This window comes from Erpetoichthys calabaricus, chromosome 7 (assembly GCF_900747795.2).
Source record: "Erpetoichthys calabaricus chromosome 7, fErpCal1.3, whole genome shotgun sequence".
Lineage (NCBI taxonomy): Eukaryota > Metazoa > Chordata > Cladistia > Polypteriformes > Polypteridae > Erpetoichthys > Erpetoichthys calabaricus.
The window spans coordinates 153,613,631-153,722,042 of NC_041400.2; the positions used below are offsets into that span (position 1 = coordinate 153,613,631).

The window sequence follows — 108,412 nt, forward strand, 5'->3', positions numbered from 1 at the left end:
ACACATCCTGGCCAAGTCAGGTGTCAGAATAGCACACAAACCCACGAATAATCTGTGCACGGTCCTCTTTAATGCTAAAAACAAGAAATCGACAGCAGAAACACGAAACGCAGTTTATAGCATTCCATGCAGTTCTTACCCAGCGGTACACATAGGACAAACATCAAAAAGAATCGCAACACGTATACAGGAACATCGCAACGCCATCAGAAGGAAGGACTCAAGATCACTGATCTATACGCATACTAAATCAACAGGACATACATTTAACTGGGACAATGTAAAAGTAAGATTTAAGGCTAGTACCAAAAGTGCCAGAGAGCTGGCTGAATCTTGGTTGTCAAATGAGAATGCAATCAACAGACATTTGGACATAAATCCAGCATATGCAAACTTAAGAAGAACATGTTCATAATAAATAAAACTTGACAACCAATAACCCACCCCCTCCTGATCACACTAACTTAGCCCTCCCCCTCGCTCCTCGCCACTACGTAATGTTTGCTATATATTGCCTTTGATTCTTGTAAGTCTAAACATTATCCTCTGATGAAGGCCCCTGGTAGGGGCTGAAAGCTCAGGAATAAAAACTACTTCATGATACACGATTCATTTTCTCCCTTTGTGGATCTCTAGCTGCAACAGGTCTGACATTGTGGTCAGCAGGACAGGAGCACCGCAGGGGACTGTACTTTCTCCGATCCTGTTCAGCCTATATACATCGGACTTACAATGCAACTCGGAGTCCTGCCACTTGCAAAAGTTCACTAACGACACTGCTATCGTGGGCTGCATCAGGAGTAGGCAGGAGGAGAAGTATAGGAACCTAATCAAGGATTTTGTTAAATGGTGCGACTCAAACCACCTACACCTGAACACCAGCAAAATCAAGGAGCTGGTGGTGGATTTTAGGAGACCCAGGCCCCTCCTGGACCCCGTGATCATCAGAGGTGACTGTGTGCAGAGGGTGCAGACCTATAAATACCTGGGAGTGCAGCTGGATGATAAATTGGACTGGAATGCCAATACTGATGCTTTGTGTAAGAGAGGACAGAGCCAGCTATACTTTCTTAGAAGGCTGGCGTCCTTCATCATTTGCAATAAGATGCTGCAGATGTTCTATCAGACGGTTGTGGCAAGTGCCCTCTTCTACACTGTGGTGTGCTGGGGAGGCAGCATAAAGAAGAGGAACGCCTCACACCTGGACAAATTGGTGAGGAAGGCGGGCTCTATTGTAGGCATGGAGCTGGACAGTTTGACATCTGTGGCAGAGCAACGGGTGCTGAGCAGGTTCCTGTCAATCATGGAGAATCCACTGCATCCACTAAACAGTATCATCATCTCCAGACAGAGGAGCAGCTTCAGCAACAGACTGCTGTCACTGTCCTGCTCCACTGACAGACTGAGGAGATCGTTCTTCCTCCACACCATGTGACTCTTCAGTTCACCCGGGGAAGTAAATGTTACCATTGTACAAAGTTACTGTCTGTTATACCTGCATTTTTATCACTCTTTAATATTGTTTTTTATCAGTGTGCTGCTGCTGGAGTATGTGAATTTCCCCTTGAGGATTAATTGTCTGTCTGTCTGTCGGTCTATCTAGATTACTAAATTAGTTCTTCTTTCCATCCTGTTCAAATGTGTAGGTGCACTGTACCATTTTCTTCATCTCCCTCTTCTTCATCTCTGGTAATTTCTGCCCTCCATAGGTTTTATTGCTTTCATTTTAATAATGTTGATGTAGTTTGTGACAATCCTTAATGCCTGGTGTACCCAACCTCCACAAATTACATGTCAAGTTTTTTTTTTTTTTTGCATTATATTTCTTACCTTTGACTTTCTCATAGTCTGCGGCCACATGTCCTGTTTGGTCACATAAATAATCTCTCTTCCCCACCTCGGTACTTGTTTGTAAGGTTGGAGGAAGGCAGTTTTAGTTTCCATTTACACCTTTCTCTGTCTTGACTTGGTAGTTATAATATAAAAGGTGTGTGTTTATTTTTTTTCTCCATGTCTTCCTGAAGTTCCTGTCTTTGCCTTGCAGTACTTTTCCAACCATATTTCAACATCCGCTATACCTGCTGCTTCTCAGAACACTGCAATATTAATCGTCTTTAATGCTTCAGGAATTGTAATTTTATTCTTTCCAAACCGTTGTAATTTCCAAAACACTCCTCCATTTAGAAAGTTAATGATAAAAATGACTTAATACATTATTTATTGAAAAAAAGGCTTTCAAGTTCAGTTCTGGGTACCCTCTGTGGCTGCAGATTTTCATCTCGACGCATTCTAATATTTGTTCTCTTGTCTTGATTTAGCAAGATGTTATTTCCCAGTTACTATGAAATGTACAAAATCTTCCCTTCCAGCATTACTTACGGTAATAACAGGAAAATAATCAAATCTTACAATAATTGACTATTTATTAACAGCAAACTCAAAACATTAAATATACAGTAACAGAATAAAGTTATAAAAACTGAAAAATAAAGACTAAAAGAAATACATAAATATGCATTCTGGGGGCAGTTACTTATCTTCCCTTTGTGCATTCAAACATATCCTTTTCTGCAATATGAAATACAGTATCTAAAACATGAGTCTTAAGGTCAAAGGTCACCAAACCGAAAAATTATTCTATGTAGCCCTTTAAACTTCAAAAAAGTTAATACCAACTCAGCAGGGTGACAAGGAGTGCACAATGAAAAAAAATATTATAGCAGAAGCATACTCTTCTGAAAATAACCCCAAAAGATTCATCATAACATTAACATTAAGACCAAACATGCCCTTGAAAATATAACACATCATTAAATTATTATGATTTTTGATTGCTTAAGGCTGGAGGACTGTCCATGTGCGTGGAGGCAAACATTTGCAGCTGTGTTCCCATCAGATGAAAGCAGTTGTCTCTTTACATGAGTAGGCAGCACTTCATTGTTGATGCAAATATAATTTCCTTATTATAAACTCCAACTGTATGTCCTTTTACAGGGGAATATATAGAGTCAATGGTGTGATTTCATCTATGACCTTGCAGCTACACCACCGGTTCATTGTCAAGTAGATACTACTTCCAGCCTTAGAACCCATGCATGACATTATTTAAACACAACTGAATCCAAGATGAATGCACCTCTTGTTGGTTTTGATGTAAACTAAAAGTGAAGACCTGTTTCTGCTGGCTTACATGTTTAAATAACTTTAGCCCCTTTTATCTACATTATTTTTAAAGGTTAAATATTAAAGTAGGTCATAGATAAGCAGTACAGTAACACATTTGCAGTCAGTTTACTATTTTGCTAAATATGCATTTTCATTCTAACAGTACTGCAGTCTTCTGCACTTCTGACCCTGTCAACAGTAAAGCTGAATTTTGACTACCAGTGATGCAATGCTAACAGGTCAAGCAGTGAGTATCCAATGCTGTTTACAAATCCTACATGGCAGTCTCTGCACACTGCACACTTTCTGTTCCTCAGTCCTTTGGGTTGTGCCATGAACACAACGATGTTGCAACTGAAAAGTAACACTTCTATATTATAAAATTTCACTGTCAAAAATTTAAATGAGCAGCATTTGTGATTTGAGCATGCCATTTCAATGTGTTTTCCATTATATTTGTCAATAGGGCTAAACTCATCATTTTTTAAATATACTGATCATTAGCTATTTCTAAACCTCACTGTTCACACTTTCCATCATCTGCCAGATCTTTTTGCAGATGATGTTGTCCGGTTTGCTTCATCAGGCCGTGATCTTCAGCTCTCTCTGGTTCGGTTTGCAGCTGAGTGTGAAGTGGCTGGGATGGGAATCAGCACCTCCAAATCTGAGACCATGGTCCTCAGCCGGAAAAGGGTGGAGTGCCCTCTCAGGGTTGGGGGCGAGATCCTGCCTCAAGTGGAGGAGTTCAAGTATCTCGGGGTCTTATTCACGAGTGAGGGAAGAATGGAGTGTGAGATCGACAGGCGGATCTGTGTGGCGTCCGCAGTGATGCGGGCTCTGCATCGCTCTGTCGTGGTGAAAAAGGAGCTGAGCCGTAAGGCAAAGCTCTCAATTTACCAGTCAATCTATGTTCCTACCCTCACCTATGGTCATGAGCTATGGGTAGTGACCGAAAGAACGAGATCGCTAATACAAGTGGCCGAAATGAGTTTCCTCCCCAGGGTGTCTGGGCTTTCCCTTAAAGATAGGGTGAGAAGCTCAGTCATCCGGGAGGGGCTCAGAGTAGAGCCGCTGCTCCTCCGCATTGAGAGGAGTCAGATGAGGTGGCTTGGGCATCTGATCAGGATGCCTCCTGGACACCTCCCTGTTGAGGTGTTCCGGGCATGTCTAACCGGGAGGAGGCCCGGGGGAAGACCCAGGACACGCTGGAGGGGCTACGTCTTCTGGCTGGCCTGGGAACACCTCGGGATTCCCCTGGAAGAGCTAGAAGAAGTGGGAGAGGGAAGTCTGGGCATCTCTGCTCAAGCTGCTGCCCCCGCGACCCGATCTCAGTTAAGCGAAAGAGGATGGATGGATGGATGGAGGAGGAGTATGATATACAGAAAATGTTCAAAACAGAAAGGTGATGTGTGCTGATACAAGCTGCTGAAATAATAGGATGTAATGAGCCATTGATGATAGATCTAACATTTGCATCCGTAGACATTGTTCAGTGTAATTTGGGAAATTCTGACTTTTCTCAGAAATTTGAGCAAGTAAAGATGTTTGTGAGCCTTCTTGATTATACCTGAGATGTGTTATATCTCTTATCAGTGATGGTCACTTAAGGAGATTTTAAAATTGTTGACTCTCTCCACCGATCTATATGAGAGTGTGATTTTTCTCCTACTGTACTTCTTGAATCCTTTGACCATCATCTTAGTTTTGTTGACATGAAAGAAGAAATTGTGGTATTGTCAGAAGTTTAAATCTCTTCTCTGTCAGCTCTGTCACTGTTGAAGATCAGGCATAAGATGGAGGTGTCATCAGCAGATCTAAATTATGGAGTTGAAGCTGTGTCTGACCATGCCGTTTTATATTATCAAGGAGTACAGCATAGGGCTGAGCACACTGTCATGTGGGGTGCTTGTATTGAAGATCTGTGAAAAAGAAGAAGTGCTGGTAAATTCACACATGATGAGGTCTGCCAGTAGAGATGTATGAAATCAAGTTGCAGAGGTAACATAAGTCCCAGGTCTAAGGGCTTGGTGATACGTCTTGATGTAGTAAAGTATTAAATCCTGAGCTGTAGTCTATAAATACTACTCTGGCATAGCAGTTTTTTTTTTTTAATTATTCTGGTGTGTTAGGATGGGATGAAGTGCAGGAAATATGGTATCCACTGGACCAATTGTGGCGATAAGCAAACCAGAGGTCATCCAAAATGTCTTTCAAAGTATTTCATCACAATGGTAACATGTGTCACCAACAATCGTTTATGCTGCCTGCTCGTTTTCTGTGACACATGGATAATTGGTCTCTCTTTTTTAGCAGGTGATAACTGAAGATTTTGTCATATGAATTACTTAACATGTCTGTGAAACTGTCAGCTCATTGGTCAATGCAGGGTTTCAAGTGCATCCTGACACTCCACTCGCTCTGGATGTCTTATTTATATTGGAAAAAAAAATTATCCTTATAATATTATCTTCAGGAACAGAGATGGATATTGTTTGTAGTTCTGCAGAAAAACACACACACAGGAAGAATTTTGTTGTCAACATCCTGAAGCCAAGTCCTGAAGCCAACAAACAAACCGGCAACGAATTTGTCACACAAGTCTTTGCGCAGATGCATAGAAGTTACACTACTAATGTTGCACCATTTCAATTAGATATTAAAAAGATTAACTCATTGGATATCTACTACTCAACAACGTTGAGTCATTCATTTGCTGATCTGGTCATACATGCAGAACTGTGTACACTGGGATCTGTAACTGCTTTATCAGAGCAAGGAGGAAGAAGACTAGTGGTGACTTGTAGAGACAAGAACTAGAATAACATTCAAATGAAAGTGTGTCTCAACTACAAAGGATATCCTCAAAGTATCCAGGAAAGATGATGCCAAATTTCTGGACATTGTTCCCTCATCTGTAGTTCATTATTTTCAATAACCAGATGTGGGCTTCGACATGTTCAGTAGAAATGCTTGTAAGTGCTTTAAAAACAGGTGGTTGAAGAAATTGAATTAAAGACCTGAATAATTTTTTTTTAAAGGGCTGGGGTCGACTGCTTTGATTTTGCAGCTGCTAATCTGAAGACCACTCAGGAAAACTGGAAAGACTTTAGGTGCTGGCGACTGAACTTCCTGAGTGTGGTGAGTTGTGCAATGGTGTCACTTTTATTGTAGGTTTTGTGTAACTTTTTATAGGCTTTCCTTTTGTTTAGTTATACACAGCTCTTACCTAGAGAACTTGAAGGTGGTGCCAATGAGAACTCCAATGAAGGAAATGACAGGGAAGCTGCACGGGTGTGAGTTTGTATGAACAAGTACACACACACACAAGAGTGGGTACAAATTTGAGTTCCTTTCGGATTATGGCACATAGAGTGACCTATATGAAAGTGCACAACATAATTGGAGGGGGCTCAGTAAGGCATCTTTCGGAACTGAAGGAATGGAATCCCATGGGTGTATAAAGTGAAGGTGGATGTCTGATGTCTTTGTTTTGTCAGCATTAAGTCCATCATTAGTGAACAAGGACAGACAGAAGTACACATTACTCTTTGACCAACCCTTAGAGCTTATGAGAAGTGGGGATAATATGGCGAGCTTGGACTTTAAATTAGTTGGAATTATTTTTCTTTTAAAACATCATTTGTTCTCTTGAAGCAGCCAGCAAAAGGAAGAAGGGTAAAGAGCAGGGATTATTGTTTTTTTCCCCCTGATTTAGAGAGTCCTTGGTTCCCTTTGAGCAGCCTGAAAAAGGAAGAAGTGAAAAGGCTGGAGTTTTTGTGCGTTTTTTTTTTTGTTTGTTTGTTTTGAAAATTTTCCCTTTATTCATCATTTTTTCTGCATACATTTAACAGTAAACTCATGAAATTGCTTGTATGATAGTTTGATATTTTTGAATATTATTGCTTTTTTTGTTTTTAATAAGGAACTGTGTATTTTTGTACCATCTTGTCACTTTTTCTCACTCTGCTACTAGAAGACCCATGGTTAGACCACTGTGAGTTATGTGGTGGATATGGAGCATCATACTGAGCAGGATGAAGAAAGTGTCATGGAGGCAGATCTTTCTTTTTTTAATTTTTAAAAAGCAGAATAAGTGTTCATTTGTGGGACAGAAAATGTGGCTGAGACCTGACTAGGCTTTGGTTTGTAATACATAAGTGTCTTTATACCCTGCCACAATTTTTGTGCATCATTGGTACTGCTGTATTGTTTCCTGTGTAACCTGATACTACGTTTTAACATCTTTAATAGCTTTCATGAGCTGCTACCTACTTTTCGTATATAGTTGGTTTAATATGAACCAACCTAAAATGGGTTAGTGCAAACCTTCAGCCATCAATTACACCACCTTACGCAATACCATTTAATTTCTTTCTTTTACCTTAAGTGCTAATTGCAGCTTCAAATAATTTTGCATCCATAGACATGGCTGCAACATCCTGACAGGCTGACTCCTCAAAAACACTAGCAAAACCAGAGAAATATGCTTAGACAACTTATTGTGTGACCAAATTATTGAAATCCAATGGACTCATGTTTTTTCTGTTGGCAGATTTTCGCCATTTGAAGTTTTGCTTGTCTGCGTGGGTTTCCTCCGGGCGCTCCGGTTTCCTCCCACAGTCCAAAGACATGCTGGTTAGGTGGATTGGCGATTCTAAATTGGCCCTAGTGTGGGCTTGGTGTGTGGATGTGTGTGTGTGTCCTGTGGTGGGTTGGGATTGGTTCCTGCCTTGTGCCCTGTGTTGGCTGGGATTGGCTCCAGCAGACCCCCGTGACCCTGTGTTCAGATTCAGCGGGTTGGAAAATGGATGGATGGATGGAAGAAAGTTTTGCTTTTCCACAGTCATCTGGCGTAAAGCTTACTTAGCATGAGACCTGCCTTTCTGAACATAACTTTTATGTGTGTATTTTCTGATCTGCTTTACATTTGGCATTTCATGCGGTGCTTTTACTGTATTAAGTCACTATGTAGCAATAAGCTGAATTAAACCAGCCTCAGAAGTATTTGGCAAAGGGTAAATACTAACCCTGGATAGGGTGCTAGTTTATTAATAGGGCACAATATCATTCACATTTACAATTCACAATTACCTTAATCAGAACCTCTCTGAGATGTGAGAGGAAACATATGGACATGACACACTCCACATAAACCATGATGAGGCCATTAATTAAACCCAGGTCTCTTGAACTGTAATGTAGTAGAGCTCTTATTCTACCCTGAAAGGAGAGAGCCAGAAAAGGACAATCAGAATTTACAGTAACATCATTGTATTAAAAAAATTAAGAGCATCTTCTTGCACATCCTGCTTTTCTTCAGAAAGTTGATTTGTGTCTGTGTGTGGTTGTAGTGAATCATAAATTGATTAAAATAAAGTTTGTTTAGTTTTACTCCACTTAATGTGTCTTAAATGTTTGCTCTTTGTTATTCTGAGGTCACCTTTGTTATCCTTTTAATTGGCAGTTTCAACTTCAATCTGCCACTGTCTTGTATTTTATTAGATACAGCTAGGTAACTGATTCAGGCAAATAACTGGTGATCTTTTCATTAATAATAGTAGAAAGCGTGAAGTTCATTCAAAATTGGTATTGCTGTCAAAATAAGATTTTTCAATTTATTCTTTTAACTTTTTAGTTCTATGGTTAGTTTGCAAAGAGCAAGAACCTGTACCAGTGGCACTGGGCAAAAATCAGAAACCAATTCTGGATGGCATGCCAGAGCACTACTAGGTACACCCTACAATCACCTTCTGTTCTGGGATGAATGTCTTTGGGATGTGAGAAGAAGCTAATGCAAGCACAAGATGATCATGCAGACTCCAAATATAATACATAATATTCTCAAACCCACCGCAGCTCATCAAGGGCTTTGGACATAAAGCAGGAAACAGCCCTAGGCAGAGTGCTACAGCTTTATTAAACCAAGTTATTGTGTACACATGTACACTCTCTTACACATGGATCACCAGTTAATCTAACCTGTACTGAAAACTGGAGCATCAAGAAAACTCATGCAGACATGAGGAGGAAATTCAGACCCTACATGAATGTCTGCCAGAAACAGGATTCAGCTTCAGGGCATGCTTACCACTGTTGTCTACATACATAGTGGCCAGGAAATAAACCCTGATTATTATGAAGCAATGTTGAAACTGCACCACATTAATTAATATAATTGTAATTCAGAAAATCTCATAACGGAACTGTCTATTATGTACAAATTTCTTTGACAGCAGGTAGGGTAGAGTTGAAAGGGTAGATAAAATTCTGCTGTAATCTTCCATAATGCAAAATCTTATCTCTGCTTAGTTACAAATAGTCTGCAGAAAAATGATCAAAGCACTCCCATCTGTTACATTACTGAATCAACAAGAAACTAAAGTTCAAAAGTTTCTGGTAGAATATGTAGTAATCATATTTCTCCTTCTTTTGCTCAGTTATCTTATTTACTAATCTCAATTTAAATAGGCTTTTATCTTTATTGTTGTGTAAATGAGTTCTTGTATGCTGGGTTTTATGTGCTGAGCTGGGTTAATATTGCTAATTAATTGCTTTTATTACTTTTCATTCAATCTTTCCAAAGCAGTCAGTATGTTAGTTCTGGTACCGGGTTTGGATGCTCACGCTTGTGATTATCTGTGTAAAATCTGCACATCACACAGAGCCCTCAAGAGTTTTCTTCAGTGTCCTGCCTGTCACTTAATAATGTCAGATAGAATCAGTCTCCCTGTGACACTAAAATTTAAAGAAATGGAGTTCCTAAAATGAATGATTGGACATTCTGAAGTTTATTCTCCTGGCAAGGGTTAACATTCATTAGTTTTCTAACCGCGAGTTTATGAACACTGACAAAATTTTGAACTTTTTGAAATTGTGTCATAAGATGAGTATAGACATCTTGTTCTCAAATCCATCCCCAGTCCCCTTAATCATCCTCCATCTGCCTGGTAGTTGCACTAAGCAATGCATACTATTGAAATGGTGGTGTTTGATTCTTCTTTCATTCATTTTGCACTGCTAATCCAAAGCCATGTTGTGGGGACAACAGTCTTAGCAGTAAGGCTCATGTGTTCTTTTATCCAGTCCATTACAATGTGAAAACGGACACACACATACACCAAAGCCAATTTACAACGGAAATTCTCCTAACATACATGTCTGTGGAAAGCAGCAGGAACCAGGAGCACTCATGCAGACATGGGGAGAACATGGAAACTCCACTGAGTGTGAACCATTTTGCATGTGCATGTGCAAGAATCGAGTGAACACCTTAAAAATTGAGTAAGACATCTTTCATCCTTTTATTTTTTTTATCTGAAATTGGATGTTACCTATGGTGGGCACTGAGTTGAACTGCTGAAGTTCTCACTTTAGCCTCACTTGTAAACCTTAGCATTATAAAGCCACGGCTCCTTAGGCATTGGGGCGCCCCCTGGCGGTGACCACGGGCCCCTTTAGGGTTGAGCTTCTAAGCTCTGTTCCCGTGGTCCACAAAGCCACCAGGGCGGTCGCCCCCTCCTGGTCTGGAGGAGGCGTAAACCCTCCTCCAGTCCTTCTGGGCATTCCGGCTGGGTACCACCCCCAGCCACTCACCACAATATATATATATAATGTGTGTGTGTGTGTATGTGTATATATGTGTATGTGTGTGTGTGTGTGTGTGTGTGTGTGTGTGTGTGTATATATATATATATATATATATATATATATATATATATAATACATACAGTCGGGTGGCGCAGTGGTTGTGCTGCTGCCTTGCAGTTAGGAGACCCGGGTTCGCTTCCCGGGTCCTCCCCGCATGGAGTTTGCATGTTCTCCCCGTGTCTGCGTGGGTTTCCTCCGGGTACTCCGCTTTCCTCCCACAGTCCAAAGACATGCAGGTTAGGTCGATTAGTGACTCTAAATTGGCCCTAGTGTGTGCTGGGTGTGTGTGTCCTGCGCTGGGTTGGCGCCCTACCCGGGATTGGTTCCCTGCCTTGCGCCCTGTGTTGGGTGGGATTGGCTCCAGCAGACCCCTGTGACCCTGTGTTCGGATTCAGCGGGTTGGAAAATGGATGGATGGATATATACAGTCATATGAAAAAGTTTGGGAACCCCTCTTAATTCTTTGGATTTTTGTTTATCATTGGCTGAGCTTTCAAAGTAGCAACTTCCTTTTAATATATGACATGCCTTATGGAAACAGTAGTATTTCAGCAGTGACATTAAGTTTATTGGATTAACAGAAAATATGCAATATGCATCACAACAAAATTAGACAAGTGCATAAATTTGGGCACCCCAACAGAGATATTACATCAATACTTATTTGAGCCTCCTTCTGCAAATATAACAGCCTCTGGACGCCTCCTATAGCCTTTGATGAGTGTCTGGTTTTTGGATGGGGGTATTTTTGACCATTCTTCCATACAAAATCTCTCCAGATCAGTTAAATTTGATGGCTGCCGAGCATGGACAGCCTGCTTCAAATCATCCCATAGATTTTCGATGATATTCAAGTCAGGGGACTGTGACGGCCATTCCAGAACATTATACATTGCACTCCCTCTGCATGAATGCCTTTGTAGATTTCAAACTGTGTTTTGGGTCATTGTCTTTTTGGAATATCCAACCCCTGCGTAACTTCAACATTGTGACTGATGCTTGAACATTATCCTGAAGAATTTGTTGATATTGGGTTGAAATCATCTGACCCTCGACTTCTACAAGTGCCCCATTCCCTGAACTAGCCACACAGCCCCACAGCATGATGGAACCTCCACCAAATTTGACAGTAGGTAGCAGGTGTTTTTCTTGGAATGCGATGTTGTTCTTCCACCATGCAAAGCACTTTTTGTTATGACCAAATAACTCAATTTTTGTCTCATCAGTCCAAAGCACTTTGTTCCAAAATGAATCTGGCTTGTCTAAATGAGCATCTGCATACAACAAGCGACTCTGTTTGTGGCGTGAGTGTAGAAAGGGCTTCTTTCTCATCACCCTGCCATACAGATGTTCTTTGTGCAAATTGCGCTGAATTGTTGAATGATGTTCTTGCAGGTCTTTGGAGGTGATCTGTGGGTTGTCTGTAACCATTCTCACAATCCTGCGCATATGCCACTCCTGTATTTTTCTTGGCCTGCCAGACCTGGGATTAACAGTAACTGTGCCTGTGGCCTTCCATCTCCTGATTCCATGCATTACAGTTGAAACTGACAGTTTAAACCTCTGAGAGAGCTTTTTGTAGCCTTCCCCTAAACCATGATGCTGACAAATCTTTGTTTTCAGATCTTTTGAGAGTTGCTTTGAGGATCCCATGCTGTCACTCTTCAGAGGAGAGTCAAAGGGAAGCACAACTTGCAATTGACCACCTTAAATACATTTTCTCATGATTGGACACACCTGTCTATGAAGTTCAAGGCTTAACAAGCTAATCCAACCAATTTGGTATTGTAAGTAATCAGTATTGAGCATTACATGGGTACCCAAATTTTTGCACAGCCAGTTTTTGACATTTGATTTAATTTCATACAACTAAATAGTGCTTCACTAAAAATCTTTGTTCGGAAAACACCCCAGTACTCAGATGTTCTTAGGAAATGAAGGACATACCACTGTTATCTGTTATCTTTTTTGTTGAAAGTAGAGTAAATTATTATGCAGGCTGAGAGGGGTGTGTGTGTGTATGTATATATATGTGTATATATACAGTACTGTGCAAAAGTTTCAGGCAGGTGTGAAAAAATGCTGTAAACAAAGAATGTTTTCAGAAATAAAAATCATTGTTTATTGTTATCAATTTACAAAATGCAAAGTGAGCGAACAAAAGAAAAATTGAAATCAAATCAATATTTGGTGTTACTACCTTTTGCCTTCAAACCAGCACCAATTCTTACAGGTACACTTGCACAAAGTCAGGGATTTTGTAGGATTATAGTCAGGTGTATGATCAACCAATTATACCAAACAGGTTCTAATGATCATCAATGTCACACGTAGGTTGAAACACAGTCATTAACTGAAACAGAAACAGCTGTGTAGGAGGCTTAAAACTGGGTGAGGAACAGCCAAACTCTGCTACCAAGGTGAGGTTATGGAAGACAGTTTCATGTCATGGCAAGATTGAGCACAGCAACAAGACACAAGGTAGTTATACTGCATCAGCAAGGTCTCTCCCAGACAAAGATTTCAAAGCAGACTGGGGTTTCAAGATGTGCTGTTCAAGCTCTTTTGAAGAAGCACAAAGAAACGGGCAACGTTGAGGATCGTAGACGCAGTGGTCGGCCAAGGAAACTTAGTGCAGCAGATGAAAGACACATCAAGCTTATTACCCTTCGAAATCGGAAGATGTCCAGCAGTGCCATCAGCTCAGAACTGGCAGAGACCAGTGGGACCCAGATACACCCATCTACTGTCCAGAGAAGTCTGGCCAGAAGTGGTCTTCATGGAAGAGTTGCAGCCAAAAAGCCATACCTCCGATGTGGAAACAAGGCCAAGCGACTCAAGTATGCACGAAAACATAGGAACTGGGGTGCAGAAAAATGGCAGCAGGTGCTCTGGACTGAGGAGTCAAAATTTGAAATATTTGGCTATAGCAGAAGGCAGTTTGTTCATCGAAGGGCTGGAGAGCGGTACAATAATGAGTGTCTGCAGGCAACAGTGAAGCATGGTGGAGGTTCCTTGAATGTTTGGGGCTGCATTTCTGCAAATGGAGTTGGAGATTTGGTCAGGATTAATGGTGTTCTCAATGCTGAGAAATACAGGCAGATACTTATCCATCATGCAATACCATCAAGGAGGCGTATGATTGGCCCCAAATTTATTCTGCAGCAGGACAACGACCCCAAACATACAGCCAAAGTCATTAAGAACTATCTTCAGCGTAAAGAAGAACAAGAAGTCCTGGAAGTGATGGTATGGCCCCCACAGAGCTCTGATCTCAACATCATCGAGTGTATCTGGGATTACATGAAGAGACAGAAGGAAGTGAGGAAGCCTACATCCACAGAAGATCTGTGGTTAGTTCTCCAAGATGTTTGGAACAACCTACCAGCCGAGTTCCTTCAAAAACTGTGTGCAAGTGTACCTAGAAGAATTGATGCTGTTTTGAAGGCAAAGGGTGGTCACACCAAATACTGATTTGATTTAGATTTGTCTTTTGTTCATTCACTGCATTTTGTTGATTGATGAAAATAAATGATTAACACTTCCATTTTTGAAAGCATTCTGTGTTTACAGCATTTTTTCACACCTGCCTAAAACTTTTTGCACAGTACTATATATATATATATATATATATATAGTATATAATGTGTGTGAGTGTGTGTGTGTTGCATGGAATTGGTTAGGCTTATACAAAGAAAAGACCAGCAGAAGAATACAATGTAAGGTTGCCAGTCATCATTTCTCAATACCCTACTGTGAAGTGGAATGGCCAAATGGGGGAGGCAGCTTGAAGGATGAGGTCTCCAGGACTCTATACAAATCCAAATCTTATTATGGGATATATCATCTACTGTTAAATTCTGCTCTGTACTTCTAAAATTTATATTTTTTATTACTTACTATATTGAGAAATTGTTCTGTTCTGTGTACTGCATTGTATTGTATTGACCCCCTTCTTTTGACACCCACTGCACGCCCAACCTACCTGGAAAGGGGTCTCTCTTTGAACTGCCTTTCCCAAGGTTTCTTCCATTTTTCCCTACTAGGTTTTTTTGGGAGTTTTTCCTTGTCTTCTTAGAGAGTCAAGGCTGGGGGGCTGTCAAGAGGCAGGGCCTGTTAAAGCCCATTGCGGCACTTCCTGTGTGATTTTGGGCTATACAAAAATAAACTGTATTGTATTGTATTGTAAGTGTCACCCGTTGCACTCAAGTCCCAATCCAGGTGGTTTGTCATGTTGTGGCTGCGGCAATGCGCTATCAGCGTATGCTCTCAACCTACTGTGAAGAGTGAGAATGTTTTATAAGAAACTTTGTTTGCTTGGTAATTTTTTATTTTAGGAATGAGTGATAGAACTTGAAGATGGAAACCAGAAGCCAAAACTAAAAGACTAATGAGGGTTATACAGTAGTGTGAAGTAGAGGGCAAAACCAGAATAATAGCGGAGAGTGCTTAAATTAGAAACCTGAAATTCTCAACTAGAGAACAACTTTTAAGTTGAAATCATAAATGTTTGTTCAGTTTTTAAGTAAAGTTCAGACAAATGAGCCTCTTGTATGCCTTTGACCTTAAATGATATGATATCCATTACATAACTGATTGATGCACGCGCTCACCAGAGCATCTCTATAGGGAACTACCTGTGATAACTGGCATGATGCAAACATTGTACTTTATCAACAAAACCAGAAAAAAAATAAAGTGAAACTCTGATAAAAGTAATGTTAAAAAAACAGATGAGTAAAAAAGTATTCAAAACTATTCAAAAAAATGTTAGGGATCATGACACCCTTAAAAAGACAATTTAACATAAACTAACCTGGAAATATTTATTAGATTATTGTGACTTTTTTTTTTGGTTTTATAAATCACATTACGGATTAAGTAAAACAGGTGCTTAGTGACTTTGTTCACATTTCAGATCTTCTCCTGGATTGATTTTGGTTAATCTTAGATTAGTGTGTGCAAAGTAATATTTGCTCATTACTAGACAGAATTATTTCAGTCATGGATACTGATTGCAGATTAAGAAATCTGAGCAGGTTTCTTCTAATAAACTTTCTGAATTGTACACAATGAAAGTAAGTGTTACTAGATGTCACTGGCATGAAATTACCCCAGGGACACCCACTTCTGTGTTTCACATCCTTCCTTTGAGATGCAGGCACTTAGCACATCTGAGTCAGAAAGTATTAGGACCTGAGTTAAAAGGATCTCCCATTAGCTGAATAAGATAAGCTGCTGCTTACTGACTTCTTTGCATTTTGTGATATCTGAACTGCATTTCAAGATATTTTAAGTAACATCTATGCAATTTAAAGATCAAAACTCAAACTCATTTTAAGATATCTTAATATGACTGGAAGCTCCATTGAAAACATAGAAACACTTACTGAAAGTCATTTTGAGTTTTGTTGAATTGTATTTTAGGTGCCACAAAATGCCCACAAAGTTATTTTAAGATATCTCAATATGTATATGGGATATCTCAAAATTCATGTGAAGGTGTTTGAATATATTTCAGAATTCATTTCAGATATTTGAAAATAAATTTAAGATATCTTGAAATAGTTACATTGTAAAACCAGATACCACACGGAACGAGAGTGAAGAGACTGTCAGCAGGGTTTGAAGTATTGGAAAAAATCTTAATGTTTGGTAAAGAAAACACATACCTGGTAAATCATGGAGATAGGATGGTAAGAGCAATCCAGTGCTAAGCTGTCCCAGTATCTCATCAGATACTTATTTATGGTTGTCAAGCGTTCTTCTTTAATGACACGCCTCAGTAGTTTGTTTAGTATTCCCAAATTCTTTGTGTAAAGTGCTCCCTGGTTTCAGTGTTAAATACTCTACCCCTTAATTTCCACAAGTGTCCTTGAGTAAGTTAAAAGAATTCTGCTGGATCAATGCCTTTGAGAATTTTGAAGACCAGGGGCCTTATTTATAAAGCTTGTGTATGAACAAAAAGTGGCTCAAAATGTGCATACACTACTTTCCATTCAAGCATCAGCATTTATATTAAAAAAAAAAAAAAAACTTGACAGGGAACTTGTATATATTTACAGCAGCTGACCCATCCATACACAACATTTTGGAGAACTGGAAAATGACAACACCCTTGATCAAGTAGGAAATGTAGCCAAAGCAGCTAAATGATGACTCTCACAATAATTCATATCACTGAGCATAATACACCTCAAAAATGAAGAATACGATGTACAGACTATAGTTTAGTTCCCTTTTAAGAGGGCCAATGCTCCTAGCATATCTGTCGCAATTCACTGCACTCATATTGAAATAAGGATACTAGTGAGAATGAATCTCCTTTTGTTAACTGCGAGCGGTGACAACCCATTAACACATATGTCACCTGTGATGCCAAGATATGGCTGACAAATGTCTCAGTGGCATGGATCAACCTGTGATCCATTTATTTTGAAGCAAATAGCTTTGGTGGATGTGACAGTAATATAGATAATGAATGGCTTATTTTTAAGGTAAACGACCAAACCCTCAGTGCTTCATATGGCCTATACTATTCATTGCAACAGCAATCACTTTATTAAATGTGATAGTGGTTACATGCTGGCACCTTATGCCTTTCCCAGACCCCATAAAATGCAGAGGAGAGGCACTACAATGCCATGCCTGATCTTACGGTCTCAATTGCGGAGCACAGCCGGATACTCTTGAATGCAGGTGGTGGTGTCTTGATTCATCAGGAGGGAGGCTGCTGTACCAGCCGATGAAGTTCTGCAGCATCATGATTACATTTATGTATGAGGTTGATTAGCATGCTCCATTTCTGGATGTTTCAGGGTGTGGTTTGAGGTGTATTCACATATGCATGTTTACAAGGTGAAGCATAAAATGATCTAATGCAATGTTTTTATAAATGAGTCCGCAGAACTCCAGATGCAGTCTCACTAATGAATTATGTGGTCTGAACATAATGTCTCTCAAATTATATTCAACAGTTTTTATGATATAACTTCTGATTTTATTTCCTCTTTTAAAAGCTTCTATGCATTACTTAAATGTTGTGTCAGCATACACCCCTAACTCTCACGTCTTATATTTATAATTGAAATTCATTTTGCCCAAATGTAGCACTTTTCTGCATTAAACTCCATTTTCCAAGTGTTCACCCAATTGTAATGCTTTTCGAAGTCTTCTTGAATGTTTTGCTGCCTCCTCAGTGTCTCAAATTTTAGTATCATCTGTGACTTTTACAAGTACCAAATCCCATGCCATTAACAAGGGATGCAACTAAACTTTACAGCTTATGTGAATGATCAACTGATAGGTTAGCCCATAGCAGGTTCAATCTGGCAGCCCCGATACCATGTCTTACACCTCCATATTTCATTAAAGGAGAAAACACAAGTCACTCCAGTCAGTCTATGCCTCTTTGTTTTTTTTCTTATTTTTAGATTTAGAAACAGCAGTTTGGTGGCACGGTGGTCCAGTGGTAACGCTGCTGCCTCGCAGTAAGGAGACCTGGGTTTGCTTCCTGGGTCCTCCCTGCGTGGAGTTTGCATGTTCTCCCCGTGTCTGCGTGGGTTTCCTCTGGGCGCTCCGGTTTCCTCCCACAGTCCAAAGACATGCAGGTTAGGTGCATTGGTGATCCTAAATTGTCCCTAGTGTGTGTGCTTGGTGTGTGGGTGTGTGTCCTGCCGGTGTGTTGGCACCCTGCCAGGATTGGTTCCTGCCTTGCGCCCTGTGTTGGCTGGGATTGGCTCCAGCAGACCCCCGTGACCCTGTGTGTGGATTCAGCGGGTTGGAAAATGGATGGATGGATGGATGAAACAGCAGCTTAGCATGTTTACATTTAATGGCCAGTGGACCTTAGTGGACTGGGAACAAAAAAGGTCCAAATGAGAGTGACAATGGCAATAAGAGAAAGGTCTAATCAATCTGGCTGTTTAAATATATAAAACAGATCTGTTATCACTATTTCAGTTTTTTGCTCATTTTCTCGGCTAAAGAGAGTGTAGCAGCCATTTTGTCCTTAAAGAGTAATGTTACCATTGTAGCTTGTCTTGATTTATAGTATACTTACTATCGCATGAAGCTATACAACAATCATTAATAAAGAATTAATAACAATGATAAAATAATTGTGCCAGCCAGACCAAATTTGAAAAAAATATCATAAGCCTGGAACTTTTTAAATTAAAAATAAAGTGTCAGTGGAAAGCCTTCAAACTGAAATCAAGCACATCATATTTGCATAACTAAATTATAGTCCTTCATCATAACCAGGTTCTCCCTTCTTATATTTTAACTGTGCAGTCTTTATCTGCTAGCCATTTCACCACAGTGTCAGAAAAACTTTTTTGACAAATAATAATTCAAATAAAGTATAACAAGTTAGTTTCAGTGTATTGATAGACTTCCATGTAGCAATAATAGTACTGCCTGCAGTGAACAGTACATGACATACAAATTTCCTGCGTCTGCTCGGTACAGAGTCTACAGTATTTCCAAAGCCAAAAGTGCTAGTACTAGATCTGGCGGCACACGAATATTCTAATTCCATCCATTTTTATTTTTCCATTTTTGGTTGATAGGTAGCATTAGTTTGAATGCTGAAATAAGTTCTGAATGGAATGCCAGTCCATCGAAGAACCCACTGTTACACACAAGACTAATTTACAGTAACCAATTAAACTAATGGGCACGTTAATGGGAAAGTGGGAGACACCTGCATGAATGGGAGAAGCCCCACATGAACATTTTGAAAAAGTGAATAGTCCACATTGACACTCAAAGCAATGACCTTGAAACCTATGAGGCAGCAAGAGTGACTTCACTGTTGCGCTGCTTCCTTTCTAATTTTAGCAAGCTATTTTTCTGACAACTTTCGAGGTTCACATTTGAAGACTTCCATAACTGCAAGTTAGCATTCTGTAATAACAACATGAACCCACAGCATTACGTAGCACCTTTTGATTTGTTCAACTTTTAATTATTACCTTCCTTACTGAGAAAAAAAGAAATGGTCTTGCCCCGTGTTAGTTCCAGAGTCCTGAGTATGAATGTGGAATTCTCCACATGTTCCTTTAGGTACTCGTATTTCCATTCTGATTTCCTAAAGACAAGCATATTAGGTAGACAGACATTCTAATTTAACCCCATATAAAGGACAGTGAGCACAATCTTGCTCTGTGATGTGGTAATGCCATATCCTTGGTTGGTTAGTACAGGCTCTGACATTTGTAACCCTGAACTTAATAAGCAGATTTGATAATATATGGAAGGGGTTGCTCCATTGAGCCAGATTTATGTGCTTAAGTGGACAAAGACTATGAAGTATAACGGTCCTGCATTTTAAGAGTATCATCCACTCATCCTTAATAACCCACTGAACCTTTCCTACTAAACTGTTACCCGTTTCTGATGATACAAGTTTAAAACATGTAGATCTGCTATGCTTCATTTCTCGGCAGCAAAGCTAATTTGCAAGAAACCGCAGCAACCACTTCCACTTTCTCCCAAGCCAAGGAAGGTACTTCACAGTAAAGAGGAGGTTTACATTTTGGAGTCAGTTTTTGCAATAATTATCTCTTTAGCAGATGGAGTATACCCAGGGACTTAGTGTGGACAGTATCTTCTGGCCACTAAACATTTCTTGCAACAATCAGCTTGATCAAACTTGATTTGGTGTAATTTATTACTGAAAATATTTGACATATATTTTGGCCAGATATTGTTGCTACCAGAATATATCATTCAAATTGCATGAAACATTATTTCAGATAGTAAACATTTATTGACAAAACATAGGGTTATATACAGTATAGGGATCATTAGTTTCTAATAAAACCCTCTGGTTTGCAATACTAGCAGCTATGTATTGTGGCATGGATTCATGCCTAATGATGTTTTGTGGCACATCTACTTCCACTTAAGGGTAATGGTTCATGGCAGTATGGAGTAGACTGAAATTCCCAATTCAGAATGTGCCACACATACTCATTTGGGTGCAGCTATTGCAAAAGCATTGTCAGTAGATGTCATCTTTTCAGTGGCTGGGCATTGTGGTTTTGTAAATTGGAATTAGACACACCAGTAATGAACTATTATATGATGGAAGAAAGGATAGAACTTGGTCTGCTTATGGCAATTTTAACATGGACATGACATGAAACACAGATTCATATTATTCTGTGATTACAGAGGTAACCTCTATTCTTTTCTCATTGGTTACAGGGCTTTCTAGAGCTAACTGACAAAAAAGCATATGACAACTGTGTGTGGTGATAAATGCTTGCAACTAGTGGAATGTAATTTAACAGATGTCAATTAAACAAAAAGGTTCCATTTCATGTGCCATATTATGACATGCCTGCTGCTTTTGGTAACTCCCTTCTCCAGACCTAGAGGTGTCCAAATCAAGAGATGTCCAGCTTAGTCACAGCCTGTAACAGTTAATACCAACATATGTATGGCTACCACATGTTAGACATTTTGTAAGGGATTGCACATAATGTGTCCCTGTATATTGTATGGTACAGTTACCCTTTGATTTACATGTTTTTATGTTTTCTGTCTTTGCAGTGTTTCTCCTGATATTTTTTACCATATTTTATTGATTTCATTTATATTATGTAATTTAAAATATCTTTCCAGTAAATAACTATCATTTCTGGGGTAAAATTACAATTCACAAAAGCTTTATATATTATAATTCAAATTGTATTTATATGTGTACAGTATGTATAATGCAAACATTAAGGGAATTTTAGTAGCAGTGCACATTTGTTACTGTACACTTTTGTCAGTACACTTTTATTGTGTCACTACTTTCTAGTTATATCAGTTGAAAGAAATTAGCCTAATTTTAAGTTGGAAATCGGCTCACAGCTAATGTTACATAAGGAAGACTCACAAAAAGCTCCCATATTATGGAGAACTGTCTTGTTAACTGTGGTCTAATGGTATAAACCTTGTCACACATTAAATTATTATTATGTAATGATATCTTTTGTGGTTTTCAGCAAGCAGCACTAAGCACATGCAAGCAGCTTGCTATGTCTGCTTGGTGAAGAGTCTTGACATACTTGGTCTTTGTGTTCATGTTGCCAGCACTCTTCATCCTCTTTTATCCTCTGGATCAAGAGAAGCCAGTTAAGGTGGTTTGGGTATGTCGTAAGGATGCCTCCAAACCCCTCCAAGGGGGCAACTTCCCCGAGAGCTGCATCAGGAATATTCCACTGGGCAGAGACCTTGTGTCAAACCTATAGGCTTGGGAATGTCTCATAATTCAACAGGAGCAGCTAGAATCTTTAGCAGGGGGACGGGGAAGTGTGGACTGATATGCTTGACATGCATCCACCGTGACTCTCACCAGGAAAAGAGGCTTAAAAAAAATAAAAAGAGGTGCTGCCACTTTCTGGTTCTTGATTTCTTAAGTGATGCTATTTTTGTGTCTGGTTGCTGTGATGCTGTTTGATTCTTGATCATGTGATGCACTTACAAGTGAACTGTAACATCATGGTAGTCATTATATATAAGATGGCAGGTTACATTAAGTAGCATCTGAACTTTAAGCATTTAAATAATGACCTTGAGAGAGATGAGTACTGAATGATTATGGTGCTGACGTTTGCTTTGTTTCAAGTTCAACTTTGGCTTTTGTGTATTTGACCTTTTTTTATAACCACAGCAATCCTTTTGTTTTGTGCTTTATAAAAGGCACTTTTGGTATTTGACACTTATTATCAAAATCTCTTTGAAAGACCATGCAATATGTCATCAGAGCTGGAAGGACTGCACATTCCATCAATTTCTGTCCTAACAGCTCATCAGCAACCACTCCAAATTGTCATATGTAACATATTTTATACATGTTTTTTTTTGTTATATCTGTGAATTAATTTTCAAATTGAACTCTTTTGAAAACATATCATTTCATTCCCATCATGTTTATCATTGTCTATGCAATGCATTTTGATGCAATCATTGGATCTCTGACATCACGGAAGTGATATTATAAATATCTCAGAAGTTACAATGTTATCCATCGGTGGTGACAGAAAGTCTTGAAGAATCTTTAGCTTAGTTTGTTTCAAAGCAAAGTAGGCCCTGGCACAAGGTTTCCATTTCAGCTTTGACATTCTTTTTGCCTCTGACTTTCGATTCTTGTTTCACCCTCTTAATTTCTATTTGCCTAGTTATTCTCATTTTCTCAGTCTTGAACTCTTTCCTGTCCTGACCACAATTAAGACTGCATGTCATCTCCCAGTCTTTTTCCTGTTTCTCAGAATAATCCTTCTACATTTATGTGTCTCTTAGCTTGAAAAAGAGCTACAAGACCTTGAATGTTGGATTCCAGCCTCCAGGACAGAATGTGGACAACTAAAACAATACTTCACCTGATACCCTCTCCTTACAGACGTGACAATGATGATGAGTAAAATTTTGGGTGCTGCGCTGGGATGTTCCTTCTGAACAATGTGACAAATTAAAGCTACAGTGAGCAGACATACTGATTTTGAGCTGGCGTGTCATGATAGATCACCAGAAAAGAATGTCTTAGCATCCACTCAAAAATGTCCTGGTCATCATGCTTTTCAAAATCAGAAGGGAAGTCTACAGTACAGGCAGGCTGAATAACTCCCAGGTGCGGCTGAAAGTCTTGTAGAATTCTTTCAACTTAAGGGTGAGTCACGTAGTTGAGGACACCAGTGGAAATTAAGGGGAAGTGTATTTTAGACTGAAGTCAGGATGCAATTGTTTATGCAAAGAATTGTAAGAATCTGGAACAAACTACCAAGCCATCTTGTTGAAGCAGAAACCTTGACCTCCTTTAAGAAGTATATCGGGATGGCTCTGCTAATAGCTTGATGGACTGAATGGCCTCTTATCGCTTGTTAAATGTCCCATCTTCTTATGCCTTGGTCACTGTCCACCAGATGAGATTCATCTTTAGAATATTGTGTCCTGCTTACACTGAAGTTCTAAATCTGCTGATAAGGCTTTCCATTTTTAACCTGTTCATAAGGAACATTGCCTTAAATTCTTGAATAGTTAATATTCTGCATATTCATTATCGGCCATTTAAAGTCTAAAAATGTATTTTTGATCTTTTAATGGTCCATGCAATCTGAATTAGTTCTCTGAGCATTCATCTGTTAAAGATAACATTATGAGCTGCCTAGTGGCACAGTGCTTTGTGCAGCCGCAGCTCCAGCGGCCTTCACAGGTCAGGCCCCACTCAAGCACACACTTAATCTTAATATGTCTAATCGTGTGTTTGTCAGGTAGAAATCTATTCTGGCAGCACTGGCACAAGGTAGGAACTAATCCATGAATGGAGTTCATTACACAACATACTCGTAAGAAGGGGTGAATTCATAGTTGCCATGCTAATCTCGTGTGCACTTTTCTGGGATTTGTGGGCTAAACCCAGAGTACCCATGGCTAGAATGTGCAACATGCATGGAGTGACTAGCCTAAGATTTGAAAATTCCCTTTGAGCTAGACAAATGTATTTTAGACAGAAAAATGTGGGCCTTCAACATTTTTTGACACCTTTAGTAGGCTGTCACGCATGAAGAGTGTATAACTTTCCGACATAGCAAGCAGTTACTGGTAAATGTACCATTGACTATTAATATTATTAATTGAGGATTTCCTGTGTGAAAGTTTCCTATACAGTACAAGAGATAATTAGAATGATGCGCCATGCGTGTGTGTTCCACTTGCTATTGACACATAGCATTAGGTGCCCAGATGTACATCACACACCGCAATCTGACATTTTCATTATATCACATTCAGCTCCAACAAATGTAAATTGCAAACCAAGATAAACATAACTTAAGCACAGAGAAGTGGGAAACCTTTCCAAAGGTCACAAATGAGTCACTCAGCCGTCGACATGATACTGACATGAAACTGTTATTCAGTTATCAGGATGTGGAAACCATCTGAAACAGCATTCACAATTTATACTTAAAAACAGGCAGCTTCATATAATTGTTTATAGATGCTTTCTTATTTACGTCAGCATCTCTTTGAATCACAGTTATCTTCTACAAAGAAGCAACATGAATAACACATCTAATAACAGGAACACACAAATTCCACATGCTTCTATATGTTTACATTATTTTAACAATGTCAAAGTGAGCTCACTAACAAAGCAGGCCCAACAGCGACAATGTGAGAAGAGAAACCTGCATCGCAATGACTTTATATTTGTACCTTTTTTTTCTTTTTTTGTTTTATTATTTTTTATTGATCACTCCTATTCAAAGTTATTGTCTGTTATACCTGCATTTTTATTACTCTTTAATTTAATATTGTTTTTGTATCAGTATGCTGCTGCTGGAGTATATGAATAATAAAATATCTATCTATCTATCTATCTATCTATCTATCTATCTATCTATCTATCTATCTATCTATGAGTGCTATGTCTAATTTAGCACTGCCTCCTAGTGTACATGGCTGGAACTGCATAATGGTCAGACAAACTGCTGTTAAAGTTTCCTCAAGTTCAAAGTACAGAGCCTGCAAAACACAATGAGTCACCCTGCCAGGAGTTCCACAATGCAATGAGATACAATATATTTTTAAAATTCAATTTGTAAAATTAACTGTAATTTTAACGTTTTATATTATGATTAAGGGCAAAATTTTATGAAAACCACAAAAATAATCTATATAGTTCTCTGATTTGCAATATATTGACATAAAAAGTAGATTTAAAAAATGGATAGTTGGATGGATAAGCATTTGATCCTGAAAAGACAACTTTATGGCAGGAATTACCCCATCGGCATTTGGTGGAAACTTTGTGACAAGTTTGATGAGTTTCCAAAGTGATCCATCTTCTTTTTTATTTTCTACTTTGCATTATCGCGATAGTTAGGACTGCATCCTCACAAGTTTCAGGGATTTGGGATCAATTTACTGTAAATGTGGAATCTTTAGTTCACTTTACAAAATAGTTAAGAGATTGCAATTTGAAAATTAAAATAAATAAGACACTTAATTGTTCCGTAGGGGAAATGACGAAACTGAGCTGGAAAATGTATTCCAACACTTTATACTAAGTATTCCCGGCAAACTTAAATTATATGACCATTATACATTAATGAACATAAATTGCAGTACAGTATATACTGCAACTATTATACAGTGTGGCACAGTGGGTAACACTTCATACTTTAAATCCTGAGGTGTGTGGGTTCAAACCCCACAACTGACACTGTGTGACCCTGAGCAAGTCTCTTCACCTTCCTGTGCTGTAACTGGAAAAACAAAAGAAATATAACCAATTATATCTCAAAATCTTATAGACCTCTTTGGATAGAGAGGTGTCAGCCAAATAAATGTGAAAAAGATACATTATACTATATGATGATATATAAACATACTGTACATTATGTTGTATTCCCACCTTCAACTTGCTCAAAGAGTTGCCAGGGAACCCTGGACTATCCCAGCCATGTCATCTGTCACAGCGTTGTAGATCACAACTCTAATTTAGTTTAATTTCATGGAAGTCAACTTTTACGGTTGAAACTTGAATTAATGGATGCTGTTCAATACTCTGTCTTGGCCGTGTCCGCTACTTACAATGTGCTGTACATTTCTCCCTCTGTTTATGTTGGGGTTCTCCCTGTCATTCTGCTGTTTCCCACGTCCCAAATACATGCGTTTTAGTTTAGTAAGAAACTCTTGACCTGTAATGGATGCAGTTTAGGGAGGTCTTAATGCCTAATGTTGGTCTGATAGACTCTGGCTGCCTGCAACTGTGATGGAGAAATTGGGTTCACAAAATGTGACTTTTTTTTGCCATTATTCACACATACAGGCACTCTTTTAAGTAGGAATGCCGACTGTTGCCTCTTGACGCCATACTTACAGATCTTTAAAAATCCTCATTGCTGTCTCCTCTCCTTGCAAATCCTATCTTTTTTTGTAAACACTGTAGTATCATTGCATTTGTGATGTGACTTGACTTTCACTCAAAGGTGATGATGCCTTAAAGAAGCAAAGGAAACGTAGCCAGACAAGAAATTAAAATATGGATGACATTAGAGTATTTTCTTAAATACTTTATGCTTTTATCCATAACATGCTTCTGCAGTTGGTTTGTTTGTATGAACTGCAGATTTTTGAGAATTCTTGATTCCACTATAATTCTTTATAATATCTTTGTTGATGTAATTTTCTTCTTCTTCATCATCTTTTTCCATGTCTATGTGTGTTTGATGTGCTTGATCAACCTTCTCCAAACAGCCCGGTCCTGCACCTCCTCGCAAGGTCATTTTAATATTAATAGTTCATTTCCAAGGCTATGCAAAAACGGAGCACAGAGTACAATAAGAACTGTATTCTAAGCATAGACAAATAGAAATGTTTATATTCCTGAAGGAAATTGCATGGTTACAGCAACAGTCAAAAATGTACAAATAAACGTATAACAGGAATGATCATAATGTTATGTATGTAAATTAACAAAGAGTAGATATTTACCAAGTGTAAAGTGATTAAAATTGTATATATTTATTAGTACAGGATGTCAGTCATAGGCGCAGTATAATGGCATGGTATATTGTAATTAGGGTCAGTGTCTGTTAAGATGTCTGCTAGTCCAGTTCAGTACCATTCAGCACACAGCACACCAAACAATACCACCTTGGCCAAGGGGAGACTGACTCACTATAGAGCCTGTTGGCTGGGGGTAGAAATGACCTTACATAGTGCTCCTTGGGGCAATGCAGATGCCTCCTCTGTTGCTGAACGTGCTCCTCTGTTTAGCCAACACCTCAGACAGGGGATGAGAGTCACTGTCCAGGATAGTGGGCATCTTCCCACGTGACCCCTGTTGTACCACTTCCTCCAGTGAGTCCAGCCTGACTTCTAAGATTGAACCTTCCTTTTTAATCAGTTTATTTAGTCTGAAGGCATCACTTGCACTAATCCTGTTTCCCCAGCATACAACCACATAGAAAATTGCACTGGCCACTACAGACAGGTAGAAAATGTGTAAGAGCGCCCTTCTATACTTTTAAATTCATTCACTTTCTCATTTAATTATTTTTTTCTTTATGGTTCGCATTATTTGAAAATTGTTGTGGAACTCTTAGGATGGGTAGCGCCGCTGCCTTGTAGTAAGGAGGCCAAAGCTCATGTTCCGGGTCCTTTCTTTGTAGAGTTTGCATGTTCTCCTTGTGTCTGCATGGGCTCCCTCCGGATACTCCAGTGTTTCCTCCCACAGTCCAAAGACATGCAGGTTGGGTGAATTAGCAATGCTAAATTGTTCCGGGTGTGTGTGTTCAGCCTGCAATGGACTTGTGTCCTGTTCAGGTTTGTTCCTGCCTTGTTCCCTAAGCTAAATGGGATTGGTGCCAGCACCCCTTGTGACCCTGGTCTGGACTAAGCAGCTCAGAAAATGACATGAACTTAAGATCCACTTGCTGTAGATCCTTGTTGGCTGTTCCATTTTGGACTAGACTCCTTTTACTTGGTTCCATACATAGTCGTTTGGAGGAGTACTGATATTTTATTGTATTGTAGATCCAACGTGGTCATTTTAGTTAGCTTTGCTGCCGCACATTCCCAGGAGCCTGGACAACTGGTCATTGACTTTTGTAGTTTCATGTTCTCGCTGTGTCTGTGTGGGTTTCTTCCTACATCCAAAGAACATTCAGGTAAAATTAACTACAATCTCTAACTTGACTCAGATGAGTTGAGAATGAGTGAGCGTAGATGTGCATGCACTACTGAATGCGATAACATCTCATCCTCTACTGAGTCTTACATTGAGGCCAGTATTGCTGCCACTATTTCTGTTTTCCTTTGACACAGTCCTAGTTGACCAAACTAAAATTTACTGGCTGATCAGCTAAATACAAGTTGTTGCAATGTTATTTTTTCCAGCAAAACTATTCCTTGGAAAGCACAAAAATCCATTAGAGCCCCCCACCCATACCACTTTGAAAAACTAATGACTGAACTAAAATAGTCTTCAAAAATTCTTCAAGTATGAGAAGACAAAGAAAAAAAGCTATTAAACAATACTTCTTCTGAAATGTTGCAGTCCCTTTGACAAGAAACAGTAAAAGCCTTTGTGGACATCTTACCCAATGGTCAATGAACTAGAAAGAGGACTTTTGAACACACCACTGTATAGACAGACGTGAGAAAGTCTTTGTGCTACATGGTGCCTAGATTAGCAGAGACTAGAGATTTCTTTGTTTCCACTATCTAATAAGCAAAAGATTCAAACAGTCCACATCTTCTATTGATATTCCATGCTCCTGTCTTCCCTCTGTATTGCCCCCACCGAGTCTGACCCATCAACACGTGCCATACGTGGCCTTCACCTTTTGCTAACTTCTTTCTCATTTCTACATTTCACATCTTCAATCTTCTCTCTCACTCCACACTGATCATTAAGATTCTTCTCATCTTATTGTTTGTAGTTGGCTTGATGTTACTGTCATCACACACACTCACTTACACAAATCAGCTCGACTTCTGCTGCCAAGACCTTTTAAATGTTATCCCTGCACGGAAGACGCCAACCTATGATTCTTTGATTCCAACTTATTTCCAATTTCATACTTTCCTCTCCTGCTAAAAGCTAGATACACATTTTGTCTACCCACCTTATCTGGCAGCTACCTACCAGCCTTTTTTCTGACTGATTCCAGTGTTGGATTTTTACTCGTTGCACTTCTCCTGTTGAACTCACTTTTGACCTTTTCCAAATATCTATGTATCTGCTGACCTGCGCAGTTCAATATTGAGTCCACGTGTTTTTAATACTGTTTTAAATTGTCTGCTTCTGCTAATGACACCTGTTCAAGAATTTCTGCCAACATCAAAACACCAATGAAACTGAATATCAGCTCCTCCAAAACTGATCTGTGTCCCCCTGTCTTGAAATGATGCACAAAACAGCTCTAACATCTTTCTACCATCACAGAATACTGGTGACACTCTAACCTTTTCTCTCCTCCTTCAGTGCAGAACCACTTTCTCACACCATTTCGTCTGGATTACCATAATTCACCTATCAAATATCTTCAGACATTAAGCATTAGCAGATTTCAACAGATTCCACATGCTACTGCCTAAGTCCTGCCTTAGACTGAAGGCAAAGTCCACATCACAGCTGGCTTAACTTCACTGGCTTCCAGTCTGATTATTGAATCGCATTCAGAACACATGAGTTACTGAGTTAACACCTCTGCCTGCCCATTGCCACACTTATCCTTATCTCATGTCGTCCTGCTACACCCCGAGATGACCGGACACACCAGGCTATTCTAAGCCACTTTGTGCTGCTCTTTAAATTTAATGTCTTCTTGCCAAAGGAGCTGTTCAAATTAAATCTGGAAATTTGATCTTTTCTGTCACAATTTAAGTGGTTGATCTTCTTACTTTTACTTTTGTCATACTGTATATTTATTTATTTATTAACTATTTTCATGTTACACAATGATGACATCATCACTCTGGCATTTTGGATTATTCGTTGGTATGATGCCACGTATCACTAGATGAAGCGACATTACAGTGCCTTATTAAAAGATGCACTGCATTTGTCAGCACTTTTGTTTTGAGAGATTTTTTGACTTTTGTTTTAGATGACACCTGGTCCTGACTCCAAGCCTGTGTATTCCTTTTGGTTTGGTTTTTTGTCCTCTGTTATTTTGACCTTATCTGTCCAGACATTCTGTTTTTGGTCTAACTTGTGTCTGACACACTCTGAACACTCCTTTAACCTTTCTATTCTGTCACTTGCAGATCACAGTTATGTCGTTTATCTCTAAATCCTTTGCGCTTATGCTCCTTATAATCTCTATCTCACTCTTATGTACAGACTCTTGAGTCGTCTGTGCTGCATATCATTCCTGGTCGTCTATCCACTGCAATATTTTAGTGGTTCCCTTTACTTTTATATGCTCTTTCATGAGATTTACCACACTCGAGCTCGATTACCCCTTTAAAACCGGTAATAGAATACGCCTTTCTTTGATATCCTTTGGTACCTCAGCTGCTCATGTCCTCCACTTTCCCTGTCGATCACATTACCGTAAGGCGTGCCTCTCAGACTCTATCATTGGGTGGTGCCTTGCTCGCCTCCTGTCAACTTTTTGACAACTACCAATGGTAGAAGGGCCCCCATTACCTACTGCAAAAACATCCTTGGTATTCTCGCGAATAATTTTTCTGTCTTGTGAGTCTCAGCATTCCTCCTATGCCTTACTCGATATCATCGTATGTTTCAACCGCTCTTGCCCAGTGCTTTCTGTCTTGATTGTGTTTGACTGAGAAACCAAAACAAAACTGACTAGTCAGATTGTTCGGTGGGACCGGACACAAAGATGCACAGACACAGGCCGTAGCTTTTTATTATATAGTAGATGTGAGTTATCTTGCACTACATTTTTTTTAAATTGTTGCTTTGAATTGTATCCATGAGTGATTTAGATAGCATTTAGTGATGAGGTACAACACAAAATATACTTTGATTGAAGGATTGGTAGCTTAAGAGCACATGTAGACTCGCTATGGTGGACAGTCACTATACATTAAGACTTTCCAAAGGGTCAAGATGAATGGAGCCTATTCCGTAACACTGGATGTTGCAGAACAGGCTCCATTGTGGCAGTCATTCCTGGATGGGGCACTAGTCAAGTCCACTTATTCACAGAAGCCTAATTTAGAATAAATAATTGACAGATGTTTGGTATGTAAAAGAAAAACCCATGCAAGTAAGGGGAAAAGTGCAAACTTGACATGCACCACACGGGGACTGATCTTCTCAAGCCTTTAGGATGGCCATGCCGTCCTAGTTAAAATACAGCAAATGGACACAGGCAAGATATGGCACTGGCCTCCCTTTGAACAATTGTCTTTGAATACATTTTTCGAGCTGATCGCTTTCAGCTTCTCTTACTGAAGTTAAATGTGATATAAAATTTCTTTGGCTTGTGAAGTTCTTTCTGCTGTAAGTCACTATTTAAATAACCTTATTGTTATGTTATTTTTAATAAAGGCAGACTGATTTATTGACACGTTATAAAGTGCTGCTAGAATGGCACAAGCCCTACCACGCTTCCTAGATGTGCGTCTTGAACTGAGGGCTTTTCTTTTTCCTTTCTGACTCAGCAAAAATCTTTGAACCTCCTAAAATTCTGCAGGTTCCGCATTTTACACATGTATAAATATCAATCACCAAAAGACAAACCTCCATCACAGCCTGCCTGCCTCCCAGAGATTTCACTCGCAAGCGTTGCAGTCGAACTCCGAGATGTCAGCTAAACTGAGAGCCATCCTGCTTGCCATTGCACTCAGCATCTATGAGGTTTCTGGTAAGCCCTGCGGGACTCAAACTTGTGGTGACATGGCTGTGTTTTGCTTTAAATGTCTGTGTGATTCTTTTCTTTCTTAGTTTAGCAGGATGCATTTTGTCTCTTTTTAAGTAACATACAAACATAACAGCAAGCTTCACAGATGCTAAAGTAGTCACTGGTTGGAAAAAAAGACTTTGTGAAAGTTACACTTAATACTAATAGTAAATAGTTTATGTGTTACAATGTGCAGTATGTGGGTCAATCCAACCTTTTTTTTAAAGATCAGGGTCATGGCAGCAACCCTGGGCAGGACGCCAGTCCATCGCAGAGTAAATATGTACAAGTGAACATGATAAAAAGTGTTGGAGTTCAAAGCATGTCTGTTCATCAGAATTATATTTTGTTATTATATAATTTTTGCAAGGACATCCTTGTTCATACTGCATAAAACAAGGATCAGAAAGACAGAGTTCTCTATTGATGCCTATTATTAAGCTCATTCTGTCCATTTCCATGCTATTTTAAGAAAAATGTGGGGGATTTTTATGGATCAAGGAAAACTTAAAAATGTTTCCTATTAATTTAACTGCAGTTTGGTGTTTGCATTATGCAAATTTACTTTACGCAGGGGTTTTCAGGAGTGTATTAGGTCCTTGTTAAAGTGGAGGTAGCCTGTATGCCTCTCCTGAGAATGGCAATGCCATTTCATTAAAATACAAGCATTGAGATGTCCGCTCACGCTGAGTGTCACCACTTCAAGTTGTCATTACTTGCCTCATCCTTCAGTGACTGTAATACATCTCGCACACCAAAAGAAGTTCACATGAATTATTTTATGTTGGTAAGAATTTTATTTGACTATATATAAAATGAGGAGGTCCTACCTTTATTTATACTTATGGTAAGTACAATTAATATAAGATACTATAAAACTTCTACTTCTGTAGTTTGCTGATGGGCAAATTTTACTTTTACTTGAGTCAATTTCCAGAAAGGCATCTCAATTTTTGCTCAAGTATACATGTTGGGTACAACACCGTCTGGGCTATGCTGTAACTGCCATTATGAAATGCATTGTGTTCTGGCCATGGTGGACTTGTCCATTGCTGCTTCCTGCCTTGTGCCTGATGCTGATGGAATAGGCCCCAGCTCCCTGCAGTCCTTTAATGTAAAAAAGCCATTTTGTAAAACTAAGGATAAACAAGGGAAAAAAATCATTTCTTAAGTCACACCAGTTCCTGAGCATTTCAATTCAACAGCTTTCAGAAGTGACTAAGGAGCGCTGACTGAGTGTGGTATGGAGACAATGTTAATGCAATCGTTTAAATGAAGTTTTCATTGAAACAGATCAGTTTCCGGTTTTAAGTAAAAGAACTTCAAAAACCAATTGCTTACATAAATCTTCCAGGCTCAGGCAGCTGATCTACAGAAAATCATGTTCTAATATTACCTTCTGCACAGCTGATGTCAATTTATTTATTTGAATTTTGCTTCTTTTTACAGCTTTAAGCCTGACGGAACCAAGATGTAGATGTCTAAAGGTCACATCAAATTACATCGCTCCTCGGCATTTTAGCCACATTGAGATCATCCCTAAAAGTGCATACTGCAGCAAAGCTGAAATCATGTAAGTAGATTGGCTTGGTGGATGTACAAAATGAGATGGGTGACGAGTGAGGAGACATTTGGATGGCCAGATGTGCTGTATGAATCAAGAGCGAATGAAGGGTCACTAGACTGGCTAATACATCAGGGATGTGCTCCAAAACAATGCCACAGACACCGCAATTAGCATTTATGTCATCAGTGCATACTATTATATCATACCAGGAAATCATTTAAAGTTGGGGTTCAAAACAGTTTAGTATCGATTTGTGCAGTTTTCCTTTTTTTTGCCTTTCAGGTCATATCAATGTAGTATTAAAAACACAAATTAACAGATAAACCCCATCATTACTTTCTTATAGCAACCATACATTTTCTGGATTGACTTGCCATTACTGGGTCTCAGGACGCTGACCCATCAGTCTATCAAAGCGTTGCAGTCCCATATACATATCCATACTGCCTCGTGTGTTGCCAAGAGTAAATAGTGAGGAAGCTCATCTAGCCATTTTCTGAGCCAACAATCTCTGATAAAAGGTTTTAAATTGGCTAGTCCTTCTGGGATTACTGGCAGCAGACAGGAATCAGAACATAAGAAATTTGACAAAGCAGAGGAGATCATTCCGTCCATCAAGCTTGACACAGTGGCGAGTTTGTGCGTTCTACTTGTATCCATTTTTTTTTTCCTTGCACAACAGAGATTTGTGTGTCAGTTCAGTTGTACCCCCTTGGGTGCTCGCTGTTCCCTGTGATGGACTGGCACCCTGTCTAAATCTGGTTGACCTACCCAATCCTGCATTGATGTGTTCTGGCCTCCTCCAGAATTCAATTTAGGATTAAGGAGGCCAGAACACAAAGTTACAAAATGAATAAAAAATGTAGGTGTTTGGAAGAAAACCCAAGCATGCATGGCAAAAACATGGCACGTCCAAGTATTGATGAGGCCGGGAATTGATTTCAGGTCCTTTGGTAAAATCCTTTGTCATGTTTGTTATTTACTTACACTACAGCCATACCCAAGTTCCTCTTCTTCAGTTATTGGGCTCAATGTGCTGAAAGGTAACTGCTTGGATTATTTTTTAACAAACAGAAGTTCATCAAGAGATTTGTATAGCAGGGAACACCACTAGCTAGAATAAATATCAAGACGGAAAAAAGGCAGCCGCACTGATACACAACTATGACAGAAACATTCGGCCAACCATCCAGTCATCCCTCCATTCAAGGGAAAAGGCAGCTTTAGAAATAATGGAGGAACTAACCCTGAATGGGATGCCAAAACACTGCATTTCAGGTCATTACACTACAGTGATTCTCTCTTTGTGATGTTCAGTTGTTCATCGTTTGTGAAGTGAGGCACTGAATGAGCAGATTTTGGAGCATCAGAAACCTCCCTCACTGCAAGAACACAGCAAGATGATAAACAAAAGACAAAGAGGAAAAGATTCCCCGGGTGAAATGATTCTGAAGCAACCACTATCAATTCTTATAATCCAAATCTCTTTTCATCCATGTAAACCTTAATTTATGTTTCTGCATATAAACTGGGGTTTTTTTTTCTTTCTTTTAATAACAAAAAAAATTGGAAATTTTGTGGTGTGAAACAATGATGCCGTTTTATGTTAACATTTATTTGTTTAGCAAACACTTTTACAAAAAGAGGTCATCATAAACAAGTAAACATCAGTCTGACAGACTGTTTGGGAACAAGTGTTATATTGGGCAAGGTTACAAAACTGATGATTACGAGCGCAGAACAAAATGCAAGCTCTAATTACACTTCCTTGGTTACAAAAAACTTAGCAAAGCAATTATCAGTTGCACAGAAATTCACCAAACAGAGGCTTCTTATAGAGGCATTTCACAGAAATTGCTATAGTACTAGGGTGTTGTACCGTGTTAGCCATTATGAATTGTAGTGAGAAGGCAAGCAAAATGACACCTTTTATTGGCTAACTAAAAAGATTACAAAATGCAAGCTTTCGAGGCAACTCGGGCCCCTTCTTCAGGCAAGATGTAATGTTATGTAATGTAAGATGTAATGTAAGATTACATCTTGTCTGAAGAAGGGGCCCGAGTTGCCTCGAAAGCTTGCATATTGTAATCTTTTTAGTTAGCCAATAAATGGTGTCATTTTGCTTGCCTTCTCACTACATAGAAATTGCTAGAAAAGAGTGCGCCGGTGAAAACAGTGGTCTACTATTGAGCTGGTGAAAGAACTCAAATCCAAAAAGATCGATGCAGCTGTGTCATGCCTGACCAGCCTGCCCTAATTGCCTTGTTGCTTTGTGGGATTTGAGTTCTTCTCCTAGCACCAAACTAGACCAATGATGTCACCAAGCCACTCTTTTCTGCCGATTTACACAAGAATATCTGTATTGTTTCACAGTGTAATTTGTTTGCAAACTTCCTATGTGAAATAGTACTTTTTACTATTCAAAGATACTGTAGAAAAATGACTGCTCGCTTTTAAATAAAAACTAAGCTTTTAAAAAATTGAAGAAACTGTTTATAATGGATATTATTTTCCATTACAGAATAATTTCTCGTCATAAAACTACTATCTGCCTGGATCCAGGAGCAAAATGGGTGAAGAAATATGTTTCTGCTATCATTAGTCAGGTAGGTTTTATTTCATGGCTAGCTTTGCATTCTGTCCAAAATGATAGGAGTAGCATATTTAAAATAAATTAAAATGTAATAAAGGAGTCAATTATTTGAGAGGTCACTTTCCACACTGTCTTTCAATGCATTAAAATGTATTCCTACCAATTATTCAGATTATAAATTTGGGTGAATTCAGGGTAACACTGTTATTTAAAAAGTGTTATAAAGTCCATCCATCCATTCATTTTCCAACCCACTGAATCCAAACACAGGGTCACGGGGGTGTGCTGGAGCCAATCCCAGCCAACACAGGGCACAAGGCAGGAACCAATCCCGGGCAGGGTGCCAACCCACCACAGGACAGTGTTTTAAAGTCACCAATGAGAAATCTCGTTCTCGTATCGAGAGATGGGCTGTGAACCCAAGGCCTTCAAGTCAGTAAACTGGAGCTTGACCAGATGAGCAATAGGAAAGTTCCCTTTTCTAAACTGAAGGAGGTTTGCGATGTTTACATCGCAGCTTGACGGTTATTATATTAAGCAACATACATTGAGAGACTGGCAGAACTGGCATCATCTGCACCACCCTCACATCTGAGGGTGACCCAGAATCTGTCCATGGCAGCCAATGACAGATGTCAATGGATGATAAAAGTGGAGTCATACCACAACTGCAAGTTAGTGGCCCTTGGTGCGACTTTGCAGTCCACAAAGTGAGACACATCTTGGTAAAGGCTGGAAAGCAATAACATGGCTGCTGGGATGTCTTGTCCCACAGAAAGCCACTTCTCTTGTTGTTTTGTTTTTTTCTTTAAAGCATTCTCCTCTAATGTGGGTGTTTTCCTGTACCCATTGCTGCCGTCATATCAATTATTACAACCCTATGCTACAATATGCTGGGATGTCATAAAGACTAAAGAGTCCAACCATATTAAACTGGGACAAACCCTTATATAATATGTATAATTCACAAACTAGTGATCTGTCAAGTCATTCTTGGTCTGCCATATTGACGGAACAAGCTTTTATGGTCACCTTTTTATGTTAAAATGCCTGTTGAAGGTTTTCTCATTCTGAAAAATGTTTCTGAAGTTATCCCTTTCCTAACCCATTAGACCTGAACAGGGTCGCTGGAGCCTTTCCAGCCAACACAGGGCACAAGGCAGGAACAAGCCCTGGACAGAGAGCCAGTCCATCACAGGGGCCAACACACATACGCACAACCCAACCACACACTACGGTCAATTTAGTATTGTCTGCCCTCCTAACCTGCATGTCTTTGGACTGAAACTGGAGCACCCAGAAGAAGCCCACGCAGGCACGGGGTGAACATGCAAACTCCACACTGGGAGGTCCCAGGACCTGAACCCATGTCTAGTAATACTCTTAAAAATCTTGTAGTTTTCTTTAATCTTGCATTTTCTCATCTGCTAATTTAGAACTTTGTTTTGGGCAGCAGAGTTTTTTTTAAGCAGGGAATTGTATTATAATAATCTACTACCTTTTTATTGTTTATTAAATTATAAAACATAAAAATTAAATCTTTTATTATGATTAAAATCCATCGTGATGCAAATTAAAAAGCTGAGAATTCTTTCTTTGGGTTCCCAAAGGTGGCCCCAGCTAGCAGAGAAGGACACCCACACATTTAGTGCATGGCTGCCAACGTGTCCATTACACGACTGTTCCAGCAATTTTCAGTCGTAGCCTTCATTTACATAATCGTAGTGAGTCGGAGGCAGTCGGCGGCGTAATCCTGTGCAGACAGTTGCCTAATGTGACACCCCCAGCAACTCACTCTGACAAAATCAAAAAGGCTGAATTTTCTCTTAAGCCACAGTGGCGGGCTGCATGTGCATGACGACAGTCAACAGTCAATGAATGCTCATCCAGAAGTACAATCCATATGAAGAAGCAATGAGGAATAAGGATCAGGGATGTTTTGGACCTCAAAACAGAGGAGAAGCTCATCTCTCTGTTGCCTCATGTTTTACATAACAGAATTGAAAAAAAAAAAAAGGCCAGAGATTGTGGCAAAATTTAACATAAACTGTTAACCGTTCGTACAACACTAGCTCCGTCAGGCAGCAAGTTATTGGCTGTCAGAAAAAGGGCCGAGTTATGACCGGGCCACTAAACTTGACATGCCCAGCGATTTTCAGTCATGTAAATTATTATCCTGTGAGCTGTACAGTTGCATGTTTTAGAATATGCACAGTAAAGTATATTGAATAAAACTCCCCTTTTGTAAGTGCAAAACAGGAATATTAAGTAGAACGTATAAAATACAGGAAGAACCATTAACAACACTATAACATTATAGCAAAGCCTATGGACCCCACATCAGGATAAACTAGACTGCTGCCAGATTTTTTCTTTAACAACCAAGCAGAAAAATAAAACTCAACTTTGCTGTGATCTTCTGGTTTGAGTACAGGATAAAGAAGAAAATGTAACACGAGGAACTGAATGAAAGTAAGTGACTTCCACACAAGACATCTTGGATCCCGCTGAAGAACTTACCAGCAGGACCGTCCAGCTGTGTCTGAGATCTATATCTGCATATATCTGGATACAATAAAAAATAAAGAAATGCTCAATTGTTTTACAAGAGAATTAGAAATTATTAATATGTATATATTGTAAAATGAAATCCATGCACTATTATTGGCTTAATTGTTCGTTTACCAGAACAGAAAAAGTGAAAGAAAAAGTATCTTCATATTTTTTTGTAAACTACAAATAAAACAGTAAACTTACTACATCTCATTGCTGTTCATTTTTCCAGTATATTTTTTAAGTTATGGACATCTCAATTTGTGAAAATTCCACGTTGAAAACAGAGAATGTCTCATTCCACATATTTCTGTTTAACAATAACCCTTTAGTGAAATATTACATATTTTAATACAATTTGTTTAAGCTGTCATTTGACACAGAGGTAAAGCTCCATCCTTCCACTTTACGGTCATGGGAGCTCAACTTACTATCACTGGGGGCCGCAGTATGTCTGTCCTCAGCTAGAGGTTTTTGGTATGCTGGCTGGATGCCACACCACTTCAGAAGGATCTTCATGTAGTCCATATATCTCATTTTCAGACTTCTAGCAACGTTGTGTCTGTCCGTCAGTTACCCATATAGGACTTGTCCAAGGATGCAATGTGGTGGCATCCAAATTACATGTCCCAACCAGCACAGTGGTTGTGAACTAATAGGGTCTCGATACTGGGGATTTGGCTCCAGCTGTATATATCAGAGTATGGAACACTGTCTGACCAATTCAGAACCAGGCAGTGCTTAATGCAACAGATACAGAATTTTTCTGGGTCTCTGGTATGGTGTAAAGACCTAGAGAAGAGTGGAGATGCATATAACCTTGGAAACTGTGGCTTTAGTGAGTGGACATGGTTTCTGGAACTGAAAGAATCTGTAACAAAGACATCGAGAGGCTGTGGAGTCAAGGTTCAAGTATGCCTGGATACTCGCATCTATGTTACACAAAGGGGAAAGAATGCTGCCAAGGTAGCTGAAATAAGGTTCAACCTTGTGAGATTTGTCAATAATATATAAAGAGGGTGGGCTCCGTGTGGCAGTTGTTTACATGATGTTTGTCTTCTGACCTAAAGACTGAAGGAGTTGTAAATGGAGAAAATTATGTGGAGGGCTTTTTGAATTTCTGGCACTGAGTGGGCCACAAAAGCAAAGTCATCAGCGCACTGAAGCTCACGACTATGAACAGCTGAGAACATACTGAAAGATGGTAGACATTAAATGATAAAGAGGCTGCCACCCAGGTTATATTATGTGAGTAAGGAGTGTGACGACAGTGAGGAACATATGTTTAAAGTCACAGGAGCCAAGAATGCACTCACTGCATTCTAAATTTTTATTTATCAGTTGATTGATTGATTGACTGTATTTTCTGTTCTATGAGTCTGTATCCTTGTTCTTTGTTTCTGCTGCTGTATGCATCTGAATTTCCCCATGAGTTTAATAAAGTTTATCTAATCACATGGAACACTCATATGCACACAACCATATTGGGCCAATTTAGTGATACCAATTAACCTAAGCTGGACATTTTTGGAATTTGGGAGGAAAACTGAAGTACCCTGAGAAAAAATAAACTTTGAAAGGGCTGTGTTAACCCCTGCATTATAATAAAATGGGAATGATGCAAATATTTACCTTTGTTCACTTGCTGTCATGAGGACAGTGTAATAATATCATGACAAAAATGTGTACTTAGTTTCTAAAGTGTTTTGTTTTCTAACTGTACTTATTAGTTAGTTAGTATAGATAAAATCTCTGGGACTTACCAGTCAGCTAGCCCGGGGGGTTACAGGTGGGCTGAGATGAAAGCCCATTAACAGGCCACATGGTCTGGAATAGAATATATAGGTAGAATTTACGGTATACCTGCCCACTCCAGGATTAAAGAACGGGGGCTGATTCTGTCTGAACAGGACTGGAATAAAGCTGGGGAGTCAGCTTGCACGATGATATCTTATTGGTTAGAGAGCAACATAAACACAAGCTCATCAAGGAACTCTGTTCCTCTCTCGGTGGCCATCTTCTGACAGACCATACTGCCTGTTTGTGTTATTCATTTCAAGGACCATGCTGGAAAAGAGACTAATTCAACATACTAAGACAGGTATCCACCTGCTAATAGGCATATTAAATGCAATACGAACTGCTTATAATCAGGTTTTATTATTTTAAAAACATTCATTGCACTCTGCTATTTTTGGTGGTGTGGTAGCAGTATGGAATTTGGAACATTCTGTTGAGGTCTACGTAAAGTGTTTAAAAGGGGAAACAGGGTGACCTTAGGACCCTACCACAACAAAACATCTGGATTCACCAATTGTAACAATGACACATTCAATTATATAATGTGATGTGGTTTACGATAAAGGGGAAAACAATAGTGGACAGATGGGTGACTTCCAAGCATTTCTAATTAATTTGATATGTCATCAAGAATGAAAATAACCGAAGAACCGAGTTAATACCTCACTGCTTGGGAATCAGCTTTACAAGCAAAACAAGTAATAATAAATAATACTGTATAATAAACAATCATTTATTTGCTAATATTTTTTTTAACTTAAATCATGCTATATAGATATTCTTACAATACTACTGAAACTGAAACAGAACTGACTTTTTAAGATATCTCTAATTTGAAATTATTTGTGTCTCTCTAAATAATTGGCCCTAATATTTATTTAGTGCTAATATTTAGCACTTTTCATACAGTACATACCAGGAATCGAGGAGCAATTACAAAAATAAAGACACAACAGCTGAACTACAACAATAACACAACTGAAATTTGCAGTTTTCAAATGGCTATTTATTGCCTAGAAGGAAACAAAATTGAAAATTAGGAAAACAAAAAACAGAGGTGCAAAAGAACAAGCAGTTTTCAAATAGCCCTATACACCTTGAAGAACTAATACCCAAACTCCATATGAAAAAATACATGGTATTTGGACAAAGAATTATAAACTGAGCACCTCGTTTTTGGAGCTGCCAAATTAAATAAAAATCTTTAAAAGGCAGGACTGCTTTAGCACAATTACTGGCTTTGTGCAATCTGTTTCACATTTTGATGTTTATAGTTCACAACTGCCATACAGTGCACATCTCGCACGTTTCAGGCTGTACTTATGTGCTGTTAAAAGATGACATCTACTTTGACAAAAGGAGTAACTGATAAAAAGCTGGTGATTATCTAGAAGGGCTTCCCCAACTAGTATAGTAGGTAGTCAGTTACCAAAAGTGCCAAATGTGACAATTTGTTGGAAGAAGGCTGGTTCAGAGAAGTCAAGCGTGTAGTGCACATTCATTCCTCCTTCATAAAGAATTCCTCATACCTTTGATGGTTGATCTTATTAGGTCCAATCCAATTTTACGGACTAACTTATTCCATTGCAGATATGCCACAGGCTAAAAGCTGTTCTGGCTGCCATCAAGTGGAAGGCAGAACTCAACCCTGGATGATCACCAGTCCATTCAAGGAGCATTCATTCCCAAAAGGGTTACAGTGGTCAACCAGTCGAACCTGCATGTCTATGGGGTTCAACTGGAGTACCTTAGGAGACTACACATTTGCAATGGGAACCTTCAAAGCAGCAGTGTTAACCACTACACCACAAGCATTAGCATTATGATTTTTAAAATGTAGAATAAAGGCTGGCATGGAATTTGAAAAAATAAATGGCTATTTGCTTAACAATGTGTACTGATAGGTTTTCAGTTTTGATAATCAAAATATACAAAAAAAGTAGTGAGTGTTGCTTTATACAACTGATTAAAAGTGCAGGTACTACAACAGCAGCAAGATACATTTTCATATGTCACTGGTACCTACAGGAAGCCAGAAATAGGCAGGAGGGGAAAAAAGGGAGGGAGTTCATCCTGCACTAAAAAGTTAGATATACGAGTCAACATTAGTTGAGCTTTCATTTTTTTTTAGCATGGAATAAACATTTTCCCATTTTAATTTGTTTTTAGATGGTGTGTGAAACTGCAACAGAAGACTTTTCAATGAACCAGCCTTGCAACTAAATCATGAGAGTAGTGCATGAACCAGCTACTTAACCAAGGTAACGGAAAAAGTTAAATGAAACACAAAAAAACACTACCTGAACACAAGGCAGAGACATACAGTATCTTACATCACTCTTTTGTTATAGGTTACACAGTTTGCTTTTAAAAGATACAATAAAGAAAAATTAAGTGAAATTTTACATTCAACCAAACATCCAGAGCCAACAGTGGAAGTCACAACAAATATCCCTTTACTGCTTTCTGTTAAGGGTTATGAGCAGTTAAGACAGGTCTTGTACAAGGATTCACATCACCTTTTTAATTTAAGGAAATAAAAGAAGCCTTCACATTGAATGCTATTAGCTGTGAAATGTGGCATAGATTTCTGTGTCCACACTGCTACGTTTTGCCAGTATATAAAATTCATTATCACAAAATACACATTTGTTTCAATTTCACATTTACTATGAAATATGTGTACACTGATTTACTGTACGCAGTAGTTGGAATGACAGACTTTATCATCTCTAAATAAGGCTACATTCACATTATCTGGCTGAAGTGTCTCAAATTTGATTTGTTGCCTTAATGTGACACAAATTTGAGGTTTTCAGATGGATAAACAAATCTGAGCTCTTCATGTCAGATTTATGTTGCTTTCAGATGTGGTCCTAGATCGGATACATATCCAATTTGTGGTCATGCAACATGAATGAAAATGATCAGATCGGAAATCATGTGGCTTTTCTTTGTTTTTATGTATGGGCTGAGTGTGGTCGTCATCAGCCAGCACCAGCAAAATAACAATGGAGGAGAGCTACAGCTGTGAAAATAGCCACAGTCCCACCATTGGTGGCTCCTTTCCCATACTCAAACATCTCTTGGTGCAGCAAAAACGAGCCATATGGCCTTTTCTTCACCTTCTCGACCTAATGTACAGTACACAAGCCACTAGGGTGTTCATTTTGTTGGTTTTAATACCACAAGTCATCTCACAACTATGAAGTTTCTTGCTGTTGGTAACGTATATGACTTATGTACAAATGTATCAATGTGCGCATGCATGCCATTCTGGAGTAACAGTACGTTCACAGTACAGTAAGATACAGGTCACTTATATTTCTGAACTGTCAAGATAGGCATATCCGATCTGAGCAGAAAATCTAAATTGAGCAATGAGGTTTCCAATGTGAATGTAGCCTAATAGCCAAACATTCCTTACTTATTATTAAAATAAAAATCTGTTCCTTCAGAAAAGATGTCATTTTTTTACTGTTGTGCGTGTAGGAGAACAAAGTAAAGTCAAAGTGCTGTCAGAATTATATATGCTATTTTTCATGAGGAACCACTTTACTGAAAATCTTGATAAAATTTAAAATAATTTAAAGCACTGTGTGGATAACAAGGTAATACTGTGTCTGTTAAAATATATTCATGGGAGACATAAGGTTACAGCAAGCAACATTAAGACAACTTTTTTTCTTTATTTCTACTGACAGGTAAAATACATTCAGCTGAATTTGTGGGCATATATGTCTTAAAAACAAATTTACAACACTCTTAAAAAATCTAGTGCAATTTTGTACTTTTGGCTTTTTTCTGTTAACAATTATATCAAAAACATGTACAAAAGGAAATGCACAACTTAAGAACAATTCATTAATGACTTGCTGGACAAAAAAATGAAAAAGGCCTAGAAACCAAGTGCTAGTATCCAAATGTCGTCACTGTCACCCTGTAAAGTGATATGAAGCTTTGAGAGACCTGCATTTCGTGTAAGAAAAGAGTAACCCATTATGGGAAAAATGTGGACTTTATCTTTTTTTCTTTTCACCCGTGTGATGACATTGAAAAAACTCAACTCTTTAAAGGTAAGGAATGCTGGTTTTACAACTCTTTGTGCCATCATAGGTATGTGGCTGCTAAATGTCCCATGCTTGTCAACACCCCTCATCCAAAATGGAAATAACTAAAACACCTGCTCATGTTTTTGTTGCAGAAAATGCAAAATTTCATAAACCTTAACAAGGCATTTACTCCAAAAACCTTTTTGTAGAAGGGTGTTTTTTATTTTATAATCTCTGCATGCTGAGGCAGTATTATTGTTAGAAAAAGCCATGTCAATGATGTAAACCAGGGAATGACTTGAAAAATAATATCGTGAGTCCACCAGAATTTGTTAGACACTTCCTGTGACTCATAAGTTGGTACAAACCAATTTTCATTCTACTGCTTGAAGGCATTCTTAGTGAATTTAGGGGCCCCATCCTCAAATACAGATAAACTACAAGATTCTGATTAAAATGTCAAGTATTCTCTAAACCACCCACAAGTAGCTAAACACATAATGCAGATGATGTACTTTAACGTAAGAAGACTTGGATATCTGTGTGGCCAACAATGTGTAACAGTTTATTCAGGTTAATAGAAAGTAATATCCTTCAGTTTGTACTCTTTTTTTTTTTTTTTTTTTTTAAACCTTTACTGTATTACATTATACCACCTTTGTAACAAAATACTTCAAATAAATATTACTAGCTTCTTGTTCCCAGTTGTCAAATATTTCAAAGAACAGTGCAATAAAGTATTTCTGGCAGCTACACTCATGGCTATTTTAAAAAGATCAAAAATGTTATTTATTGCTTAGTTGTGGTGTAATCTCAGAATTAAAACATCAAATGTGTAAATTCGCGGAACAGAAATGTTTATACTCGATGGGAGATGTTATACAATGGATTCGTGCAAAGGTGTTTCACTTCCTGAATTTTTTTTCCCCCAGTAGTGTTGAAAATTCACTTTATTAAAAGAATACAAAAGTTGACAATGGCTTAAAAAGGTGCATTTTGCAGCAGAGAAATTCCAAATCAACACCCTTTCACAACAAAGTGGCAATATGTGTACAGTGAAAAACCCCTTTGTAATATACATTTTCCCCAAAATGTTTTAAAAATTGTTTCCTGTATTATCAAAACATGGGTGGTGAGGGATTAGGAATTCCCAACTTACAGTCTTTACATGAGAATTTTTTTAAATAAAATAGCTCTGACAAAATACTGGGAGTGAAGTATGGACTTAATCTCATGCTCACAAAAGGAGGACATCAAGGTGTGCTTGTTCTGAAGCGATGGCTTAATTAAGCGATACTATCATGTATAAAACCAGACAGAAATGGTGAATGCAAGCTAAACCACTTGGGTTTACTTTTTGTTATACAGCAAGATGAACATTTGCCGTGATCATTTGGGCACAATGTGTGCAAAGCAGTAACTGCAGAAAACTACTGCAGAGTTCAATACTTGATTTTTTTTTTTCATGATTAAGTACACGATCTGTGAAGGTTTCATATGACATGAAAAGTCGCTGGATAATAATAATATCACTTGGATTTTCAATAATCTATTATTTTTAAACCTGTTAAAAGCAGAAAAATGTTTTTGCAAACGTTATATGTATAAACAGAAAAATCTGACATACATTGTTTGAATTTGGGTTGAAAAGTATCTTATCCAAAAACGAAAACGGAATAATGAAGCCAGGCACCAGCCTTCATTTTTATGATTAAGGATAACACTTGAGGGAGTTTTGTCTCACCTGACTGATTGCAAACACAAAAGTATTTATGCTTATGGAGGATTCCTTTTCCTTCACTGGCTATTGTTGGTAGAATCTGCAACAACAAACGAGTACGCTTGTGCACAAAACACAGCCTAGATAGATACAGTACAAGTAAAATGGTTAGCACAATATTGTAACTTCCCCTATCCTAGACAGTTTTGGTTTGTTATCATGTGCAACATCGAGACAGACAGAATGAGTTGGCCTTTCATTGATTTTTAAGCGTTACTAAACTTCACTTTAATGGCATCAAAATAAAAAAATATACCAGAAGGTAAAGATCCAATCATTTTAATAAGTGGTCAAGATTTCTTCCCCCCTCATGTGTTTTCAGTTTTAGCTGCAAGTGTCCAAAACATCTAAAAAATGTTTGCATCTAAGGCCAATATGATGTCAAGCAACGAATAAAAAAATAAATAAATAAAACCTTTTTAATATGTGCAAACCATTCAAAGAAGCAAGTCTTGAAAGGGATCAGTATGTGAGCCATACTTCACTCCTATACTTTAGATTTTACAATTGTACAGGTCCGTAGTAAAAGACTTCAGTCCTCTGAGTAGGGTCCTACTACCTTCGCACAGGCAGGTGGACCCCATTGATAGGGGCTGGGAGAGGTGGACGAAGCTCGAATTGAGCCAGCAGGGAGAAGTGGTCAGAAGGGATGTGAGGGTGAGGACAGCCGGTTATGCTGTTGTCAATCAGCCACTGAGGATCCAAAGGCCCAAGAACACCCAGTATGCTCATGTGAGCCTTAGAATAGAAAATGTAGTCAATTACACCCTAGAGAGGGAATAAATAAGTAAAATAAATAAATCACACACAATAAATAAATAAAAATGATAAAGATCCAGCATACAAAAGTTGATCCAAACTACCTTATACAAATTTTGAGTATTATATGTATTATTTTATACTTTCTTTACAGAGTTTAAACCAAAAATGAAATGCCTTTAAAAACACTTTCCTCTGCACAAAATCTATTAATCTATTTTTCAGACCTCACTTAACCCCTTCCAGTGCAGTAAGACAGCCAGTGCCTACCAGGGCATCATTGGGCCCCTGGATAGGCCACTAGGATTTTGTAAGGCACACTGATGCAAGCCTGCACTCACTCATACAAGTACAATTTACAGTCAACAAATAACTTAATGTGTACAGCTTTCAACTTTAGGATTTAGAAAGATAATTAGAGTATCTAGGGAAATACTCATGCTGAACCTCAGAACATAAGAAAGTGAACACGGCTTACCTTAAAGTCATACGTGTAATTTGTATAAGGCATCAGGTTGTTTTCATAGGCGCTCTTCAACTGAAAACCATGAGTTATTTGGCCATCAGAATTTCCATTTTTTCCATTGCAACTGAAGTTCATTAAACATTCATTATATCTCAGTTCTTTGAAATCCTTGTGATTTGCAGCTACTCCACCATTACTTAAGTATTCTACAACACCTAGAGAACAAAAGACAGACTCATTCAAAAATTCCAACTTATGGCATTCACAAGTAACTTCTAACAGCCACCATGCAAATATCCTAAATTAAGACACGCAGTCAGTCCTACACCGACAATGTTGAGAGTATGTTTAACAAAAGCACCACCAAAATTATTTCCAAAATATAAATGGCAAATTGCTTAAGGATTAAACTTACCTTAAAAGCAAATAAAGATATAGATTGAAGATTTAAAAAATACCAAATGGGAACTCTTCAAAATTACAATGTTAAGTTAAATAGCCTACAATTAAAAAGTTAAAAAATGTTTTATATAATTCAATTCTATTTTAAATAAAAATGGTCTTATTTCATTGAGATTTAGAGGTTGTTCCCCATAAACACATGCACATTTACTCATTCATCCACCTTCTTAACCTGATTATTCAGATATGCACATTTGCACTTTTCAAAATAAGGTTTAGAAAGGCGCCTTCCATAAGTTGTCTTATTATCGTGCTGACCTACTTTTGTCAAATTGACTGCTGGCTCACTCCCTACGCCCAACGTTTGATCCTGAGGGTTGTTTTTTTTTTATCTCACATTTTTTTGCCAGCAGTGTCATTTGACAGTTAACACAATTTTAAAGATTGCTTTTTTTCGTCAGTAAGTCTCAACCCTATTTTATTAACAAGAAAAAAAAACATTTTTATTCTGATCCTAATGTTCTAGCAAATGATTACCAAGAGCCATTACACCACAGGAAAGACAGCAGTTCACTGAAGAGCATGCCAATGTTCACACCAGCATTCATTGATGAACCAAGTTTGAGTGGTATATCATCCTGACAGCATGTCTTTTGGCTGGTGGGAGGAAAATGGATTTCTGCTTTATTTTTGACTATGGTGCCTTCGACGTAGATTTTCTGCAAGTTCTGAGATCATGTCACGATATCACATCATTAAATAACAGAAGATAAAAGTTACCGGGTCATGAGCACAGACACCACCAATGTGGCACAAGGAAGCCTAAATAACACAGGAGACCTTCCAAAACAGAGACAAAAAAACATCGAAAGACCATAAACATTTATGAAGTGCTAAGACACACAACTGAAAACAAGTACATACAGATGTCCAAAAATTTTTGAATTCATGCCTCTTAGATAAACAATACTTTATTTGTCAAAAGTGGAAATGGTAACTTCTTTATACTATAAATGATACCAAGACTTTTGGCAAGTAAAAATTGCTTTTTATAACATGAAAAGATGTTATAGTCTTCCTCATGTGACTTGCTGATGACAGTTAAGGCAGAATTCATGAATATAGTGGATGGAATAAGGCGAACATACTGTTGTAGTAAATGAGCACAGATTACAGTACTGATTCTACAACCCAAAGAAAGTGATAACATCCATGCTGACCTGTAAACCAATACAAGAAATTCTCTGAAAAACAAGCTTTGCTGGTACTCTGATAACTCTAGTGGGAAGCAAATGGTGACTACGAGGTGACATGATTGAAGTTTTTAAAATTATAAAAGGAATTAATACAATGGATGCCTGTTATTACTTTAAATGAAGTTCTTCAACATGAAAACAGGGGCACTTGTGAAAGGTAGATTTTTCATATGTATTTGTTTTTTCACACAGAGAACTATGGACACATGGAATAAATTACCAAGCAGTGTAGTCGACAGTGGTACTTTAGGGACTTTCAAAACTCGACTCAATGTTATTTTGTAAAAATTTGGCAAATAGAACTGGCAAGCGTTGTTGGCCTGAATGGAATTGCCTGGCCTCATCACAATTGTTAAAGGCGCTCAATAAATGAAAAACTTATTATTAATTGTTCAAAAGTTATAAAAAAAAAAACACACACACATTTTGTCTCATTTTGCCCTGACAAGGTATAAATTTTCTTTAAGCTGACTTCTTCAAACTGGCTTCAAAGCATCCTTATCCCTGTACCAATCTAATCTAATATTAATAAATATTGTAACTTTCATAAACTGCAGGATTCACATGAGCAAATGATATCAGATATGTTTATTAGTTTGTGTCCTGAAAAGAAAAAACTGTATATCAGGTTCACTTTTTCATCTAGTGTACAGGCAGAATCACACGTGTACATACAAACCTCTATGTACTTGTACGCTTAACAACAAAAAAAAACTTTGTTTTAATGACGTTTGTCTTATCTAAATTGCTCATTTAAATAAATAACATCTCAGCCATAGAACATACATTTGACTCAGCAATTTAACTCACTTATACCATTTAACTAACACAGGACAAACATGTACAAACAGATTTTATTTTATATAGCAGCTTTGTAAAGTAGTCATAATCCTAAGGCAAAGTTCAAAACTATAGTGTGTATAACTGTGTATCAAAAATCTACATACTTCAATTGAAATTTTAGCCTTTGTTTAATTGAAATTCAATATCAAGACAAATCATAACAGACCTTTTTCCATCATTAATAAGATCTTGAAAACAATAATACAGTAAAAAAAAATAAACTATTGGATCATTTTTTGGAAAAATAATTTAACAAACTTTCAATGCCTTAAACTAGGCCATTCTGTCCAATCACCATTAACCGTTTTTATCTTTACCATCTAAAAATTAAATATCTAGATTGCTTTTTATTGCTGTCATTTACTAAGCTCAGTTTTTACTTGGCACAAGTAGTCTACCCACTGGCAAATAGTAATTTTCAACACATTAATATTCACAAGGAAGGAGGTATTTATTTTTAATACCTGAATCTGGCAGAGAGTTAAGATCTGCACATAACACGATAGGGATTGCACTGCCATCAGATCCTGAAGTAGCTGGCTTTAGACAGCCAATTATACTCTTCAATTCCGAAATAAACATCATAGTCTGGATGAGTTTTACATCGGAGTATTCAGGGTCCCAATGCATATGAGCGTTGGCCACTAAAATCATCTGTTTTTCAATCTGAACTGGTTTGATACCTGTAGGCAAAGATGAAAAACAAAACAATGCAAATCTGAATTTGTCAGTGTTTCTGAAATGAGTTTGAATTGTTATTTGCATATTTTATGAAACTGCTTACACTTTTCACAAAAGACTAATAAAACCATACGATAAATAACCATTTTAAGTACATAATGTAGTCATTATTTTAAATTTCCATACCTCCCACAAAGTTCTCACTGTTGATCTCTAACAATACTGCCATACCAATGTTGTCTTTCGTCATGACTCGATTCAACATTACTTCTGATCCTTCTGAATTTGCCATTGCTACTTGGTTAAATTCTACTGTATGGTTTTGCACCAATGTAAATCTGAAAATGTCAAAGGCAAAAATCATAAAGGATGGTTCACTAGATAAGCAAAAACTACTATTATTGTATTCAATATATTAATTTGATAGGTACAAGTCGCTAAAAGCCTTGAGACTGTATTCATGAAAAGTATATTGCACTAATATATATATTTGCTTGATACATTTAAAACAATGTTTTATAAAAACAACCAAGTGTTAACTGCTGTGATCATTACAAACCAAACTCCAAGCTGAATAACCAGCAAGTGCAGTGCACCCGAAATATTAGATGCCACTTTTTGTACATTTTTACAAATGAATCATTAAATCATTCATTCATTTTTCAACCTGCCTATCCTAGGAACAATAGGCCCAAACAAATTAACTTTTGATCTATTATACAGTATATTTTCATTTCTTAAATAGAATTGGAGGCCACATCTACCTGTCCGATTTAATTTAAACCATTGGGCCATACAAAACATATGTTAAAATCAATTCTCATCTTCCATTTAACTATTCTGTCTCTGATCAAATGTTTTCTTGCTTCCTTCCAGACTTGCCATGGAAAAATTGCATCAGCAGAATAATAAAAAACAATCCACAGAATGTAAAATAAAATATGCTGATTATGTATCTTTTAATTTTTTTTTTCATCTATACCCATACTATTTTTCAGTCAGAGTATAATTTTTTGTAGTTTTAAGACAGTTGGGCAGTCATGAGGTTGTAAGTATGAACATAGATCATTTTAAGAAATGTTGATATATTTAATTGAAATATAGTTAACATATTTGTAGCGTGGGTGGCACAGTAGTGCACAATGATTAGTACTTGCACTTTATAGATCCAGCGTACTACGTTAAAATCCAGCACCTGATTGTCTGCATGGAGTTTACATGTTCTCCATGTGTCTCAGTTATGTTCTTCTGAATCTCCAGTTATCCTCTCTACATTCTCAAAACCATGCAGGCTTGGTTAAATGGTCCCAGTTCAAGTGTAAGTATGCGTGTACGTGAACCCTGTGATATACTGGTACTAGGGGGCTCTGCCCCCTGCTCGCTTCGCTCGCCAACCCCTGGTGTTGGGAAATTACAAAGAGCGTGATGTATGAATGAGATATAGCATAGTGTGAAGGTGTAGATGACGCAGATAGGAAGCAAACAATAAAGTGTTTGGCACAGTGTAAAGGTTTACTGGAAAAATTCTTTGTAAACAACATTAGTAGTAAAGATGGTGTCTTGTCCTTGAATGAGTTTTCCTTGGCATGGAGCATTTATGACCTTAACTTTAACGTCAGATGAACGTCGAAGTTGTGAGAAGGCCACATAAAGTTGTCCATGTACAAAAACGGGCTCAGATAGGTAGATGCCAACCTTGTGCATGGTTTGTCCTTGTGATTTGTTGATGGTCATGGCAAAGGCAGGTTTAATGGGGAATTGTTTCCGTTTAAGTGTAAAAGGTAATTCCAGGTCAGAATTTGTAAGGTCAATTTTAGGAATTAGAACAGTATTGTTAGCATGTGATCCTGTAAGAACTGTTGCTTGAATAACATTGTGTGTTATGGTGTAGACGACTAAACGTGTACCATTGCATAAACCCTGTTTAGTGTTAAGGTTTCTTAATAGCATGAGTATTGTTCCGTTTTTAAGGCTAAGACTGTGTTGTGGTAATCCGGCTGGGTTAATAGTGTTCAAATATGCTAAGGGGAAATTAAGATGGTCATTGTCGTCATCAGAGTCAACTTTGTCAGAGCTTAGAAAGAGGTGTGACTCTCCAGGAAGTAATGAAATGACCTGGTTATTAATGTGATCAACAGTAATATTTTTTGGACATAATATACTTCGTTGTGTTAAAAGGGGCATTTGGTCTAATGAGACCGCTGTTCCAAATATCTCCGTAAGTAAGTCGTCGCAGATGAAGGGTTGAGGAATTGTAATAATATCTGGGTGAAGTCCATCTGTATTGGTGAGTGTACAATGTTCTAGTTGTAATAACCAATTGTTATATTCGGGATCTGGAAATCGCATGTTTTGTACCAAGTGTATCTTTAGAAAGCAATGCCAATTGTTCGCGTAACATTTTTTGTTCCGCGGTTTTAGAAGCGCGCCGAGGTGAATTTTTTTTTTTGATGCGGGTTCGTGTTTGTGGTCCCGTTACTCAAGCCGTCTAGTTTTGTATCCGTGATCGTGAATTGATGACTTGTTTGATCTTTATCGTTAGGAATATGGATAAGTAATAAGTAGGATCGAACTCACTGTTAATATGCGGACTGTTCGTTTCTTCGTATTATCACCAATCAGGTCTCGCGCCTGTATATGTATTGTAGTTCGGTCTCGTGTTGTTTATATGACGTTGTCGCGTATTTTAAGGTGGACTGAATAATAGCTGAGCGCATGGCATGTGGAGCAATAGGTAAGCACTGTCTAAAATCTACTCCTAATAAAAGTACCTTTCCTCCAAAGGGAATATTATTATTCATCAACGCAATGCCAATTGTCCGCGTATTTTAAGGTGGACTGAACAATAGCTGAGCGCATTGTAAGTGGAGTAATAGTTAAGCACTGTCTAAAATCTCCTCCTAATAAAAGTACCTTTCCCGCAAAGGGAATATTATTATTCATCAACGTTTGTAGAAGTTTATCAATGGTGTTGAGTAAGTGACTGGATGCCATTGTACATTCATCTATAATTAATAGTGTGGCAAGACGGATGTCACGTGCATTGTTACTGTGCATTGTCATAGTGGATACCGATGTTTCTGTGATTGGGACCGGTATTTGGAATAAGGAGTGACATGTGTTTTTGGAGCCGAGACATTTTTTCTTCCGCGGTTTCAGAAGCGCTTTGTAGGTGCCGACGTGATTTGTGCATATTTGCGTTCTTGATTTGTTTCAGGGTGCACTGTTCCAATGCGATGTAATATTTGTCCACATACGCGAAAGCAGTATGGGTCATTGCCTTTTGGTGACCTGATATTTACTCCGGTAGATGCAAAATCAAATGAACTATTGTAGGATGTAATGCAGTTCATAAAGTTTTTACTTTCAGGTACTTCGTTAGTTAGAAGCTTCTGTAGATATGCAGGATATGAATGTAAAGGAGGCAGTGTAATTTTACTTTTTTGACAACAACGTGTAAATTCATTACTTGTATTGCCATTTGTTTCTTCATAGAAGTTAAGTGAATGACAATGATTGCAAATGACATTCATTAATCCCAATGAATTTTCATGAAAAGTGGACTTATTATTGAACGCGCTGTCAGCTAACTGGCGCAATCGTTAGTGTGGTTGTGGGTCTGAATCGTCCTTTTTGTGTACGTTTCGCGTGCTATGTCCGTAGTCTGTCCCGTTTCGTGTCCAATGGGCTTTGTGTGGCGCTCGCGGCTTGTTTTTTTTTTTTTGTGTGCTGGGGGCTTGTTGCCTGAGTTTTTATTTCTGTTAGTGGAGGGGGTGTTTGTGTGTCGTGGGGCTGAATCGTCCTTTTTGTGTGCAAACCGTTTCGTGTGCTATGTGTGCCTGCGTGTGACTCCTTTGTTTTTGGTGTCCTAGGGGCGCGTGGCCTCATTTCTTATTTCAGTTACTGGAGGGGGGCTTTGGGTGTCGTGGGTCTTAATCCTCTTCTTTGTGTGTGTCCCGTTTCGTGTGCAATGGCTTCGTGCGTTTACGTTGCATTCCATCCGGCCGGTTTCCGTTGCTTGGGGGGGGGGGGGGGGTTTGTGGGGCGCCTGCGCAGTACGTCTTTTGTGGCCACGGCCCATGGCCGGATGTCCCTGCGTCCATCCGGTTTAGCATTCTCAGTTAGTAATATGGATCCTGTCCATGCCTTTTTCCTGCATTGTGCCTATGATGTCAGGATAGCTCTTGCTGCCTGCTCCCCTGAATTGGATTAAGTAGTTTTGAGAATGGCTATTACTGTTATTAGCAAAACAACTAATTTTCTTTGAGATTACCATGAACGTTTGCCAAAAGCAAAAGATCTTTCTAAAAGAACATTAGACACATCTGAAAAAGAACTTCAGAAAAATATGAATTATTTTCTATATGTTTTATTTCATCTTTACTTGTTTAATATACTTTATCTCCTCCTTGACTGTTCCTTCATTAAAAAATATCATTAAATATGTCATTCCACAGTCCAAATGTTTTTTTTTTTAACTGATTACTGTTATTTACCTGAACATCAATATACTTAATTATTAGTAATACATATAAAGGTTATAAAAGTTTAGTGAAAATGGGTTTTTCATCTTAATCACTTACTTTTCTGTTTTGAAGAATATTGCACATCCATCTACATGTTTCCTTTCTTGTTCAGATACTAATTTGGCACGAGACTTTGGACAAAAGAAGCCATCATACCCACGCTCCTTTAGTGCTGGCAGAAAAAGGGTGAAATATTGCTCTGTCTCAACTTCCTATAACAATTAGCATATAGAGACAATTCAAATCTGTGCCTTCCTTTATGCTCTTAACATACTTATAAAAATTCTGATGACAACTATTACACATACACAAAGCATTATGATTTAATGCTTGTCTCATTAAGCAGATCAATCATAAGCTACTCCTAGTATTCGATTAAAAACTAATAAAAATAAACAAAAAATCAATTTACCTATATCTTAAAAAGTAATAATAAATGGTTAACTTGTATGGTATCTTTTTAGAAAAAGCCATTGTGTAAATTACCCATTAAATATCTCGGGTTAGATATTTGTTAGAACAACAATAAATCATTCAGTTAGAAAATTATTTCCTTGCAACACAAAATCAAGGAAGTAACTTGCAAACACTCCAGCATCACCCCAAGAAATAAAACAGTTTAATGAATTTATATAAAAGGTAGCTGCATGTAAGAAATGAAAGAGAATGTTTATAGACTGGTAATGTGCCATTAAATGACATTTAGGCATAAACCACATCTGTACAGGATTTGTGACATGCCTAAGAAGCTACACAGATAAAACCTTAAGATTGGTAGTGACACAGCCATACCATAAAAGGTTTTAAACTGGTTCTATTTTTGCTTTTGTAAATAATTTTATCTGACCTATTAAATGAATACCTAAATTGTGACAGTTAAAGCAAAAGTAAATAAATCCTAATCACTTCAGAAAAAAGACTTTGGCCATTTTCCACTATAGGAGTAAACTGTATCTACACTTCTCAGACAGATGCATCCTAGGAACAGTTCTGAGTGTTAGATGGCTTTTTCATTTTTCTGTGTTTCTGGGAATACTGTGTGCAGGTGGTGAAGCAGAAGGTATGAATAATTTTGGTGGTGACAAAAGTGGGCTAAAGATAAATTAATTGGTGATAAATTATCTGTAGTTAATTCAATCACCCTTTTATATTCTGAAGAATGCAGCATGATAACTAATATTTTTTAATAAAAAAAGAGCATGTGCAGCCTGACTAGAACACTTTCATTTGTCAGTCACTGCCGAAGCTGCGCTCTCTGTGGCATTGCATATTAATCAAATGCAGCATGTACGATTGGAAATTAGGAAGAGTGATAATGGTAGAAGCCAACTGTGTTTCTTTTGAGAATCAAGTTACATCAGCCACCGGGAGTGCAATTGGGAGATCAAAATCATGCAGTACAAGGAATATAAAAAAATCTCCATTTGCTCCCTGTACGACCATAACTAAATTTATACACATAAGAAAGAATGGAAAATGAACACATTGTGGCAAATAATTACATCATATATGACAAACTTAAAAATGTTCTATAGTTCATTAGCAAAACTCAAATTTTAATACTTAGCCTTTTCCCAGTCTAGTGTTAATCAAGCTAAGTGGCAGAGCTGGAGCAACATACAGCTCAGCTTAGATGTGCTGTTGAAAAATATCTTCAGTCATGCCAGACTTAGATGGTAAAGTGTAAACTTTCCCTTCTGTTCCTAATATTTATCTATTTCATCATGCAAAGTTACACAGTGTTAAAAAGTGTCCTTACCTGAAGACTAATAATGTCAGCATCACAGTTTACAATCTCCTCCATAATTCCCTTCTTCCTATATTCCCAGTTTAAAGCCCAGGATGGGCAGTAACCATAGAGCTGCCTTGTAGCATATTTATCACAAAGTACATTATAGCACATAACTGTGAACAAGGCTGCAAGAAAAAAGAGAATCTAAGTTATTGCACATATTCTGATAATGTAAAGAATTCCTTGTGAAATCTGCAAATTTATAGAAGGAAGTGAGCTTTCCATTTAAACAAAAAGTTGACTGAGTGCGATCAATTCCACAAATCAGATGTCCACCATTGAGGCACGCATTTTTGTGCTCAGTAGTCTCCTAAAAAGGATCCTGGACGAGCTTCACTGCTGCACACACTGATGATATAAATATAAAAATATAATGGCAAACTCCCCCTTGTTTCATTTTCCATCCAACAGTGAAACATTATTTACATCTTCACACGCATGTGACCACCTTTGCACTTCAGGTTGTCACAAATTTAATTTTCTCTTTTGTAGATAAAGTAAAGCTTGCATTCTTTAACACCATGCATATCATCCACAGCAACAACAGACTTTCTTTTTTTAAAGTTGTCTAAATATAGAACTTTCCGTGCCAAAGGTATCTCTTTCTTGCCTACTTTAGATCTAAGATCACTAGCATCAGAACCAGATTCATGTTTACGTCCAACCCAGTATTGAACTGTCACATGCTTGCCACAGGACTTCCAAGTAGTTCTTGGAACTTTTCTTGGGGAACCTATTGAATAAATTCAACTAAACAATATGAAACAGTGAAAAGCAATTGATGATGGTGCATTAAAATGTTATAAAATGTTGTTTTTATGATAGATGTCACCATGGCACTTTGTGCTGTGGTTTTGTGTCATCAAGAGCAGAAAATGCTCCAGTATAAACAACATAATTATGGATACTGCTCTTAATCACTAAAAAGTACAAGTATTACTTTAATATGAGTTTAGCATTCAATTTTAATTAAGAAAATCCTATTTGTTTGAAATTTTGAAAGAAGCAATTTACCTGTTGGGATCATTTGGTCACGTTCTTTTAGTGTGATCCACGGCCTTTGAGGAAGTTGCTCTGGATGGACTACAACAAATAAAATAAATAATAAATAAATAATATGCTTGGTTTTTATACATACCGGCTATTATACAATAAGTTTTATTTGTATTATTAACTACGTACCTGCAAGATTGTCAAGCATGTAATTCAGCAGCTTTCTGGTTCCATCAGGTTCCTGGTAGAGGCTGAGAATATCCTGTGACAAAGGATTGCCTATAAAAATGAGTAAAACACAGAGTTATAAATACAATGCAACTGTATGTGCCATAGTTGTCCCTGCGCCCCCCCCCCCCCCCCCCCCATCACAGAATAGCTCTAGAGAAAAGCTGCAATTGTAAAAATCAGATGAAAAGTTCATACTGACTGCATCTGTGTGCATATATTGCTACAAACAAAGGTTACATTCAAACTGCAGTTAAAAGTGACTTAGTCCTAATTTTTGGCTTATATGGTTTTTATTTTTGACTGTTCAACTTAATTTTGCAAGCAATTCAAATCTGATTTGAATATTTACCGATATCAATAATAAAACTGCAACATGAATCAGACAGATGCAATCTAATAGACAAGAATAAGCACAAGCTATATGCTAACTTCCAACTTCAGATATGTTTTGAGTGGAATCGTCACTGACAACCTGAATATAAAAACCTGTCGTCATGAGAGAGGAGCTAGGACTGGGGAGAGCAAGATGTGGAAGTATTTGATGCAAAAGAGTAATTTGGGAATTTCAGTATATCAAAGGGGCATTTGATTACTTGTGACAACATCTGTCTACAAGACTCACCCAAGAAAAATACACACTCGAGACACAACATTTCAGAAAACACACAACAACTTGGCTGTATTGAGAGGCGTTTTTTTTGCATCTAACATCTCTCTAAAATGATTAAGAATTTATCAAACTGGTACCACTCTATTTAACCCACCAGTATAACAGATAACTTATGGTGAGATGGTGACAGCACAATCATAATCTTACCATGCAGCCTCATATACCATAAACATATAAATTTATGTCTCCTAAATAAACTGACAAGTCTATTCAAAGAAATCGAAGTATGACGAACACAAAAATTTACCCATGACAACTGTTTACTATATCCTTACCAACATACATATGTAAACAATACAACATTACTATCCAATCGATGCATGATCTCAATTTTTTTCTAGCAAGAGACTGACAATTTAGAATTTTTTTTGTGTGCCAGTAGTGAATGTGAAGTGTTATCAATCAAGTCATAGATGGTGGTCAACAACTGAGGGAAATATTTGTAGAGTTTTAATGTAAGTCCATCTGCGAGATGTTTATACTTTCAATTAAATCAGCGTTTAGCAGTACAGTCAAAGCCCAGAGTTGCAATCCTGTTGCCTGTTAATCATTTTATTTTACACATTTCTGTCTCCTATGCTATACCAGTCTGAGATTATTATTCTTATTACCGTATTATTAGTTATGTTGTAGCCTAAAATTTTGTCTTCTTAATGTTAATGACAAGTCAGTGCCTGTGGAAGGAACTACAAAAGAAACAATCAAAGGTTCTATAGGGTGTCTGTACCTTTAAAATGCAGCATCAAAGTGAGTGGTAACCTTTTATAGTATATTCACACCTCGATATAGTAAATCATGACTTAACTGCAGATCTGCTGTCACTCTAAATTAGCACTGTACTAAACAGTCATGTAATATATTTAGGTTTAGGTTTAGGCTTATTTGTCATATATAGGTTAATCAAAAAGCAGTAACTGTTCTTTAATAAATACACCTAACATCAAACAAACCAGTAACAAGACAATAAATTAAAATAAACCAAAGTAAAACGTGATACAAAATGGAAATGTACAATTAAGAGAGGTTGTCTCTATTGTGATGACTTTTTTTTGTTTTTACATTTGAAAAAAAAATCAACTAAAATGAATCTCTAATTTGCAAGTTAAAGGGGTTTCTATCTCTATTTTTTATTAACATTTTACCATTTCTATAAAAAATTTATATGTTCTTAAGTATAGCATAGATGTGCTCGCACAACAAAATGTGAATATTGAAACTTAAAGTAATGATATGTGAAAAATGCTGTACAGGATTGAGGAGGAGAATTACAGCCCTAAACATTAATGCATACGTACCCACTCGTACTGGCCTAGTTTTGACTAGCCAATAAACCTAACATACATATCTTTGTAATCTTGTACTCAGTTTGTGCTTCGAGTCTGATGTCACTTACACGAGTTCTCAGCAATCCTCAAAATGTTTATACACAAAAATGAATCCTTAGACAGAAGATTAGCGGAAGCTGGCTATACTCCCCTCTATTTTACTGTATAGTCAGGTATTTCTTAGATCCCTCTTGCTGATTGAAATCCCTTTGATTTGTACTCAGAATAATGTAGTGGCTACTATTATTTTGTGAACTTGAGACCTAATTTTGTTAAACAGGAAGAATTTAGTTCTGCCATGCACTGCACATAGCTTTCAGAATGTACAATATCATTTGACATAGGAAATAAAAAAAGATTTTATAAACAGTGACAGCATTACTGTATATGCATAAAGCTGTTCACTTTATATTTTATTTCTTTTTCAAAAGCTTTTCACATTAAATAAGTTTGAACCAACCAAAATGTTTGTGTCGACAGGTGGAATTTTTTAAACAAGACACTAATAGCATCAATTATATCAATATATTAATAAAGGACATGCAAGGAATAGAACAATTCAAACCTTTTACCTTTTAAACCCAAGGTTTGCAACTGGAATAGCCGTCCAAGTTCATAAGGCAAAACCCGTAAAAGATTGTTATTTAAATGCAATTCCCTGCAAATGAAACAAAAATTATAATGCAGTTAGTGAGTGGATAATCCCAAAATCTTTTTTATATTCAATAATAGTTTTTTTATTCATGTTAATCCTGTGTAAGAGCTACTCCATATTGCACATCTTACTAAGAATTTTTGCATGCACTAGCATTAGAAAGCAAATGAAATGAAGACAAAGAATAATAAAAACATTGTAATGAAACCTTCAAATAAAGTGCGTAATATATCATAAAAACTATATCATATTCCTAAAGGAAAAGGCAACTAGGCAAAACTACATTTTGGAATAAAATCAACAGTAAATTTGCAAACATAGCCACAGCAAACTGATCTAAGGTTTTCACAAGACTAAGGACAATCAATAATTTAACCCTCATGAATGTTATAATTATATCTAAGAGCCCCTTACTCAGAACAGGAATACCAGGGCCTACCCCTGGAGTTTGGCTTAGGTGTAGTGTTTGCCAGTAAGCTCAGTTAGACTCAGTCTGAAAAAGCTGCATGGAGCTGCTACAATGATCATCGCCCATAAGATGAAAGGTGAGGGCCTGGTACAATGCCAGTTGGGTAACAGGCAAGAGTAGGACAAGCACTTACATATTAGACCTTTGCAATGGAAACTGGTTCTTGGGGTATGGAATTTTACCTTTCTGACAGGGAACAATTCTTGATTAAGTATGGTAAACTTTTAACTGTTGTTTGCTTGGATGAGCCATTCTGTCAATTTTGAATTATGGTTCATAATTTTAAACTGTGGTCATTAGAGTATGTTCCAGTTACTTAGCGATCCTACTTCTCAGCCTCTCTAGGAAACACTATGTGGGATATTGGAAAAAATCTCCATCCAGTACTCAGCTAAACTTCAACAGGAGTGGAATTTGTGATGGCTGTGGAACAGTGGACCAACTTTTTGTCAACGCATAGATACCTGAGTGGATTTTGACAGTCCTACATAGAAGTACATTGTTGCAATGTACCTTGCGGCATCTTCTCTCAAATGCCACACGAGTAAGGGGTTCTAGGACTGATGTAGCATTCCATTAAGTCCCTTTATTTGCACTGCAAGAGTTGTGTTTACAAACAAGGTATTAAGTCAAGACCTTTCAAAGTGTAAGCTTTCAATTCGTATGTTTTTCTTGAACATAACATCAAGTCACAGTTAAGGTTTGGAATTCTGAAGGTGCTAATTCTGAAAAATAGCATCATGTTCTCTGTAGGTAAGTGGTAAGCAGCTCTCCCAGGTACTTCAGGGTCTTGTTAACAAGTGAAAGGAGTCGTGATTGTGGTACAAGACACAGCCACTAGCCAGGTTCAGGATACACAGAAGGCATTGTATCTTTCGACAGCACTACAAGCATCTAAGGTATACCCCAAGAAAGTCTGCAGAAATTTGCTCACAACAGGAAGGCCTGGTCTACTTTGACAGTTACCAAGAAAAGAGAAAAGAAAATTATGATGAAAATGATGGTACTTTTAAAACAAAAATAACAATGGTAGACTCAGCCAAAGAAAATCACTTGTACAGCATTCATAGTCTAGTATTTTAAAAAGGGAATCAAACAAGATAAAAGTTACCTTCCCTTTTCTCTCATGCCACATACCTGAGTGAGACCATGTTTCCAAGCTCTGCTGGCAAACTGCGTAATTTATTGGACGACAAATTCAGGTAAACCAAGTTTTGTAGCTTGGCAATGTCCGCTGGAATGCGAGTAAGGTTGTTATCATTAAGATGTAGTGCAGTTAAATGTGTCAGCGTCCATAATGACATGCTCAAGCTTCTAACCCGACCTGTTAAGATTAAAGTTACATATGCATTAGTATTTGGATTAGTGAGAGGTGTTCAACAGCATTACGTTTGTATATGTAAATACTTTGTACAGACTTATATTCCGTCTTCAACATCAAATTCTTTAGGTATGTTCTATGCTTTACAAAGCACATTACTTTGATGTTCGCTATAGAAAGGCAATACATAATTGTTTTTTTTTTCCTCTAAATCATATTTTAGAAAAGAAATGCTATACAGTAAACCTCGATTATCCGTCAGGGGTCGGGACCAATGCTGTGACAGATAACAGAAAAGACGGATAACAGAACAGCTACTTTAAAAATGATATACTGAAGATTATCGAATAGTCGTATTTATTTACAAAACAAAATATAGTATTAACAAAATGAATTAATCCATATAATATTGTAATGACCAGCTTAATAAGGAAACATAACTCAGATGAACTAGTTTTCTATGTTTTACTTGGAGTCCTTGTTCTGTAACAAATGGTGCAATATCTTTACTCCGTTATCTGGGTTACAGAGCACACCTCCAAAACAACAAAAGAATGTTTTCCCCACCAATCAGTTTATCTCCTGCCACTCACATTCCTTTTTTCTCTACACAGCAAACACTCCTGCTTATTGCCTCCTAACTCTCTACTCAAAACTTCCTTCCGCAGCACCTTCCTTTTTCTCCTAACTTCTCCTGTCACTCTTCTCCTAAGAGGTGTGTCAGCCCCTTACACAACAGAAGCCCTTCACCCAGTCCCATCACTTACTGCATTCATTACACATTTCTGCTCCCCAACAGCACATCACAAGCCAACTGCATGTCACAACATATTAACAAAACATAATAAAACAGAATTTAAAAAGGAAATTACAATACAGGAGAACATTAATATTAATAGAGAATAACATTACTGACAGTGGTTTCCATTTTCAATATGTTTTTCAATCTTGTCGGTATCATGCTTTAATATCGTTAACTGTTTTTCTTCCTACTCCATAAATTGAAGCAGTACTTGCAGCATTTTTGTCATTTTGTAAACTATTAATTTCAGTTTTTTGTGGCAATTAAAACACCACATGCTTACGTTTATCGGCCATAACAATGTATAGTAGATTAATTATAACAAAAGAGAAAAGCTGTGATATGCTATTAAAACTGACAGTACATAACTGACACTGATTTCAAAATGTACCGTGACGTGGCGCCGGGGAAGAACACTACGCACTAGCACAACTGAGAGTTGTTCCAATGTGCACAGCTCGCAGCGTACCACATGGCAGTAGTAGTACAGTAATCAGTAGGCGCTGGTATGCACACTTTTTTTTTTTGGCCCTGATAGTTAATTCAGTGACGGATAATCAAGGTTTTACTGTTTTAAATACTACTACATCAATTTAAAGTTCTAAATTTTAAATGGCTAATGGAAACATATCTCAATAAAAAGTGCAGATAAAATAGCATTTTATATTTGCATGATAAGGCCTAACCAATGAAGGATTAAGCACACACTAATAGTCAACCCATCCTGTACATATAGGGATACATCAATAAAATCACAGATATCAGCACAGTCGTCTTAAAGAGCAACATAATGTATTAAAACAAATGTATGAACCAAAAGTTACAGCTTATTTTATGTTTCAGGTGCAGGTATAAACTTGACAACTGTCTTAATAGTGTCTAACTCATCAAGCTTTACACAATTAAAACTCACATGTAGATGTATTTATCTAAATAAATAAGGTTAGAAATGTTATAATAGATCTTACCAGCCTGCACTTTTCATATAATTTCAAAAGGGAAACATGTTAGAAACTTTTAACAGGAAACAACACACAATTCCACCAGTATCTGAACCTTTAAAATAATTACATATAGTGTAAAAAAAAAAAAACAAAATCCAGGGACCCATTTAAAATTAACAAGAATGTAAACAATATTAAGAAATAAAAAGATAGAAATAAAAGGAAAAAGGTAAATAAACTGCTTTATATTACTAATATTGACATGTTTCTGAGTAAAATGCATACATATGTGTTTCTTCCAAAATAAGCTTTTTAACAGTTATTTTTAAAAATTGTATTGAATACTGATGTCAGTGTCTGTTACATTTTTTCATAAATACAAAATGTTTCTGTTCTTAATGTTTTTTTTTTTGTTTTTTTTTAATAAGTGGGTTTTAATAGTTCTTTCTAACATGTGTTTCCATTAACATGCAATTTGGCTTTAATTATGCTGGTATTTCCCTGGAAGTTTATTAAGACTTCTTACCAAATGACCTGATATACCCAAAAGAATAATTATTGTAAAAAAAAAAAAAAAAAAAAAAAAAATTTATTTTTTTTAGAAAGTGGGTATCTACACTAATATATATTGAATTTCTTTGAAATTGAGTCCCAATGAAAGCTAGTTAAGGAATTGAAAAATAACATAAAAAGGATGAAAGGAGGTGAAAGAGTTTCAGCTGCAATTTAAAGGCACTAATTACCTACATTGATTGTGGTCTTCAGATCTTAAAGACTTAAAATTTACACAATTTATGTGGAAAATTAACGAAAAATAAAATATGTATTTTCTGTTGGAAATAAACAGTTTTATATCAGTCAGTGTATTCCATCTATGGTTGCAGCTTCTGATTGTGCTGGTTTAACACCTGGCAGTACTTGGGGCAAAGCTGGAACCAGCCTTGGACTGGGCAATAGTTCAATGCACACAACTACATCTGCCCACTCACTCGCTTGCTCACTCACTATAGGTGAATTTAAAGTCAGTAATTAACCTAACCCACCTAATGCTGACTTTGGGACATGTGAGGAAAAACTAAGAACCCAGAGAAAATCCCTCACAGACATTGGGAACACGGACAGTGACCAAGCTGGGATTTAAACCCAGGACTTGTGACTTTACCACTGTTGCATCATGGAGATTTCACACATGAAAATTAGTTAAACCTAAGTGTTAACTGGATCTGAATTTTCTTTCATGCGTTGCCACACAACTGTAAAATAAAACAGAGCATTCATATAAATGAGATAATCTTAAATCAATGACTGTCTGATTAAAACAAATTCTAGTCTCTCACTTCCAATTAATAAAATAAATGGACAGTACAGCATCCTCAACCACAGTCCTGGTTAATGTTGCGGTGTCTTTTTTTAATAAAATAAACAGTAAATAAGTAGTACAAAATTTTCATGTAGCACAGTGTCAAATGAGGTCTATTAAAACTGCAAGTAGATTAAGAATATCTTATTATTTACAAAATAAAAAAACAACATTTAGTGTTTAAATCTATGATGGAAGGCAGAGATGGGCTAGCATTCTGGCTGTGACGGATTACCAGGTACCTGACCGGGAGGCCCTCATAATGGATGAGGAACGTTAGTGTACAGGTGTCCTGACCACAGTAGCTGACATTCCTTTCCCGGCTGGGATGACTTATTGGTAGGACAGAGAGCAACACCCTCTCAGGTCTGTATGTCCCCCTCATACACCAGGTAGTAGCATCACTCTGGTGGGACCCCCGAATGTTCACTGCAATGCTGGATTCCTTGGGTGATGCCATGGTAAGCTGCAAAGACAGGACATCCCTATTTTGTTTGGGCTCTGCCTGACCTTGAAGTGCTTCACGTGTGCAATGTTGTGGCACTAGACATACTCCCAAGGTCCTCCATAAAAGAGCCTCTTTACCTCAACTAGGTGGGTTGAGCATCAGGAGAGGACGAAGATGACAATGCTTGTCTGGGGATTATTAGAGGAGGAAAGGAGAAGACGACAATGGTGGTTGAAAAGCCTCTTAAAAAGGTATAAACTATGCCTTTTCATCCTTGAGACCTGTGTCTGTGTATTTGTCTTGTGTTTCGTGTTCCAAGATGCCCCCTAGTTGCTACAAATTCTTAATTTTTTGGAAGAAAAATTAATTGATTTGGCCTTTAAAGTCAATGTGAAAAAGAAGAATTCTTCAGATAACAGCTGATCTGAGTATCTGCCTAAAATGCTTTCCTTTAAGCAAATACTGTATTTAAAAATGGTTTTGCAAAATACATTCTCTGTTACATAAATACATACAATAATGCATATGAGCAATCAAACAATTAATTAGAATAAAAGACTTCATTATAAAAATAATTATAAATGCTACGAATTTCTAAAGTGTAATGGGCTATACTGACCGGAGATTTCCAATTCTGCCCAATGTGACTTCTTTCCATTAGCTGCCTCTTCTGCTGACATGATGGTATATAATCTTCTAGGATCTGGGGGATCATATTTTTCCTTTGGCATCCCTATTAGCCTAAAAAATAATTAATACATACATGAATCAATCAATTATTTGTTTTTAAAAGGGTTCTTTATCACCAGGTATATATTTGAGTACTACAGTAAAAACAATAAAAATCTTTCTTTGGAAATCTCATTTAAAAGGATTATTGATAGTGTACTTTCAAATTAGAAAGACTTGTAAAAACAGATGGTACTTTATTTGTACCAATGGGACAATTAGCTTTTAGAGAAGCTCAAAATGGAGAAATATTATAACAAACAACGGTAACTCCCCTCAAACACACAAAAAAGAAGAAAAAACATCCGACTTGGCTAAACATAACAGAACAGTCACAGTATGGCATTATAAAGTGCTGCTGTAGGTATGAAGAAATCCCAGTAACGCTTCTTGACGCATTTCTGCTGAATAATTCATCAGCTAAAAGTACTTAATGACAGTGTGTTAGAGAGGGGATGTGTAGCATTACTGATAATGGCCATCACTTTTGTATTCATTCTCTCCTTCACTGCTGCCTTCGGGGGGCTGAAAATATTTCCCATAACCGAGCCTACCTTCTTAATTAGCTTGTTGAATTGGTGGGCCTTTCCTCAAGTGATGTTTCCGGCCCAGCATACCATGGCATAAAAAAATAAATAAATCGCATTGGTTTCAGAGTTATAGAATATATAAAGGATGTCATTACCCCCATTAAAGGAGTGTAGTCTCCTTTAAAAAGTTTGCTCTGCCCTTTCTTATATAGGTAATCTGTGTTACGAGACCAGGCACCAAAGCATTTGCAACAATGCACCACCTCCACAGTAGTAACCTGGCATAGAGGCTCTTTGGGGTGGCAAAAGTGAATAACCAGTTCCTTGGTTTTGATGATGTTGAGTCACAGACAATTATTTTGGCACCAAGAAAAGAAAGTTCTTCACTTGACTCCTGTACTCTCAACCCTCTTTATCAATACATCCCACTAATGCAGAATCATTTGAGAATTTCTGCAAGTTACTTGACCTGGTGTTATATTTATAGTCGGAGATGTACAAAGTGAAGAAAAAGGAGACGGGGATGTTTGGATGGCCCTGGAGAAATCCCCATTTTACAACAAGACTCATATACCGTAGTTCAGGATCAGCCTCTCAAAGGTTATCATGATGTGAGATGTAAGGGCAACTAGTCTGTAGTCATTAGGTGAAAAGGCGCCTGACCTCTTTGGAACTGAAACAATACAGAATGTTTTCCACAGCAGCAGATGCCACAAAGTGGGTCAGCAAAGGCTCAAAGAACTCTAGAAACAACTCTATCTGGTCCCACGGCTTTTCCTGTTTGTAGCCTCCACAGCTGTCTCCTAACTTGGCCATCAGTTATGGACAGCCCATACTGGTGCTGGAGTAATCACTGACCATACCAGCTAAAGGGGTAGGAGGAAAATACATACAGGGAGTATCTGTTGAAGCAGTAGAGATGGTGTGGCAGTACTGTGATGTTTTTTGACGTTTGCAGTACATTCAGTACCATTCATCAATGGCAGTTAAGAGGTAAGCTTAGGCATATGCAGATATATGAAGCTATGGTGTCCTGAATAAGGAAGACATCTAATTTTATTAACTGAACATTAATCAAAACTTTTAAAAAGTTAAAAAATAGGTCAAAAGCAGAAAAAAAGGGAGAGAGAAAACAGAGCTTCTGTAAAAGGCTGCTGAAATGTAGTATAGTATATAAACACTTAAATAACAAACAGTTATAAAGGTAAGGATGAAAGCTTGTGAAACTATTTTTATACATATTTAATGATTTATATATAACAATAATAATTACATTTTTTTAAAGAAAGAAAAATGAAGAGACAAATCTAAAGATATCTGAGGTCTGTCATTAAATTAACGAGGCAGATATTAATTTTATTCTAATAGTTATTAAATGTTAACCCTGTCTTTAAAGTAGCATCCGGAGTTATTTCAGAGGCAACACAATGCCAGTAGATTTCTTGGGCATTTTATTCTGTGACATCCATCCAAACACTGGTTCACGCAAAATCAGAGAGTGAAACAGTGCTTAATGTTTTTGCATTTCTTTTCTGAATGGGTCAATGATCATGATTACTGTGATACAAATAATGAAGAAATCTTGCTATATCTAACTGTAGTTAAACTATAAGCTTGAAGGCTGGGGGCAGCTGCTATAAACTTCTAGGTTATGGGGGTAGTATTGCTAAAACACATTTTAACAGAAATCTCTGTTTCATTAACTTCATGACAGGCCTTTTATCTCTTCTGTATAAATCATCATATAAATTGATGCAATAAATGTTATTACATACCAGGCCATGCACAGCATTAGCAAGAAGTGCAATTTTCTGGCATCTTACAAGACAAAGAATAATGCCAAAACTTGAAAATATGTCTGAATAGGGATATTTACTGTTGTTAAACATATGCACATCAAGAGGAGAACACAAAGCATCACACAATCACAAATAAGAATTCACTGTACTGTGTACATGTGACAGTAATAAACCTATACAAACTAAAACCTATTTCCCCTCTTTGTCTGACTTCATGGATTATGCCCTGCCTCATAAGTGGGGTAGTTTTCCCATTTTCCATCATTAAGCAGACATCTTTCTCTTTTTCTCCCTCCAAATACCCCACCACGTACACACAAACAAACACATGCACAATTCTTCCTACCAGTGAGCACTCTCCCCTATAATCTAGATTCAATTCTTTCCTTATTAGAGTTAGCCTTTAAACACAATTCCAAGTACTAGAATCACTTAAGGTTAGGAGCAACTCTCTCTGGCTCACACAGACATTAACCTATACCCCCTCTAGCAGGACCTGCTTTCCCGGCAGCACTAAGTAAGGTCAATATAGCTGCTGTCAACTTCTGTCTTTAATAGTAGAGTTTCATCTCTCCTAATTTGGTCCCATCTGCCAGTTTGAAGTGTTGGCTTTCTGAGAATTTTTCACAACTTTATTCTTAAAGGGTCAATTTCATGCCCCCTTTTCTAGGTAGGAACCAAATTCTGTCTCCTACCAGGTAGGAGATCATCTGAACACTTGCCCAGCCTTAGGTTACACTCTTCATTTCCAAAGAGTAAAACACCTATAGTACCTGCTCTACCTTCTGTGCTCCATTGAGAGCGCATCCTTGAGCTGAATGGTTTTATGTTCCATTTCTCTGGTGCTTCTGGAGGGTTTAACTTGCAGAGCCCCTCTAGTTTGTCTTAGCAGGACACCCCTTCACACAAGGTTTTAAGATTTTCTAAAACAGATTTTGAAAGAGGTCTGTCATTTCTTGCACTACTTTCTTCCAAAAATTGAGTAGGCTAAAACAAGTAAGTGAAAAAAAATGAATGAATTGTATATACAATATCACAAACTATAAAATGTAGACACTAAGTATTCCCTATGTATTATATGTGCAAACCCTTTTCCAGGAAAGGGAGATCTGTGATGTTAATTCACGTGAACAAAAGTACAAAGAAAAGATTTTCAGTAGTTTTACTGACCATCTTAATTGAATTTTGTAAATATACACAAATTTAGAATTTGATGGCTTCAACACACTCAATAAAAGTTGGGACAGAGTTAAAATAAACATATTATTCATGTAACACCAGTTTGGAAGATTCTACATTAAGCGGGCTAATTGGTAGCAAGTGAGGTATCATGATTGGGTATAAAAGCAGCATAAATCAATGGCTCAGACTTTGCAAGCAAGGATGCATCGTGGCTCACCCCTTTAAATTCAAAAAGAACATTTCTTAAAGCAAAATTGCAGAGAATGTAGGTCTTTCAATATCTACAGTACATAATATAATGAAAAGACTCAGAGAATTCAGAGACATCTCAGTGCGTAAAGGACAACATCAGAAACCACTGCTGAATGGGAGTGATCTTCAAGCCCTGAGGTGGCACTGCCTAAGAATCATCATGCTACTATGACAAATATAGCTACCTGGGCTCAACCATGGAAAACTATTGTCACTTAACACAGTCCTTTGCTACAGTACATCCAGAAATGCAACTTCAAACTGCATTACTCAAGAAGAAAGCCATATTTCAACTCTATGCTGAAATGCAGGCAACGAGTTCTCTGGGCCCGAGCTCATCTCACGTGGATCGAAAGACTGTGTAACCGTGTGGTTTGGTCGGGTGAGTCCACATTTCAGCTTGTTTTTGGAAAAAACGGGCACCGAGTTCTCCGTACCAAAGATCAAAGCAACCACCCAGATTGTTATCAGTAAAAGGTGCAAAAGCCAGCATCTGTGATGGTATGGGGGTGCATCAGCGCCCACGGCTTGGGTGAGTTGCATGTACGTGAAGATACCGTTGACTCTTGAGGCATATATTAGGATTTTAGAGAGATTTGTTGCTATCAAGAAGACACCTCTTCCTGGGATGCCCATGCTCATTTCAGCAGGACAATGCCAGACTACATTCTGCATGGGTTTTAACAACATAGCTTTGTAGACACAGGGTGTGTGTGCTTGATTGGCCTGCTGCCAGTCCAGATCTATCTTCTATTGAAAATGTATGGTGCATCATGAAGTGGAAAACCGGACAATAGCAACCACAGACTGTTGAGCTGCTTAAGTCTTATATCAAGCAAGAATGGACAAAATTTCCAATTGCAAAACTACTACAATTAGCATCCTCAGTTACAAAACGATTAAAAAGTGTGAAAAGTGTTACTAAAAGTAAAGAAAGTAAAGGTGATGTTACGTAATGGTAAACATTGGTATTGCATCCATCAAATTCTAAATTTGTGTATATTTACAAAATACAATCAAGTTGGTTAGTAAAACAATTGAAAAACTTTTCTTTGTACCTTTGTCAGTTAAATAAAGGTTCAAGTGAATTAACAGATCAGTTTTTTTATTACATTTTGGAAAAGATCCCAGCTTTTCTGAAAATGGGGTTTGTAATTAGGGATGTTGATATTTAACAAAGTACAGCCTAGCAAGGGATATCTGTTAGCATCCACAATATTGCTAGTAGTTGTATTACTTTTTAATTGCTAAAAGCCAGAAATGCAAATGTTTTGCTAACACACATGGGTGCTAAGTAGAAAAACACTATACTGCATAATATTTTGCATAGCTAGTGCAATAAGCTTTCACATACACAAAGTGCACAACAGTCCAGCTGGAAATGATCACAAAACTCACTGCATATTTGATGAACATTCAAGTTCAAATTCAGCTTCCATACCTGTTAAAGTAAATCAAACTCAAGTGTTAAAAGGACAAGAGTTAAGAAAAATAACTAGAGGTGAAAGCTACCTGAGAAACAGTCATCTAAATCTTATAATTTTGGATATTAAAAAATTACAATGAAATTTCAGTTTTCAGAACATATGATTACCAGATTTTAAATAAGAGTAAAAATTATTTAATTAAATCAACAGTCAAATATGCATGTCAACTGTTAAAACAAAAAGAAAAAACACAACTTCCAACTTACTATTATTCAAAGCTTTAACTGTTTCTGCATTGTTTCTAGCTGATGGCATATAAGATTTTATACTAACTGAGTCATTTTAAATTCACTAAGGATACTGTTGGTAAACCTAACATACAGATTTCACAACCTACTGTTAAAATCTCAGATTTCACACATATTGTAGTAGAAAACTCAATTATGTTGGCAAGTTGACAAGAGAAGCATCCAAAAATTCACATCACTTGTTAGGTCCAAAAATAAGGACATTACCTGCATTTCAGGAAGTCTGTGTTTAAAATTCTAAAGCTTGTTACTTGTATTTAAGATGTAGATACTTACATTTAAAAGTATACAGGTAGTTCTCAAAATACCTCAAAAGTGTTAAAGTTACGAGTTTTTCATGTTTACAGGAATTTCATTTAAAATAGGGTGTGATGACTTAATCAAAAAAATTAATATTGTGACACATATTGTGATTGTGATTTAAACTGTGACATGTATTAAGAGTATTAAAGTTACCATTCTGCATTGCAATTTTAAGGCTAAAAGCAAGTGATGGCATCACACACGGATAATATTTCCCAGCATTTACTTATCAACTCAAAAGTGTTTCAATTAACAAACAAAAACTTAAATTATTGAATGCCTAGGACCAAAGATGGACCAAATTACTTTCTATGACATACAGTATTTTCTAAACAACTTAAAACATGTGCTAGTCCTAAAGTGATAAATTATATGTGGCTGTCACATTATAGTCTAATTTAATATATGGCACGAAAGACTGTAAATGTTTACAAATGTTATGGATGCAATAAAAAAAAAACAATATTGGGATTGATATTACATTTTGCATAAACTTTCTAATTAGAAGGTGAAGCATGTGGCCGAAGTACTGGAATCTGGTCCACTGATTCAATTCTACTGCTTTCACAATGTTAGATTTGTCATTTGTGGTTACAGTCACTAAATGCTTATGCATCCCCCACAGTCTACAACAATGATTAATCACCTGTATGATCTACTAGGAAATACTATGTTTGCAAGCAGCTACTTTTCATTTCAGATTCATCACTTTTATAGTACAGAATTATGCTAATGCAAGGCTCAGGTCATCCTGTTCAATCACTTGTTTGTTTTGTTAAATACTACAGTACACCCCCAAAATTCACTGGGGTTACGTTTCCAGAGCACCCGCGAATTGTGAAAAACTGCGACTTTTGGATGCGGTTAAAAAATGCCTTTTAAATGCCTATTTTCATAGTTTCAACCCTAAATACAGTATGCCCCCAAAGCACTTTAATTTCATTGCAAACTCAGCTTAATACATTAATACATTACCTAAAAACAGAATGTAAAGGTAAACTCGTCTACTGTACAGTACTGTACTGCTATGTCTCCCGCGGTGCTAGAATGTAAAATACCAATGTTACTGCTATACGTACTGTAATTCATGCAAGCGGGTTTTCTTTGGTATGCGCTGTCATTTTCTTTGTTATAAGTAAATACATAATAATTTCATTTAATTAAAATACAGTAAAATGTATGGGTACTCACCAATGATGAATGATATTGATGATGATGATGATGAAGTAGCTTTAAAACTTCAGTAGATTTAAAATTCCTCGGGTGGCGGCTCTTCTTCAGGCGCTTCAGGAAGAGTCATATTTTTGTACGGGTCTTCTTCTGGTGGGGTTTCATGCCGGCTTTTCTTTATAGGTTTCAGGAACATTGTGATAGGAAGTTGCTACATTGTCTCCTGTAGCGAACTGCTGGTGCAATATCCGTGCTTTCTTACGGATGATGTTACCGTCTTCCTGCAGTTGGGGATCCACAGTGCCAAGGCAGGTTCCATCCTGACGATATTTTTATTCCTTACGGTCTATTCCTTTTTGGCACTATCACAGAAACTTACAGATACGGTAGTCCAGATCGCTGCCTCGTTCTTCCTTATGTAGCATATGGTGCTTTCATTAACGCCATAGTGGCATGCTACTGCAGCATACCTTTTTAGTTCCCGGAGCAAATCAACCTTCTCTTGGAGTGTTTTAAACTTCTTCTGGCGCTTAGGCTCAATTCCAGAAGCCTTAGAAGGTGCAGAGCGGTTCGACAACATTGTGTGCATTTAAAAATAACAAAACAATAACAAAATGGAAAACACGAGGACACTCTGCTGGAGACGCGTCACAAAGCAGCAGTCAATCATCAGCAAGGAGAAATGAATAACGCTCTTGGATTGGCAACTTTCACCATCCCAAAATGTCTTTTGCTAAGCAATATATGGCAGCATCTGTGATTTTATGTCTCCTCTACATTTTCTCATACACTTGCAAACTCACTAGATTTGTTGTTTGTTTCAACTCACCCAGGCTTTCAGCTACGGCAGGTTTACTTGCATTTACCTTTTTTTGCAATGCATTCGTTATCGAGATATATATACACGTTGTCTGTGACACTGACATATATTAGCTGTGCTACAAAATGACACAGCAACTTTAACTTTGCACGTTTTACACAATACCCCTCCGCCTAATTGATAATGGTGTGGTCAAATCCAAAGTACTGCCGAAAGACAGAAATGGAATTTTTTTTGGTACCAAGTAACCAACTTCCCCCTGTACTGTTGTACTCAAGAGAATAATGCCTACAATAGAGCCTGCCTTCCTCACCAGTTTGTCCTGGCATGAGGCGTCCTTCTTTATGCTACCTCCCCAGCACACCACCACGTAGAAGAGGGCACTCGCCACAACCATCTGATAGAACATCTGCAGCATCTTATTGCAGATGCTGAAGGACGCCAGCCTTCTAAGGAAGTATAGTCAGCTCTGTCCTCTCTTACACAGAGCATCAGTATTGGCAGTCCAGTCCAATTTATCATCCAGCTGCACTCCCAGGTATTTATAGGTCTGCACCCTCTGCACACAGTCACCTCTGATGATCACAGGGTCCAGGAGGGGCCTGGGTCTCCTAAAATCCACCACCAGCTCCTTGGTTTTGCTGGTGTTCAGGTGTAGGTGGTTTGAGTCGCACCATTTAACAAAGTCCTTGATTAGGTTCCTATACTCCTCCTCCTGCCCAATCCTGATGCAGCCCACGATGGCAGTTTCGTCAGCGAACTTTTGCACGTGGCAGGACTCCAAGTTGTATTGGAAGTCCGATGTATATAGGCTGAACAGGACCAGAGAAAGTACAGTCCCCTGTGGCGCTCCTGTGTTGCTGACCACAATGTCAGACCTGCAGTTCCCGAGACGCACATACTGAGGTCTGTCTGTAAGATAGTCCACGATCTATGCCACCAGGTATGAATTTACTCCCATCTCTGTCAGCTTGTCCCTAAGGAGCAGAGGTTGGATGGTGTTGAAGGCACTAGAGAAGTCCAGAAACAGAATTCTTACAGTACCACTGCCTCTATCCAAATGGGAGAGGGATCGGTGTAGCATGTAGATGATGGCATCCTCCGCTCCCACCTTCTCCTGGTATGCGAACTGCAGAGGGTTTAAGGGCATGGCGGACCTGTGGCCTCAGGTGGTGAAGCAGCAGCACTCCATGGTCTTCATCACATGTGACGTCAGACCGACAGGCCGGAAGTCATTCAGCTCACTAGGACATGATACCTTTGGGACTGGGGTGATGCAAGATGTTTTCCAAAGCCTCAGGACTCTCCCCTGTTCCAGGCTCAGGTTGAAGATACGCTGTAGAGGACTCCTCAGCTCCAGCACAGGCCTTCAGCAGTCATGGCGATACTCCATTTGGACCCACTGCTTTGCTGGCGCAAAGTCTCTTCAACTCTCTGCTTACCTGGGCTGCTGTAATTATGGGTGGGGGGAAACTCTCTCCTATGCTGGTATCGGCAGCAGGATGGGTGGAGGGTGCAGTACTCCGAGGTGAGAGTGGGTTAAGGTGATCAAACCCGTCAAAGAAGTTGTTCATCTGGTTTGCTCTTTCCACGTCTCTCTCGATGGTGGCACCCCGCTTCGAGCTGCAGCCAGTGATGATCTTCATCCCATCCCACACTTCCTTCATGCCGTTATTCTGCAACTTCTGCTTCAGCTTTCTCCTCTACTGCTCCTTCGCTGCCCTGAGCTGGACTCGGGAGTTCCTTCTGCACGCGCTTGAGCTCATGCTGATCACTGCCTTTAAAAGCCCTTTTCTTCTGGTTCAAAAGGTCCTTGATGTCACTTGTAATCCATGGCTTGTTGTTAGCATAGTAGCGTACTGTTCTTACTGGAACTACAATGTCCATACAGAAGTTGACGTAGTCAGTAGTGCAGTCAACAACCTCCTTAATGTTCTCACTATATGATCCCTGCAGGATATCCCAGTCTGTAGTTCCAAAGCAGTCTCTCAAAGCCTGTTCTGCCTGAGAGGACCACTTCCTGAATGAGCGTGTGGTTGTAGGTAGCTCCCTCCCTCTTGGTTTGTAGTGAGGCTGAAGCAGAACCAGGTTATGATCTGCTTTCCCAAGCACAGGCAGCGGGGTGGCGCTGTATGCCTCTTTAACGTTTGCATACAATAGGCCAATAGTCCTATTTCCCCGGGTGTTAACAATCCACATACAGTACTGGGAGAAGGCAGGTAATGTTTTGTCCAGCGTCACATGGTTAAAGTCTCCAGCGATTAGCACAAGCGCCTCGGGGTGCTGCATTTGCAGTTTAGCAACATCAGAATGGATGATGTCACCCACTATCTCCATGTCCACCCGAGGAGGGATGTAAACAATAACAATAATGACGTGTCCCAAACTCTCTGGGCAAGTAATGGGGACGCAAACTTACAGCCAACAGTTCGATGTCCCTGCAGCAAGTGGAGATTTTTACATTTACATGTCCAGAGTTGCACCACCTGGTATTCACATATAAAGCGATTCCTCCTCCTTTCCGCAGATAATTGCGTCTCTGTCCGCTCTAACTGTGCTAAACCCGGGTAGCTCCACATTAGCATCTGGGATGGTAGTTGTTATCTACGTTTCACAAAAATGCAACAAACTGCATTCACTCTCTGTAGGTCCTGACATTTTTCACCAGCGTGGCCAGTTCTTCGATCTTATTTGGTAGTGAGTTCACATTTCCCAGGATCACAGAAGGCACCGAAGGCTTGTAACGCCACTTTCTCGGAAGTCGCCTCGCCTTTAGCTTAGCTCCGGCTCTGCTGCCACGATACCGCCTTCTTACCTCGTCAAGTAAATAGGGAACCACACTGGCACGGGCATTTGTTCTCAGCGCTTGAAGTGACTACCTGAATAGACGAGTCTCAGCATCTAAAAATCCATGTCCAAGTAGTAAAAAGTGTCCAGGGAACGAGTCCACATAAAAAAAAGTGGTAGGAGTGAACAGTGAAATACATGAAATAGATAAAAAGGTAGAAAGATTAAGTCATACACAATGCTGCTGGAAAGGCTGCCACTCGCCACATAGGCAAATTCTGAGTCAGTGCTCCACCAAGCTTTCGTGTGGGTAGTTGTGTCAAGTACGGATACTGTACTGTTCCGAGTTTCATGAACAAAAAAAAAAAAAAAAAGTGAGAAACAGCTTTAGTTTACGCTGAAAGAATAATTAACCAATCCTGGAAAAGTTGATTCTGGAATGAAGAAAAATGACATGAAGGTGCAATTCCGATTGCTTTCGCCAACACTGTTAACAATTTTGAAAGGTTGGACTGGAAGCATGCAGAAGACAAAGATCAGGCATTGTAACCTGAATGAAAAGAAATTAGAAGCTTGTTTGTATTTCTATTTAAAAAAAGTTAATCTAACATCTCATTTTCATTCTGTTTTCTTACCTGTATTTCTATATAAAAAAGTTACCTCCAACAGCTCATCTCTATATACAGTATATATAAAATCCAACGTCTGTCTGTATGTCTTTCTGCTTTTCATGAGAGAACTACTTTAATGGATTTAGATTGGGTTTTTTTTTCTGTCATTTGCTTGAACATTCTGGTTGATTTTCTGACCTCTCTCATCACATAGTGATGATCATAGTTCGGTTGCGGTACCAATTTATTTGCGTGAATCCGAGAAAGACGCAATAGGCCGAGGGGAGGAGGGCAGGGCCATCCTCACTCACGTGCCAGCTTCGGGGTATACCTTACATCCGCTTAGCTATCAAACGAGAGAACTACTTAACGGATTTAGAACATTCTGGTTGATTTTACAACTTCTTATGTCACGCTAAGAATCATAGTTTACTTGCAGAAGCGATATATCCACACTAATCCGAGACAGAAGCTGCGGGCCTAGGGAAGGAGGAAACGGCATGTCAGGAGTGGGGAGTCAGTCTACCTCTGTATTTTGAAGTGCACCTTGCCTCTGCTTAGCTAGTGATACCTTTTTGTTTATTGATTTTTAATGTTTGTCCTGTTTCACTACTATGCGGGTGAGGCCCATTGGGGGGTGGCTAGTGTTCAAATAAAATATTTTTTGCAGTTTAACTCTTTTAGGGCTAATTTTTTTTTTGTTTCTTTTCTCCCAGGGCTGAATATTTTTCCAAAAACTAACATTTTTTAAAAAAGAACACAAATCAATTGTTTAACATATCAAATCAACAAAAACTATTTACTTTTGACAAATGTTACTGTCTTGCATGTTGTATGAGCCTGCATACTCTATGATTTCACATACATATCACATACATTTTACACAGCAAAGTCTGATCTCTCTCAAAGCAGCCAATTTCAGTCATTGCCACATTGCACTCCTTACAATATGTGTTGTTTTGATGCCTATTTTTCAATTGTCTGTTGCTGCACTTTTTAACATATATTGTTAGTGTGTACTGTAGAGAGACAAGTCACCCATTTGCCATCGTGCCATGCCACTGCCACCAAGTTTTCTGCCTGCATGAAAACCGTATTGTCACCTCTTTTCATCTTCTGAAACTTTATGAACTTTATGTATGGCATTATAGCCTGGCTCACCCCATGGGATTTGCTTCTGTTTATTACAGAAGTGAATAAAACTTTGCAGCAGCACGTACCTAAGCCACCAGAGGACAAAACACGTTTGGACCAATGCTCCCTGAAGTTATATCACCAGTTCTGTCCCATCTCTATTTGTAATGCCACAGCACGCTTCATCTCGTCTTTCGTTGTGGGTTTCCACTTTGAAAAACGAGAATGCGATGCAAACGCAGCCCGCGATTCAAAAAAAATCTCTGCCTACCTGTTTGTCTCGTCTGACAGTAGCTGAAAAGCAGCATCAGGAGAGAGCAGCCTGAAGTACAGCAGCTGGTGATCTGTCGTGTCCAACAGCAAGCCATGCCGTCTTGTAAACTCCGGTAGCCAGATCGGCTCTCAACAGATCAATGTCTGTGTATTTATCCCATGCGAACCTTGCCGTAGATGCATCGGCTGCGCGAAGGCACTCAACTGGCAGCAGATCCGCTGGCGCGGCATCGGCTGGTGTCTGATCAGCTGATGCCTGCTTCTAACTCTCTTGCTCGATCTCCTGATCACTGCCAATAAAGTCCGATTCTGAAAAATCAAGAGTCCGACTCCGCGATAATGCGCAAAACATCGACTGCCGAGTGTTTTCTTTTCTGCACTTGCTTCGCTGCCTTTTCACATGTCGGTGCCATCTTGCCTTTGTTTACATTTCGCAACTCATGCACACGCAATGTTTATTTGCCGAGTCAACGAGTCTAGCATTCCTCCAAGCACAGAGGGAATGCCTGTGACGTGACAGTGAGATCTGTCGCCATTAACAGCTGATTGTCGCCCCCTATCCCTGGATGTCGACTTTTGTCAACATTCGCCTTCAACCCCTCCTGTCGACAAAAGTCGACATCCGCCCTAAAAGAGTTAAGAGGCACCATTTCTTTATACAGGCATTGTCAAGCTTGGATCACAGAGTTAGTAGCACAAGAGACAGAAAGGTGGGATCATGGTCGGGTGTTAAATATTCTAAACATCATGTGACATATGCAGTAAGACGAACTAGGGCAGTTCCAGAAATATCCTAGCGCCGCTACCATTGGGGATGGTGAATCAACGGCGACTCCAATCACAATAGTATATGAATTTTATTCATATTCGTTATAACGAAACTTCCATTACAGCGAAATATTTTTATGCACCGATGAATTTCGTTACAATGGGATTCCACCTGTATTACATAGCTTTGCTGCTTACAAATGTAAATGCACTCTGTGTAATATTGTAGCTACGAACAACTTTAATAGATGCCAGCAAACAGCTGCATAATAAAGTCATTAATTAAGAGAAAAATGCATGGTTAGTGTGTGTTTTAACACTATTAAGTTAACTACTGAAATGATTGTTTTCATTTTAATGGTATTTGGTGCTACTTTAGGAAAAATAGGTATACATGTTAGGAGAAAGGAATTCATACATTTTTCCAATTGAAGTTAATGTTGTTTATGCCTTTGAATTACTAGTGTTCACCTTACAAGGTGTCTTCCCAGAACACATTATGCTCAAAGTGTGTGAAAAGACTGTACACTATCTATCTATCTATCTATCTATCTATCTATCTATCTACACTATGTTTACACTTTAAATAAAATTCTATTTAATGTATGTTGCATAAAAACTGAATCTTTAGCATTCACAGCAAAGTATCTTGTATAACACTGAAGTAAAGAAATGCAGTAAAAATAATATTGCAAGCAGAGATAAAGGTTATTGGTGTGTCTTAACATAATCTGTGAGAAGAAGATAACTTTTAATAAGTCTATTCATTAGTTTTTATGCATTGTGTGCCAAGCCCATTAAGTTCACCTTTTTTCTTCCCTCAAATCTAGCTGTCAGAGAGCAAATGGACAGCATGGGGGAATACATCCTAATGACTAGGAGTGACTGAATCTACAGATAATTGAACATTCTAGCAGCTTCAGTGGATACCAGTATAATAATAATAAGAATAATTCATTACATTTATATAGCGCTTTTCTCAGTACTCAAAGGTATCTGAATATAGAGTATATACTTTTCAGACTGAAACCTACCTCTTTAAACAATTTTTTTTTATTTTGATGGTCTATCATTCTTTCTTGTAGAAAACAGTTTTATTCATGCAAGCAACATTGTTATCTGTGCAACACAGATATTCTGGAAAGATGATATAAGTAGATTTTTCCAGAGAAGCTGCTGAAAACACATAAATTCCTTCTCACAGGTGTGCTGGGGCATTAGACAGGGTGCTCTCCACCAATACTATGACACACATCTTTCAACATACCTTACTGCATTTTAAGTGATACACAGACAGTGACACTGTAATCTGTTCATTTCTATAATAGATAATCATCTCTGGGAGTGTACATTATTTTCATCTGCTGATAATGGCTTGAAACTCAGGTTTTAGAAGTGCAGAGTAAAAGACTGATTAAATCGATGGTTTCAAAACATTTGTTTTAATCCTATTACTTTAACTTAGCAATTCCTCAATGCACACAGAATCTGGCCTCTACTTATTCAATGCACAATTGCCATATTGCCACCAGCGTCATTGTACATAAATATTAGCATGCCGTCTTTAAATTCCAGTAGAAATTTGACTATTTGGTGTTCACTATCACAATTACAGTCATGACAAATCCTGAAGTCTTTCTCTTATGTAATAATACAATCCAAATTAAAAGGCATTTTTAAATGATTTTTTTTTCAACAATGAGCTATAATGATCTGTGCTCTTTGATTAACTCTGCCAAGACAGGGGAACAAATGAAAAATTCATATATTTCCAGGCTATTTATGGTAGATAAAACATAATAAAATGAAAATTACAGTTGCTCAGTGGTTGGTGCCAGAGAGTGGTCTTAGATAAAATTGCAATTGCAACACATTGGTTTATGAGCATAAGCATAACAGAGCTCTGGGGAGATACAAACCAGTATTTCAACCATTGCTGCACAAAATTTCCTGGTATTGAATTATTGTCTCTATGGATTTTTTGTTCCATTTTAATTAGAAGCTACTCAAAGATAAGCATAAAAACTCAGGGACATTCTATAAATGCTAATGTAGCTTAGAATAAAAGCTGAAATATACCTCAATTTCATTTCTTCTATATTTAATGCAGTTTCTGCATCTGCACAAGATACTGTATTTTGGGTCTACTTCATGCTTTGCAACATCTCCCCAGAATCTGAATCAGAAGCACAATCAATATGAAATGAAAATGATGCAAATTCACCTCCTACAGGATATGACCAGGCAAACATCTTAATTACTTGTTAAATGATTAGTTCAGAGGAAATTGACATAGAACAATGTTTTAAAACAATGTTCTTATTTGACAGTTAACTCAATTTGTGTATAAATTATTTTAATGTTATAAAAGACTGAAATAATGAAGGCAGAAAATACACAAATGTGTATTTTAATAAAATAGGCTTGTCAAGCACATTCACTGTTTCCACTTCACATTTACTTCCAAGAAAATATAATTAAAGCTGAAAAGAACACTGGCAAAAGCATGCATATACCATTTCCACTGTTAGTGGAAAACCTTTTCTTTTCTTATATGAAAGCAGCACATAGCGACAAGAAAACATTGCTAGTGTTTACTGCACTTGGTTCAGTGAAAAGACAACTCTGTGGGTAGGCAGACAGAGAAATGAAATCAATCAATGTGTAGAATGCCTGTACTTCAGAAACTGCATCAGTAAAAGAGTGTGAAGCAACACTTACAAAAATATTAAAATGTCAAGTAGAAGATTATAAGAAAGTATTTGACTAATCTTTTATCATCAGTTAGCCAAAAAAGACCATTCCTAAATTTGAATGGCTTTGAGATGTAGTGCAAGAATAATAACATTAATACAGCAACAAGTTGTACTGTAATGCAGCAGTAAAAAGAGTGGCACATTGACAACTCTGATAACATCCTGAAAAAGCCAAAGTTTAATAGAGATGCAGAATAAAAATACAACTTAGACTTTTATCAAAAGCTAGAATTACGGTTTCTGCCATTAACTAGCAACTTCATTTTAACAAATTAAAATTTTTCAAACTAAACAAGCTCTAAAGGATAACATGGTGACCCACCAGTTTGTGCTATTGCCCCAGTGAGTCCTGGATTCAATACAAAATAAAAAAATTACTAATAGTGAAGTTCCCAGATTAAGTGTCTGCTACTAAAATGCCATATACAACATTAATTTGTGACGGATTTCATTATTTTTCTGTTAAAATTAAAATATTGAGAGTTGACCATTTAAATTAAAACAGTAGGATCCCACCCCACCACACACACACAAACACAGACAACTTGCATACATAAACATTTCTGTGGAAGCTATAATTCTTAGCCTCTAATACAGAATATATTGGGACTTAAAGCACAGTGCTAAATGTGACAACAGTAAAAAACTTTACCTGAAAAAAAAATCTCACTGGACTCCCAATGTGCTAGTTTTATGTACCTATAATTCATGGTTTGCATTCCATGTTCACTGGCTTATCTTATCCTATATAAATATTGTTTGTTTTTTTAATACTGTGATAAAAAGCAAAGCAACCTCACTGAACCCTAAGATATGCTGTTATTTATGCTAGCCAATAGTTTTAAAGAACTCTCTAACCTCTAACCACTGCTGGAACATCTAAACTAATGCTGAGCTTCTTTTACATGTATTACCCAGCTGATAAACATTAAGCTGGACAGGATTTTCTTTATCTTTCAGGACTCTTTTCTAATGTGTTTTCCTCTCATACCAAGTAAGTGATCAGCTACCTTTAACTGACATTTCTCTAGGCCTAATAAAAAGCTCTCTAGACCCAAAATGTGTCTTGTTGACTGCATGGGCCAAAAAATAGAATAACCTATACTGTTATCATGTCCCTTTACTTGTATCCCATTTAATAAACATTTACACTCTTTTAAAATGATTGGTTTTTAAAAGATTAAAACAATAATAATGTAATATCAGGTTTGCTGATATATACACTACTGGTCAAAAGTTTTAGAACACCTCAGTTTTTCCAGTCTTTCTTCAAATTTAATCAGTTGAAATTCAATTAAATAATGAAAAGGTAAGCAGTAAACTAACAGAGGTATACATTTAAAGTTTAAGTTAGCAAAAACTGAAAAAAGGAAATAACAGAATATTACAAATGAGCCTTCTTCAAGGAAATGAGCATGAGTGGAATATGGGTGGGGAACAAAATGGTACCCCTTGGCAGATGAAGTGGTTTCAGTGCATCTCAATAATTGAAATGCCACCATTGCGTACTGGCAAACCAGAAACAGCCACTTAAAACTGCCAACAATAACAAGCAACCCAAAAGTGGGCCACAATGCAGTGGTTGAGAAACACTAACATAGAGCATCAGCACACACACACACACATATATATATATATATATATATATATATATATATATATATATATATATATATATATATATATACTGTATATATATAATTTATTACACACACACTGCGGTGGGTTGGCACCCTGCCCGGGATTGGTTCCTGCCTTGTGCCCTGTGTTGGCTGGGATTGGCTCCAGCTGACCCCCGTGACCCTGTGTTCGGATTTAGCAGGTTGGAAAATGGATATACTATATATATATATGGATATGGATATATATTATATGTATATATATATATCTCCACTTCAAGCACTGCTTTTCATATTCATTCACATCTGTGGACTTTAAATGAGAACTACATACAACTGGTGAAAAACAGGAAAAGAAATTTAGTTAACAGTGTAAACATCTAATAATGAGAGTAATATATACTCAGATTTCACATTATTCCTATTGAATACCCATTCCAATTCAAAAGAATAAACTTTCCTATAAAGCTGTGTTTTTCAATAACCATCATTAAATCACTAGGAAAATCATAAAAAGTAGGAATGTTTTACTCAAGGACAATTGTGTACAGCATGTCCAAGCAGCATCCTTGACCTAATAACAATACTAATATTACTTAATATTTGACTGATGCCTTTATCCAAAGTGATTTTACACCTGTGTGTTACAACCTACATTGCACAGTTACTGTGACTGCTTAACAGAATCCAATTGCAATTGCTGTAGGTCTCTTAAAAACCGTTGCTAGCAAAACTCATGTGTACCATATTTATATCAGATGACCTTCATTCATGGAAAAAAAATGTTTGTTTAAAAAAGGGATCAAGGAGGTTCAATCTTAAGCTAGCAGCGTAAGAGCTTGACTGTAAGCCATAAAACAGTCACCATCACTTACTCATAAATGGCAAAGTGCTTTGAACACTAGACCTGTCAATTTCTGACCTCTCCTAATTGCTTGTTCTGGAATAGATCAACAGATCAAATGTATAACTCTTAAATGGAAAAAAAAAACTTGAAGAAAATGTTTTGCCTACATATGATTTTTTGCTGCCTCAGAGTAATATGACCAAAAGAAAAATATTCAACATCCTATAAGAACACCATTAAACACATAATTGCATAGCGAAAGTGACTAGACAACCTACAAATCTGTTGAATAGCATGTCAGGAGTCAGCATTCTCCTCTGACACATCACATTAAAGAGATATTTTCATCACTAAAACTGATTTTTTTTGTTTAGCACACCATTCTGTGTAAACTTTACAGATTGTCGTATTCAAAACTCCCAAGATGGGACTTCTTACACCAACAATCATAGCAGTCAAAGTCACAGGCACAAAACCATTTGCACCAGGTCTACATGCTATTGCATGCATACTGAGTTACCGCTAAAATGACTGGCTAATTTGAATGGCAGGGTATTTGCATAAAGTAGCAGATATGCTCAACAAAATTGCAATTTTCTACACTATGGTGTACTGGACTGGTAACATCACTTCAAGAGAGGCCCACTGAATCAACAAGCGAATTTAAAGGGCAAGCTCAGTTACAGCACACGCTCTGGACCCCTTGAAGGTGATAACAAAGGAGAGAGTTGAAACAAAACTGAGTACCATTATGAACAATGCTGCACACCCTCTCACTGACACATTAACACCGAGTACTTTCAGCCAACAAGTTATTTAGCAGAAGTGTGTCAAGAAACGTTACTGGGGCTCCTTTATACCAACAGCGATACGCCTGCATAATGCCTCACTGGGACTGCGGCTGCAAACTCAGAATATTTTTTTTCTTTTTTAAAATTTCTTCCTTTGTCATTCTAGTGTGTGTTCAGATTATAGCATGCGTGTGTATATACAGGGTGAGCCAAAAAGAAGTAACACATTTCAAATGTTTATTCTACAAAAATGCTACAAGATAAAATATACTTCATTACGACACAAGAAAGGGTATACAAAATAGATTTTTTTCACTGTTTTAAAAATGATGTCTTAAGGTGGTGGCCATCATTAGCAATACACTCTTCGGGACAATTCTGAACGCTCGCATGACTTGTTTGGCCATTTCAAGGGGAATTGCGGCGATTTCATGGCAAACAGCCACAGCTTCAAGGTTTTGAGGTTGGTGTGTGTATACCATGGACATGAGATAGCCCCACAAGAAGAAATCACACAGAGCGAGATCGGGCAAACGTGACGGCCACCTGACATTGCTGCACAGGGAGAGCAGGTTCCCAAGGAACATCTCCCGCAAAACTTGCATTGATGTCTGCACCATATGAGCTGTTGCTCCATCCTGTTGAAACCAGGCATCCACCACATCCAATTCTTCCAGTAGTCGCCGCAAAAAGTTCTCTAGCATTTCAATGTAACATTCTGAAGTGATGGTCACCGTTGCTCCCCCCTCCTCAAAAAAGTAAGGGCCTACAATGCCAAATTCTGCAACTGTGCACCAAACTATAACACGCTCACTGTGCAGGGGTCTCTGATGAAGTTCACAAGGGTTGGTTTTATCTCAATAGCAAAAGTTTTGCTTATTTACGCAACGATTCAAATGGAAATGTGCCTCATCGCTGCACATGACGATGGCATCTCGATGAACGGTTTGCAGAATGTTAGTGCACAACTCTCTACGGCTCTCCCAATGAGTTCCTGCACTGCCATCATTTTGTATGGATGGAAATTAAGGTCCTCATGCAAAATCCTCCTCAAAGACGTGTTGGAAATGCCTTAAACAGAAGCATGTTTGTGCACTGAACGTCTAGGAGACTGCATATTTTTGCCCTTACAGCTTAGATGTCTTCAGGCCTTCATACAGTCTGAGGACAGCCTGGAGATTTTCTATTCAATGTTGTACCCGTCTGTCTAAAACTAGCCACCCTCTGAAGAATTGTTTTCCGATTTGGAATGTCACCATTAGGAGGAATGCTACCAGGCAACATTTTTCCAATCTTCTATTGTCAAGTTTTGGTGTGCCTGTGCGAATTGTAGCCTCAGTTGCCTATTCTTAGCTGACAAGAGTGACACCCAGTGTAGTCTCCTGCTGCTGTAGACCATCTGCTTCAAGGTTCGACATGTTGTGCATTCAGTGATGCTCTTTTGCATACCTTGGTTATAAAAAGTGCTTATTTGACTTACTGTTGCCTTTCTATAAACTCGAACCAGACTGGCCATTCTCCTCTGCCCTCTGGCATCAACAAATCATTTTCACCCAGAGAACTTCCACGTACTGGATATTTTCACTTTTTTATACAATTCTCTGTAAACTCTAGAAATAGTTGTGTGAAAAAATCCCAGTAGATGAGCAGTTTCTGAAATACTCAGACCAGCTATCTAGCACCAACAACCATGCCACATTCAAAGTCACTTAAATCACCTTTCTTCCCCATTCTGATGCTCAGTTTGAACTCATCTTAACAATGTCCACATGCCTAAATGCACTGAGTTGCTGCCATGTGATTGGCTGATTAGATATTTGTGTTAACAAGCAGTTGAACAGGTGTACCTAATAAAGTGGCTGGTGAGTGTGTGTGTGTGTGTGTGTATATATATATATATATATATATATATATATATATATATATATATATATACACACACACACACTAGACAAAGAGCCTGTTTCGACAACGTAAGATGAAACGGGCACGAGTTTGTGTCAGCAGTGTATGAAGAACAAATGATAAAAAACGAAGAAATTGTTTTGTAATGATTGTAGTCCGCTTTACTCATTACTGTACAGGCTTGTACTGTTATTTGATGAATTTTCCAGGCCTATAGTATAATATTGAATGATGAATGTTCCAGTACAATATGGAATAGTAATAAGTATAAGCACCACAAACCTGATACAGGTGTATTGAATGAATGCGTAATTGAATCAGAATGCGTAATTAGGCCTCGAGCTGTAGTCAAAATTGCCTTTCAGGCCTCTAGAGCTTTAATCAAAGTCGCCTTTCTCTTTGAATTTTTGCGGCCGTAAATCCGCCGCCTGCCGCAATGTTGGGGTTGGATGTCGGTGTCATAAGGTTTTTCGGGCAGCTGTGCAGAAGGCGACTGCGCATTCGGCTTCGGACGTGCGCAGAAGGCGTCTGTGCATTCGGCTTCAGACAGACGTGAGTGAGGAGGCAGGCGAATTATGTATTAAGATATATTTGCAGCTGGAGATCCAGAAAGGGAGAAAATGAATCATGTATCATAAAGTAGTTTTTATTCCTGAGCTTTCAGCCCCTACCAGGGGCCTGCATCAGAGGATAATGCTTACACTTACAAGAATCAAGATCTATAAGGCAATATATAGCAAAATATTATGTGGGGGGGGGGGGCTAAGTCAGTTTGAAAGGGGGGAGTTATTGGTTGTAAAGATCCACAATACAAACCGAGAAAGGTAAACCGGATGGACGCAGGGACATCCGGCAATGGGCCGTGGCCGCAAAAGACGTACTGCGCAGGCGCCCCACAAATCTCCCCATCCCCCACCCCCCCCGCAAGCAACGGGAACCGGATGGAATGCAACATAAAATAAGAAATGTGGCATCGCGCACACAAAAAAGGAGTCAGACCACAGAAAAAAGGAGTCAGACGCCGTTGCACACGAAACGGGACACACAAAGAGGAGGATTCAACAAGCCCCTAGCACACAAAAAAAAAAGAAGCCGCGAGCACCACACAAAGTCCATTGGACACGAAACGGGACAGACTACGGCCATAGCACACGAAACGTACACAAAAACGACGATTCAGACCCTCGACCACAGTAACATAAATAACAAATGACACACAAAGCCCCATTTCTAAATGAACCGTCCGTATTAAACATACATCATCTCAACACGTTCACACTATGCAGCATAGGTGGATCTCATTACAATAAGGCACTATTAACCGTTCAACCGCAGAAAAGGCTCTATATTAACAGTGAGTGCGATCCTCCTTATTACTTATCCATATTTATCACGCTCAAGAACAAACAAGTCATAAATTCACGATCACGGGTACAAAACAATACGGCTCGGATAACGGGACCAAACACAATTCACACTATGCAGCATAGGTGGATCTCATTACAATGAGGCACTATTAACCGTTCAACCGCAGAAAAGGCTCCATATTAACAGTGAGTGCGATCCTCCTTATTACTTATCCATATTTCTAATGCTGAAGAACAAACAATTCATGAATTCACGATCACGGGTACAAAACGATACGGCTCGAGTAACGGGACCAAACACACGAAATCGCATGAAAAAAAACAATACACGTCGGCTCCAACGCGCTTCTGAAACTCTGGAAGAAAAAATGTCTCGGCTCCAAAAACGCAAAGCTCAACTAACACAGTTACAGAAACGAACCCAAATGGACAGACACACTGAACGTGGACGCATGCAGCGCGCGTCTCACAGTACTGCATCGAAACAGGCACGGGTTCAAAACGAAACACCTCCCGTCTCAGACATACAGAAACGGCAGCGAAGGGACAAAATAAATAAACGCAAACGTCTACACCGCGCATCTGGACTGCTGGAAAACAAGCACGCAAGGCTCCAAAAAGAGAAAGCTCAACTGACCGACATACAAAAACGGGCAAGGCTCAATACAAACAATGCACGCCGTAAACTACAACGGGCTTCTCACACAGCACAGGCAAATCGATTACACCTCCAAAACAACACGTCCCAAATAATGGACATACAACGACACGACTCTCAAACAGCACAAGCAAAAGATACACGTCACAGACATCAACGACAGACACCTGCTAAACACTTGCGCCAGTTAGCTGACAACGCGTTCAATAATGAGTGCACTATTCAGGAAAATTCATTGGGATTAATGAATGTCATTTGCAATCATTGTCATTCACTTAACTTCCCTGAAGAAACAACTGGCAATACAAGTAATGAATTTACACGTTGTTATCAAAAGGGTCAAATTAGACTGCCTCCTTTACATTCATATCCTGAATATCTACAAAAGCTTCTAACTAACGATGTACCTGAAAGTGAAATCTTTATGAACTGCATTAGATCCTACAAATCAGTATCCACTATGAACATTAACAGTGGCACTGCACATGACATCCGTCTTGCAAAACTGTTAATTACTGATGAATGTACAATGGCATCCACTCACTTACTCAACACCATTCATAAACTTCTACAAACGTTTATGAATAATAATATTCCCTTTGGAGGAAAGGTACTTTTATTAGGAGGAGATTTTAGACAGTGCTTAGCTATTGTTCCACATTCCATGCGCTCAGCTATTGTTCAGTGCACCTTAAAATACGCAGACAATTGACATTGCTTTCAAAAGATACAGTTAGTACAAAACATGCGATGTCCAGATCCAGATCATAACAATTGGTTATTACAACTGGGAGATGGTACACTCACCAATACAGATAGACTTCACCCAGATATTATTACAATTGCTCAAGCCTTTATCTGCGACGACTTAGTTACAGACAGATTTGGAACAGCAATCTCATTAGACCAAATGCCCTTTTTAACACAACGCACTATATTATGTCCAAAAAATATTAATGTGGAAAACATAAATACCCAAGTCATTACATTACTTCCTGGAGAGACACAACTCTTTCTAAGCTCTGACAAACTTGACTCTGATCACCACAATAACCATCTTCATTGACCCGACAATAACCATCTTCATTGACCTTACAAGTTCTGACCTGAAATTACCTTTTACACTTAAACGGCGTGTACAAAGAAATTTTCCAATAAACCTTTACACTGTGCCACACACTTTATTGTTTGCTTTCTATTTGCATCATCTACACCTTCACACTATTCTATATCTCATTCATACATCACGCTCTTTGTCATTCCCAACACCAGGGGTTGGCGAGCGAAGCGAGCAGGGGGCGGAGCCCCCTAGTTTATTATGAACATGTTCTTCTTAAGTTTGCATATGCTGGATTTATGTCCAAATGTCTGTTGATGGCGTTCTCATTTGATATATATACCAGTAACAGCGCACTGCACAATAATGTGGAGTGAATACACTTGACTTGAGCATTCTTAGTTTTCATCCTCTTTCTTTCTCTGTACATTTAGCATTCATTTGCTCAGAGGTTGATGCGCTTGCTGCTTCGTGAGCAACTCTTCTTTTCTCCACCCTACCGGCCTGCTTCTTCTCTTATTTCGTCTGCATCTTTTCATGTTAAAACTGGTTAAGTCAGTTTATATGTTGCAAATACTTAGTACATTTTCTTTAATTTTTCACTTAAGCGGGCACTTAAGTCTTCAATCTGCCTCAAGAATGATTTAAGATATGAAGAGGTAGGGGAAGTGACGGCGAAGGTGGTAAGGATGAGAACGGCGCCCATATGCATGCTCCACATGGCTGCCCTGCTGGCCGCTGCCGAGAGTTAATTCTACAATAAAATAAAAAGAGGAATAACATTGGAGGTCAATCATTGCCCCGAAAGTGGATAGTAGACGTCACGTAGTATATGTATAACAAAATTCAGGTAAATAGTTCAAACGGTTTGCAAGCTACCGGTGATTTAAAATCCTGGACAGACAAACGAACAGCCACGGTAGTGTATTATATAAGAAGATATATATTATATATATATAGAATGTAATTACCCCGATCTACATGCTGTCAAATGAATGAACCACACGCTGTGGCGCAATGTTAGAGGCTTTGCCTCTGGCGCTGACGTCTGAGGTTCAGTTCCCCGAGAGGGGGGTGCAGTGAGTGTGTACGCCTGATGAGCCCAGAATTAGGGCAAAACACGTGTCGCGTACTCTTTACATTATTTGACAGTAAAACTATTTCAACCATTCTATGATCTACTTCTCGCAACTGAAAGAGGGCACCATGGCGGATGCTAGCCGACTTGCTGACCAACCACAAGCATTACCTGGTAGGTAACCACTCATACAATCAGATTGTGATTCAGACTATGAATGCCATGAATATATCTATATCTATCTATCTATTATCTATTCCAAAATGGATTAAATTCATTTTTTTCCTCAGAATTCTACACACAACACCCCATAATGACAACGTGAAAAAAGTTTACTTTATTAAAAATAAAAAAAATGAGAAATCACATGTACAAAAGTATTCACAACCTTTGCTCAATACTTTGTCGATGCACCTTTGGCAGCAATTACAGCCTCAAGTCTTTTTGAATATGATGCCACAAGCTTGGCACACCTATCCTTGGCCAGTTTCACCCATTCCTCTTTGCCGCACCACTCAAGCTCCATCAGGTTGGATGGGAAGCGTCGGTGCACAGCCATTTTAAGATCTCTCCAGAGATGTTCAATCGAATTCAAGTCTGGGCTCTGGCTGGGCCACTCAAGGACATTCACAGAGTTGTCTTGAAGCCACTCCTTTGATATCTTGGCTGTGTGCTTAGGGTCGTTGCCCTGCTGAAAGATGAACAGCCGCCCCAGTCTGAGGTCAAGAGCGCTCTGGAGCAGGTTTTCATCCAGGATGTCTCTGTACATTGCTGCAGTCATCCTTCCCTTTATCCTGACTAGTCTCCCAGTCCCTGCCGCTGAAAAACACCCCCACAGCATGATGCTGCCACCACCATGCTTCACTGTAGGGATGGTATTGGCCTGGTGATAAGTGGTGCCTGGTTTCCTCCAAACGTGACGCCTGGCATTCACACCAGAGTTCAATCTTTGTCTCATCAGACCAGAGAATTTTCTTTCTCATGGTCTGAGAGTCCTTCAGGTGCCTTTTGGCAAACTCCAGGCGGGCTGCCATGTGCCTTTTACTAAGGAGTGGCTTCCGTCTGGCCACTCTACCATACAGGCCTGATTGGTGGATTGCTGCAGAGATGGTTGTCCTTCTGGAAAGTTCTCCTCTCTCCACAGAGGACCTCTGGAGCTCTGACAGAGTGACCATTGGGTTCTTGGTCACCTCCCTGACTAAGGCCCTTCTCCCTTGATCGCTCAGTTTAGATGGCCGGCCAGCTCTAGGAAGAGTCCTGGTGGTTTCGAATTTCTTCCACTTACGGATGATGGAGGCCACTGTGCTTATTGGGACCTTCAAAGCAGCAGAAATTTTTCTGTAACCTTCCCCAGATTTGTGCCTCGAGACAATCCTGTCTCAGAGGTCTACAGACAATTCCTTTGACTTCATGCTTGGTTTGTGCTCTGACATGAACTGTCAACTGTGGGACCTTATATAGACAGGTGTGTACCTTTCCAAATCATGTCCAATCAACTGAATTTACCACAGGTGGACTCCAAGTAAGCTGCAGAAACATCTCAAGGATGATCAGGAGAAACAGGATGCACCTGAGCTCAATTTTGAGCTTCATGAAAAAGGCTGTGAATACTTATGTACATGTGATTTCTCAGTTTTTTTATTTTTAATAAATTATCAAAAACCTCAAGTAAACTTTTTTCACGTTGTCATTATGGGGTGTTGTGTGTAGAATTCTGAGGAAAAAAATGAATTTAATCTATTTTGGAATAAGGCTGTACAATAACAAAATGTGCTGTGAATACTTTCCGGATGCAATATATATATATATATATATATATATATATATAAATTTCCCCTTGGGGACAAATTAAGTTAATTCTATGTATCTTCTGAGTACAAACATCAGTACAACTGAGAGAAAAGAAATTAAATTAGGTTTAAATACTGCAGCTAAATATACTGTCTTTTTAATTCTGATATAGTTTAGTACATCCATAGTCCTCTCATTCCAATAAACATAGCCTTAAAAAGTAAAGGCACTGTCAAATCCACAAACTGAGTAATGACACGCAAAACTTTTATTATAAAATTTCAGGTTTTACAAAATAAAAATAGACTTTCTATACAGTAGGCAGTACAATACAGTACTGTATTAGCTTTAAAAATGGTCAACTATTACAATTACCTATTTGTTGTGAATGTAAAAACTGGAAAGTGTAGAATTTCCCCCAGATGCCCTATTGTTAAAAAAAAAAACTGAAAAAGTACTTGTGGGATCCATCTGTGCTTAATTAATTATAGAATTAAGGAATGTGTAGGCTACCCTTAACTGGACTTATTTATTTGAGAAAAAGTAGCAAAACTAAAAATTTGATACCGGCGATTCCTTAAAATGCTGTTACACAACGAGGTGAGCCCCTTGAATTCTGGTGGCATTTTTGCTCATGTATTACGATAAGCATTAAAAATGTGCATAATCTGAAGAACTGTTCAGGTTGAAAGGTAACTAAACCTAGACTGTGAAATCTGCAGTGGGTATCCAAAGATGAAATATGACAGCCGCAGCTACCCAGCACCTGAAAATAGAGCTGTGATAATTACATATTCATGGACTTCCATCATTTCTTGATCAACTGGTAATTAACTTGCCTAAATAATATATAAAATTATTTGCTTTTATATGGAAATTTCTACCAATTGTGCCTTAATGCTTTTCATTTCATTCCTTCTGATATACCCATTTAGAAAGCATGCAAATTGTATGCGAATTTTTGCGTCACTTAGCAACATCAGATAAATTAATTTGTGGTGTATAAACATTTGAAATCTAATTTTAGTTTTGTTACTGCTGGTGATGCAGCACATCTAACACTGTACATTACATTAGCAGTTCATCATAGTTTCAGTGTTAAATTTTACCAGTGAAACAAGCTGACCTAAGGTCCTAAAGTAAAATGCTACAAAAGGCTAGAGATGTAAAACACAGTAAACTCTATGTCTGTTGTTTGCAAAGTGAGAACTTCGACTTGATTATCAATTCTGAGCATGTATGTACCGTGTTCTAGGGGATTATCAATAGATGGGTTTGTGGGAACTGTGCTATAATTACAATAAATGGCTGCCCACCAATAAAGCACGCACTAGATTGCTGCTACCTATAATTTTTTGATTTTCCATAACAAATCATAAGCTTTCAATTAACAGCAAGAGCAAGGTTATAGTCCCATTAGTTCATGAGTAATTGCGTGACAGATTGACATACACACACTTATACATACAGATGCTATTGTATGTCCATCCATCCATCCATTTTCCAACCCGCTGAATCTGAGCACAGGGTCACAGGGGTCTGCTAGAGCCAAACCCAGCCAACACAGGGCACAAGGCAGGAACCAATCCCGGGCAGGGTGCCAACCCACCGCAGGACATATATATATATATATACACACAAAGCAAACCATTTTACAGTACACTTCCAAAGTTTTCATATTACATATACATTAAATTTAAATTGTTTTTAGTAAGGCTAACTAAATTAATATGCTAAAATATCGTTATTGTCTCTGTTGGATTTTGAATAGAGTATAATTGTGCACTAATGATAGGTTTCCTTTATTGTGTATCCCTCAATAAAATAAGGATCATTATTACATTATGCTAAAACATTGCTATTGTCACGGTTGGGTTTTGAAAACTCAGGGTAAACACTTGTTCACTAATGAGAAGTTTCCTTTATTACACATTGCTCAGTAAAATAAAGATCATTATTACATTCTGTAACAAGACTAAACATACTGTTGTCCAATTGTCTTTCCATTTATATTAAAACTTGTGAAGGAACCACAAATTATGAAATGTGGTGGTGGGAACTGTGAAGTACTTCATCTTACACCACAATAAGAATGCATTTTTGGTGCATTAAAAAAAATCTGTTTAATATGTTCATTCTAGACAGGGTTATGGTCTGGACTTGAGGGTTTAAGTTTCAGCAAAGTTCTTTTTCTATGCAGTTCCTCTTGGTAGACAATAAGGCAGGATTTTCCAAGAAAAGTTTGAAATGGGAGCTGTTTTGGTGCAAACTACAAAATTAGAATGGATGTGGTTTGGACTACACAGAAAGAAATGTCACCAGCAAAACTCTTCCTTTATACTTCAGAAATCTCTCTTATGTGCTTAACTTGGGAAAACATGAAAAACCACTGAGAATGAACATGTTTTACCCTAGAGGTAAAGGTTTTGTAATGCAGCAGCACTGCCATCAAGACAGTTTTACCAGACATTGGCAGCAACGGAGTCGATTTATTTATTATCATTTTTAAAGTGATTGGCCACATTAATGTTTTATATATACGTAAATGCAAGCGTATAGGATAGGAGAGGTAGACTATTAATCTTGGGAGAACTTTGCAGTAAAAAAAAAGTACAAAACATAAGGCATTGTGATCACAGATGTCCAAAGTTTCAACATCTATCCATCCGTAGGTACAATTTTTGAACAAAAAGGGTATTCACGCCCGCCACTAACTGGTAGAATTTATTCGGGTAACAAAGCAGCGTTTACCAGACTTTCTTCTTAACTTCACAGTGTATTCTGGTGAGCTAATCAAAAACATCAGCAGCACCTTTGCCAAGTAAAAAAAAAAATCCGCTTCTCCTTCTTAGCTCAATTATGAAGTGCAGGTTTGTGTAAAGACTGCCACGGGTGCCGAGTTACCTTTCACGTCCAACTGTTTTGCTTCACCTCATTAAATAAAACCAAACTTCAGACATGGTTAATGGCAGGATATACCATTTATAACTGTAACTCGTTCGATATGAGCAGGAAGGAAGGAAGTGGACGAAGGAGCTTACGAGTGATTTTTGTTGTCTCACCTCACAAATTTTGCAATAGATTTTTGTTTAAACGCACATATAAATATTATAATGGCAAAAAACTATTTTACTCAACAAATAAAATTACAGTATGTAGGAAGGCAGTGTTATTTCGAGTAGGTCCCTTTAACTTCTTACTTGCACATGTAACCATTCGAAATCATGTAACAGTTAATTAACACGGTAGCGTATAAAAAAGCGTTGTGCAGGGCAAACGTTTTGGTGCAGTTGGGAATTTCGCTGTGTGCAAACTACACCAAAATGATCGCGCGGTGATAAACCTACTATGATGGAGCAAAAAAAAAAAAAAAAGACTGATAAAAATGAGATTTTAAGGAGGATCTAAATACTGATCGCGCGTCGTTACGCGCTTTCAGAGTAAAGCGAAACACGGTAGGCCCGTCACGCAAGAAGAACGGAGGGAGGGGGGCGAGAATAGCCACGCAACTTCAGTTACACGCGCATTTTGCACAAATGTAGCGTTCTGCTCGACAGCGACTCCGAATCGAACGCATCTATTTGGGGGGGAAAACTGTCAGAATTCTCCCGCGAGTTTCGAGTTTTCCAGCGTGCGCGCAGGTGGTAAAGTATGAGAAAGCAGAGGCCTGGGCCTTGCTTGGCAACACTTACGGCACTTCATAACTCCCCTTTCCGCGAGCACACGCAAGCGATCGGTTAGAATGCGAGAAGCCGAGAAATTAAACGGAACGGAAAGAATAAGGAGGTGCAATTCCCACACCACCACCACCACCAATATTAGCAGCAACAACAATCCCCACCACAGACAACCCATACTGTCTCGCGTAACGGAGGAGGTCGGCGCCTGCGGCCTGGAGCGATTAGACGCGTAAGACCGGGTTTACCTGCATTCAGTAAGCGGCCGAGAGGTTACGATAAGGAGGTTAAAGGCATGCAGACTCCACGCCGGTACTGTACTCCTGAGAGGCTGAAGGAAGGGCGACGACGATCATCATGGCTCCTGCTCATGTAACCCCTTCTGCCCTCCCTCCTACACACGCTCTCTCTCCCGAAAACACACCGTTGTGCTCTCACACGCGCTGCCTGTCTAGGGAACTGGGAGGGGAGAAGAAGCCAACGGCAAAAAGTTTCCCTGAATCACTGTCCTGCCATCTGACGCACAAGCAGCAAGTGGCTCGTAAAGTCTAGGTGTTGGTAAGCAATGCACACGTGTCTGCCGCCGGCTTTCATTGTGTTTATACATGCGAAGATTCAAAGATTGTAAATTTCCAACGAATTTCAATAAAGGAAGGACCGACCGTTTTAATCCAAATATGGACCGTACAAATTATATGATTTCCATTATAAATCATCTTAAATTACATGGAAAATCTCTTTGGCAAGTTTTTGATGGGTGAAACCATTAGTCCATATTCCATCTGCACCTTATATGTATTTAATAATACGGCTAGTTAAGGCCATTGTGACCACATTTTCAAAGTCTCAGAACGGGACAGAAAAGCTTAATCCAGCGACTGTGCTAGACGAAAATAGCACGGTTGTTTTGGGAGATGCACTGAGATATTGATTGTTACACATCAAATATAATTCTCTATACACTTGCAAATTTGGATCCAAAACAAAAAGGTGACGGGGGAGTGCCACGACGTTTCTGTTTGGTGCTTGTGCACTTCCAAGGTTGCAAAACTAGTGCCATATTTCCATTAGTTGAATTTTATATCCATTTTTGTTATCAACCAGCTTCACGTTTTGATTGAGAAAATTCCTCTTTGAATGCTAACGGAATAGACAGTACAGTTGTGTCTTTTTAAGAACATAAAGGAAAAGAATTGAATGGCTACTGGTATGATGAGCTACAGTACCATTGCTCACAGGATCTTGAACAATCCTATTTTAAAATGTAAGTGTGACTCTGTCATTGTTAGGCGTTAGCAAAGTAAAGATGGTAGATGTGGAAATACTATTGATGATTTAATTAAGATATTTTCAGTGTTCAGTTTTAAAACTAAGGATATATGATTTAGACATTCCATACTCTCCTCTCACGTAGAATAAAAAAAGTAGAATGTGAAATATTTGGGGACAATGGTTCCACTGTACCTTTTGAACTGAATAATACTCTAGATAAAACAATTAGGAAGAAGAGATCATTTATCCTATCAATTGCTTTAAAGCATACACAACTAAAACATTGTTTTACAGGTATTTTAGTTATTTATTAATTACATTCCATATATTAATGTTAATGTTAAGAACAAAAATTGTTTGAACAACATTGTTAAAATTGATAGGGAAAATGTTTTTGTCTGTTAATAGTCCTTTCTCTTAATGTGGAGGTTACTAAGGCAACCAGTTTTGTGATGTCAGGCTGTACTTGTCCTCTCAGTTTAAAGCTCTAGGTAATGCCACAAGCCTCAAGATTTAAATTCCTAAGACCTGGAAGAAATATATTTTTTAAGAGCTTTTTTTATTCCTAGTGCAATTAATGTTGAATCGTATAACACAATGTGCGTAGGCGTGATTTTGCCCTGATAAACTCTAAATTCATATATACTGTTGAAATTCAATATTCCTATCCTTTGGAATCATAGGTTGTGTGTCTACATTACTCTATAAAATTTCTTTAAATGTTTCTTGCTGTGTGTTACATTATCTGTGAAATGATGAGGTATATTTCTATAACCTTCTGTATTATATCTTCAAAGTATCATCAAGAAGTAAACCTTGTCTAGGGACTGGGAAAAGAGGCTAAATTATACTTGCAAAGGAACTTGTTACGTGATTAAAATGATTATGTTCTTAATTACTGCATCTTAACAGAATGTGTCAGTGTGAATATAAACATGCAGAAAGTGTGGATGGCACAATTTTTGTGTAGCGTCTTTTATAACTAAAATGAACCACCAAAGTAGTAACAGTGAAGAAGATAAAAGCTACAAAATGCCTCGGATGAAACTGGGTACTAGCATGCCTCTCCATGAGCTTTCCTAACAGTATGCAGAACTCGCCTCAAGTCTGTCTGTGTTCAGTCAGTGGTTACATTCCAAACTTACCCTTTCTTTACTCCATTTTCTTCAGCTAAAATGATAACTTAATTTTGAAATTTCTGTAGCAACTGTACTGACCCTTATTGTCAGCTGTGCGTCTAATCTAGCGTGATACTTCATGTTTACTTGTTTGGACTTTAAGTTTGTCTCTTATTCATGATGTATAGAATAGTCTTGTATTGTATCTTATAAATGTGCCTTTTTATTATAAAATGCCTCTAAATGAAGAAGGCTACATAAAATAAATTTTAAGACGTTCAGGTTTTTTGTTTTTCCCTCAAGGCTGTGGCGGCAACTTGTGACGAAGGCCTCATTCTGGGATCAAAACATTTTTTCTACAGAGTTTGAGGCAGATCCCTTCTCTCTTATTCTGTTCTTTTTCTTACCATATCTGGCCACATAATGTTTTAATGCTCCCCACCTTACTGAAATATTTTTGCTTATATAGAAATGTCATTTTTTTAACCACTATTCTCTATTTCCTGTGGTTATAGGCTAGTACTGTACTTTAGAATTTCGTGCTCTTTATTATCATTTTCTCTTGTAAGAATTGCTTTTACTGTAAAATGTATTCATCTGTGTTGTCGTAGTTGATAAATCATTATCAGCCATTCAGAGTCCTATTTTCATCATGCTGAAAGGTATGCAAACACTGCATTAATATTCTTCCACCTTTTTTGGAAGTGGGATGTGATGGAGGTTGGGACTAAGAGTCAATAGATTATCTTCTCATTCTTTGTAGTTTAAATGCCATTTAATTAAGTGAATATTTATAAAGTTTCAAATAATCTATGAAGATCCCAGCTGTTTAAATGTTTCACTATATCTTAAAATTACTTTAGTACTTGCCTGTGTGTTTGTAATGAAGGTTTTAGCAAGACTTTTAATCATCTCCAAATCATGCCTGAGATGTAATGGGAGCACATTTTATATCACTTTTGAGAAGTAGGGAGGTGCTTTTTAATCCAAGAAAATCAAAGACATTCAGAAATGAGGTAACATAAGTACAAGTTAAGTAAAAGGAAACACAAACTCTGCTGTCTTTCTAAAAAGATCACCATGTCTATGAGATGATGTGGCTGGTCCACTTTACCATCACATAATTGTACAAAAACTCCTCATTTCACAAGTAACTGTTAAGTTTATTTTGGCCTCTCCTACACTTGGCAGTTAAGTGCTTGCTTCTGACTTCCTTAACTCTATGCTCATTATGGCTCCGCACACAAGTTACTGTAGCTATATCCTCCTACTACCCAGTTATATATAGCATAACATCTGCCTCAGAGTTGGTTCTGTAACTATCATAGGGAGAATTGACAAAGGCTCCATCTAGTAGCTCCAGTGTCTCTGCTGGGTGTGTGCAAGGTTGTTCAAATACAAAAAAAAAAACATCTGAGGCGCTAGAATTCAAATTACAATTCTGGTATTCGATATGCAGATTACACCACAGGAAATCAGGGAGAAAACAAGGCAGGAAAAAAGTAAAGTCGAGTCTGACAATATTTTGATGCAGAAAACAACATTATGTGCAAAATTTGTAATGTCAAACTACCATGCAACAGTTCATCTAGCTTAATGTTTTATCACATGTGACTAAAGTATACTGCAAAGTCTCTTGTTCCAATAGCAAGAATGAAAACAAAATATATAACTGAATTCACTAGCCCAGTAGGAAAATGCAATTCATTCTGAGCAGAAAAAATAACTGATCACAAAAATATCAGCAAGGGACATGCTGATTCTCAGCTTTGTACAAGGTAAGAAAGAGCATTAGAGTACTAAGGAGCTTAATTGCACCAGAGTATAGTCTCCTATTACAGGATGGTAGAACAAAAATAGAAAGAAATGGCTACAGTCACTAAAATGAAGCTCCAACCAGTCATTAAAGACACCAGTTAATACAACTGACAGACTGAATTTGACTGGTCCAGTTTCATTGTATTAAAATAATTATTAATGCAAAAATTTATTTTCAAAGTATAAAACCCCATTGTTTAATTTACCTTGCCAAGACTTGTATTTTAGTGTGGAATTAATTATGAGAAACAAGAATTTTATTTATAGATGTCACTGATGTTTCAAAACAAAAATTTAAGTAAAAGGCCACCGGTATTGTTAGAACATAGGACATTTGACAAATGAGAGGAGACTGTTCATTCCATCAAGCTCGTTTGTTTAGCTAATAGCTAAGCTGTCCCAATATCTCATCCAGATACTTCTTAAAGGTTGCCAGTGATTCTGCTTCAACTGTGAGTCCCTGTAGTTTGTTCCAGATTCCCACAAATCTTTACGTAAAGAAATGCTTTCTGCTTTCAGTCCTAAATGCACTTCCCTTTCCTCGAATATGTGATTCGCCTTTAAGCTGAAATGTTTCTGCTGGATATTATTTATTAATGCCTTTAAGAATTTTGAACACCTGAATTATCATCAGACTTGCATTTGGAGACTTAAAAAACTTTTTTGGTTTTTAAGGAATATACTTCTCTTAATTATATATAGTAATGGATGGCATGCAGGGAACCCAGCCACAGGAGATGCACAAACCAGTGTGTTTCTTCGTGCTGGTCCCAAGCCCGGATAAATGGGGAGGGTTACGTCAGGAAGGGCATCCGGTGTAAAATTTTGCCAAATCAATATGCAGACAACAATACAAATTTCCATATTGGATCGGTCGAGCCCCAGGTTAACAATGACCGCCACCAGTACTGTTAACCAACAGGATGCTGGCGGAAATTGGGTTACTGTTGGCCGAAGAAGAGGGGGTAGACGTGTCCATAGGCAGGGGGAGAGGAGGAATGTAAAGAGAGTGGAACTGAGGGTAGGAACTTTGTTGGCAGTATGACTGGTAAGGGGAGAGAGTTAGCCGATATGATAGAGAGAAGGAAGGTTGATATATTGTGCGTGCAAGAGATTAAATGGAAGGGGGGAGTACGGCCAGGTGGATATAGGTGGATTCAAATTGTTCTATCATGGTGTGGATAGGAGGAGAAATGGAGTAGGGGTTATTCTGAAGGAACAATATGTCAAGAGTGTTCTGGAGGTGAAAAGAGTGTCAGACAGAATAATGATTATGATGCTGGAAATTGGAGGTCTGATGATGAATGTTGTTAGTGCATATGCCCCGCAAGTTGGGTGCTGCGATGGATGAGAAAGAAGATTTTTGGAGTGAGTTAGATGAAGTGATGAGCAGTGTACCCAAAGGACAGAAAGTGTTGATTGGAGTGGATTTCAATGAACATGTTGGTGAAGGGAACAGTGGAGACGAGGAGGTGAAGGGTAGGTATGGTGTCAAGGAGAGGAATGAAGAAGGTCAGAGGATAGTGGATTTTGCCAAAAGGATGGGCATGGCTGTGGTGAATATGTATTTTAAGAAGAGAGAGGAACATGCACACAGGTAGATTACATCCTGTGCAGATCAGTCAATCTGAAGGAGATTGAAGACTGCAAAGTAGTGGAAGGGGAAAGTGTAGTTAAGCAGCATAGGATGGTGGTCTATAGGATGACGTTGGAGATCAAGAAGAGGAAGAGAGTGTGGGCAGAGCCAAGGATCAAATAGTGGAAGTTGAAAAAGGAAGACTGCAAGGTTGAGTTTAGGGAGAAGGTGAGACAGGCACTGGGTGGTAGTGAAGAATTACCAGACAGTTGGGAATCTACAGCAGATGTAGTAAGGGTGGCAGCAAGAAGGGTGCTTGGCGCGACATCTGGACAGAGGAAGGAGGAATAGGAAACCTTTTGGTGGAATGAGGAAATACAGGAGAGTATACAGAGGAAGAGGAAGTGGGATAGTCAGGGAGATACAGAAAGTAGACAAGAGTACAAGGAGATAAGCACAAGGTGAAGAGAGAGGTGGCGAAGGCTAAAGAAAAAGCGTATGATGAGTTGTATGAGAGGTTGGACACTAACGAGGGAGAAAAGGACCTGTACCGATTGGCTAGACAGAGGAACCGATTTGGGAAAGATGTGCAGCAGGTTAGGGTAATCTATACTAATAAAAGGCAAAGCACTCACTGACTGACTTACTGACTCACTCATCACTAATTCTCTAACTTCCCGTGTAGGTAGAAGGCTGAAATTTGGCAGGCTCATTCCTTACAGCTTACTTACAAAAGTTAGGCAGGTTTCATTTCGAAATTCTACGCGTAATGGTCATAACTGGAACCTGTTTTTTGTACAGGAGAAAAGCAATCTTGCCTGAAATCAATGGCAACCTTTTGTAGGACTATGAACTTAATTTAAACTTTAGGTTTACACGGTGCTTTCTTTCCGAAGTACCTGCACTCATGAATATGTCTGTATGCGTCAGTCGCTCAAATCCCCGCGGTTTGCACCGGCGAAGTTCTGCTTTTAAATTTTTATTAAGAAGAAAAAAAAACCTTTTAAAATTGAGGTAAAATATACCAATAACAGTTTGTTAAGGATCTGTTTTTTTTGTGAAGCTGCCTTCACTCGAGTGATCACTTCGAGCTTTAAGCCTGAGAAATCACCCCGTAAATGCACACGTTTAATTGCACATCTGTTAATATGTATGCTTACAAAGTATTAAAAGACACTCAACAATTACACAGTATTAAAAGACACTCAACAATTAATGTCATTTACCTTCGTTCCCGCGTTTGACTCGTGCTGTAAATCTCTTCCTTGTTTTCACTGCACGTGATTACGTAGGAGGCTTAATACGTGATGACGCGATACGTGACTCCGCCTCCTCCATTAGAGTATATGGACAAAAAACAGGTTCCAGTTATGACCATTACGCGTAGAATTTCGAAATGAAACCTGCCTAACTTTTGTAAGTAAGCTGTAAGGAATGAGCCTGCCAAATTTCAGCCTTCTACCTACACGGGAAGTTGGAGAATTAGTGATGAGTGAGTCAGTCAGTGAGTCAGTGAGGGCTTTGCCTTTTATTAGTATAGATAGATAGACAGATAGATAGATAGGGGCGGCACGGTGGCGCAGTGGGTAGCGCTGCTGCCTCGCAGTTGGGAGAAATGGGGACCTGGGTTCGCTTCCCGGGTCCTCTCTGTGTGGAGTTTGCATGTTCTCCCCGTGTCTGCGTGGGTTTCCTCCGGGTGCTCCGGTTTCCTCCCACAGTCCAAAGACATGCAGGTTAGGTGGATTGGCGATTCTAAATTGGCCCTAGCGTGTGCTTGGTGTGTGGGTGTGTTTGTGCGTGTCCTGCGGTGGGTTGGCACCCTGCCCAGGATTGTTTCCTGCCTTGTGCCCTGTGTTGGCTAGGATTGGCTCCAGCAGACCCCCGTGACCCTGTGTTTGGATTCAGCGGGTTGGAAAATGGATAGATAGATAGATAGATAGATAGATAGATAGATAGATAGATAGATAGATAGATAGATGTGTAGATATGTATATATGTCTGCGGTGGGTTGGCACCCTGCCCAGGATTGGTTCCCTGCCTTGTGCCCTGTGTTGGCTGGGATTGGCTCCAGCAGACCCCCGTGACCCTGTGTTCGGATTCAGCGGGTTGGAAAATGGGTGGATGGATGGATGGATGGATGGATGTATATATGTGTATATATATATGTTGATATATGTATGTATATGTATATATATATGTAGATATGTGTATATGTAGATATGTATATATGTTTATGTATATATATGTTTACATAACCTCTTTAACACACTACTTCTCCGCTGCGAAGCACGGGTATTTTGCTAGTCTATACTAATAAAAGGCAAAGCCCTCACTCATCACTAATTCTCCAACTTCCCGTGTAGGTAGAAGGCTGAAATTTGGCAGGCTCATTCCTTACAGCTTACTTACAAAAGTTAAGCAGGTTTCATTTCGAAATTCTACGCGTAACGGTCATAACGGTTGACAACGTCCGCCATGTTAAACTTTTTTATTTATGGCCCCATCTTCACGAAATTTGGTAGGCGGCTTCCCTGCGCTATCTGAAACCGATGTACGTACTTATTTTGGTGGTATGACGCCACTGTCGGCCGCCATATTGAACTTTCCAACGGTCTTTGTTAGTTATGGGCCCATCTTCAAGAAATTTGGTACACAGGTTCCCAATGCTAACTGAATCCTACTTACGTACATATATACGTCCATAGCCTGCAGCTCGGTCGCCGTGTGAGGCAGTGTTGGGTCCCCCATCCCCACGCCTCCCACGTAGTTGGCTGCCTGCCTATATAACGCCGTCCGTCGCTCCGGTCTCTTCATTCCCTTCCTTGCTTCGCCACGGTATTCACGTCTCCCTGCTGATAATTGCAGCCTTTTTATTTAATCCATGGCTTTTCTGCTGTTTTATTGTTCGTTTATTACGATTATAGTTATTGTGTAGGTATTTTAGACTTAGTTTACATTGTTCAAGTACCCATTTCCTTTATCGTTCCAACCGTAAACATTAACATGTCTATCGAGGTGATCACCATTGATCAAAGAACTGTCACTTACCGAGTGGTTTCCATGCCTGGAGATGGCGACTGCCTTTTCCATTCTCTGTGTTACATATTGCACGGCCATATCAGGCTCACTCTTGATATCCGGAGGAACATTGTGTCTTATGTATTGAATGACTGGGACAGGTTCAAGGTGTGGACTGATGACGGTACAGGAGATAATTATACTACACAGGAGCACTATAAGAGTGAAATGCTTAAGCCATTCACCTATGGTTCTGCATGTGAGTTGATGGCTGCTGCTGAATTGTTTGGTTGTCGCTTTCAAGTGTACCGAAATGGCCAAATATTTTACACCTTTGGACAACCGCCAATGCCTCTTAAACATCTTAGATTCACAGGTGACGATTTCAGTAGTGGACACTTTGATGTTTATGAATGTTTAAACTCTCAAAAGCTGAATGTGAAGTTATCGATGAAACCCATTTCAATTCAAACGCCTCCAATTTCCAGTAAGGCTCTGCTTCACAATGACAATAAGTCTCAGGGACAGACCCTACGGTTGGCATTGATTTTGAGGCAAGATTGCTTTTCACATGGCCAACTGTACGTTGCATGCTCAAGAGTAAGCGCAGCGCACAGCTTGGTCATATTACAACCGGAGGGCCGAACTGACAACGTGGTATACAAAGAGATCCTTAACAAATAATTATTGGTATATTTTCCCTCAGTTTAAAAAGGTTTACTTCTTAATAAAAATGTTAAAGCAGTACTTCGCCGCTGCGAAGCGCGGGTATTTTGTTAGTAAAGGATAAAGATGGAAACGTACTCACAAGTGAGGAGAGTGTGTTAAGCAGATGGAAAGAGTACTTTGAGAGGCTTATGAATGAAGAGAACGAGAGAGAGAGAGAAGAGGTTGGATGATGTGGAGATAGTGAATCAGGAAGTGCAACGGATTAGCAAGGAGGAAGTAAGGACAGCTATGAAGAGGATGAAGAATGGAAAAGCTACTGGTCCAGATGACATACCTGTGGAAGCATGGAGGTGTTTAGGAGAGAAGAAGTGTACTGGTGCAGATATTTAAGAATAAGGGGGATGTGCAGGACTGTAGTAACTACAGGGGGATAAAATTGATGAGCCACAGCATGAAGTTATGGGAAAGAGTAGTGGAAGCTAGGTTAAGAATTGAGGTGATGATTAGTGAGCAGCAGTATGGTTTCATGCCAAGAAAGAGCACCACAGATGCGATGTGGGTGTTGATGGAGAAGTATAGAGAAGGCCAGAAGGAGTTGCATTGTGTCTTTGTGGACCTGGAGAAAGCAAATGACAGGGTGCCTCGAGAGGAGTTGTGGTATTGTATGAGGAAGTCGGGAGTGGCAGAGAAGTATGTAAGAGTTGTACTGGATATGTACGAGGGAAGTGTGACTGTGGTGAGGTCTGCGGTAGGAGTGACGGATGCATTCAAGGTGGAGGTGGGATTACATTAGGGATCGGCTCTGAGCCCTTTCTT

The 108,412-nt window shown here is 38.4% G+C and overlaps 2 protein-coding genes across 4 annotated transcripts; one reads left to right on the top strand and one right to left on the bottom strand.

Annotated features, from left to right (window-relative positions):
- The first annotated feature begins 31,980 nt into the window (after nucleotides 1–31,980).
- On the top strand, nucleotides 31,981–39,109 carry LOC114655148 (interleukin-8). Its single transcript, XM_051929555.1, has 4 exons — nucleotides 31,981–32,162; nucleotides 33,648–33,771; nucleotides 36,287–36,375; nucleotides 38,800–39,109. Exons 1-4 carry the CDS (start codon nucleotides 32,102–32,104, stop codon nucleotides 38,826–38,828), a joined length of 303 nt encoding a protein of 100 aa, XP_051785515.1. The 5' UTR covers nucleotides 31,981–32,101; the 3' UTR covers nucleotides 38,829–39,109.
- A 2,586-nt stretch (nucleotides 39,110–41,695) lies between these two features.
- On the bottom strand, nucleotides 41,696–98,672 carry cnot6l (CCR4-NOT transcription complex, subunit 6-like). 3 transcript variants are annotated; one of them, XM_028805593.2, is made up of 13 exons: nucleotides 98,374–98,672; nucleotides 70,318–70,467; nucleotides 67,106–67,227; nucleotides 62,749–62,935; nucleotides 61,060–61,145; nucleotides 58,451–58,540; nucleotides 58,283–58,351; nucleotides 57,236–57,393; nucleotides 55,534–55,688; nucleotides 51,137–51,288; nucleotides 50,734–50,952; nucleotides 47,781–47,983; nucleotides 41,696–47,311 (listed from the first exon to the last, which is right to left on the bottom strand). In XM_028805593.2, the coding sequence occupies exons 3-13, from the start codon at nucleotides 67,215–67,217 to the stop codon at nucleotides 47,099–47,101; spliced, it is 1,644 nt and encodes a 547-aa protein (XP_028661426.1). In that variant the 5' UTR covers nucleotides 67,218–67,227; nucleotides 70,318–70,467; nucleotides 98,374–98,672; the 3' UTR covers nucleotides 41,696–47,098. The 3 variants fall into 3 exon arrangements, with proteins under 3 accessions (XP_028661426.1, XP_051785509.1, XP_028661424.1); XM_051929549.1 differs by lacking the exon at nucleotides 70,318–70,467 and adding an exon at nucleotides 72,377–72,419; XM_028805591.2 differs by lacking the exon at nucleotides 70,318–70,467.
- Nucleotides 98,673–108,412: the final 9,740 nt, after the last annotated feature.

Bases quoted from the DNA above. Each gene is read 5' to 3' on its own strand.
- LOC114655148 (XM_051929555.1), top strand. From the start codon at position 32,102: ATGTCAGCTAAACTGAGAGCCATCCTGCTTGCCATTGCACTCAGCATC. The intron at 33,772-36,286 runs GTAAGTAGATTG...TTTCCATTACAG, and splicing joins TGCAGCAAAGCTGAAATCAT to AATAATTTCTCGTCATAAAA. The intron at 36,376-38,799 runs GTTTTATTTCAT...TACAGGATAAAG, and splicing joins TGCTATCATTAGTCAGGTAG to AAGAAAATGTAACACGAGGA.
- cnot6l (XM_051929549.1), bottom strand. From the start codon at position 72,417: ATGGAAGCTGAATTTGAACTTGAATGTTCATCAAATATGCA. The intron at 57,394-58,282 runs GTAAATTGCTTC...TTTTTCTTGCAG, and splicing joins TGACCAAATGATCCCAACAG to CCTTGTTCACAGTTATGTGC. The intron at 50,953-51,136 runs GTATGGAAATTT...CTTTGCCTACAG, and splicing joins CAGTGAGAACTTTGTGGGAG to GTATCAAACCAGTTCAGATT.